Below are 144,179 nucleotides of genomic sequence, written 5' to 3'. Positions count from 1 at the left end.
ATGTGAAGTTGAAAGGCTGATGTGCTACAGGGCTTTATGGCAGGTGTTGGAGGGGTGCATTGGAAGCTAAGGATTTGTGTCTTTGGAGCCAGTAACAGATTTTAGGGAAGAGAAACTGAGAGTCAAAACTGGCAGTGCAATCTTTTTCTCACTACATATGATAGTTTCTATTGGTTATTTGAGAAACAGTATTTGCCTTTAGTTATGAGACACATTGGATTCGTATTCACACCAAGCTACCATAATTCAAGTGAACATAAAAAAGCCCTGACTGCAGCACTAACATATGGTAATTTATCATTATTGTTTTCTGATATGTTTGATTTTAGATTGTCACAATTTCTTCCACTGAAATTTTAAGTTTTTCCATTCTATCTGATTAGTCAGGTAAACTACTGACAGGAGATAGAAATGTTAGATATAATATTCATAAATATACAAGTTATATTTGTTAAAGAATTAAAAATTTCCACATAGCAGATGTAAATGTTCACAGTTGTACTTCTATGCATGTATGATACGTTAAATATGTAAGTTTGATGAGCTTATACAATGCACTGGGAAATAACAATGATTTCCCTCTCTCTGCTCTTGGCTGCATGCTTCCACTTCCCATCTTCTGTTGGCTCAAGTTGCTGTGCAGACGTGTGGTGCTCCCCTTCCCTGGTGATTGCTGAGGGAGCTTTGCTGGTGTGGAAGTTTTCTGACTGAATAAAGAAGAGAGAGCTATTATTAATGCATGAACCTGGAAACGGCATGCACATTGCAACGCTCCAAATCTTATTCACAGAAGGAAACTCATCACATACATATATATATATATATGGAGCTAGCTATGATTTTTTAGTATGTCTAATTTTATATTTCAATCAAAATAAACCAAAGAGTTATAATAATAACACAATGCTACCATTCACAATCCAAACTGATATGGGAAAGTCTCTGTAACCCAGCTACTTACACACACACACACACACACACACACACAATTGTAGTCTCTACTTACTTTCTCTGGTGTTGCATTCATTCTCCAGTCTCCTTCAGGGTAGTTAAGGCTGTGGGACAATCTTTCTTAGACAGAGGAGATAGGAAAGGGTGCTAGCAAGTTGTCTACATCCCCACTTCAACACCAGCAAGAGTTTGATACTTCTGGGGAAAGTAGAAGGGGTTTTTTTCCTCCTTCTTTTGGGGTTCCATTTGTATTTATGTTTATCCATTTTCTCAATGACTTTGCAAGTATTCCCTTAACTTGTTCTCAGTTATTTTCATAATTCCACTTGCTTGTTTCTCTTTAGTCTTTGTAAGCCTAAACTGGTTTAACAAGATTTTATGTCTGTAGTGACCAATGACTGACCATTGTGATTTCTGTTTAGTTCAGAAATCTGTGTTTATACTCTTGTATGCCATATCTTATGATTCTAGACAATTCAACTTACAAATAATAATTATTTTTATATAAAAATATAATTGTTATTACTATAAAGCTAATATATCAAACCTAACTTCTAGGTAATAGACATTGTAGCTAAAATAAGCTAAAATCAATTTAAGCCACAGGCTTGCCTTACAGGTTTGGAGCTCCTACACTGCCAGATTAAAACCAAGCCAAAATGGGCTTTTAATTATAATGGTAAAACACCATACATACTTCACTAAAACAGCTCTACCTCACTCACAGCTTCTCCACCCAGGCTTGTCCAAGTCCGGAAATCCTCATGTTTCTGGGCTCTGCATAGCACAGCATGTTTTCTGCCCCCCATCCATGAGAAAACATTGTTCTTTATCTCATGGGAACTGGAAGATAAGACCCTGGGACTTGTCTCCCAAACCACCAGTAACATTGGGAAGTGCCAGCGCTCTGAAAGCATCAATAGAAGCCATTTCAGGACTCTAATGAATATGGCAGGGCTGAAGAATCCAGGTGTCATACTTACAAGTTATTTTCTGCCTGAAACCTCTTGAGTTTTATCTCTGCCAGTGCAATTCTACCTGTCAGGTGCTTTTGCAATTAGAGCTGTCCATGTCCTCCCACTTAGTGGGCATTATGAATCCTTTTAACCAAATGTTGGAGTCTGAATTCTTCATTCATGGGGATAAATATGGTTGTGAATTCTGCTGTGGGTATAAGAAAACAAACAAGCTACTTTCTAATGGTTTTTTTAATGATTTTTTTTTTCTCAAGGTGCTCCTTTTGTTCTTTGTGAAAAGTTAGTCTTTTTACAGATTCAGAGATCTGAGAGATCTTGGCCCAGAGGTGCTTTCTTGCTTCTTTCCCTCTTTTTGTAGCTACACATCAGCACAACCCCATCCAACCATGCCTTAGGTGCACAGCAGTCATATTCCTATGATTCTGCAGTTCCTTTGTTTGAAAGAACATGTGACAAGGATTTCTATTCAAGTTAGGAGTCATCAACTTACAGCATACTCTTAAAACACAGCAAAAACTTGAACACTTCTGTTTCTCCTGTGGTATTTACCCAACGTAGAAAGAGTTATCTCTTCAAATATGTTTTAAAATTGTGTTTTGAGCCCACAGCTTGGAGTCAGCTCTGTTAGCGACAGCAATCCATGTAAAATCTAGTGATGTCACAGGATTGACATACGACTTATGCAAATCAAAAATAAACCAAATTTTATTGACTATTCAATATTACAACTGTTTGCTTTTCAGTTTAGGAAAATTAAGAAGAAAAACAAAGAAAATCCTATTGAGTTTTGACAACACACTAAGTTCATGTAAAGCTCAGAACTTGCCATTGCTCAGAACTTGGAATGGCTTCTGTATTTCATCTTGGGTAGTTAATTATGCATTTTATAAGGAAAGAAAATGACTAATAGAGGAAGAAGCACTTTGAGTGATGAGTGGAAAATCATTATCTACAATGCAGTAATTTGATACATCTTGTTCGGGTTGTAGGTGAAAGATATTTAAATGTGAAAAAGATAATATTTACCACCAGTTACTCATATGACTGCTCCTCCCTTTACTGAAAAACTGAAAGCAAAGTACAAGCTATAATGAATCTTCTCTATACTTTCTTTCTTGGTAAATCTGCAAAAAAACCCTGTGAAAATCAGTATAATGCATGACTTGTAGACATGGCCCATGATATTTAAGGTAGTAATTTAATTTTAAGAAGCATGTCAAGAAATAAAACTCAAAGTTTTGGCTTTTCTGTCTGTAATACCATCACTATTCAGAATTCCTCAGAGAAATTCAGATAGTCAGAGAGCAGAAAAGCATACTATAATTTCTGTCAGGGTGGCATCCCAGGGACATCCAAGAACAGAGCTCCATTGTGCTAAGCAGTAGAGAAATGCAGTAGCTGACATCATGTACCCTGAGAAGGATGCCAGGAATTCCTGATCAGACCTAAGTGTTGTAGGATGTGTCCTCCTGAAATAGGGAGGCAGTAGCAGAACTACTAGCTCAAGTCCCAGAAGTGATGATGCATCTATGGACAGCAGGATTAACCCTGGGAAAAATCTGAACCTTGATCAATGCCTCATTAAATATTTAAACCCATTGTTGGAGCATGGTTCAGGACCAAAAATGGTACCAAGCCATGTGGTTTTGAGAACAGAACACGAAGTATACAATCTTGATTCATGAAATAATGTGAAGCATTTAAAAGAAGCATTTAAAAGAAAAAATACTGTGGGAAGGTTTTCTCATCAAAGAGTGTGAGAACAAAGTCAGCCCATGACAAAAGATTGCCCTGAACTAAGGAGACAATTCCATTTTCTCAGGAGCTTTTCTATGATGTCCAATTCTTATGAATCACAGTACCCTATTCTTGTCAATTTTTGCCCCTCATGCTCATTTCTAGGATATAGTTAAGAGCCATATCAGCTATGTTAGAGTAAGAAACATCTGCTGTAACAGTGTGCCAGCATTACCAGGGTTGGCTCTCCAACTGAATTTTTATTAGGCATTACCTTAGCAAACATACTGTGCTTGTCAGCATTATGTAAAAAGGGAATCATCCCAGGTCTTTCTGTAATAGATCAATCCCTTGGTTTGAGAAAATTAAAAAAAAAATCCTGAGTGAATATTCTTCCAAAAGCAACCATATGCTTTCTACAAACATTTTTAATAATGGGTAGTAAATAGAAAAAGGTGTGCCACCTGTTACTTATTTTATGAGAAGCCTATTTGATCTTTCATCTCCCTTTTTAAATCTTGCTAAAATTGATTAACCAGTTATGTTTTCTGCTACAATTTTTTTAAAACTGATTTTATGATTTTTTTTTTCCTAATATAGCCAATTTTTTTTCCCAGTGCATTTGATTTGGCAGATATAGTTACAGTTATATGATGGAGATGGCATATTTATCTCTTGCTAATACTTTCTCACTAGCTTTTGAACTTACTGTGTAATTGCAACCAAATTTATCAGAGCAGTAGAGCTATCAAAATTACACCAGACTCTATAAGCTCTGTAAAAAAAAAATGGAGTTGGGCAGAGGAGAGATTTATTTTTCTTTCCTTTTTAGGAAAGGTTTGTGAAGGAGAGCCAAGGAAGGGTTTTACTGTGCTCTGGTGTGCTCTGGCACCCAAGGAAAAAAGAAATCAGTGCAGCACACCACCATTCTCACAGTAAGAGTTGAGTGGGATGTGCGAGGCCAGTGGTCACATCCCATAACCCAAAGCTCAGAGGGAGATGTAGTGGAGGAGTAGTGGGGCTCCTGCAGAATGGCTTATGTGCAGAGCTGGTTACTCCTAGTATTGGGGACAACAAGGGCATATGTCTCATAAATCATATGGGAATAAGGCTTTGTAGGTCACTAACCCACCGGGGCAGGGCTCAGTTTATAAATCCTTGTATCCTACTGCAGCCCCTCATTTCTATATTTGCTAATGTACAATATTTACTGCAATTGCTGCCACTGCTTCTGCAAAAATAAGTGAGAAAATAAACAAAACCCATAGACTTTCCACTGGAAGGAGCAGAACCAGTCTAACAACACTTCATTTCTGAGTGGTAATACCAGCTCACTGCAGTATGATCTAAAGCTCTGCTGTTGCTCTAACAAGTGGATCCCAGCTGTTGAATTGCTGCATTCGCTCTGCTGCTTGTCATTAAAAGTGCAGGATCAATCCATAGGGGAACTAAGAGTGAGTTATCATCCAAAGCTGTCAAGTCCTTATGCTTAAAGTAGAAATCTTACATATCAATGATATCCACTTTACTTTTTTAATTTAAGTCAAAATCAGTACCTTGTAACCATAACAAGAGAAACAAATTTAATAGTTTTGTGTCCAGGATAAGAATTGACCCTTAACCTTTATATTTTAATTGGCTTTGTTTTTGGCTGCATAGGGCTGAACCAAAAATGTTATGATCTCAGTTGTTTTTAACCAAGGGGTTTTATGCAGAAATTGATTTAAATTATTTCTTTATTTTTACTAGCAAGCAATTTTGAGTAAATTTTTTATCTTCAAATTTCTCATTGTATGTTTCCTAGCTTATATATCCTTCTCTCTAGTTAACTTCTGTTTTTATTTCTGACATGGAATTTGTTTCAATAAATACAGAGATGCACTGCTTGGTTCTGTGATTTTTGGATGCATTATTTTCATTAGAGATTCTACATATTGACCTTAATTTTTTAAATTTTTTTTGTGCAATAAAAACATTTTCTATCTGTAAAAAATATTTGCTAGAATTTAAATGATGCAGGTTTTTTGATGACTATTGTTGTTTCCATGGAGTTTTAAAACTCACTCATCCCATGAAAGACCAGACAGTTATAACCAAGCAAACACATTTTTATTTAAATAAATAAAAGAAAAATACCCTTGAAGTCTCAAAAAAAAAAAAAAAAAAAAAGTCTGAATTTAGAGCAGTGTCAGAAGTCAGTACTGCTCTTATTTTGTTTTTGAGATCAAGTAGGAGAAATCCTACTCTTTAATATAAAGGCGTTGTCTGTAAACATTGATAAAAATGTTTTCAAAAATAATTTGTGCCGCCTATTTTGTAAAAAAACCTTTGCTCATCTCAGCTACAATAAGATTGCACAAAGTAAATGGAAGTTGTATCCCAAATTTTTCTTCTTCTTCCAGTGGCTGTGGTTTGTCATTGTGCATTTTCAGTTGCCACTTTATATGGTGCTTTTCTTATGATATTATAGGATTTGCACTATTAGCTACAGTTGGCATTTCTCAAGAGTAGCTTTCTGCAAACAGGCTTATATATATATATATCACAGGCACTTCTCTTTCTAATTAAAGCATCTTCTAGCTCTCCAAACTCAAAGATTACATTTAATTTCTATTATATAACGACTTATTGTATCCACCTGGAGGTTAATGAAGAAGTGATGGCTTTCATAAATGTTGCATTTGAGATGGAACAATTTAACTACATGGAGTCTCCTTCCATGACATTTGCATAAAATGATGGCATTAAGCTCCCAGTGGTGCTCTTCCCATCATACACAAGATCAAAGAGCTATTCTGCTCTGAGTCTGTCTGCAGCTGTTAAATGCTTTCAAGGACTGTTTTCAGTCTCTCAGTTTTTCAAGAGTATTTGCCATAGGGGAGTATTGGCGTTTTCACTGTAGTCAAGCTGTAATTTTCGCAAAACAGGGTTGTGTCCAGGCAACTGCCATGTCCAATTTCTTAGGATTCAGCTGTGGAGTCGTGTAACACATGGCATATCATGGTGGTGAAACGTGGTCTCTTTTTCTCAGGGACCAGAGCTCTCTCGGGAGCTGCCTCCTGCTGAATGGCTGCTAGCACCTCCTCAATGTGCTTCACGTTGAAATAATGACTTTGTGAGGAAACAGGATGCAAAGACGTGCATGTGTGCATGTGAATGTAAGGCAGAGAGACAAAGATGAGGAAGAGGTACATAGGGCAGATGAGACTTAAATTTAAAAGGTTTTTTGTTCTTTTTGTTATGGTACCAGAAACTTAACTCACAGTGCAAGGGTAGTTGTGCATTGAAACATTGTAGCTAGCATTTAGGTTGTAATAAACAGTTGTTTGGTTTTTTTTATCCTCCTGTTTCCTGTAAAGACAATTGTTCATCTTACAGATGCCAGATAGTAAGTTCAGGATTCTCATAACTCATCACACAACATTAGGCTGCTTAAATACACAAATTACACCCATTAATCACTTTGCAAATAAGCAATTACAGAAAAGATTTACACATGAATTATCAAAGAAGCAACACACTTTGAATGATGAAAGTAGTTAATGGAAGAAAATACCTTAAGTGATGCAAAATCTTGCTTGGTATTTTAGGATGTGTTTAATACTGCAGCCTTCAGTGTAATTACCAGTAATTCTCAGAGGGCTTGTCATGGACCATTCTTGAAGCAGATGCCTATTATGCAAACAAAAGCTTTGTCTGGGCAGATCTGCAAATGATGCATTATAGGATTATAGAAGTTAGAACGGCTTGTTCATTCCAACGCTTGCATTTTAAGTTTATTTTTTTCCCATCTCTCAGGCAAACAAACTTATGTATCTTACAAACCTGCAACAGAAACATTGAGCATAAAAATCACCTGTTAAAAGTCTTAGTCAAACATAGTGGCAGCAGCTGAGAACATATGCTCATATGCATGGCAAGCTCTAGATGATGCCTCTACACTAGTTTCTTCCCACTCTCCTCCTTGTATTTTCTTAAATGTGACTACAAGACTACAGTAGGTGTACCAGCCTCTTGCAGCACTGAGAGTCAAAACCAGACTGCTAGGGGAAGGCGGGATGTCAAGCCTCGACATTGGCCAGTTCCATCAGAAATGTCATGAGCTCCCCTTTTAAATCAGAACAGACTGACAAAAGCCCTCTGTCGTGGTTTTAAACCAGTAATTAACAAAAGGGGAAAAACAAAATTACTTATTTCTTGTTGTGAGATATGGATTAAAACAAGAGCAAAACAGGCGTAAAACTTAAAAGGAATAAAGAAAGTTTATTGACAAACTACAATAATAAGAACACCAGAACAAACTTCCAGAAAAACCTTTTCATTTCTTACTGCCCAACATTCTTTTGTTCACATGACAACAGAGACAGAAACTTTAGAATTTTGATGGTTTAAACAGTTCCAATTCTTTCTACAGTCTTTTCACCAGTCTCTGTAGAGAAACAGAAGTCCCTTTCTGTTAATTTATGGAGTTTCTCACAAGAAAACTATTTTTGTTATAGTTTTCCGTTTCCTTGATATCAGCTGCCCAGAGCTGCTGTTATCAAAGCCCACCCCTCCCATTCCACATCACTCTGAAATGTACTATGGGTCATGAGTTTGGGGATAGCATTTTTAAGGATAAGTTATTCAAAGGCAAAAAGTATTCTTCATTTGTTTCTGTGAGCTTCACTAGAAAACAGTTTTCTCATTGCCTCTCAAGGCTTCAAATCTCCCAGCACTTCACTATACCATAATTACTCTACTTTTTACTCAAATTTACACTTTGAACACTCTATTCCTCCCCATACTCCATCATGAATTAAAGGAGTTCTTTTCAGGACTTCATTGTCCATCCCCATAGTTTTAACAGAAAGATATTTCAGCTTAATTAAAGCATCTTCTTAATTCTCTACCTTTCTTGAAGCTTCTTTTCTTTCTTGCCACTAGTAGTTTATAAAGTCTCTTTTCATGTTGATCACTCTCCTTTTCTCTCTCTGGATAAAAAGATTAATCCGCAAGTCTCATCTGGATAAGAAAGAGTTAAAATCTTGCCCAAGCTTTTGTAGATGGTTCGGTGATCTCTGCTGAACAGGAGCTGGAGCTGTCTGCGATGGAAAGTTCTTCACAGCTGCTCTGGAGAGCATGGTCACTGTCTCTGCTTGCAGCAGGCCCAGAGCCCCTCTCCTTCTTTACTCGGCAGTTTCTGGTAAATTCCATCACAGTAAAACCTGCAGCCAAGCCAGGAACCGGCCTGGCCCAGCTTGGCTCGGGGCAAGCTCCCGCAGGCCCCATCTCCCGGCCGGGAGAACGGCAGGCCCAGCCCAACCCCCCCCCCGGCCGCGTGGCCTGGGCAGGGAACCAGAGGCCAGCCAGAGGTCTGCTACCTTTCACAGCCAAGAAACAAAGAGAACAAGAGAGTTCTGGTTGTACACTTTAAGGTGGGGTTCACAAGTTGATCCCACTTTTCAATGGCTAAAACTGCTGTCAATTCTCAGCAATGACCGATAATTGGTCAGGAGAAAAGACTCCAGGCAGTCCCCAGCAACTCCAACTTTCCTTAAAGGTAAAGTAACTCCATGACACCCTCACAAAACCTCTGTGTCAAAAGACGCAAAAAACCCAAACTGAGGACACCAAAATCAGCTTCAAAACTTTTCCCAAATTACTGCTAGTGCAGAACCTGGAACGCACTGGTGTCCCTAACTGGTTTGATGGTGCTGACAGAGGGGCTGCCCAAGGGTGTCCCCTTGGAAAATGCTTCCTTGAGAAGCTCCTCTGAGCACCAGTGCTGGAGCTGGGGGGCTGACAGCCTGTCAACACAGGCACTGTGTATCTAAATCTACACTGGCAAATAAAATATGCCTGAGCCACCAGGCCAGCTGCTTGCTCTGGGATGAGAAGTGGAAACAGCAGGGGTTGACATGGAGCAGCCAGGGAGCATATCTGACACAAGAATAGCAGCCAGGACTGACCACCAGTCCAGTCCAGATCACTAGTACAGAGAGGAAGTAGGTCTGAAGTCAAGCCTGGAATTCAGTCTGTGGGTCAGAATCAGGTCCAGGAAACACCTGGTGCACACACAGTGGTGAGGCAAGGCTCAGTAAAACCAAGGAGTCACCCTGCAAGTTGATTCTGGGTCAGCAAGGTCCCCACCAGCCATGACTTGGCTAAACCACTCACCAGCGCTCCTCTAGCTCAGGCCCAGGTCTCTTCTGGGCCCATGGCGGTGGGTACTGTCCCAGGTGAGGCTGCTTCAGCATTCTGCATTGTTTGAGCACAACAGAGGCCAGAAAGAGTAAACTAGCTTGCTGGGGATAGTGAGGAGAAGAGCCATGGGACAGGCATCACCTTTCCTAAAACCTCATGAATTCAGGCTATCAAAAAGCTGGTTTGTTTTCTGTCCAGTCACACCATATTGCTTTATTCTGTTCTTGCTGCAGACCAACAAATTTCCTTATGCCTTATGCCTTATGTACCAGCTGAACTCATGGCACATTTATAGAGACGTGTATGTCGAGGGTATCTGGCTGTTCAACACCCCCCCCCCCACTGTGTCTGGCAGGGTGAGAGTCAAGTGTGATTAGGAGGAGCCCCTCACATCAGCACAGAGAGTGTGCCATGAGGCACAGCAGCCCACAGTGCAGGCAGTTTTCATAAACCTACAGGCTGAGAACAGTCTTTGCACTCTATGGAAATAACCTACCTTCGTAGAACAGTCATTGCCTTGTTGGTGAATAGCACTCTGTAAGACAACAGAATAGTTAAAATATCATGTGTCCTTCACAGTTTAGGTGAGCAAGTGCAAATGGATCAGTCTGCCTGGATGCAGTCAGTGTCTTTGCCTTGTAATTTCTCTGTGTGATTGCAAAATATTATGGTCATAGCATCCTTTACCTTATGGGCTGTTGCCCCTCAAAGATCAGTATGGGCTCTGAGAGATGGAAGACTTCTGATCTGAATCATTCCTGTATGGAGTGTTTGTGTTAGGCTGTCTGCATTCCTTTAAAGGATACTAGAAATACACTTTTCACACCTCCACTTTTAGAATACATCTGTTGCATGAAGCAGTTTGTAGGGACTTTGGCTGTTGAAAGATTTAGTGCTTGTTCCCAGCTCCATCTCATCTAATTGCTTTCCAGGACAAGAATTAGTCTTTTTATTTAGTTGTATTATACTTGAACCCTGAAGTCCAGTGTACTTCTGTGTAGCCTACCTGAGGGCATGCCCAGAAAAATTACAGCATTTGCCAAACACATAGTAATGAGGTCAGCTTGATATAAACTGGACATTTTCTTCCCTTTTTTTTCTTCCTTCTTTTTCTGGTGTGTGGAGGAACTTCTGAAAGCTACTGTTAGATGCTAATGTAAGATGCTAATGTTAGATGCATCTGTTGTCAGCCAAGCACAACAAAAGGTACCCACAGATGGAGTTTGCAATAAATATTACGTGCCTGAGACCCCCCAATCTAATAAACAGTTATCTACATTGGACATATTTCCACAAAATAGATTCTAAATTACTACTGGCATTGAATATATATATTTTTAACTCAGCAGAACAAGTTTAGTTCTACATGAATGCTCAGATGTTACCCAGTTTTAGGGTTATGAAGAGAATTTGCCTCAAGCTAGTCAAGTATAATGATAACTACCTTATTTCTCTTTATTTTATAGTTAAAATATGAAAAATTTAAGGGATTAACATTGTGAATTCTTGGTAAAAATTTCCCTTTTGTTCAGTCTTTATCAGAAGCAAAAATCTTGGATAAGTCAAATTTGTTTTTCACACGAACCGAAGTAATTTTCTCCTAAAGCCCTAGTCTGTTTTTTCATATTTCTGTACATTTTAATGGACTCCATTGTTATTTGAGAAATTTAGTCTCTAGAAGGAAGTTTTGGTCACATGATGAATACTAAACTAGTGTTTGATTCCTTGATACCACAAGCTCATTTATCCTCCTAAAATCCACCCAAAATTCGTGCCTTTCAATGACAATTCTGTAAAATACTGTATTTAATTCTCAGATAGATGACAACTTCGGGCAATTTGCAGGTAGAGCTGGTGCATGAAAGCAGAACTGTTGCAAATTATGGTACACATTGTGCTCTGCAGTTTCTATTTCTGAAGAACTGCTATAAAATATTTTTATACCCTTCCCTTTAGAATACAGAATAACGCAATATATTTTGGAATTTCAGTAGTGCCTTTCTACCACTGTTACTACTAAAAATGTTCTTCAATGAAAACAAAATTTCTTTTCCCTTCTCTGTTACTCTGCTGTGTCTGAATTCAGTCTTGTTTCTGGAGATGTCTCAAGTCATGTGAACGCTTTTTTTGTAGTCATGGCTGCTCTTCCACTCTGATCTTATCTTTCTCTGATTAATTCATGTTCTTAGAATATTGAATTACTAACTATGAGTAGAATAACAATAATTTCTTTTTTTGAATTAACACTGAAAAGTATAAAATTGTACACCAAAACCAGACTATCAATAGAAGTCTGGTATTTCAGTGTACTTCCTTATCATATCTCAAACAATTTAATTTCTGTTGCCTAAGTTTAAGAATTACAGGTTAAGGGGAAAGTCATCCCAAGTTTGCATAAGTTTTTTGGTTTTTTTTAATTTCTTCCAATATTAAAACTAAAAACTAGAACTTAAATAGTTGAAATTATAGAGTAGTTCATTGGATGTGTTGTATTAGCTAATATCTGAGTAAGATGATGTGCAGTTGACTTAGAACTTCTAAAGAGCAATACACTGATATTCCTAAATCAGGAACAAAATAGTTTTTACAAAATCATAGGCAAGTTAAAGAGGTTGGAAGGCACTTAAAGAGGTCTTTCTTAAAATGGGCTCAGACCACATTGTTGAAGGCTTTAACCAGTCTAGATTGAAAATCTGAAGAATGAGGCTACACAAGCTTCTCTGGGAAGCCTGCTCCAATGCTTGACTATCCTCATGGTGAAAAGATTTGGCCTTATACCTATTTGGAGCCTTTTTTTGTTTCAAGACTTGATTGAAAACTGATTTGAGCCTTCGGATAGATGGCAGCATTACACATAAACTATCACACTGTTATTTATTCATATGAAAGGACTTAAGTTACTACCTCAACATAAGTAATCAAGCTGTGACAGATGTCATCAAGTTTTATTATAAAATGTGGGTTTCCACTTCTTAACTGAATAACTTAGCAGAAACAGCAGTTTCCAAAAATCTGTAAGTAGCTATGAGCATACCCTACAGTTCTACTGATCACATCTGCCATAAGAAACCTGCCAAAAATTCTAGAAATCAATGGATCTGTCAAGAATGGAGAACTGCTTTTTCAATCCTTTATTTATAACCAAGTAAAGCATTTGACTATAGCCTTCTCCCTGCTGGGATCTTCTGTCACTAGAAAAAATCTGCAGCTGACCTTTAAGCCTCTGTCTGATGAAAAGGCCATATTATGCCTTACTGATATGCTAGCAGATGAGCCCACTGAAAAATGCTTGAGCTGAAGGACATCTCTGCTTTTTGAGAGCTATCACAGAGCAAAATGAGGAATTTTCATCTGAGATACAGATTTGTTATGCCATTCAATCAAACATTTCTTTCCCACTTAACAATATGGATAAAGAATGTCAAATACAGGATATTTTGCAGAACTATTGAATATAACTTCCCTAAATCATTATGCAGCCAGAATGAAGCACAAAAACAGAAACTTGAAGACTGAGAATTTTTCCCATATTCTGAAATACAGCATTTTGGAATATCTACAATTAAAGGACAAACTATTGTATTTGATCCAAGTACAAATGTCACTTGCAGCAAAGATCAGCATTGCTAATCCCTATTTATTTTTGTCAATTCATTTAGACTGAGAAAAACTGGAAACATCTGTGAAAACTTGGTCTTTTTATTCTATCAAAGTAATGATAAAAGGATATGGTACAGAGAACCTTTCAGCTATCCATTAGAAAGGTGAAATCTCTTAGTAACAACAATTTTTATCTTTTTAAAATAAAGAAATGATAAGAGATCTAAATGAAGATTAAGTGGGAACATAGTTAAATTTTAAGTCTAAATGACTAACATACAAATAAAATAAAATGAAAGGGCAGTCATCCAGATATTTCACAAGTTTCTGAAGTGGCTAGGAAGTTTGGAAAAAAACCAAAAAAACCCCAAAGATGGGATACACACCCATATTCACTGTTAGTTGTTTTATTCTCTGAAAAAATTACTGTATAAACACATAATCAACTCCCTTGTAAAATATTTTTATGGATATTTTCTGGAAGCTTGCATCCAAGGCAGAAAACCTCTGGCTGATAAAGCAGCATTTAGATCCAGAAAAGTTTATAAAAACAAGAATTTATTATTCATGCTTTATATAAGAACTGCTCCAAATCATATAAGGCTAAAATAAGATTAAACAGTTTTGTCTGAAGACAGGCCTTAGATAGAATCACTTAGTATGACCAAATTTTTTTTATTTGTAACCTATAGACCCCACAAGAAGCAGTATACACACACACACACACACACACACACATATATATATATATGTAGACTTTGAGGCAATGGATGCTTTGAGTTATTGCAACACGACCTGGAGAACATGAAGAAGAGCAGGTAAAACAAACCAATTCAAATCAAATTCAAATACGTACTAAAATACGACATAGAAGAATAATTTAATCTAGAAATCTTAGCAAAAATAATTGGGAATAGTCAGACCTCTGAATAGTGTACAAAAAATTAATCTGTTTTAGTTTGATGTGAAATGTTTGATTTTGAAATTTGCATATTGAAAAAAAATGAGCTATTAAGAAGTCATCGTTTTCACACTGAAATATTGTGAAAGGCTACTTACTATATGTTATCCTTGTATTAGGTATGACTAATGAGAAGAAAATATTCCATATTTACCATAACAGAAGATATTATGAATTAAATCAGAACAGACAGAGAAAACTTCAGTTTCAAAACTTATGTGTCAGGTGGGGCAGATTTTGAAGTGAAGATGTGCAGGGAATAATGCCAAATATGCCAGAGGTTAGGGAACATGTGGTAGCTGTGGTTTAATGATGGCTGATGGACGTGGTATGTGACATATTTAGTAGCCTGTGTAACTCCTGGTAAAAATGCAGTAAGGTTTGCCTTACTTGTACTTTCTTGTATTTACCATCAATTGGCATGCTATTCCAGAGTTCTTTTGCAGTACAATGCAAAATGTTTAGTAGTTTAGATGGTTCAAGTAATGCAATGTAAGTATTGTTTTCTTTATATTTCTATATCTATATCTATATTTATGTGCACATTGGTCTGTAATGAGAGTCTGTGAGTTCATCAGCATTTTCATTTATTTCCTATGACAGGCTGTGTGTCTCTTCTAGAAGCTTGAAGTCTGACCAACCTCTTAAGAAATTCATCATAAATCCACCTTTTGTTTTTGTTCAGGCAGATGGATCTTTCCTAAAACCATATTAAAAAAGTAACATTAGCTACTCTCTTGCCCGTGTAACTGGTCCAACTTTGGGATGATCAGCTTTGGTGGATGTACACATGCTAATTTAAAAGCTTGTCTACATGCAGTTAAATGCCATAGACATGGCATGCATTCCCTTACATGGGCTTTATACAGTGACAGGCTCCACAGTTTGAAAAACTTGTGATTTTATTTTACAGGGAATGACAGCAAGAAAGGATACATGTATTTTACCTCAGCTCTTTTCAGAATTATGGAAGAGATTAATCCACGGTTTACTAGTCCTCCAATAGGATGAATATTTGAATATTTCAGACCCTGATTTCAGGTGTCAGGACTAGAGGAAATGCTTTTTATTTTTATAAAGCCCTCCTGAGGGCTGGATGTTAAGTTGGCAATAGAAATTGTCACACCTTCATCAGCTGAACCATTTTGCATCTGAGAAAATTTTGATGTCTCTAAGCCTTAAAAAAATTCTGCTGCAATAGCAGCTGAAATTACAAATTTGCCTAATCTGGGGAAGAAGGAATTGGTGTTTTACTTAAGGTGCTGAATCTTTCATTCTGTATATTTGAACATGGTTGCAGACATGTTCATTCTCAGGTATGGAAAGTAGTTTAACAGTCCTTGAAAGAAATCATAGATCTCTTGCAAAAAAACAGTAAATTTGAACCATGTCAGAGTTTTGTTTACATGCAGACAAGCAACATTCAAATTAACATTTCTCAGAGTTAGGAGCACCCTGCCAGTGACTTGTAGTTTCTTTCATTTTTAAAGATTTATGATTAAAATATTGCCTCTGGAAATAAATTTTGAATTCTCTTCAAATTCTGCAGGGTCGTACTAATTCAGGCTGGGATGGAGTGACTTTTCCCTATGGCAGCCCTCATTTTTCCAGGGTGTGTGCTGGTGCTGGAAAGGTGATGATAACACACCAGTGTTTGTCTACTGCTGAGAGGTGCTGGAGCAGCACCAAAGCTGTCTCTGCAGCACTGTCCCCCTTCCAAAGGACAGTAGGCTGAGTCATGGGCAAGAGATTGGGAAGGAGTACAGCCTGATTGCCAGAATGTGGCTGGTCATCACCTGCTGGTGGGAAGTAGTGAATAAAATCACTTGGTTTACCTCTGCTTCCATGCATGACCTTGGCTGTATCTTCATTAAACTGCTTTCACTTTGACCCATGTCAAAGATGAGATGAAAGTTCTTTTTTCATCTTATTTTCTCCCTGCCCATGCTGCTGAGGAGTGATAAAGCAGCTTGGTGGGCCCTTGGTTGTCAGCCAAGGTCAACTACCACAAGGGATAAAGAATGATCTAATATGTTCCAGCTGGAGCAGTCTCATCACAATCAGGATAGTAGAGAAAGTGAACTGAAAAGAGGATGATTTTCCTTTCTTTGTGCCGCTACCCTCCCCCTCCCCATCAATAAACCTCTTCTTTTGGAAATCACAGAAAACAGAACCTTATATTTTCCAAGTTACCTACTAGACAAAGCTATTTCCCAAAACATAAACTCTTCTCCTCACACCCACATAACACAGCCACCATCCAAAACATATCTTCTCTTTTAACACCTTGGTTAGGTAGGATAAATGAACTCTTCCTTAGTCCTAGATTTTTTTGGGAGATCCTCTTTATCCACACCTCAGCAGTTTTTTACGACTTAGTTAAGGACTTAGTTTAGTCCTTAGTTTAAGGACTTAGAGTTAACTTAGATATCTTCACATAGTTTTCTCTTTTAGTTCTGTCTTGCAGTACTTAACCATATTCTCTAATAAACAACTTCACAAATTATTTTTCTTCTTTTGTGTACACATCTGTCACATTTTGATATCCCACATTTCAGCTGTAGAACGTGCAAAAGCCCAAAGTGAATGTAAATATTAACCCTTCTAATTCAGGAGTTAGATTTCTTAAATCTTCATGCATGTCTGCATCAAAGTACTTTGTGCAGTAAGGCAGGGATGATATATTGATAAAATTGGCTCTGTATTATAAAATATAGACATCTATGGAGTTAGACATATGGAAAAATGGTGTAGTAACAATTTCATGAGGAAAAAAAGCCTGAACACTTTTCTTGATATTTTTGTGAATGTCAGCTGTTTCTTTGGAAATAGTACCAATAGTACTATAATACTATAATACTACTACCAGTACTGCAATACCTCTGAAAAGTGGAATGCTGAATTCACCGTCACTTTGAAAGTATGAGAACCCTTGACAGCATGAACAGTATATTTAGGAAACAAGAAAAAAGTACAGCTATCTGTATAAAACCTCTATGAAAGAAAACAGATTTTCTTCTACTTCATTGTAATCTGCATATAGAAAGTTAAAACATCTTATTAGTTTTGATTCTGACATGTCCTTTTCCCTTATGTCTGAATACTGCTTCAGCTTTACATTTTCAAAGGGCTTGCTCTGAAGGTGCAGTTTTGTCATCAGCTATGCTCTCTGAGTTCAGCCTACTAATAGGGAAATGCTTTGATCCACAGAGATGACAACAGGCTTTACTCTTCTAGCCCATAAATTCAATAAGTTCCAAGTCTACAAGCAGTCATAAATTAGATGCACATTTTAGTGTTTATGTAGGGAAGCTGTTGTGTTTAGAGAATGAGATTAAGCAGAATGGTCGCAGAAAACTGAATAGTAAATCCCATGCTCCCAGTAAAGCCCTAGATCTCTAAGACATGAAAACAGTGATCTGCCCAAAGCGGGGCTGTATTGAAAGTAAGAAATAATACTGCATGTTTTTTGGTAAAATATCATGTTTATTATAGTAAATTACCCTAGTGAGCTGTTCAGTGGATTCTCCCTCTAAGTTCACATTTTCATTTTTACACAGTACTCAAAATTTATATATGCAAAAAGATAATCCCAACTACTTTGCTGAAAACAGAAAATGTCAATGCAGGGTTCAACTGATGAGACATATTTAACAAAGTAGATCTGTATTTATATGTAAAGACAACATTTTAAAAGATGAGTCTTTCCTATAAAAGTCAGAATGCATTAAAAGGGTTACATTTATAGCTATTATTGTCAGGATTTGATTCTTAAGAATTTGATATGAAATAAGATTTACAGGACCCCTACTCTATTGAAAGAAGGAGAGCATATTGCAAATCTATTTATGAAACAAATTTCAGAAGCACAGAAGAACAGATGTTCCTAATTGCTTAGTTACTGTTAGTTGTCAGCTTAGGTATTCTGGCCAGAAAATTTTATAATACATCAAAAGTAATTGCTGTACTGATAGGCCCAATTTAAATGATTGTTTCTAGTTTTGAACATAATCTCATTACTCGCTAGTCATGTAGAAAGTTTTTATACAAAAGCACAAATAGATTGATTTGGATTGTTGAACTTAATTATAACTATATTATTTGACTAATGAAAAGGAATAACTTTTATAAAAATGATAAAAAGTTAAATGGTAAATAGCCAATATGCTATTTAAGTATCTCCTGCTCCTAGAAAGAACAGTTTTGTTGGTTTTTTCCTTGCCTAAAATTGTTCTTCTGTCAGAATATGATCATGTTCTGTCTGAGACTGAAGTGGACAATATATCATAGAATCATAGAACATCCTGAGTTGGAAGGCACCCACAGGGCTCATCAAAGCCCAACTCCTGTCCCTGAACTGGACACACCATGTTCCTGAGGCTGTTATCCAAACCCTTCTGGAACTCTGTCAGGCTGGTGCTGTGACCACTTCCCTGGGGATCCTGTTCCAGTCCCCAGCCATCCTCTGGGGAAAGAACCTTTTCCTGATATCCAACCTAGGCTTCCCCTGAGATGATTTCAGGCCATTCCCTCGGCCTGTCACTGGTCACCACAGAGAAGAGATGAGTGCCTGCACCTGCTCTTCCTCTCATGAGGAAGTTGCAGATTCCAGTGAGGAGTCTCCTGTCTCCTCCAGGCTGAACAGAACAAGTGACCTCAGTGACTGCTTGTATGGCTTCCTCTCAAGGCCCTTCATCACACTCATGTTCCTCCTTTGGAAACTCTTTAACAGCTTGATATCTTTTTTATATTGTGGCACCCAAAGCTGCCCCCAGCACTGGAGGTGAGGCTGCCCCAGCTTAGTGCAGAGCAGGACAATCTCCTCCCTTGCCTGGCTGGCCATGCTGTGCCTGATGCCCCCCAGGACAGGGTTGTTCCTCTTGGCTGCCAGGGCACTGCTGGCTCAGGTTCAACTTGCTGTCAAACATAAGCACCAGCTCCCTTTCCACAGCTCTGCTCTCCATGATTGAATTCTCCAGCCTGTCTGCTCAACCAAAGTTGCCCTATCCCAGGTACAGAATCCAGCCATAGGAAAAGCCAGATGAAGGTGGTGCTAAATTAGGTTTGTTTTCAGTTTTCCAAATATATATGAACCACAGCAAAAGATGTAATCTTAGGTATTTATACCAAAAGTATTCTACATTTCTCAAAAATTAGAATAAAAATAGCTGCTTACAGCAACTTAGAGGATCTGACCCTGGTTCCACAGTTAATTTAATCATGCTTCTGGCAACCTAACATGGTCAAGTGCAAACAGATGTTCCACGGCAGTGAGAAGCAGTTCAAAACTTGGACACACCAGTGTGGGTTCTGCCCAAGCTAATTAGCTGTGGTGAGAAAAAACTCAGTATTTTATTAAAGCCACATGTTTTTAATTCTTATGTCAAGAATTTGAAAGAATAAACTGAATTTCATAAGCAGTGAATAAGGTATAGTAAAGAGTTTTATGAGAATATAATACATGGCATTTCACTACCTGGAAAGGCAAATGCTGTGGGTCGTATATGCAGCCACAGCTAAATACTTTTTCTCTCAAGTGTACTTACCTGTGTTTAGGATCTGAGCCCTCACCTAAGACAAAGCCCATCTGGAGCAAAACATGAGGATGTTCCAACCAATCATTAGATCATTAATTAATAAAATAAATTGTTTGTTGTCATTTCTTTTTATTTACTTTTGCTTTCAAATAATTGAGGATATTTCAAATTGCATATGAAAGGGATATTTTGATAGCATGAAAATAATTGTTTTACCTTTTTGGTATATTTTAACTACAAGTAACTAAGATATTTGATATTCATGGGACTAATTGTATGCAGCTTTATTTTGGGGTATAAATCTTGATAAGCTTTGCCCCTTACTATCTTACATAATCAGACTCATAAATTACAGAAATAAAAGGCTAGAAGGAAGTGGCTTTCTTGTAGCAATCTCTGATTGTCACCAACCCTTTAGCCTATTTGCTATTTATTTTTAAAATTTTAAAGGTTTTTTGCTTTTTGCTTATTTATTTTTAGATTTTTGCTGTTCCTTTCACTGGATATTATAACATATGATGTTCGGCTGCAAATCATCTACCTGCTCAAATCCTGTCTCCAAACCTCTAGTTCTAGACTAACGAAGTTATTACTGATTACTTTAATAGCATATGGCTGATGAACACTGACAGAGCAGTACTGACTGTTTAAATACTGTATAAATACAGAGAAAAACATTGGCAACTTCTGAAGGCAGTGCCCATAAACAGAAGAGCAGAGATATGAGTTCAGCACTGACAGATGAGTGGTGACATAGGCGTAAATGTAAAGGAGAGTTTTAAAGAGGAATTTAAAGGGAAACAAGAAATTGGTTTTGTGAGTAGTTATGGAGACCCCAGGTTGGCCTTACTGCACTAAATCAGTAAGAATTGATCTTCTAGGAGTAAATGAGATAAAATAAGAGGAAGGGTAAAGGCAATCATGGTCTTGATTTTATAGCTTTTATATAGTCATACAAGTAGCTACTTCTAATGAGAGAAAAGAGGGAGAAGGTGGAAGGATACAGAGTTGCAAAAAGAACTGAGAAATGGACCAAGGAAATTATCTTTGAATTAGCATTTTGCTTCTTTCCTTTTGATTAACCAAGCTGTATCCTCTGAGTTGATGTCCCTGAATTCCTTGCTATTTGTTAATAACAATTTTCAATTATAATTTTGTTAACATTCCTACTGAAATCTCTGGAAATCCTCTGACTGATACTCCTCAAAAAGGGGTTTCTCCAAGACAGTAAGACAGTATTAGCTTAATCACACTTCCTCTAGACCTCTTCCTAAGTAAACTATCCTTTCACATGATTAACCCTATAAAGGCACATGAATGTAAAAAGAAACTGATAGAGTTTGAGAAGATTTTATATGTATCTTCTTACTTTAAACAGCATATATAAGAATATCCCACCCCATGAAAATATAGGAAAGATAAAGTGCACTTTCATATCTCATTTTTCTAAACAATAGTGAACCATGCCCTAGTCAAGCTACCCTAAAAACAGTATTTCATACATAAGACTTCTTAATAGAGACTTCCACTTCTACCTCTGATCTTACATCCTAGTGGCTTTGACAAGAGGACCTTTGTAGCAGGATTGTTCATTTCCAAATTCCCTTTCATCTATGCAACTTATTTTGTACATCAAATATTTTTTTTTCTGTCAAAGACTATTAGAAGCATCTCCTCAGATTAAAATTTCTATTTTTTTATAACTTAGTTAGCCTTCCTGTCTTCCTAATAAACTCTCCTGTTGTTGTTTGAAGAAGTCAGTGCTTTTGGAGTTTTATTTTGTTCTTTGTAGATGATTTTCTAAGAAAATAGCCTGCGGTGTAAGGCACCTTCCTCAAACCATTTACTGAACCATGATTCCTCACTATGAATGCTAATAGCATTCAATCTCTCAAATATAGTAAAAGCAAAATCATCCACCCACTAAAAATACCAAAATTCATAATAGCTTATCTCTCACTGGCTAACTTTCCAGACAGCAGCAAGATCTTACAGGCTGAAGCAATTTTTTGCCCTTCCTCTAGAGATGTACTCTGAGTGACTTGGCATAATACATTGAATTTAGGCAGGTATTTCAAAGGCTGAGACAAGGAAAAAGAAACTTGAGTTTCCATTTGATTGGTGTTTTTGAAAAACCACCTTCCCACAGTCATTGAAGAAGGAAGAACTGTTACTTTTCCACTGAGGTGCATCCTGTAACTTCCAGCTTTACTTTAGAAAAAAGAGAAGAAGAAAACTCAACATCACCCTATAATTTTTATTGAGGTAAGGAGTGACTAATGGCATAAATGCAGTAATGATGGTCATTACTATTGAGAAACCATTATAGTCATCTAAACGCTGGTTTGAACTCACATGTGCTACCTCTTGATCATAGTACTGCTGGTACCTTCAAGTAATAAGTCTCACATCTAATCAGTTCAGTTCTGTTTTCTGTATAGGGACTAACTAGCCTTATTCATGAGAGAATTTACATTAAATTTTCTTGAGGCTAGAAAGTACACTTTTAAATCTGATCAGCAAGGGTCAGGATTTACCCCAAAACTTAGTCTAGATTCTTCTAGATACTTGCAGTCTCTCTGGGATCAATGAAGCTGCAGGCTGTAAAATAGCCTTGATATATTTTCTTATCATGGTTTATTTGCTTCCTTCATTTTTTGAAGGAGGAAAATTCCTGATATAACTTTTCGAACCTACTGCAACAAGTGTATGCCTATGACAAGTACACGATCAAAGGCATTATACTATCAATTGTCACTGCAGGGATATTGCAAGAGATATCAATCACTCTGATCCCCATAGTTATCATTGCTTGAGGCATTTCAAAAGGACAAAATCTAGCAATTAGGTGATTTACATTTGGTATTAGAACCTGCAGTGTAAAAAGATAACAAAATGCTAAAAATCTCCTTTATTAATTCTGTGTTTCCATTGCTTTCTTGTTGTTCTTTTATTATATACTGTTTTCTACTATTTCTATCTCATCAAAAATAAATAAGGAGATAAAATTATATTCAAAGATAATTTCACAACATTTGAATATAATGAACTCTTTTAGATGCTAAATGTTCTAATGCCTGGTTCTTAAGTAATTACTATGATGAGACTCTGTGTTAATGAGACTCATTTGACAGATTAATTAAAAAAATATATTTCTTTGTTATATAATCCCCATTTCATCAGAGCTTGAATGCTGGCAGAAATGTAACCCTACAAAGTACTATGAAGACTGAATATGAAAATGTTGCTAATAATTTGGTTGAAGTCCTTGCGTAAATTTCAGTTCACATCTTTTCTTGTATACTGTTAGGAAATTTTTTAGCATATATTTCACACACCCTTGAAGCAAAAAGGAAAACACCCAGCAGAGCAGTTTAATGCAGAACTTCACTTAGCACTGTTAGCTGCCACAGAGTCCAAACTAAACTACTTTATTCCCTGATACTTAAGTTTTCCCTAATGTTGATTACAACTGAAAAAAATAGCTGGAATGCTTAAAAACATCACTTAATCAACAATTGATCAATATTTGTTTCATATACACTGTGTTGTTTAAACTTTTGGCTAAACTGAACAGAATGGAAGTGTGATTTTGTGGAATTCAGGATAAAAATAGCCAAATTTAACCAAATTTCAGCTAACAATTGTACAATCATAAAGGAGAAATTATACCTTGCAAATATGATAGACTTCTGTGATAAAATGACTGGTTTGATAGATGGAGAGCACTAAATGCTGCTTATCTCAATTTCAGCCAGATTTTTAAGACTATTCATTAACAAGCTCATAGAAAGCCTTATAAAATACAGGCTAGGGAAATGGTTGGTAATGTGGACTGAGAACTGATTGAACTGCTGGGATCATAGAATTGGTATCAACAACACAAAGTCCACATGGAAGACAGTCATTGGTGATGTGCCTTAGGGATGAAAACTGGCACGTATTGTGTTTAACACCTTCATTCACGACCTGGATGATGGAAGACTGATCTGTCAGCAGATTTGCAGCTGGCAAGAATCTGGGAGCAGTAGACATTATGCCAGTGGATCATGCTGCCATCCAGGTGGACTTGAGCAGGCTGGAGAAATAGGCCAGCAGGACTCCCATGAAGCTCAACAAGGGCAAGTGAAAAGTCCTGCACCTTGGGTAGAAGGAGAAATAACCCCAGGCACCAGTGCAAGTTGAGGCCAAGGAGTTAGAAGGCAGCTCTACAGGGAAGGCATTTGGTGTCCTCGTGGGCAACAGGCAAATCAAGAGCCAGCAGTGTACGCCCTTGCAGAAAAGAATGTCAAAAGTACCCTGGACTGCATCAGAATAAGTGCTGTCATCAGGTCAAGGGAGATGATCCCTCTGCTCAGCACTGGTAAGCCCAGGAGCATCTGGGTCCAGCACTGGGTTTCCCAGCACAAGAAATATATGGACTTACCAGAGTGAATCTGGTGCATCTTGCATGAAGATGAGTAAGGCATTGCAGCACCTGACAACCAAGACTACTGGGAGAGGTCAGCCTGGGGAAGAGAAGATTCAGGAGGATCTTATCCATGTGCACAAACCTGGGAGGAAGGAAAGAAGAAGAGGCAGTCACCACTTCTCTCAGACGTGCCCTCTGAAAAGGGCAATTGGCACAGATGAAAACACATGAAATTCTACCCAAAGACAAGAAAACACTTTTGTTTTTTCCTGTGCAGGTGGTCAATCACTGGATCACATGGCTCAGAGAGGCTATGAGCCTCCATCCTTGGAGGTACAGAAAACTGGAGTGGTCCTGGGAAACCTGCTGTAGACTGGGGGACTGGACAAGATGATCTCCAGAAGTCCTTTCCAATCTCAATCATTCTGTGATTCTCTGATTGTGTATGTCAAACCATCTGGTTTGAGTTATTGTCAACATTGTTTCAAATTCTTTGAAAAATGTCTTCTAGCATTATGATAGACATGGGAGGATGTTTAAAACAAGAAAAATATTCTGGCAGCAACCTTAATTTTCTTGCTTTTACTAACCAGTGTTTTATTAGTTTTTTTGCTTTTCTCTATAATTTCCAGTTTGTGAGAAAAACTACAATTCAGTGTATGTAGAAATTTACTATGATTTCTTTTGACTCTGGTATGCCTACAGAAATACTAGAAAAAGTGATTTAAATGCATCTATTAGGCCTAGATATTTCTGGTTTAAATGCTAAAATATAGACATATCTTTAGCTAAAGTTATTTATGGTTTCTTGTTTTGCAGGAAGGAATTCTTCAATCTGTTCTAGAAATATTTTGGATACATAAAACACTGATGCAAACCATGTAAGAGCTTATTTTGTCAATGTATAATGAATTCAAAGATAACATTGAAAAATGAAGGCTATTCATATTTGTGTACAAATGTGTCTGATTCATTACAAAAGCTAAGAAACCAAACAATACTTTCAATTTAATGCCTATAAATATTAATAAATATTTAAGATTACATTTTGCAGCACAGCAAAGTTGCATCCAGGCTAGTGATGAAAAGTTCATTTTTTCATTTAAAAGAACTACTGAGAAAAATTAAAATGTAACTCAGACTTAAAAACAAAAACACACTGGAGAATATATGATGATAGCAGTACTTGAAAGGTTAGTTTATGTCATAAGCAAACTACAAACACCTGCAAGATACCAACAAGCTGATAATTTGTTACTGGTGGAATCATATAACATAAATAAATAAGACAATTAGCAACATTTTTTGTTTTGCATATACAAAGAAACTTGTCATTAATTATCAATTACTAAGTCTTGCAATCAATGACAGCAAACATACAATAATACCGCTGGGAAATAATCAGAACGAGTTTCTGCCATAGACCAAAAAGATCTTTCATGCATTCCTAAAATGCATTAAAATGGCAACTTCTTCACAGGAACAATAACATGCATGCACTACGAATAAATTTACTCTAATAGTTACTGATATTATTCTAAATTTCTTCTTGGCAAAATGCTGTGGAACAAAAGAATCTAGAAGAGATGTAAAACCATTCAGAAGTGAAACACAATTTTTCATGTTTTAGTTAAGTTTATTTATGCAGTTAAAATGCCACAATATGAATCATTGGTTTATAAGACACCTACTTTGATGGGTAAACAGCAGCTGAAGTCCCAACTGCTTCCAAAGTTAATCAGACTTTGAGTAGAGGTTTTCCAATGGGTCTTTTCTCCTATTATCATCATTTATTTCATGTATTTCTGTAAGAATATGCAAAATACAGAGAAGATATTCAGCTATAATATTTTTCAGGAAGTAATTTCTTTATAGTTCACTGAGTTGAAAGAAAAACATATTCTAACTAAAAGCCATGTGCAAGTTAAAATATTTTATATATTATTTATATTTATATATATATATTATTTATCTAACATTTTAGTTAGTTATCCCATTTTTAATGCAGGAATTTGTGTTTTACTCAGCCATACCAGTGTACAGTAAAACCTGCTTTTCAGAAAGCCATGCAATGTTTTCTAATAATTTTTAACAACTCTCAAAAATGAACAGACTAAAGCTAGAGAGAGTCTAGCACCTCAGTAAGTATATATACAGATGTAAAATGCACTTTATTTATGCTGTGGTGGCATGCATGATAAAGACATATTTTCAATGGAAGTGTACTGACAGACCAACAGGAGTTAGAGGGCAGAATGTAATTACTATAACCCCAAACACACATTGGTGTATCCTGCTCCATTAGTGATATCACATGAACGCTGTACTTTTCTTTCTACCAAACTACCTCTAAAGAATACACAAACTATTTAATTTTCCTTCAAAACAATTTAATCTGCAAATTAAATCTATATACACTACCTAATGCAGAGTCATAGACAACAAACTGAGGAACTTTCTAGGTAGCCAATTTTTTTTCCTGCAGTTTTTTTTCCAAATTCATTGGTTTAGAGACTTTGATGGCTGTAGATCATCTGTGGGAACTAAGGCCCTGACTCTGCAGCACTACAACTACAGTGTTGATTTGTGGTTGTCTGAATCATCAATTATACCTGGAGGTTTCACAGTTTCCTTTTAGAGCAAAAAGAGTACCATAACATCAAAAGTCTCAAGACTTTGATGATTCTTCCCTTTCCTTCCCTCTTTGTTGCTTGTTTAGAAAAACTTACTGTCTTGTATCTTAGCTCTAGGAGCCTGCAAGAACTCAGATGATGAATAATTACACGGGGTTGGGGGGTGGTTCTGACTTGGTCGCCATATATGCTATGAAAATATCTTAAATTCACCAAAATATTGCGGTAGAATTGTCCAGTCCTTTTTCTTACACAAGGAGAGAAAAATATAGAAGCAACGTCTGAAGTTTGGACCTACTACAACACAAAATATGAAGCATCCGTAAGGTCATTATACACAAAGGAAAATCTCACATCTCCTGTGTAAAGGAGACTGAAATTAGAAGTTTAAAACAAACCAGCACCCTCGCAGTTGTGCTCTTGCAAGAACACAATTTTCTTCAGCTTTGCTATTCTGTTCAGCAACTTACAGTAGCTTTCCAGGTTTCCACAAACTCCACACAGTTCCTTCTGGGTATCCTGCTTTCTTTTATTCTAGGTCTTAACTTTGGAAGTCTTCCTTCATAAAGGAGCAAAACTTCCTCCTCTCAGGAGCAAAACTTCTGTTTCTCTTCATGCTTCATGCTTCATGCTCCCATTCTGTCTTTGGCTGCTTGCCCTATGCTGCTGTTCAAGGCCTTCTCTGCACTTATGCTGTGTTCAGCCTACCTCAGGAGAAGAACAAACTCCACTTCCCTGTTCCTTCCTAGAAGAGGTGGCACCAAAAAGCACAATCCCAGCCAGCTCTGGCAGCCTTTCTCTCTGCTGCTCAGCCACAGTCTTGTTACAAAACACACAGTTTGCATTTATGTAATGCAGGGTTATGTCAGTTGTCACACACAGACTGGAAGATTGTCACGGTGGGATCTAGTATGAGACAGCCTGGAAATAAGAAGGGAAAGCACAGAAAGTAAATTCTGATATTGCTAAAGATTAATATAAAATGTTTGCACAGACAGAAAGAAATACAAACGAAAAGAAGCACAGTCAAAAAGTCCAAGGTGCAAAATGAATGAGACATAGGGATTAGTTGTGACTCAGAGACGAAGCCTTGTTTCTGAGGCAGGACAGAGAACTACTATCTTGATTTGATCATGTGCTTTATGTCCTCATTTTTTGTTTGCTTTTTTTTTTTTCTACTTAAAAAGTCAGTTGTAGTCAGCTGATGGGTAGAACTTCAGCAGTGGAGACAAAAATGGGTTTACACTGCTTCAGTAAGAGAAGAATGGATTACAAAATAGCTGCATGAGTTGCAAATATTTTGAAGACCTAACAAAATCATCCAAATGTATCTAATAAAAGCAAGGAACTAATCATTGCTAGGCTAGCCCACTTAATTTCATCTCCAAAACAAACAATATGCTGAAACAAAAAGGCAAATATTTTGCAAGCAAATAGAACAGAATAAGAAGTTAAGTAACAATCATGATATACTTCTCCAAATATGTTATTTAAAAAAAAAAAAAAAAGTTCTTCTATTTGGTAGGTATCCAATTTATTTTTTTTTTTTTTTTTATTTTTTTTTATTTTTTTTCAAGAGGGGAATTGGCAGATATGTTGTGTCTTACCCACTTATTCTTAAAATGCAGACCCATGATGAAGCTAAGGAAATGGCAACTGGATGAGGCAACTGCACAGCTCATCGGAAATACATATCTAGAGGAACAGTCATTCATGTTCCACAGTCAGACAGGCAGCTAAATAAAGGAGGTTTCTGTGGGGATCTCTCCTGCACCTGTGAGTGTTTGACACTTCCGTTAGTGACTTGGAGGAATGGCTGCGTACATTTTTGAGGCAAATTTAGAATTCAAGATCGTCTTGGCAAATGAGAGAATCAGTCTGATAAAAACATGCTGCAATTCAATAGGATAAGTGAAAAATTGTCTTTACAGAGACATGTTTGTCTGTATAGATATGGCACAGGTGGAGATACACAAATACTTGAGAGCAGAATGTACAGTTATAGTAAATCAGATGATGAAAATTAAGTACATCTCTCATATTATTATTAAAAAGGACAAAAGCCATACATTACAAATGAATCAAAGTGTTTTCTGTTAAATGAATGAAATAGGTCTGTGCTATCTGGTGCAGTGTGATCAAAGTTTATAAAAAAGATCTGCATTGAGTTCTCAAAACAAAATGGTATATTTACTCCAGAGGAAAATAAGTAGAAGAAAGCGGTAAAAAAATAAATAAACCCAAAATTGTTTGTTTGTTTTTATATAAACTACAACAAAAATAGACATCAAAAATAGTCTCCAATAGTAAAAAGAGAGTGAGGTGCAGGAAAGCTCACCTCAGGTTATTCATTTTCCATGGTTGCAAGATATTACAGAAATGTTGGACAAATGTTTGGCATAGCTGTTTTTACCTCTGGCTGTGGAAGAAGACTTGTGAGAAGGTGAGGAATAATTAGAGAATTACACTGCTTTCTTTTCCCTACCACTCTATCAAAAAAAACATGGGCTGGGAAAAAATATTTGTAAATATTGTGGCTTTTCACCAATTGAATCCTTTTTGTGCAGTATTTCAAATTTTTCACACACACTCACACCCTCCCCTTGAGTGTATTTTGAAGTAGTATGCAAAATTAATTTGAAGATTGAAAGGGGAAGAAGCTCGCTAAATACAGACCATCACCTACTATTTGTAAGGGTTTATATACACATAGATTTTAATGCCTAATTACAAATTTGTGACAATTGATTCTTACTCTCAGAGCTCTGAGATGAACACTTAAAAGACATTTCAAGATAAACATGGACTAAATGAGAAATGAGTCTCAAAAGACTTTTGGAATCCAACTAAACACTAGCAAATTGATGTTGAACAAGCAGGAAATTTCATATTTTTTACTTCAGTGTATCTTTTAATATCAACATTTTTTGGCTGTTACAATCCCTATTGTCTTTAACTCAAATTATAACCGGTTTATTAAATTTTTAAGTAGTTATCTGTTAAGTCAACTGCAAATGGTCAACCAAAAAAATGCAAATATTTTGGGTTTGATTCAGTATCTCATGTCCTTTAAGCTGAACATAAAATATCTAGCAATTAAAAAGGTGTAACAACTTTACAGGGGGAAACTAATCAATATATATTAAAAAGGTTTCAGATAATAAGCTTTTCAACATCATTAGGAAAATCAGAGTTGTATTGTTATTTGTCATACATTCAGGCCTGGTTTTGCTCTCTTCCATGTATGAGTTTTAGCTATTCTAATAAATCCCTTTGTAATAAAAAAATGTTTTCTGTTCAACAGTGACTCAAATTTCAACAATCTTCCTGTTTTATAGTCTCCCTTTCTTTCACAGCCTATTAACTTGTTATTATTATTTATTGTTTAAAAATAATTTTACTGGAAAATATCATTAATTAAGCCAATAGGGCATAAGTATCTTTCTTATTCCTAATTGTATCATGCATGTCTCTAGGGAATATCTTTTGATCTCATCTTTCTTTAAAAAGATTCAGTTTCATTCTAAAAATTCCCTCATGTACTAATGATTAAACTAAGTTCTCTAGGGTGCAATATGAACTGAAAAAGTGATATTTAGCATAAATTTTATAGAACAGTTTCTTGTAACAGCAGGAAAGCAATAAAAGAACATTGCGTATGAAATATTCCATGTACCATTCTTCTACTTAAAAGCACACATGGGGATTGTTAAATAATAATATATTATTAGGTGTTCATCATACTGAATTCTCAATAGAGACAATTACCCTTTTGTTTCCATCAGAAAGCAAATTATTCTTTGTGGTGATGAGTCTTGTGCCTTAGTTATACTCCCATGTCTGATAAAATTTTTGAATAATTCAGTTTGCAGCAGAAGTTAGGAAGAATAGGAGTAGTTTTGGCATGACACTACAGTCACTTATTGAGAAGCAAAAATTTCCTGACCTGTTTTACTGACAGTAGTCAAAATGGCCAACACAAACAGCTTTATAACATCTCATGCCTTACTTTGCTATTGTCTTCAATGTCTTCACCTTGTTTCTCACACAAATATTTTTGATCAAACCCTATGCTGTGTTTCTTGAAAATACAATTACGCTGAGATTCAATTTGACAGTGTTGTTGAACATCCTTCAATATTCTTCAATAAGGACAACTTGAAACCGAAGGTAAGGCACAAATTCTTGTGACCTGCTGTCTAATCCCTTAGCACCTGGAGTTATGTACAGTCTCCTTTACTGTTGCGTGGCTTTTGGCCTCGTGTAGAATGTACAGTGCCAGTCACAGAGGGGAGCAGGGGCAGGGCTGCAGAGTCAGAGGAACACAGAATCACAGAATAGATAAGGTTGGAAGGGACCACAGTGGGTCATGTGCTCCCTGCTAGAGCAGGGCCATCCTAGAGTGCCTGGAGCAGGATTGTTTCCAGATGGTTCTTGAGTATCTCCAGTGAGGGAGGCTCCACAACATGTATGGCTGCACATACTCAGAAGCACCTCTCCATTTACTACATAAGAAATGACATGACAAACCTTGACTGAATCTTTTCTGAGAACTCTTGGCTGTGATTTTCTCAAGAGAGCTGTTTGCCTTTGCAGGGAAGTATTCACTGAACCAGAGAAAAATTAAGAAAAAAAAATTAAATATTAATTTGAGCAGACTTTGGAATCCAGTTCTTCTTGTTCCCAGGTGAATTCCCTCAGGATCTCACTCTTTCTTACATTATTTTGTTTCATGAATGTTTAATTCTACTATCTTTAAAGTGGAGCAGATTAAATGGGTGACGAGAAATCTAATACCTGAACATATAGTAACCATATTTTTCACCCAGGATGATAGGTACAACCCAAACTTCTGAAAGTGCAGAAGATGAAAATGTAAATGTTAATAGCTAAATCTACAGAGCAGTGAGAGAAATGAGTAGGAAGCAGCCCTGATCAGGGTACAGGAAAGTAAAAAGCAGAAATATCCACTCTGGGATGATCATAGATGGATCATAGAGCACCAGTTTTCTCTGTGATTTTTTTGCTACAAAAGGCTTTAAAATTGCTTCTTCGGAGATCCCTGTGTGATGTAGTGGGTGACATTTAATAGGAAAAGGAGATCTTTACTTTTCCATCCCAAAGCATCCTGAAGTTACTTGGCATACTTCCTGTCCTTGGGCCCATTGGGGTGCAGTGAGGCTGCCTACAGGAAGCACAAGGGAGACCTATGTCCTGTCTGAATTCTGACTAGTTTTAGACATGAGGCAGATGTCCAGCAAAAGGTGAGATACACCACTCCTGGTCATTTCCAGAGGCTGAACTTCAAGTTTCTTGTTTGCAAAATCTAAGTGTCCTTAGTATTTTAAAGCCTTAGGAATTGGGCAATAACTGAAAAGTGATTTAGAGGGTTTGAACAGGTTGTTTACTTCCAAATTTTTTCATTTACATCTTTTTGGATATGGTCTTGGGGCTACACTACAATGTGTTTTCCTTTGTTTCAGTTAATAAGAACCAATATCTCTATCTATATGCCTGTAAAATATGTTCAAGAGGATTAACAAACGTCAACTGCTTTGAAATGCCCTGCTCGTGAGTTATTTTGATAAGCGGCATTTAATTAAATCATTTTTAAGGCAAAAGACTGATGAAAAATAGAAACATGCCTTGTCATATAAATATTTTGTTACTATATTTACATGGTAGAAAATTCTGAAACTTAAAAATCTTTCAAAAAACGTTGTTGTTATACCAATGAGGGACGTTTCACTTGCTCTGACAGAGTTGTGTTCTGACATGTGCTGATCATACTGAATATCATTAGCAACCATAATATTTTGCATAGCTTTCATAAGAGAGATATCAGTACTCCACAAAAAAAAAAAATTCTTCTTTTTCCCCATCAAAATGCTTCAGTCATAAAGTTGAAGTGATACAAAAGTTTCTTATATACATGAGATCATGTTGGCAACAATTTTCATTTATTACAAATTAGAAACAGAAAAATTTGAAACAATTTGTTCAAATCTCTTTTTCCTTTTAGGCCTACCTCTCATCACCTACTTTGGGAAAAGGGCCAGTAAGGAACTGAAGCACATCTGATCCTTGTTTTGCATAAAAGAAAAAACAGTAGAGGTTTTGGAACATCAGAACCTACAATTTTAAGCTGCTTGGTGAAAGTAGGGCTCTCTCATCTTTAAATGTGGCTTAAGGGAATTTGGTTGTACTCAGTATAACTGAAACTGATGTTTCTGAAATTTCTCACACCTCCGCAAGAAGAAAAGCCACTGAATAACCAAACCATTCATATAAAATATGTTATGGCCTCTCTAATTTGGAGGTAGAACTTGAAGCCGAGTCTCCCACTGAAGGAGCAGCCTTGCCTCTAGTTAATGAAATCTTTTATTTTGTGTATATGAAACAGCCAGTCATGAAAGTGGAGAATCCAATTAATTTGTTTTAATTTGTAGAAAATGCAGATAGAACAAATGACTAAATGTAGGAGCTGCTAGAGTCCAAACACTTTCACAGCTATGTGTTGAGCTGTTGCAGTCCCTATAGGGCTGCTACAGGCATGATCCATTCTAGTTGTCATCAGCTATCTCATCCCAGAACTGAGTAACTTCATAAAAATTTTGGCTCCAGTCAATCAGCATCTTTCAACAAATGTTATTTCACAGGAAAATTCTTCGATCAATTTTAATTACGACAGGCTTAAGTTTGTGAAGGTGTGATACTTGTTTTCTTGACTAAGTGAAAGAAGTCAGAATGTCTGGTAGATTTGAATTCTGCCCCAATTATCTGTAGGATAATAAGTTACGGGATGTGTGTGCAAGTTTGGACAAAGTTACACAGCAGGCCAAGACAAAAAAGGAAGGGAGGAAAGGTAGGAGGGAGGGAGGAAGGAAGGGGTTTTTTTCCAGGGAGAAAAATGACAGGGCCAAAGACTAATTATATTTTTGTGCATTCTCCCTGCAGCAAAATGGGGGACTCCTAGAAAGAGGGAAAAAAAGAGGTTAATAGGAAGAAGTTATTTCAGATGACAATTCAGAAACTCTAAGATGTTCTGAATTGCCCCTCTGGAATAGCTCATCTCTTTCCATTAACTAAAGAAAGAATGTAGCATGACTTCTCTGGAACTAACCTCTGTATACAGTCACTCAGCACTGCTGTGCAAAGCAGTAATGCATACATTTGTACACAATGTCTCTGACTTCTGGAACTCATCACATATTCAAAATGTTCCAAGTTTCTATAGGAAAAAGACAGGATTTTTTTTATGCTCAATTTCTAGGAAAAAAATAACCCAAACAAAACAAAAACAGAAAACCCCCAAACTGTTTACACAATTAGACTCTTCAAACTATACTGGCCTTCCAAAATATAATCAATTTTCCTTACAGATTGCCAAAACTGCAAGTGCAGTCCTAACCTGCTATAAAATCCATTGTGGGAACCATGGGCACTTTTTCAGCCTTTCTGTTGGAGCTTGACAAGTTCAGCTGACCAGAAGCTGATGGGCTGCTGTGGGAAGCTGGAAGACAAATATCTTTCTCTGGCAACAGTTTTCCTTCTCGGTTGTGCTCATAGCAGGTGAAGTGGTAGATATGGGATGAAGATATGGGTTCAATATTTTTACCACTGACCCAGCAGAAAGAAACTTAGATTTATCAAAAAAAATGTGCTTATGGAAATACAACATCCTCATAGCATCACAAAATATAACATCTCTTCTTAGTCACATTATGGGGATGAAGTGGATACATTGCTGTTCTCTCCTCCTCTTGGAGCAGAAGGAATACTCATTTGGAAGCCTGGTGTGTCCATGTAGCAAAGTCTGAGAAGATTAAATTGTATTCCTACAGAATACAACCCAGTAAACAAATCTCATCCAGTTGCTTAAGGCTGAAGCCCAGCAGCACACTGCCATCTACAAATACAGCAGGGTTGATGGCCCACAGGGCAGCCCAAGCAGAACTGAGCTTGGCTGACCTTGTTGCAGGGGATGTTGTTTATCACTGGTTTCCATTATTTCAGGCTGGGGCCAGGAAACATTGGCTGTGTGAGTAGCCTCAGCATACTGCCTTTGTTCCCAAATACCATGTGGTGTGGCACGTGGGAACAGTCACCATACCACCCCCTTCTGTGGGGAAACAATGTGGATGTGACCTACAGAGAGTGTCTGGCATCTTAGTTTTATTCCTGGTGGTGAATGTCTTTTTGTCAGTAATATGCCTTCTCTTTTTTTGTATACTTCTGCCATTAATGTTGCTGTTGTTATCATGCCTGTCTTATTCCACTGCTTTGTGCTTCTAGTAAACTGTTATCTCAACCCATAATCTCTCCTTTTTTGTTCCTCCCTTACCAAGGAGGGGTGAGGGAAGGGAAGTGGCTTACTTGGAGTTTAATTTCCTTCTGGTGTTAAAACCAGCACAGTGAACTACTGGGAGCTACTCTGATCAACAGTCAAAACAGCAGGAAGCCTTCAGGCATTCTGAAGTCTTTCAATGTATTATGGAAGCCCTGAGTGCAGACATTTCAGAGAAATAATGGTGATAATGATTTTTTTTTAATTGTAGACTCCAGGCTGTTTGGTTAAAATGTTCCTACATTTGCAGCATTGTTCATTGGGCCATACTCTCACCTGGTATAAAACAGCTACATGCCTTTAAATTCAGTGGAACTGTGCCAAGAAATACCTAGAAAGGATGTGACCCATCCCTTTGGTAAATACCTTAATGAAATTTGTTTAAAAAAAACAAACAAAGTACCTTTGGATTCTGAGAATTCTCTGACAGATTTCACAGAAATATAACCACTTATCTTCTCTGATATCAGTTTGATTCATAGTCTTAAGGAAGTGTGCCAAAGGAGCACCCAAACAGCCAAACTGTTTGGCTCCTCTCTAACAGCTAAAGGTGTGTTCCTCCTTCCTGCTGCTCTCACATTCGTCCCTGTCCCACCCAATTTGTTTCCCACTTTGTAAAATGTGTACTTTTACTACTATATTTTAAAATTACCCAGTGAACACACCGTTTCAGAATAGTTATATTTCAAGAAGTAAAAATCATGAGCCTGATTTACTAAAGGCCATAGGTGTCCAAGTCTCAAATTACCATCTGAAATACCCAGCAATGACCCAAACGTGAAAGTAGTTGAAAATATGATCTCTCTCCCATTTTGACTTGACAGCTCTCTTTTTGTATTTAATGACTTGTTTTTTGAACATATTGCATTGTCTATCAAGGCAACTGAGTGGAAAATTTCCAGCATGGGTTTTCAAAAATTGCTTAGAAGGAATACAGAGAGGGAAAACATAGTAGTGTTGCTAATGTGCTTTGCTAAAATTCGATTCTTCTCAAAATGAGTTTATTGATTACCCCTCACCCCTTTCTCCCTCCTCCAAATAAATTTATTATGGTATGAAAGAGTTTGCTTCTGATGTCTAAAGACTTAGAGAGGAAATGAAAAGTCAAAATTTAATTATTTTTCCTACTTGAGAGAAATTGTTCTCTGTTCTCTGAAAAATCATTTTCCTCTACTCTGTAAACCATCACAGGTCTTAAAAAGAAAACATGTTTGCCAGGAAATTTAAGTAAATATTTATGGTTTTCCTCAAAGAGTTTTCTGTCTGGGTGAATAGTATCAACTAGAAGGAGATAATCTTATCAATATTTCTAGTCAAAGTTTTAACTCTTACATTTCTAAGTAACTAGACAAGATTTTTAACCAGATATTCACTCTAATCAGATTAACAGTCCTACCATTATCTTCTTTACTCTAAGAAGCCCATTAAAAAGATGAAGAAACAGCATTATCATTCTCAGCTAAACACCTTTGACCCAAAATTTCCCTCACTTTTTACTTCAGTTTTGATATGATTTGCTGGAAATTATTTTTAACTCCTTTGAACTGTATAATTACTGTGAATTTCACAAGTAGGCTGGTATGTGCTCCCTAATTACCATTGATAACTCTTAGGCTGGTTCCTAACATCATTGGAAATATAGGCAAGTCCTTTGTCTTCTAGCCTAACTAGAGGTAATGTAAAGCCTCAAAAGATGACATTTTACCATATAGGGTGAGTATTCTATTCTTTTAGCTAGTTTTTGTAAACATTAGTTGCACAACTGCTACATTATAACCATTCTTTCTCAACAGAACATCTGATATTTGCATTATGTATTGTTTGTATGATCTGAGAAACTCCAGCTGTCAGTTATCCATAAGATTCTTTATTCCCCAAGTCAATTGGGGAATAAAATACTATATGATATTTCAATGACTCAGATGCTTCATACAGAAGCAGAGTAGGTGATTTTTTTTCTCTAACACATTTTGTCAAAGAACATACTTTAATGGTGTTTTAGAAGATTAGCCATATTCATTTGGAGCTAAGCTTATTACTAAGACAATCTTATAAATCCTGGCTTCTATGCATCTGATAACAACACAGACACAGCCCCTCAGTGTAAACAGTGCTCCTGTTTAAACTTAATCATCATGATGCGCTGAAAGACATGTAGGTCCTTCGTCTTCTCCTCACAATGTCTTACCCTATTGAAAGGATATGGATTGACCTAATCTATAAATAATTTATATAACCTTCAAATTAAAACAACACAGTCATTCTTTTTACCTCCCTTGACTTCAATACTTAGACATAAAACACTGGATTGCATACAGAATTTGTATTCATCTTTTTGTAATGTATTATTCAAGAAGTCTGCCGTTAGCTACAGTATATATTGCAATACCAGCTGCTGTTGCAACATAAATAGGGAACTGCCACTTCTCCATTCTGTGATCAGGAGTATACGCTGAATTAGTTTATGTAGTGAAGAAAGCATCTGGCAACTAGCTTTGCTCAGGTCTCTTCTAGTGGGAAGACTCAGAAATTATCTGTGTGATAGGCTCCTCAGCTGAAGTGCAAGGCCTTGATTTCTCCTGTGTATCACAGACCTGCAGATCCAACTGTCTGACTCATGTAAATGGCAGAGTAGCTGTGAATGTGAGAGAGACACACACTACCAGATTGAGATTGCTGCCACAGCATGGAGGTTGTCAGATTAATAAGCAGTACATGAGTAAGAAAGCAGCAGACCTCTTAACTCTTGACGTTAACATCATATTTATATATCCTATTTCACAAAATCAGCCAGACATAAGTGGCTTGTGCTACACTGATTTGTACTGTGGCAGCATGGTCATGCTAAAGTATAAACTCATTGACCATTTCCACTTCCTAGCTCTTGGAATGCCTTCTGTAATATGCAAAGGGCTAAAACCTCACCAAGGGTTAGATATTAGGACCACTTAGTTGTTATGCCCTCTGAAGTATTTTTAGAAACAGTTTGGAAGATGGATACAGAGTTTTGAATGATACCACTTAAATTTAACAGAACTCATTGTAAATGGACACATTGCTTGTTTTCAATCTTCAAGGAGGCATCCTGGGAAAGGAAGTATATATGGCTGAAAGATTCTTTACAGCTGTTTACATCTCTGATCAGAAGGTGAGCTGTGTTATATGAGGGTAGGAAATCAGTGGTGAATGAAGGTGAAAATACTTTCGTCACAAGATCAAAGATGGTAATAGCTGCTTGGAGGTGAGAGAGAGCAGACAGAGGAAGAACAGAAGAAACTCGTTTGTCTCAAACAGGACAAGGTCAAGTAGACCTGTAGCTGGAGACCTGAGGGTAAAATGTCCATAGAAGTGACATCTGTGGCAATACATTTATGTTATCCAGAAGTTTGGAAAGATAAAGGAAGTCCATTCCACTACAGAGAAGTAGGGAGGAAACAAGAATGGAACACAAAATTTCTGACTTTGATGTGGAAAAGGGATTGCATTGGCCTCATGTTAATGTGACACCAAACTGACTGTAACATCCACTAGACTGAGTAGGACCATTATCCAATGTCAAGTTATTTGTCTATGGAAAGAGGCAAGATCCCTCTTTCCATAGGCATATAACTTGACATTTTTTTATGGCAGCAGCATTTCTTATCACCAGGGCAGGATAAAAACATGCCACAGACATGGTGAAAAGTGACAGTCTTATCTCACATTTTTAAAGGGCACAAGAGCTGGGAGTTAGAGGGGTTTATGACTCCACAGGTTCCCAATATTTGGCAATCCAGCCAGACCAGAGAAGTTGTTCTCCCTGCTCAGAACATACAGGAGCCATGCTTAAGGTTTCCCTAAAGAGGAACTCCGTACATATCCATGGCCATGTCAGTCTTGGCATTCAGTCAGAACAGTAGTTATGCTGCCAGAGGCTTCCTGACCTAAAGAAATAGCTTTTGTGACAGGCAGGAAGAGACAAGGGAGTGTTTGGGAATTATGCCCGGCAGGATGCATCCATAGGACACTAAAAGTCCAACAGATTTCTCTGTCCTCTCCCATGGACAATTTTTACTGATGGCTGTCGTGGATATTCCAGTTCCAACAGAGGAGAAACAACTCTATTTTTATAAACTGCTCTTTGGCCCCAGTTTACTGCTGTAGGTGAGACTTTATTCCTTAGTTGCCTTGAAAGGCCAAGCAGTAGCATTGCATTTATGTGTATTCCATTACTTCCTCTGAGAAAACTCCCTACAACATAGCTTGAAAGAGGGCCTCTGGGAACATAAATCTCAAGGGCTTTGAGAGAGTCCAGATGGCCCTGGTAGGAGAGGGTAGTTTTCACTGATGTATTCTCATTGCACCGTGACTAATGTATGCTGGACAGTAGGAAGGCCTGGCCAAGATGTAAATATTCTCTGTTGTTTTCTATTAGCTTTCCAAGAGTGCAGTCAGTCCTTGAAGATGAAGTCAGGCATGGACTGGTTTTCAGGGCCAACACAATTTGTACTCTCCAAAAGAAAAATATTTTCATATTTGACAATAAAATATTTCTGCACTTCAAAACACTGTGTCTGTTCTCTTGACTTCTATGGAGAACTCTTAGCTGTCTGCCTTCCACCTCTCCTTCCCACTTTTGGTGGAATCCAAAAGCCACTGACCTGCACCTTGATCTAGGCAAAGAGGATCTCTGCTCCTGTGAGGGGAGGATTTCATATGACCCTCAAGTTGTGTATTTAGGAGAATAAATACAGAGATAATGAGAAGCTGGGCAGTGAGCATCAAGGGACAGGAGGCAAGACAACCTCCACAGAATTGGGTTTGGAGGAAATTTGGAGGAAATTGGATGGATGGTTATATTTTAGTCACTTATAAAGAAGAGATTTATTTTTTTTTTCATATATATATATATATATATATATATATATATATAAGAGAACAGGGAAGACCTGCATGGGCTGAGCACCCTTAAAAAATTTTATGGCAACAGAAGGAAAGCCTCCATAGGCAAATGAGACAGAGAAAGGAAAAACTGTCAGAATGAGAAATGAGAGTTATCTTGGAGGAGTATGGAGGGTTATGTGATGTGCATGGTGCACATGTGAGGAAGAAGCTATGTGATGACTGTTGGATGCTACCATACTCATGGGTACCCCAAGAGGAGCTCGGTGTGAACATGTCCATCAAAGCTGGAGGGAGCTTGCAAGTCTGCTAAACTGCAAGGAAGGAGCAGCAGTAGAGGATGGTGGTCAAGCACAGCACATCAGCTGTGGATGTGTTGGGGGAGGACACATAATTTTCACTGTAGGTTAACTTCAAAACTTTATTTTAAATTTCTTTTTCTTGGTACACTTTTGGATGCTCCAGCAAAAGCAACTAAATATGTCTCATGAGCATTAAAGTGAAAGGGGGTGGATATTTGCCTCAGAGCTATCTAGTTATCTGTATCTAGAATATTTTTATATTGTATGGGATTAATAACAAAGATAGTATAAAAATTTTACATTAAATTTGGTAACCAAGTTTAAAATTAGAAGATGTTATTTTTTGCACATTTTTATTTAAATGTATTAATTTAATTTATCTTAAAAATAAGTATTTTACTTTTGTAACACTTGTGGCATTTGTTTTTTCAGCCACAACACTTTGCAAGTCTTTTTGAAAATTTATGTCTGGGACAAGCTTCTCAGATTAAGGACGGAGGTCTTTGGGGTATGATTATTTTAATGCTGGAGAGCTGTTCTGTGCCAGTCTCTGCTTGTTTCTCCAGTTTGATAAAAACCAAATTTAAGGAAAACCCAACCCAAATCCATACATGCAGGTGTTATGTATGTCCTATTTCTACTAGCTCTTCAACTAAGTTTTGAAAGCACTGTTTTAAACTCAGAATCAAAGTGCATTGTGTTTACTGGGAAGCAGGGATGATAACTAGCTCTATTGCCACTGAAGAGCATTCCCTGGTAGCTCAGAAAGCAACTTCCTAAAATTACTATATTAATTTGCCCATATATCTGGAAAATGAGATGCAGAAAGTTATTTATGATTATGATGATTTCATTAACAACAACTGGAGCTTTCTTCAGCCATGTGCAATGAAAGCAAAATGTATGGGGTTTATTTTATTAATTATATTTATGGAAATAAAAATATGGTATGAGAAAGTATGCAATGATAAAGGGAAATTGAAATTAAATACAGTGCAAGTATTATTAGTGGCACCTTTACTATATTGCATTGACTGACTAACTTGCATTGCTACACTAATGCTGCATTCAATAATCGTGTTCATCACAAGAAACCTGAGGTGTAATTAATGAAAGAAATTAATTTTTGCTAGAAATGAAATTATATTAGCACCTCACCAGAAAAGTCTCTTTTGTTCTCAGACATCTGCATTAACATCCTTAAAAACAGCTTGTTCAGCTTACAAGGCAGCATGCTCTTTCTACTGCTCTTCAATCCTTTAGTGAAAGGCACTGGGGAGCTGAATGTTGTTAGCCTGGACTAGGACCTGCTTTTAAGCTCTTCATGTAAGTAAGAATGGAATGCTCTGGGGTCAGGCAACACACTTAAATCAGCCTTTATCTCAAACTGGGCTATGTAAGAACAAACAAAAGAAGTATTTATTTACCAAGTATAAATACATGACAGTGTTTCTCAAACACTCAGAAATAAAAGGAAGTAACATATATCTATGTAGCATTTTAGCTTTCAAGGGCCATTTCACCCTTCAGAGGTCAGCTAGGAAGCTGAAAGATGCTTCACAGCTTTCATGTCTGACGTCTGTTTTGCAAACAACCTGACTTAGTCTGACTAAATTTGTGGAAGAAAATCCTGGATTTGCTGTTCCTACTTCACAAATACCATAATTCTCCTGATGAGGCTAAACAGAATTAAAGTTCACTCTGCAAGACATAGGAATTTTGGGCAAAGTTTCAACTTTGCTGCCACCAGAGAAGTGTCTGCTTAATCTAACCTGGAAAAGTTAATGTTTCTTGGGTATGATCCAGGGCTAACTTTATTTTTCCATAGAGCAAATGAAATATTATTTTCAAGGTAAGCTGAGCAAGAAGCTAAGTCATTCATTGTAGGGTAAAAGCATTTCCTATTTCCAAAATGAATGGTATTCCTTAACGTTATCCCTGCTATTTTCTAGAAATAGCATTTTCACAACATTGTTGCAAACAAAGCATGTTGATTACATCCCTAGATTTTCACAGTAAACAGCATTAGCCTAGTTTAGACTATGCCTATGTGAAAAAGAAAGGATCATATCATACAAGCAGGTAATATTTGTAAACATTGTGGTTAAGCAAAAATAGTTAACATAATTTGTTTAACTTAAAAGTATCAGCTTGGGTGAGAACCTTTTCTGCCTTCACCAACAATTGATCTCCACATTCGTCACAGTGTGTCTCAGTACTTGGCTACAGCCCTGAGTTTAGCAGCTTATGCATAAATATGTTCCACAGAAATGAGAAGTGGCAACCTATGCAAAACTCGCTTCTACTTTTCCATCTGCTTTTCTTCTATTTTGTGTCTCTTTCCCTTCCTTACAAGGGCCTAGCAGATTCTGCAGAACTTCAGGAAGAAAGCAATTTGCATACACAAGTGCAAACAGAATAACACCGGAGAGCAACAGAGCGGCAATTCGATTATCTCTCCTAGTTAAAAGCTGAGAAAATCTGTGATCCAAGGGGATTACTCAGAACATCTTAGGAGGCTGTAAAAACCTTACCCTGATAAAAGTCACTTTGAATATATCATGTAACCTTCTTGTGTGAAAAAGTGTTTCCCTCTCCCATTCTCCTGCTAAATTCTGTCAATTTCCTTATAGTATCTAAAGCCACTGGGATTTCTGCAGCTTCAAGAGACAATCTACAGAATCCCAAGGAATCTACATTAGCATCTCTGGGTTTTGGCTAGGTTTTGTGTTCCTTGTAGACTGCTCTGGGGATTGTATACACTTTATGCCAGTGTGTTGATGGATGTTTCATGAAGCTATATAAATATTTTCTTACTTTTGTATTATATTAAACATTACAGGTGGAGAATAGGTATTTCATGTCTCAGCTAGGGTGATTGTGACAGACCTTATCAGAAAGGCCAAGTTAAAATGACTCTTTACATTTTAAAATTCACTTCCACTTCCATTTAGGACACCAGAAAAATGCTGAGCATGCCACATCAACTTATTCTTTGTTTATATACTTTGCAACTGAGCCACTTTCTCTAAATATTCTGTTATAAAAACATATGGACATATTCAGAGAAGTACATGTCACACTACAGGACACAGCTTTGGTCTAGCTCATTTGCTATAGGGTGCCTGGTGTAGTAATTTTCAATTTTAAAAAGGCACTATGTTCTATTTCTGTAGGGCGACAAGAACAGGATTTTATAAAGAGCTATTCCCATGGGCAAGCCTGTGGGAAAAGTTGTATTAAAGTGCCTCCCACCATTGTATTGTCCAGCAGACAAAAAACAAACAAATACATGTCTTCCTTTCTTTTTAAAGAAACATGTATCATTGCAATTCTTTTTTTAATCTCCATGTATTATGAGTAATGTACATGAATAAAAACCATTGAAATCTAATTGCAGACAGTTGCAGGATCACCAAAAATGAGACTGGTCTCTCAGAAAAGAAATAATACAACTCTCTTCCAATCCATTGTGAAAAGGTCAACAATCTTAATACCATTGAAAATCTTTTTGAGTGGCCTTCTAGTACTTCTTTTGCTATCACTTTTCTTTAGTAAAGCACCGCTAATTCAAGATGACCACTTAATAGTGCATCATTCTAAGCTAATGACACATTATCTCATTCACTAGAAAATCATGCAAGTGAAGAAAGAGAAACAAACACTGAATTTTTTTCCACAAGCCACATTTTTTATAACTTTTTTTATTTATATTTTTACTTTCTTGTATAAAAATACCACAAGAACCTGTACAGCTACCAAACCTAGAAACACTTGTAGCTGCTTTTTGAGAAGGATTGCCTGCTTGAGGAGAATTTCCAAAAGGCATTAAAGCCACAGTCTATTTTGGGGAAGACAACAACAGAAAAAATATGGCTCAAAGAGAGGCAAGGCTGATCCCCAGCCTAAACAGCATTTCATTATTGTGGAGAAAGCACAGAACAGGATATTTAGAGAATTTCAGGCACCTGGGCACAGCATCACTCCTCCTTCATGCAAGAATTGACAAAGAAATCTAGTCAAGGAATATGATTTAGGGAACCAAGCTGTAAGCAATGCCAGGGCTTTCCTGAAAACCAGCAGGCTTGGGAACCCTTGGCTCACCCACAGTAACCTTCTGAGGTACTGAACCAGGATGCGGTATCATACCCTTTTGGAAAAAAATTCTCTTGGATAGCTTTTGTTCCCTTTCTAGGTAATAAAAGCTTATTTAATTGCAGCTAAATAAGACAGAACTAAACCTACCCAAAAATTATTCACTGAAAATAATTGTTCTATTTAAAAGGAAAACTATTTTTTGTATTTTCCTTGGGCAATCTCAGAAGACTAATCTTTATGAAAAGTTCCCTCAAGCAAAGAAAACAGCAGATAGCAGAAGCCTGTCGGCAAAGTTTGTTTTTGATATAAAAATATAATCCTAAAAACAGAAACATAAACAGGAACTGTGACAGATGATGCAGACTGTGTTCTGCAGTGCCAGGTTTGGGTAGGTGAGCGACAGGTTCACAGATCCTCTTTGGAATTTGAAAAAGACAAGTGTGCCTCCAGCTCCGAGCAAGCAGACAGCTATTTAGGAAGACAAGCTGCCAGTGACTTCACTCTGCCTTTTCCTCAGCACTTCTTTAGCACATAATAAACTTGATAATTCTTTCCTAAATTCTTGTTTGGAACAAACTTGTCAGTTCTCACTCTGTCTTGGAGCTCAGGAAGTGCTTTGATCCAGTCATGATTTCTCAAAATTTCTCTGGACAAGGTCTGAGTCTCTCTGTTCTGTCCTGCCTTGAGCACTGCCTCAGCTAACTCTCCACACCTTTACTCCATACTTTAGTGTATGGCATGTGTACCATGACCATCCCACCATCCTGTTGGGCTCTTCAGCAATCTCAGTTTGGTGCTTTCAACAGCAACATCACAACAAAATAATACAGCTTTCAGCAGGATACTGCCTCGGCATGCATGCTCACCATGTATGCATGCATACAGCTTGTGTGCTTCAAAGACCATCACCATCTGCAGTCAGAATGTGGCCCTAGCTCAGCAACCTGGCCTGGTCTTTGGGGAATGCTCCCAGGGGACCCTGTCACTGGCAGCACAGATGAAGCTATGGCCCAGTAATCTGTGCTTTCAGTGCAAACTTAAAACTGCTTAAAAATCTGGGTGCTGTTCCACGGGCAGCTTCAGAGATCCAGTTGATATATGTTAGGGCTAAATGAAGGCATGAGAGAGATAATTTTATTCAGTGAAAAACATCATGTAAGCTAAGGTGAATAAATGCATTCAATACTTCCTTCCCAGGCATTAATGAAATGGATTTGGGCCAGCCTGTTCTCTCTATTTTTCTCTCATTTTCAGTACCACTGATGTGACATTTAATTGTATAAAACTTCTAGGGATATCCACTTTTTAGATTTAGCTCAATGTGTATGTGAATAGTTGATGCGAGTTCTGAGTTTTCATAAGATTATGAGGGAATTATTTCCATCTGGCATCCTCAAAATAATAGCAACATACTTTAACAGGAAGTACATTTTTCTTTTGAAATGCAGAATTACTCAAGCAAGGACTGAAATGCTGCATACTTCATAGCCTGTGTTCATATCACACGGCACTTCTGCATATTTCAATGCTATTTCATGTAGTGAAAGATGATGTCAGTTTTGATTAGTGTGATATGGTGATTTTTTTAGTATTCAGGTGAGACCCTGCAAAATATACTCCTGATGAAAATGATCTGATCCAGCTTGTTAGCAGGCAATGCCTGAATAAAAAGAAAATGCTGCTTCTATTTGAGGTCGAGTTATTTTTAGTTTGCCTTCCCTCAAATCTAAGTTTATGCAGCTTCATTCACGCAAGAGTTTTTATAGATTTTTCTGAGGGGGGATGGGAAAGGGAGGGTGGGAACAGTGTAGTAGTAACTCCCTAGTTATTTTCAGGCATTCTGACTAGGATATTTATACTCTTTATCTGTAGAGATTCCTCCAGCTTAGCGCATTATGGATTCAGATAACCATTTTGTTCATTTAAAAATGGTCCGATTATGAAAACTGGCAAAATTGCAGTTTTATAAATAAAAATACTTTTATTGTGTTGACATACCCAATCCTTGAGTTGAGCAAGGGAGAAAGGAGTTAACAAGCTAAACATATCTTAGTGGCTACTGTTGGCTGTTCCTCACAGTATTTCAGAAATATTCCATATGGAATGAAGCAGATTTGATAAGGTTCCTCAAGAGGGAATCAAAAAATAAGAGGATGAAAAAAGACAGAGAATCTTCTGTCATAATTAGAAGCATTTGGTCCCTCAGTTTTGACAAGTTTGCCAAGAGAAAAAGTAAGTTTCCTAGGAAGGGATGGTAAAGAGGAAAGAGAAATGACAGAAATTCTCAGTCTGAGATACTAAAATCAGAAAAATAAAAATATGAAGTCAGTCTTTGACACTAAGATTTTTGAAGAATAAATACTATTCTATGTGTTTGAGGTCTTTTTGCCTTTGTCAAGTTTTTAGTTTTTTTTTTAATTCATTGTGTAGTATTTCTCCAATGGAATTACATACATCCACATTTATGTGTGGAGCTTGTAAATAGAGAAGTAATTCCATATGTAAATACTCCCCTGCAGACAATTGTCATTATTACATTAATGCCATATCTTAATTAAATTTGAATTCTATTGTAAAAGAGTTTGGTTTGATTTTGAACAGAAGACTATGTGTCACGGTGTCAGTTAATGGCTCTTTCACCTGGCCTGTCATGGTTCTTTATGTTTTTCCTCACTGACCTGCTTCTGTCACATACCTCTTGCAATCCATAGAAAATATTGCAGAATCCTACACTCAAGCTTTATATTTGCATCCCCCTAGGCTGAAGCTGCATGCCTGCAAGCACCTGACTTGATCTTGTACCCTGCCAGAGCAGATGGAAGTCAGGTCCTGCCTCACCAAGTCCTCCTCCTCATTCCCAGCCCTTGTGCTTGGTCCTCCTCACATCCTTCCACTTACTGACCCAGCTGCTCCTTTGTGAGAGGAGGCAAAGCTTCCTAGGAGCTAGGAAGCGTTAAGCAGAAATACATAATAGAGACATGGTGCATTGAACAGTTTGGTGGGGATGAGCAAAGGAGGAGAGGGCAAGGGGAGATTTTGGCACACGCAGGATGTGTGTGATCAAAGGCAGCAGGAGAACAGAATGAGGGTTTGCACACACCTCCACTGAGGACAGGACAGAGGATGGTCATGGAGGGCCAGGCAGAAGCTCTCTGAGACTTTTCTGGTATTGTTTGTGGAAGGAGCAATGCTGGGGGCTTGGGGCAAACTGTGATGCTGCCAGGGGGCCCCAGGGGCTGAGAGATGTGCTGGCTGCCTTTTACCCTTACTGTGCAAAGCTTTCATTTGCTCCCAGCTTCCACTGAGATAAAGGAAAGCCTGAACACTGTCTATGGATATACCTTTCTGTTTGAAGTCTGCTAACTGCTAAGCTGCCCTGAAATGTACTTTTGATCCTGTAAGCTTAGTGAAGGCAGAAGATAGGGCAGGATTATAGAAAGGCCTTGATTTTCTCTTGATACTTGGGTGCCACCTCACTAAGTAGATTGCCATTTTGTAGATTCCCTGGTCTACAACCTATGTCACCCATAAGTGTACTGCTGTTTTGGAATTTGCCCTGCCTCAGTGCTTTTCTGACTTCTAAAAATAGATGATCATAATGTATTTTTTATTTCCATCAAAAATCAAATTTTTGCCTGAAAAGTTTCAAATTTTAAGTGAAAAGTTATTTACATGGTTATAAATACATTAAAATATGAATAGAGGGAGCAGCTCCAAATATCTAACCTGAGCTTTATGTCAGGGTCCGCTTTTCAGAAGTTGTAGAGAAGAAAGCTACCTACAGTCTTTGATGGTTGTTTTTGATGCTTAGTAGTTAATAGAAGTTCTGAGTACCTAAAGAATGGGTCTTGTGGTCAAGTTTGGCAGTTAATTCTGGCAAACACCTTTTAACCCAGATATTGTAATTTCTGGTGTATCTACAGATAAACCATATCTATAAATGTATTCCTATTTCTCTTCAGTACAATATAAAATAGGTTAATTACATCTTTTGTGAAATAATATTACACCTGAAAATTTTGTTGACATTTTGATACTAAGAGGTTAATTTTTTTAAAATATATTGATATTATTAAAGGCCAAAATAGAATTCTGCTACCTTTTTTTTTTAATTAAGCTGAAAAGTTTATTATATGAAACTCTTATGTTTTAGTAAAATTTTTATTCACAATATAATCACAGTGTTTTGCTAGCATAACTAGAGAAATAAAATTACAACAAGTCAAAACTACCAAGAAGACACTTCTCTTGCTCAAAAATATTCAGGTATGACACATGAGTAAGATTTTTGTTGAAAAAGCTTTGGGTTTTTTCCCTTATTAGTGTTGTGTTTCAAGTCCATCTGCTTTGTCCTCTCAGAAACCCACAGTTGGTGTTGATACTGCAAATCCTACACTGGATGCTAGATTTGGAAAAAACTCATGATGAAGTGCTTGAACAGTAACTCTTTTCATTTGCATCTTATTTTATTCTGGGCTTGTTGTGCAGACATGATGGAATACCACACTAAATGGAGACTTATGAAAATCCTCATTGAATGTTAGTATCTAACATCTCAGTACTCTGGCATTTCCTTCCAAATTAGTTGTTGTTTTAATATTCAAAAGAGATTAATTGTTCTTTTGTTGAGCCTGATGACGTGTGGCTGGGAAAGTCACTCTCTGTATCAGTTGTTCCTTTTGGTTCAAGAACTTGACTCAAATTACAGCTGTTTGCCCCCTTCTGCAAAACAAGATGTTGTAAATAAATATAGAAATACAATTCTGAATCTTAGTAAGATAGTAAAATTGATCAGGATATATACTTTGGTAAGAGCTCTTCCGTGATGGTCTTAGCATGCTTTTAATTAAAAAAAACTTTATATAAAGACTCCATGGTAAATCCATTGTTTTCCAAAGAAGAGGCAGAACATTCACTTGTATATGAAATACATGGAATTGATGGTATAGAAAAGATAATTTTCTAGTGATTATTCTAGGAAAAATTCACATCTCATATGCTACTTATTTTTTCCTTTTCACTGGGGATCACTCAGCCCAGGTAATTTTTGTTTGCTATGGGAAATTAATAAATAATTTCACTTAGTTCTTCCTTTTTCTTCCACCTATCACCTATCATAGTATTTGTTTACAATTGTCATGTGGGTTTGTGGTTTGTAGTTTTAGTTAGGCTTTTTTTTCACTGTCCAGTACTAATAAGGAGTGGATACTTGAGTTTCACAGAGATGAAACTTATTGAAAGCATAGCGTATGAGTAGATTTGAAGTGAGACAGAATATAGATTTTTGCTGTAAGTATACAGAATTAGACTTTTCTATGCTTTTTACACTTTCATGGGCCAGAAAGGAATGCTTTCTCCTTGGGAAAATAGAGGCAGTGACTGTAAAAAACTACAGTGTCCAGGCTCAGGTTTCTGATTCATTCACTCATCATACACACAGCACAACACTTTACCACAATGCAATGTAAACTCACTCTTTTAAAATGCTGAAAGCTCTTTCTCTTCTTAGTCTCCCTAGTTAATGCACGAAATTATTTTATATCTTGGTGCCTATGCAAAAACAAAAAAAAAACAATCCTCACAGAAATTTTATTTGAGTGCAAAGCAGATTGTGTGTTGGGTCTAACAGTTCTTCGTCTGAAGGGTGAAGTGAATTTATGCAGTGCTTTGTATTCCAACAAATTTCCTATTAAACAGAAGGAATGTAATCACTGAGAGTACTTCATTACACTCTGCCTTTAATGAAGGGGACAGGGACTCACAGTATGAGGCAGAGAGGAACAGATCCTAAAAATCCACTCAGTGTGGGTATTGTACCCTTCTAAAAGTATGCTAAATATTGGCAAGCTTTGAACCAGGTACCCTCCATGCAGCCCTTCCAACCTACATTCTCATCCTGCACTTTTGTTCAGATACTATGATTTAAGCACAGACAAATAAATATGTACCTGTTAATTCTTCCATTTTGGGGACTGAAGTGTCCCTTTTATAGGTCTGTTACTGGCTTTGGGATTTTTTATGTGTGATAACACATGCCTGAGAAAAGATATCCACTTGCTTCCCTGCTAATCTTTGAGCTTTCTTAATGTGCTGTAGGAAAAAAATCGAGAGCAAAACAATTCACGTCCCCAAGCACTCTCAGTATTCCTGCTAACAATGGCGAACTTGTCCTTTCACCCTCCCCTAAAACCCTCTACATGGTACAGTTAGCCCTGCCTTTGCTTGCCTTTGGTTGAGACCAGCCTGCTGTGTCCAGGCATTGGAAGCTGGCACATGCACAAGAATGTTTCATGGGGCTGTGCATGTTCAGATGAAATATGTACACTCCAGTGTGTTCTGCTGTGCTCGTGTATCTGTCCTGCCCAGTCAGGGGGACATGAGCAGCTTCCCAAATAATCTGTTCTGCAACAGCAGAAAGTCCATTTGGAGAGCTGTGTTACTGGAAATGCAGTGAAAAATAGGGAAGTCAGAAAGGCATGTTCTGAATCAGACTACAATACTAAGCAACAGTCTCATTAATGGTGCTTACTGCCAAATGCTGTTTCATTTGCGTTCAGAACTGTCTGCATTAATGACTACTTCCACTAGCTAGTTATTTACATAAAGTATTGTTCTCATGTCACAGCTAGCAGCTATATAGCTGCTCCTTGCTAGGTGAGATGAAAAAGCAACAGATAGACCAAGATGCAAATGAATTCAGAGAGAGCTGGGTTTCATGTGTTGTTAGGAAAGATGAAACATTCCTCCCACAGTGTCCCCACCATGCACAAAGTGAAATACATCACCACTGGGAACGCCCTTACAAGAGACCCTCACCAATAGATGAAGGGGATAGAGCAAAGGTAGTTTGTGTTTCCTTCGATTTCATCATTTAATGCATTTACTTGTTTCTCAACCTTTCCTGGCAAAAATGGGTGAATTTATGGTTACAAAAAAAAAAAAAAAAAAGAAAAGAAAAAGAAAAAAGGAGAATATCAAGATTCTTGAGGAGAAGTCATAGGAAAGAAGAAATTGCAGACCTGCTCAGTGTCTCAGTGTCTGTGCTAGCTAGCAGTTTTCCATGGTCTCTGGAGTACAAGCATGGTGTTGAGCCATCATGAGCAGCAGTCATACAATTAAAGAAGTCACCAGGCTGTCTGCCAAGTCTGCTGTTGCCACACTGCTCCCACCCAAGTTTTGAATGAGCTTCAGGTTCCTGGTGGTGGATAAGCAAATGCAAATCAGTCTGAAACTTTAAATTCCTCCCCTGAACTTAAATTTCTTCCCAGAGAAAAGGAGACCATTCAAATACATTCATATCATACAAATTATTACAAATACAGTTTGGTGTGATTTTAATTGTGCTCAAAAGGAGCTTCTTTTGTGCTTTTGACATGTGACACAGAATTGGCTATAGATTGAGAGGTTTTATCTGAAAAACAAACCTTATCATACGAAAGTCCACTGTTAATGAAAGTCAGTTGCAGACAATTCTAATATACTTTGAATAAATTAGAACTCCAAAGGATGCTATATTGATATTGCAACTTGGTAGTGACTCTTCATCTCAGCAAGAGAAAAACTGAATGTAAAGCCCATACCCAAAACCATTGGTTTTACTGCAGTTTGCTGCTGAAACGTCAGAGCCAGCTGATCTCATTCCAGTGTGACCCAGAGAGCTCTTCATTGTTTTGATTAATCTGCCCAAAAATATAAAAGCTCATGACTTAGGATGGCTGTAAAGATTGGAGTCTAAAAGTTCAGAGCATTTTGACTTAATTGAACAGGTATTTGGAGACTATATAATTAGTATGTAACTTATCTAATGTGCACTTACTGAAGGCAGTGAAATAAAATATATCAATATTTTGAAAAATTCCTGTAATAATCAAATGCATTAATATATTGAGTGAATAATTAGTTCCCAGAATAATGCATGTTTTCTGGCTTTGTACAACCCATTGATCTAAAGTATTTTGATACTTTTCCACTTTTGGCATTTTTATTGCACCAGAAATGTGGTTGCAACAGTGACTTACCTGTAAAATTAATTCCTATCAAAGCACATTTTAAATTAAAGCAAAAAAACCTTATTAACCCAACTTAATAGATTTGAAATGTATAGAAGACTTCCGAAAATAGAAAGGTAATAGTTTGTTCTCCATGCTTTAGGAAAGCAAGTAATGCAGCAAAGGAGCAATAAGTCAGACACTAAAGACATTAATTTAAAATAAAGACTGCTGTTACTTGAATAGACTCAGACAGATGATGAACTCTTTAACACTGGCAAGTAAAAATTACTTACTTCAGAACTGATGAAGATAACACTGACTGTACTGGATAGAGGATGGATGGGTTATTCTTCTAGCCTGTTTTCCTGAAATACTAAAGTAAGAAACTGAGCAATTTTAAAGTTTTGCAACATAGCAAGAACTTTTGATAGAACATTTCATTTTATATTTCTAGACATGTGGGAGAGGAGAACTTAGAGAGAGTTATAAGCAGGGGGAAGAAAAGAAGGTGGAATGTCAAAACCTGAAATATCTGTCTTTTATTCCTTTGAGGCTTATTAATATTTGTATCTTTGTTATGCTACCTACTTAATATAATGAGATTTATCTAGACCCACCTTATCATGCCAAACCTGAGTTAGATCCACCTAATATTAAATACGTCTTCCAAAAAATTGTTTGATTTTTTTAAACTGAAAATTCTTTAATATTTTTGAACACTTCCACTTGAAGAAATGTTCTAGCTTTTCATTCCTAGAGGTAGGCAGATAAGGTCAAAGATTTGAAGACACACGCAATCAAAAGTGGGTTAAATTTAAGAGAAAAAGATTTAAAACTATTGTGAAGAAGGAGGGGGAAAAAAGGAAAAAAGAAAAGTATGTTAGTCTTTGGAATAAATGCAGATACTATGTTTGGCTGAACTGTAAATGTAAAATTTTTGTACACAGTAATCAGTTTCAGACATGGTAAAGTAAATATTCCCAGTAGATGGATAAAATGTAACTGATGTTATTTTCTAGGGCAAAAACTGAGTCTTTGTCCTCAAGGTTACTGCAGGAAGAAAAATCTGCACATCAGTGCTTGCAGCAAACAACCCAAGTGACTCAAAAGCTTTTCTTGAACCCAGAGTTGTAATGTTTTAGGAAAAAAAACCACACTTTAAAATTCATTTCAATTACATATCCCTTTCCAGCTGCAAGAGCCAGTAGGTTTGGTTATTTTTGCCCCACTGGTGCTCTGAAGTCCTGTCTGTCATTGAGAAACTGGAATGAGTAAAGCGTGCCTCAAATAATGGGAAACTAAGCAAGAAGGGAAAGTTTAATCTTCTTGATAATTGTAAATCTAGTTCCTAGGGAATAACTTCAAAACTGGAGCTTGTCCTTTGATGTTTCTGAAGATCCTGTAGTATGACCAAGTATCAGCTTTTGTGTTGCTACACTCAGTTTGTTCTCAGGATGGCTGATTTGCCAGCCTACTCTGTCAGCATGTTTGTGTGTTTATTTTTAGTAGCAGACTGCAGACAGACAATTGCTATTGGCTGCAGTGTGATTTCTTCACAATTTCAGGTGTCCATTATCAGTCCTTTGCTGGATGTTGCCTCTCCCTCCAGAACCAGCAGAATGTATGATGAGGTCTGTCCCCAACCCTTGTAGTGCTCTATTGCCTACCTCAGCCTCATTCATTAAGTAGCAGCAGTTTTTAAAGTGTTTCAAGTTTTCCTGGTTGGTTTGGTACTGAAACAGTGAGAAAGGCTTACCTGAGCTGTTCTGCCAGCTTTGCACCGAAAGCAGTAACCTCAGGCAGAGGAGCTGTGATAAACGGTGGGAAACTGTAACACATACAACCACTAGAGACTTCTCTGCAGGTAAGTTTTCCCTAGAACTGTAGCTTTGGTTGATTTCCAAAGTGCTAAGATCCAAAACATGTTGAAACAGAAAGAATCTTGTAATGAGACTGGGAACAGTTGCAGTGGAGTTCCATTCACAAATGTGTTTGGTGGCTGTGAAGGCAAATTGCTGACCTTACTGATGGAGCAGAGAAGTATTTAAGGTCATAAAAACAGTTGTCAACAGCAGAGATATCTTGCAGTCTTCAAAGAAAAAACCACTTGAGTTCTTTTGCTACTTCCTCCTCAAACAGATTTTTATTTCCACAAAAAGTAACACCTTATCAAGTAGATGGCATGTTCTGATATTTCAAACACTTTATTTAATTGCCAGAATCAAGTGATGCTTACCTCTATGTCCTGCAGTTGAACTTTGCCCTTACTAGAGCACTGTTATCACTTTATAGAACCTCACAGAAAAGTTTGAAGTGGAAATTATATTTTTTTTTACATAATGACACTTAATACTTTTCCGCATAGTAAAATTGCTTTCTTATCACTTTCAATTCAGATTAAATGGTTATTTGCAATGTAAAATGTCAATTACAAGTTGGCAGATTGAATTCAGGAAACCCTGTGTGAAATTCCATGGTTTACGTGCAAGAGTTTCATATAACTAACTGGTAAATATGAATTAATAATTTGCTATGATCCCCTCTTCTTTTATGCTTATTCTGCTCTCCAAAGAAGTCACAGAATTCCAGAACCTGGAAGTAATTTTGTCTAAATAGTAAATGATATGCACTCCTCCAAAACCTGATCTCTTGAATGCATAGCTGCTGTATATGACTTATTTATTGGATGTTGGTTTTTTGAGTTTTTGTGTTGCTTTCTATCTCTATTTGCACAGCTAGGCAGACTGCTGAATTTAAAACACCACCATTTCTGTAAAGGCTACTCAATTTTTTTGCTGATGTACAGTTTCTCAGTTATTACATTTTCCTAATTTTAAAAATGTAGAAAAGTCAAAGTTTCCAGTTTATTTTTAAGACACTGTCATGATATTTAGATATGATATTTAGAAAACCATCAGGGAATTTGACAATAATCTTGGACTTCATTCAGTCATACTGACTTCCTGCATTGTTGCTTATCTTTACGTTTTCTTTAGAAATGGTGCTTTTATTTTGCTGCTTTCATTTTTAATGTTGGAAATGAGGGACCTGTTCCCCATCCTGCCCCAGTCCCATCATTGCATACGAGGAAGAATATATCCCTCCTATTGCTCAATAGCTAAATCCCTAAAGCATGTCTGTGAAGGAGGGAAAATTAAAAGCTTTCTCAACCCCCTGCTCACCAAGCTGGGTGCATGGCCATGCTTCTCTCTCCCTTTGAATCTAGCTTGCTGTGCAAAATATAGTGTAGTACTCCTGAGACCAGGGCAGATGGAAGCCAAAGACTAGCACTGCACGGCTTCCCACAGCTTGTGGGGCAGCCCTGATGTTGAGGTGTGAAGAAGCAATGGACAGTGTCTGCCTCCAAGGACACATGCCTTTGTGTCTGACTGGTCAGAACATGCAAGCCCTGCCTGGATGGCCATAAGAAGGTGTAGAAGGTGCTGGAATGGGTGCATTGCATGTCTTTGGTCTGGAAACACGTGCCTCAGACAACACAGCAAGGTTTGGTAATGGACACGGAGTTTTGGGTGGGAAGAGCACAGAGCTCGAGTTGACCCATGGTTGGATAGGCAAGGGCCACAGGCGGTGATGGGGATTCAGCAAGCTGAAACCCAAAATGGATGCAATCAGTCTGAGTAAGATCAACAAGGGGGTCACCAGAAGGAACGGTTAGACTTCAGTCAGTCTGTTCAGGAAGTTCTATCAGCAGGAACGATATGAGAGAGGGCTGCACAAAGAAACATATGACTAAATTGACTAGTTTTTGCTATCTTAAATCTGATGGGCAAATATTTTTAGAGGAAAACAGGGTAAACATATTTATTCAGCATAAACAGTTTGTTCCTCTGAGGAAAATTGTGGGAATTTTTGTGCTCTCAGCTGGCACGCATACTGCTGTGCGGTGCAGTTTGCAGTCAGACTAGCAGTACCCCGGTTATAGCTGACCCCAGAAGTCTCATCTTTTGCTAAACATTTTGAAGTGTTCTCTTCCTAAATACTAACCCAATTGTTTACTGTCTACATAAAAACTGCTAATGGTAGGGCTGCTAACTACTACCAGGATACACGATGCTTTAATTGTAGAGTATGACTCAACAGGAGAGCACTGGGAGTCTGGGTGGGGGCTGAAGGAGGGACCGGATAATGACAGGACACAAAGGTGTGTATATGCAAGACAGAAAACCTGGGGCTTTGCCCAGTTTCCAGTTATAGTCCAGGGTGAAATACAGAAGATCAGTTATGCAACCCGGAGCCATATTTTTGGCCCTAAATGAAATAATGTTGGTGGCCTATATGGGAATATAAATGGATTCATTCCCTGAACCCCCAGGGAGCACGGTAGGTGTGTGTGGTTCTGGCACAGGCAGCCATGGAGCAGGAAGGGAGATGGTACTGAGCTGCCAAAGGCTGGGGAGCACAGCACAGCGTGGGATGCCCAGCAAACCTTTTGATCAGTACATGGAACTTGGCAATCCCGAGGCTTGCTCTTGCCAAGGGTTGGATTTGTGAAGAGATTCTGTGACATGCAGCCATTCCTTCAGGGTATATGATTGAAGTTCATGGCAGTTATCTGATTTGCTAAAAAAATTTGCTACATTCAAGGACTGCCTTCTCCTCCACCCCCACCAGCACCCCTCATCCCACACACATGCACACTACATTACAGGTACATTAAGATGCCCACTTAAACTTTGCTATGTAGTGCTGTTTCTATTTGAAATGCAGTGATTACACAATTATAGTGTTTAATAGCATTCTTCTTTCCCACAACTCTTCGTTTGATCCAAAGGTTAGAGCATTTAAAATATCATCAACAAAACACAGTGCTTACTGACTGAGGCAACTGGATTCCTGTGGAACAATATGAAACAAGACTGAACAACAAACTGCCAAGTGGTACCCCTATGTCAATGAGATACTTTCTTCTCAACTTCTGGCAAAGGAGTAATTGCCTCTAAGAATTCATTGCTTTATTCTCAGGGATGATATTTAAAAGATTTAGATGCTATGCCTCTGCATTCACTGATGCTATTAATTGGTTTTGAGACACATCCCCATTTTGTCATTTCTAAAGGTGAAGGCTGTTCTGTGTTTTGTTAATGATGACAGCAGTGCTGAGAAAAAGGAAGGTCTAAAATATTTGACTTTAAGAACATGACAGATTAAATAACCTGAGGGGTCCTAATAATCATCATTCACAATGTAGGAGATGACAAGGGGAAATTTCTAAGATGACATTTTGTCACTTGTGGTAGTCACTTAAAATGACAAAAGCTATACATTCTGCTCTGCAGTTTCTTTACTCTAATTGGGCCAATTTTGCTATCATGCTATTATCCAGCAGAGCAGAACTGGTGACAAACAAAGAGGCTTTTGTGATCTCAGCTGAATATTTTTCCATGAGCACAAGAAAATATCTTGCCAAAAGAGAATGAAAGTTGTCCCCACATTTTGTGACTGGCCAGAAACCTAAGGCTCATGTCTGTCTGGAGAAAGTATCATCTGTATTTTTAGTTCCTGCTTGCTTATGGAGGGATTTTGCAGAAGTGGCTACAAGTCAGAGGAACTACAATTGCATTTGGGATTTTTCCCAAGTGAAATAGTGAATTAGGTGAAATAACTTACCTTGGGATATGGCGTGGGAAAAAGAGGGCTAAACTTCCCTTCCACACTCTCTGCAATTTTGGCAGCCTGCTTTAATTCAGCCATATTTTCCACTATGCACCAGCACATAATAATTCCCTTTAAGTATGTGATGACACAAAACTTGATTGTGTTAGCACATGCTTCTTTGTAGCTATTGGGAAACTTCTAAAAGTGTTTGAACTTTGGGAGAAAATTTATCATCAAGAGCTATGTGAAGAGTAGTAAGGAAGTGGTTCTATAAGCTGTTAATGTAGTGTGAAGTCCTGAAACAACCCTTCTTGTTAAGATGTAACTATATCTATTATCATTCAGAAATTTTGGGCCAAAATATATGTAGTAACACATATTTGTTAGCATGGAATAAAATTATACTGGTGTGTAACATGGAGTGTATGTGGAGTGGGCATATATCCAGCTCATCTAAAATACAGTCATTTCATGGAAGTGTTAAGCTGTTAAAATGTATTGCTACTAAGAAGAAACAGTTGTTTATAATAATAATAAGCATTGTTTTTCTGCATGACAGAAGTAGGAAAATGTCATTATTTACGCTGTCCATGATTTGAACAAAGATAGTCTTTGTTTCTGTCTACTGAACGAGATATTTATATTCATTGTTTTTGAGAAACTAAAATTGGAAAACTGAAGGTAAATATTGCTCTCAATCCTTTAGCACATTTAAGTCTGTGGGGTTCAGATTAAGCAGTGGTGGTGGTGTTGTGCAGTTAGTCAGCACTATGTAAAGTGCCAAATATTGTAAAACAGACTATCAAAAATATTATGGTGGTGTCACTTTGGCTGAAGAGCTGCACATTTTCCCAGACTTTCCCTCTTGCCCTTTACTCCATCTGCATGTGCTACATACAATTCATAGAATTTTACATTAGCTTGGGTTGGAGAAGCCTTTTAAAGACAATCTAGAACAGCCCCCCGGAAATAAGCAGGGACATCTTCAGCTCAATCAGTTTGCTCTGAGCTCTATTCAACCTGACCTTCAATGTTTCCAGGGAACCTCTCCGGACAACCTGTTCCAGTATTTCACCTTTCTGACTGTAGAAAATTCCTTCTCTGTATCTAGCCTGAATCTATTCTCTTTTGCTTCAAAACCATTGCCCTTTGTCCTATTGTAACAGTTCCTCCTAAAAATTCACCATCTTTCTTGTAAGCCCCCTCTAAGTACTAGAAGGCTGCCATAAGCTCTCCCCAGAGCTTTCTCCTCTCCAAGCTAAATAGCCCCAACTGTCTCACCCTTTCTTCATGGGAACATATTTCAACCCCCTAACCATTTTTGTGTTCCTCTTCTGGATCCTCTTCAGCAGGTCCATGCCTCTTCTCTGCTGGGGCCCCAGAGCTGGATGCAATACTTCAGATGGAGTCTCACCAGAGTGGAGCAGAGCAGAGGGCCGGAGTTGCCTCCCTCAACCTGCAGCATGCCATACTGCCTGTTTATGCAGCTTGAGATACATTTGGGACTAGTCAGCTTGGTGTTGTCTGTAAACATGGTAAGGCAGTGCTTGATCCCTTTCTCTGTGACACTGATGAAGATAGCAAGCACTACTCTTCCCAATACAGACCTTTGAAGGACACCTCTCACCACCAATCTCCATCTGGACATTGAACCAGATTGAGTTACCAGCTCCTGACTTCAGCAAGTTGTTTTGTTAGCTAAGAGTGCTTGCATCTCATTTCTTGGTATCCTACTGTTACTTCTGCCTTCCTGAATTTCAAGGTCAAACTGGAGTTTTGTTGCATTAATGAAGCTTCCTCATGAAGTATCCTTGTTTCCAACCCAGCAGCTGCATGGTACTCACGTAGCCTTAGATGAATTGAGTGCCATCCTACTGCTGACCCACCTGAGCCTCCAGTGCTGCTCCTCAGGGCATGACTCCTGCTACACCATCAGGGAGGGCTGCTCCATCAACTCCATCAAGCCATCAACTCTGTGCTTCTGGCTGTGTTCAGATCAGCAGCCACAGCTTTCATTCATAGCCATACCCCAAATTCTGACATCTCCCCTGTTCCCCTGTGTCCTAGTCCATTAATCCTGCTCTACTCTTCCTCATCAGTCCTGTTTGTACTTTATCCTTATTTACAAATCCCCCTGTATCTACCCACTGCAACTTCCCCTCTTTCTTCCTCTTTCTTCATTAATTCTCTCTGAGGCAGGCTGAAAGTCTCAGCAGGTTTACCTCTTTTAGCTGGCATCTTTTCATTCTCTCTCAGGAATGGAGAGGTGCCAAAGGTCCTTGAGGAGCTCAGGTTTTTCCTCCCAAACCCATCCCATCCCAGACTTCTTACGGAAAAACCACAGTAAACTGCTGAAAACTTAAAGGAAAGATGCCATCCTTATAGGATAAGCTCTGGTTTCTGCTGAAAGATCCTGGTAAATGCCCCTCACTTCAAAAGAAGTGCATCAACACAAAATGTCTGCACCAAATGAAGGAGTCTGCATCAAATAGCATACGTTCTGACAGAATTCTTTCAGATGATTACAACACTTAAAAATGTCTTAACTGGGACTGACACATGTAATATCCTAATTATTTGACAGTGCATAATATCTTTATTTAGAACAATAAAGCATATGTATATAATGTAAATTCAAAATCTGAACTGATATAAAAAGGGATCTGGGAAAACATCTATCTTTAAGAGAACACATATGTACATACACATCACAATTTATAAACTCTGTTGATTACCTTCAGTCAGAATGTAACTATGCAAAACTGTGCTGACATTTACATTAAAATAAATGAATCTGCCCATTATGGAAACAGTAAATGTCTGTGTCTATCACTAAAGAGTCTGAAGCTTCTGCGTTCCATTAATTTGATAACAAAATAGCAACTTGACACCATTACTGTAAATCTGCATTTAAGACAATTGAAACAGATTCCTGAATTGAAAAATGTTGGATAATTCTTAAATATAAATCTAACTCAAAATATCAGTATTTTATCAGTACAGTTAAATTTTCAATTTAATAATTCTATTTTGTGTACTGAACAGCTTCAGCATATTATGTAGAGCAACAGAAAAAACACAGCTGCTGCAGATGAGAATCTAAAAAATGTGCAGGTTTCACAGATACTCCATAGTAAAGCACTTGCTTATAAAATGACCTTGTGATGAAATAAGTACCATTAACTCATTCAAGTAAACACACATCTAAAGTAGAACAGTTACTCAGTATGACTATCTGCTTTTTTATTCTCACAAGGCCACTAGTAATTGCATGCAAATTCAACTTTTTCAAAGGAAACCTAAAAATGTTATGTTTCTCACCAAACCACAGATATGCAAAAGCCAAATTTGGTTGACTTTTATACAGAAAAAATAGAACCCTTTTTTCCCAAATTTTATTTTAAGAGGGAGGGTGTTGATTTTCCAACTGTATTAATGCATGGGCTCTGTCTACCCAGAAAGAAGACTGAAAAAGTGATCACTCTTTAGAAATCAAACCTCTTTAGAAGTTAAGAAGCAATTAAAGGTCTATTTCTGCCACCCCATCTCCAGCTGAAGAGCACCTTAACCTATTTCCACTAATTTCGAAGATGTCTCACAAGTCAGTAGTCTTTCAGAATCTCACTGATGTCCCAAGTAAAGATCTCCTCAGTGGGCACAGAAAGTTCCCAGTAAATTCACAATTCCACTTCAAAGTGCCATGCCATCTGGTGTGTCCACGGCTGTCCAGAAGTCTCCTTCTGCTTTGAGAACACTCAATCAGATCTCTCCTCTGTTCAGATCTCTCAAAAGGAGGGCACAGAATGGGAAAATCATGTGGTCCAACAACAGTTCTGCTACTCCAGGTGTCATATGACTTTTGAGCACGTTCAAAGAACAATGTTTGTGATGTAAAGTCAGAAGTTAATACATGAGCTTTCTTGTTGTTCTCATATAACTTAAAATTTACCTTGCTCCAAAGAAAAGATTAAAGTATGACATTATTTGAAAGTGACTTACTTTAAGATGTTGATGCTCTTGTTTATTGTATGTTTCAATTAATAATTGATATTTTCTATAGTATTGAAGATTAAAAAGCCTAAAATATTGTGCTTTTGAATAGCAAAGAATAATTTGGGGCACACCAACATGACCCAAATTATCTGTTATTGAGTATTTGATTTTCTAGAAAGAAAGCATTTAGAAAAATGAACATTTTTTATCAAAAAGAACATTAATAAATACAAGATTTTGGTTTTACTGAATCTAAGAAAAAAAACCCAAACCCTCAAATGTATAAGCTAGCCTCAAGAGCACGTTGTATGAAGTATTTAAGGTTTTCATACAGTGTATAAGGATTATCGCTTCCATTTACTGTGAATACTTTTCCATTCAGTCAAAACCAATACACAATTATTCTTTGCATTACCAATAAGGTGCAAGTTTCAATCAGTTAGGTCATGCTGACATTTCTTTTAGGGTAACTCTTAAATAAGTTTGAAACTCAGAGTCTGGGGGCCTTTTGAGTAAAGAACTACACAGAGCCAAAGGACACTCAGCTGAGGAATTCCATTGTTTGAGGAATGTACTTGCTTTTTAGAAGTGATGAGCAACCCTAGTTATTAATTGGTGAGTGCTCCAGCATCTTCAGAATAAATGTGAAGGTCTGATTCTGACACTAAGCTTCTTTTGATCCAGTCTAAGAGTAGTTCCTCAGGTGACATAAACCCTAAAGTTATCCTTAATGGAACTATGATAATTTATTCCAGCTGAGTAGGACTTGAGGACCCTTTTCTGACAAACAGGAAGTACAAAAAGGGCCTGACTATAAATGAAAATTCCACATGATCAAATCATTCCATCAGTGAATTTATGAGAAATTTCAACATTGATTGCAGTAGGGTCACAATTCCATGCAGTGTGGTTACATCCCACATCATTGAGTATGGTAAGCTTCTGAGATTTTTTTATTTTTATAAGTATGAAAGACAGTTTTACCAATAATACACACACATACATACATACACACACACACACACATACACACGTATATATTATATGTATGACATATTCTTTTTATGCATGTTTCTCAGAAAATTGAGCAGAAGATTAAAACTTTCACAAGAACTCTTAAAAAATTTAGTAACTATACATTTTAAGGAGAACTCCAACTTTATGCAAAACTTTAAAAGGGTTGTTTTTGGTTTTGTTGTTTTTTTTTTTTAAGTTTTCAAGTTATTTAACCTAAAACTCTTGCTGACCTGGTCAGTATCACAACAGATGACAGTTTGTCACTTCATGTGAGCCTCTACCCTTTACCCTTCTGAATTACCACCCCTAATACAGGTAAATAATTCATATTCATTATCTGGGAAGAGAGAATATGAAAAGATGCACAACTACACTTTTAACTTTTACCATGGTATTTTTAGGATTTACTTGAAAATGCACATCTGTACATCAGTCCTGTTCATATTCCATGGATACTGTAACAGTAATAGATGCAGAAGACAGGTGGGAAACAAAGCCTTTCTCTTTTGTTTCAAAAGAATTAACTTTCAAGAGTGGAGAATGCCAGGATATTAAAGCTTACTAATCACTTAAAACACAATGCAAGCATTAATTACAGCTGATGTAAGTAAAAGCTAAATACACTCTCAGGATCTTTCAGATTTTCTACGCTATACATTTCAAGACAAGGTATCAATGGCATGCATCTTCAGAATTTAAAATGCATTTCACAGGTTTGTCTTTATTGTGACATTTGAACGCAATTCAGACTCTTTACTTTGCCTTAGCATGACTGGAAATTTCACCAGTGTTCACATACCCAGCAGTTACTCTTAATTCTTCGAAGCTCCATGAAGTACAGTCACCTCCTTTTTATTTTGTCTTCATCCAGTATTTGCTTCTCCTGAACAGAGACCACCAACGCCGAAGATTTCTTGAGGCTTTCTGGGGTGGGCAACCAGCCACCTGGCACCCGGTAGAGACCACGTGTCGCTGTACACACAGCCTTTGACAGGCATGAACACAGCTCCTTATAAGTCTAAGTCTAGAACAAGAGCTCATGGCATGACTTTGCTTTCAAGTTTTATAAACAATATTGAAGAGTATGTTATCTGTATCCATTTCTGCGTTTTCTGTCAGTTCAGAGACCTTCATCTGAAGACATCAATTTAAGGTAAAGGACACAGAGTTTAAATTAAGGGTGCAAAGGTATTTATGATTTGTAATGATTACACACAGTTGGAGGCATTTGAAAGAGGCGTTTTTTGTTCAGGGCATAGTTTGTTTGCCAGAGTCAGCTGAAAGTATTAATGCAATTTTAAAACCTCAAATGTCACACAAGGTAGATATTCACATAAGATACAGTCCTGCTAAGTGCACACTCTTCTTGTCATCGTTCAATTCAGTGTTGGTTTCACAGTAACAAACACAAATTGTCCTCATTTCTGTATCATGTCTATGGAGTCATGGGCAGCAACAACAGATGCAGACTCAGTCTGTCACTCCAGAAGGAATACGAATGTGCTTAAAGCTGCTTCATTTATGAAGCGAACATGGAACTGTTACCTGCCTGAAGAGAAAAAGAGAAATTCTGATTTTGTTATCTTTCCTTTCTGTATTACTAAGCAGTAGAGCTTTTCACAGAGATAAAACATAGATATTTTTTCCTTACAGTTTTGGAAATAAATTTAATGACACTTGCATAGGGATTTCTTTGCTCAGAAAGAAAAATGTTATAAGGTGTATTCTTCTGGTCCAAGAACACACTTGCCTGCAAAAGCTGATTGATGTCATCTAAGGTAATGGAACAACCCTCACGGTTTTACAGAACTGCTATGTTTGGGCATTTTGGTATCAGCAATCTCTGGCAGCAAACTTCCCTTTGAAGTCATCTGGACAAACCAAACTGAGAATCTTTGGAAAAATGGAACAACGTGTCCCATGCAGTGACAACTCTCCTTTTCAATGAGCATATGGTAGAACAAAGAATTTTAAGGACACTGAAAAACCTCTCAAGTTGTAGCTAAGTCAATCATATTGAATACCTGAGAGAAACTGCTACAGGATGAACTGCAAAACTGAGATTGTCTGTTATGCTCTTGGGCTGCTCTTTCCACTCATGATAAAAAATGAAGAGTTCAATGCTGTCTGAATTTTCCAGACTCTTACATAGATGCCATGGGCTAAATACAGCACAGTTTCTGTAACAAGAAGCATCTTGCCAGAGAAGTGCTGCTCTGTAGAGGACAGCTGGGACTGAGAAACCTCACTCACCTTTGCTGTTCCCTCTTCCGTACTAAAGCAAGACTGATGTATCTGATAAGGCTACAGAGACTACAGAAATGTGCTGACTAAGCTACAATTAATAAAAGCTCAGCTCTACTTGGCATACTCTCCTACACTCACCTGCTAATTTTAGCAGATTGTGTTTTTTAGTTTACATTGCTTTGCAACAGCTGAAGTGTAATAGCGGAAGGCTTCTCTGTATCAGCTCTAACACCGAAAAGGAGAAGCAGTAGCTGTCCTTTATTCTGGAATCCTTGTAAATTTAATTTTGAAGAATTCAAGTTAAAAATCAGAGGTCTAAATTAATGATACAGAATTAATTAAATTAGCTGCTAAAGATATACACAAATGACACCTACTGATAGCAAGATTTCTTTTTTTCCTGAAAACAGACTCTGAATCACTTTATATTGCAGCAGCTGAAGGTAGTTAAGCCTATGGTCAGACTTTCACCATCACCAACTTACCAGTACACGAAACAGTAACAGTGTTGAGGGAGAAAAAGCAACAGCTACACTTGTAGATGTTCCTTTTCTTTTTGCTGCAACACACTGGAAACAAAAAGGTACTTTATTACTACAGTTACAGTCTTTCAGGGAACTAGAAGAGAAGGGTTTGTAAATTAGTTAAGATAAAAAGGGAACCCAAGGAATTATAATTTATATTTTATATTAGTTCTTCCTACTTATAGATGAATATTTCTCAGGGAGGGGAAAGTTGTAATAGTCATCAAAACACATGCCATACATTTTAGAAGATAGAGAATGCAATCTGTTTCAAGTTCCACAAAGGCCATCTCCTGCATTTAACTGTTTCATCTTTTCTTCATATAGAAAAAACTTTTGTATTTTCTGTGAAGTTAAAAGGAAGATGTATGTTCCATTTCACACCATTTAACACGTTTAAGGATGACATTCCAAATGAGCTATTTGTAGCAACTAATATGCTTGGTGAAATGAATACACAGTCATCCATTCTATATACTGTATATGAAACAAATTTGCTTAAAGAATTGATTATTTTAGCAAGCTTAAACACTGAAAATTTCAGCTCCTGTGACAAAACTAGATCAAAACCTTGCCTATTTGTCCCTTCACCAATGGGCAGCACCAGGCATTTCACTCAGTGTGAGAACACTACAGGACATGTACTTCTGCCATCTACATCAGATCTTTCCCTAAGTCTAAAATAGTTAAAATCTGACCAAACATCATGAAATACGAAGTTAGACAATACTCTCAAAATGCTTTAGCATAGACTACTTTTACTTAAAATTTCCCTAAGTCATTTGCTGGATTTCACAGAATTCCTTGCCCAAGTCATGTCCAAGGAACTTCAAAACCTTGAACTGTTATTTCTGAGGTATATTTGATTGGCTGAGAACTTTTTCTCTTTAAAAATCAGATAAATGAATGTATAAGTAGGAAGAGAGCTGTGAGTCATTTCAGGATGACCTTAAGAAGTTATTAGCATTTGAACAAATTGAATTAGCATTGAAACACAGTACCCTGGGGAATGTAAAAAAAATTAACTTAAAAAATGTTATTGTAAGAGGTATTTAAAAGTATTTAGGAGCACAACCAGAAAGACATTGCTTTCTATTTATTTCCATAATTTTGACCTAGCTTTACACCACACAGCAAATAACAACATTTACTTTATTTTGCTCCTTTCCCTATAGGTCTCAGCAATACTTTCTCACAGTGGAAATAAAGACAGACAAAATAATGTCCCCATAATAAAATGCTGTATGCAGAACTATCCTCCATATCAATTTCTATATTTAAACCAGAAAGTCCTTTAAAGGGAACACTCTAAGCACATATTTTACCTCTGCAGCAAGAGCTTGTTTGGGCTGCCCAAATAATATTTGGGGGGTTTTTTGTGTTTGTCACAGAGCTAAACATGAAGTAGTTCTCAGAGATAAAATTACACCTGTAAATACAAATTTTAAGTGAAATAATATACCTTATCTCATTTTCCTCTTGATAGTCATGACACTGTGTAGTTTCATCACTTTCTTGTCTGGATTTGGGATGTATTTTCTAGGAAGAAAATGCACTAAATATAAATATTCTAAAGCTATAAATATTCTAAAGCTTTCTTTAGAAACTAAACAGTTATACGTTTTAATTTGCTTCAGTTTTCAATATCAAAGTCATCTTGCAAAATGTAGGCCAAATCCTGTCCTCTAATGTACATCTACTACTGATATAAATTTTGCTATTGAAGTTTTTGTATTGTAGGCAGGGGCATAGGGGCCAAAAGCAAAAAAATTCCTTTCTCAATATACATTAGGAGAAAAGGAAAATTGGGTGAATGTCACGATTTTTATTTCCAATTACAGAGCGATCATGCTGATAAGGAAGGATTTGCTCTTTGATGGTGGAATTCAAGAATTTGACACACAGATTTACATCTGCAAGTCACAGTTAAGTGAAGATCAAAAGGGATCTCTTGCTTTCTAATACAGAATGGTTCTTTTATTCCCACCTCCCCACAGCTAAAAAATGTAGCATCACTATGTAAACAATTATATGTAGTATCTCTTACCTTCCAGTATATGGCTCCCAAAATAAAGCCAATAAGGAGAGACAGCAATGATGTCAGAGCTATGCTGATCCCTTGCAGGCTGGAGCTGCTAATGAAGCCAAGTGCTTCTTCTGTAATTAAAGATACTCTCATTAGTGAAGACAGATTTATAGCAGAAAACTGTCTTCAGGGCAACACTATTAGCAAGAGCACTTTCATGCACCACCTACATAACAGCATCTTAAATAGCAGAACAGATACTTCAAAGTGCAATGTACATGAGATGCACTTCATACAAAATCTTACAGGAAATTTTTGACCACAAGGATGCTCCACCTACTTCTGAAACAACAGTGATGAAAAGTACCAACACCAATTCTCTTTTTACCATTTGTAGAGAATTATCTCTTTCCCACACTTCAAAGTTTTGTATTTCTTAATTTTTTAAAGTCTTTGAAACACAAAGAAACTATTTGGAAAAGAATATATGTTAATTCATGAATTTGCATTAGTTCCATCAGAGACCTCCCACTGACTGCAGGCACTTTGCCTTGCCACTAATCAATGACTAACATGAGAGGTCTCAAGAGAAGTTAATTTAACAGAATAAGCCTGATCACTTCTAAAGCTTCCTGGAAAGTTACTGCTGACTTCAGCAAGATCAAACCCTTGTACCTTGAGGTTTAACTGTGTGTTATTTGTTTATAAGTATTTCTTGGTAGCTTTTAACATTTTGTACAGAAGAGCACCAATCCTATTCTTTTATGTACATGAACAATCCCATTCCCCTCACTGGGACCTGCAAGCATGATGAAACTAAAATCTGGCCCTTCAGTTATTTCATCAAGAGCAGGATGTGGAAAGTCCTACAGAGTCACCTGGGGACCCTCCTTCTGAAATGCAAAGTGAACCTCAGGAGACTGGTATTTTAGACATTGTCCACCCAGTTTTGGTTCATTTCAAATTGGGTGTCTCCAATTTGAAATGAACCTGCAGCTCCAGTGGTGGGTGTATTGACAGATTACAGGAAAAGAACCGAACTGTAACCACTGGAAAAGTGTACGTGATTGGATACACAGAAATGAAAATGAGCTGACAGCACTCAAAATTTGTGTGACTCATGCAAACAGTAAATGTCTAAGCACATACAGGATGATATACTGGGTCAAGCAATATGTGTTTAGTACATTATTAAACAGCCTTCAAGAAAATAATTTGGTTTAGAAAGGAGTGCTCTTATAATGAACTAGAGATTCATTTTCAACTCTCAGATTTTCTTGTTAAATTAGTTCAAGTTTTAGACAAATATTCTTTTTATTTCAGAAATTCAGCTGTGTTTTCTAGGCTCAATGTAAGTAGAAATAAAAAGACAACAAAAAGTCTATATCTTACATATACTACATATATCTCTGGGCCTCAAACAGTGTTTACAAAGTCTAGGTTCTTACTGTAGCGGCTTGAGTTGCACTTATATCTGGTAGATTTGGCACACTAAAAGGAAACATCAGTCAAGCAGAACCAATGCTAGCTTACCGTGAAAGAAATCTGTCTACAGAAGGGAAAGATAGCAGACAAAATTCTACAGAGGTGAACATCAGCTGAAAAAGAGAGGCTACTGATTAGTCTGCCTCTGTCTGCTCAGACATTAAAGCCAAGAGCAGACATTAACTGGGGGGACATAACTTTTCTAACTTTCTGTCCCAGATTAGGCACAGTGGATGTTTGCTTGCAGAACTGATCTTCAAGAAAACTGGGCAAACTCAAGTGGGTGGAGCCAGCCTGACCAACTCCAAAAATGTTCTCCTGTTGTTTATCTGAATTGTATTCTCAGAAGAAAATTCCGATATTGCTCTTGTGCTCTATGCAGGTAAAAAGCAATCCTCATTTGCCTAATGCCATTCTTCTCAGCGAGAGACTGCTGAGCTTTACAACTAAATTATGTAAATCATATGGGGATGGCATTGTTTTCTGGATTTTACCCTGCAGACTTCAGAAAAAAATTAAAAAGTGAAATAAAAATCAAAGGAAAGACTCTTCAGGTCATGTAGAGCAGAATGTGTTTGATAACATGTTATGGTAGAGGTTAGAGGTAACTTCAAAAACCCTCTGCCTACCTCTGCAGTGCTGGGCAGCATGTCATGGCAAGCATGCTGGTTTTTACATGAACTACTAGAGAAATGTTCTATATGCAAGGTAATCAGTGATAAATCTGTACCTTTGTTTTTAACAGCATTTTTCACAAACTCATGCAATTTAAGACAACAGAAGAGACCCCTTTACAATGAGGTATCTAAAACTGGAAAAATATGATTTCTGAAAAGTTATCTCCAATGCAGATGATTTCTTCATCATCTATGGAAAACTGAAAGGAATTTATAATTATCTTTCTTTGTGGGGACCTGCAATCCAGGGACTGAGCCTAAATACAGTCCCACTGTGACACTCTCCTTAGTCTCCTTACCTTTTAAAAATCACCGCCGATTTTTTTTTTTCCTAAACCTGGCAGTGTATGAATTAACTTGGAAGTTGAGTAACCTATAACTACCTTAAAAAGCAAGCAACAGATTACTTAATTTCACTTTCAAGTCCAGAAAAAATTCTCTTGAAAGATCTGGGGAGAATGAAATGAGTCATGGCAGGTTTCTTCATGTGTCTTTTATTTATATTAAAATTTATAACAGAAGAGGCTGAAGAATTTTCAGTCTGGAGAACCTCTCAGGGATTTGTATCTTAATAAAGAAAAGGGAGAGAAGGAAAGAAACCTGGCTACCACAGGAACCTTTTCCTTTGTTAGAAACTTTGGATCTACACAGCAAGATTCTGATTCCCATCAGTTGTAAAGGCAGAGCAGGAGAAAGAACACCAGGAACCAGGTGTACCAACAACTTTATGAACTCTTTGTGCAATGCCAAAGGAACTGCTGACTCTATCCAGAAGGGTGAAAAAGGGGAGTGGACACAGGCCAGAATCTCTGAGATCTCTCACTCTACATCTTGTGGAAGATTCCCTAAGGAAGTGAGCTCATTTGATGCTGATTTACGTACAGTCTTCATGGACATTGGGATGTTAAGCTGTAAACAAAATATTTTTACATTAAAAGCCACTCAGTTACACAATGAAATTATTGAGCTGCTTCCTACCTTGAGCCATGTGTGATTATGATTGAAAGCACTGGCTTAATTTTTTTTTTTTTTTGCCATAAATATCTCAAAGGAATTTTCAGTTTACTTCTGCTCAGTTCCAACACAATTACCACAAGATCTTATCTGTAAAAATTCAGAGCAGCTCTCACCTTTTCATTAGGGTTTTCCATTAGCTATTAATTTGGAACAGAGGAACAAAGACACAGAAGGCAGCACCAATTGCATTAAGCCATGAGTGAATATTTTCAAATTGTTGTGCAATTACTGAATTAAACTATGGTATTTTTTTCTTAATTAAAAAAGGAGACCTTCTTCCTAAAAAAAGTTAAAGAGATCTCTGTGTTTACATGTTCTTTGAGCTACTCAGTACTAAATAATAGGGCTAAATTATTATGAGGAAATTAGACAAAAATGGAAGGAGGCAACACTGAACTCTTCATGAAATTATGAAGAACGTTATGGCATTCAGCTGAAGAAGTTTTAGTCACAGCTGGTAAGTTCAAGCTTTGATCAGAGCAACATGAAATTCATTTGATGGGTTCAACCACTGAATGAAGAGATTAGGACTCAAGACTTCTTATGCTGACACTTCTTCTTTACATAGGAACCATCTCATCTACATTCTCTAGATTATGTGTGATATAATCGTCCAGAGAAATACGAGCAAGACTGGAACTTTAACAGCTAATTGGAACTTCAGTGGACTACAGTCAGGTATCATATAGAGGAAAAACCAAACCAGCCCAAATAAATTTGGGATGGTAGCAGTGGTCTTTTGAGAATTTTATGGGGGAAAGATGAAGTGGAAACATGTTACAAGTCTACATTCAATATTACAAGAATGAAAAACAGGACAACTACCATTCAAAAACCAATTAGAATAGCATAATTGTTCTATTTTTCATTTAGCTGGGCTAAGACTTTTTGTGTATATTTAGTTGAGATTTTATTCTTTCATTGTAGTTTAATTTTTTTGTTGTGTAAGAAAAATGGAGTCATGAAATCTAACTCAACAAAAGTAGCAAAAATAAAAATCGATAACAGCTCATTTACATACAATTTCTATGATAAATATTTCACACATTTTATTAGATTATGCACTTCAGGTTTGTCTAAGTTAAATTCAGAATTGGGGCAGTTCAAGTCATCTGACTACATAGACTTCATTAATAGTTTCAAAATATATTAATCTAGAGGGGTTCTTTTGCAAACACTGAATGTTTCTAAATGCCCTAGAAACTATTAAACTGAAAAATAACTCAAAACTGTTTAAAATTAAAGGGTTAATTAAAAAAAAATACAGTAGTTTGTGTCTGAATATGCTTTTTTTCAGGCTTCCCCTCTTCTCAAGGTTTTCCTTTTTGAAATTTGAAACTAGTGGTTCTTTTATGGGAACAGTACTAAACCCAGGGGACTGATATGCTGGGGAGTCTTCAAATGGGAAGTACTAAGGTTTGCTCTCTGTTGTTCCTTCCAAAGAAGGTAAAGAGTAGCTAAAACCAAAATTTCCTCAGCAATAAAGTCAAGATAAAACTAAGATTGGCACTAAAGGCCATTTCAGGGAATAAAATAGTGATGCCAGTAAAGATTCCACAGCTCCCTCCCTGCAAAAAACCTCCAAAGGAGTAACTACAATGTAACCAGTCAGCATCCAAATTAATGTAATTTAATCTGATTATGTGTTCAAACTGTCCCCAGATGCAGCCAGACATGCAGACCTCATGTCATTTCTAAATAAGGCTGTTAACTGATATCCAATTTTCCAATAAATTGCTTAAGAGAATGATAATCAGTTAAAACACACCTGTACAGCATATGGTAGCCAAGCAATTTACTGAATTATTTTAATTAGGCTTTTTTTCCTACTTGATTATCAGTTCCAATTATAAAACAAGATTAATGATCCTGCTTCAGCACTCTCCTCCACAGTACAGACGTAGGTGCCACACTCCAGTGAACTGCCCACTCCAGTAACCCCCCTGTTACTGTACTTGGTCAAACTCCTTTCATCTGAACTGCTCCTGTAATCTGTCTCTCTTTTGGCTTCTTGATTCATTACCATTGCTTCAGGCTGTGACTGAATATTTTTCCTCTAGCAATGACAGCAAAAAATTATCACATGTTCAGACCTGAGAGATAGAGACAGGTATGCATTCTTTAACCCCTTCCTAGTGCCTCAGAGTTGGCCCTGGGCTCATCAGGTTATTTGCAGATATCTCTGTGACTTCCTGGCAAAGAATCTACAGCACTGTCTTCTCTTTTCCAGAGACTCAGCCTGGCAGCCAGGAGTGGAGGGGGTTTTTTAATTCCTTCTGAGGGTTCTGGGCTATGATGACTTAAGACCTACTCTTAATTAGAAAGCAATCAAGAAGGGATTCAAATTCGATAGCAGTTGTTAGCCAACTACAAGGTAGCATGTATGGTGCTAAAAGCCCAGAGGGTAACTAGATTATACGTTCCAAAGAGAAGGAGCATGAGAAAAAACTCAGGCCTAGTAGCAACTGTGTCACCATCAGGAGCTACCATTGTGCCCTCTAGACTACATCAGGCTGCCCCTCTGCACGTTTCCTTAAGCACAGGGAGTACCAGTCACATACTTCATCATTGCACATTCAGATAACACAGATGTTTGTGAAGTGAAAGGGGAAATTGTAAAGAGAGCTAGATGCACATTGTCATCTTGACGTGTCTGGGAAACAGGAACAAGGAAGCAACAAGGTTAAACTTTGATCACCATTTCAGGAGCCTCTAAGGAAAATCCCCTCTTGTTCACATGGGAAGCTCCAGATAGTGTTCACCTTGTTGTACATGATGTCACTAAAAGCCCTGAAACTTCACTGTTTCCTTCCACTTCAGATTCCTGTACCCTTTCTGACCTCGTGTGAGGTAATGTTGAGGCTCTGACAGCCACCGTTCTGTACTCTTATCAGGGAGTGGTCATGTAGCGCAGTGACCAAGACAGATAAGAAAGATGGACATGAGTATGCCAGAGAGAAGATTACAGCCTGCCAGAAGGGTTGTGCCTTTGTCATTGACCCCAAGCGAAAGCATGCTGGCTGTGGAGGTGGTCCTACTGCAACTACAGCAAACAAACCCAGGGACTGTCCTCAGGGCTGGTGCAAAGCTTGGGAGGCAAGGTACAGGTATCCTCTTTGTTCACGTGGGAACCCTCATCCTATCTAGGATAGCTATTCTGTTCACTTGGAGCAACTTCATTTTCTGAGAGTTAAAATGAGGTGTCTGGCCAAATTTTCTGAGGCCATATGACTAGTGAGACCTCATGACAGCCAAAACGAAGAGGCCTGCCCTCTCCAAGTTGTAGAGAGCTGTCACATAATTGTAACTCGATAGCATCTCTACATTTTGATTAGATAAGTTCATTGCATTTCAGTATGACAGCTGAGAAACACATGGTACACCATCAGGAACATGTAACTTCCCATTAATTTGCACAATTAATGACATTCTTTTCCTCTGAGCTCTCACAACCAGCTACCAGAACAAAACGGAGACATATATTCAATCACTTGTACTTACTGTTACTGTTAGTGCTACTGCCAATGCTGTCATTCCTAAGAGAGCTGGCAGCAACAGGAGGAAACAAAAATGTTTTTGTGACAGCGACTCTGGAATCTAAATAGAAAATGAATGTGTCAGAATTATGAAACTTAAAATACAGTTCCCTCTATATAAGATGGTGGGTACTGGACTACTGTGATGTGGCTATAGGGCTGTTTTAAAAGCTGGCTGCAGGACGGTTCATAAAGTGGATTAAGCCAAAAAAGGAAGTTTTATTAAGAGGCAAAAGTGTCTACATGCTGAGCTGCTGCTGAATAGCTAATCTGGAAAAGCAGTTGCTGCTTACAAGTTCTTAGGTTATGGCACTGATCTGCTTCTATTACTACTGATGTAACTCTACAACTGGACACATTGCCCTAATTAAAAAGCTAGTATCTGTCACTAGAGAGAGTAAAAGAAAAGGTAATATAAACCCTCCATTTACTGGAAGAGTAAGGAAGAGCTGCAGGAGCTTGACCTGAGCTCGTTAACATCTTTTAATGAAGCAAACATTGCCCTGTTCAGGAAAAGTGAGATGAAATTGAACGTGACTCGAGGCTGCTGCAATTTACAGCTTGTCTTAACTTCCTCTCCTTTCAGCTGTGCAATCTTAGGCTCTTTTACTGCTTTATAAAACTAAAGCATTAAGAGAAGATAAGAAGAACAATGTAAAAAAGACAATTCAGGATATATCTTGGATGAATAGAAACAGAGCAGCATAATGCAAGGTTATTTTGATTATGCTGAGAAATGATGTATCTATGAGTGATGGCACCAGAACAGAAACATAACCTTCAGTGTCAGTAGTTACTTTAATTTGCAGTAAAAAGGTGGCATGGAGGCATGGTATCAGATCCTTAGCATCCCTGAAATCCAAGGAAAATCACACATTTCTATCCGCCTAGATTCTGATTCCCAAAAAGACACCCCTCTTACCATTTTCCGGTGTTCCTACTGTTGAAGGCAGAATGCAGTCATTCTTATCCAATCTGTCTGCAGACTCTTTGTAGACCTCAATGGTACTATTAAAGTGCCTAAAAAAGTCCTCAGGAATGAAGTGACCTTCTTCATAAAGGTGACCATTTTCTTTTACAAAATCCTAGAGTAAAATATAGAATTCTGCTTGAAAGAAGGTCAAGGGAGATGCTCATTTCGACGCCTCAACAAATGATAAAAATATCCAAAGATGATACAAAATCGTTTAAATTTTTAACCTGCAGACAACCAGATTAGCTGTATAAAATCTTCATAAAACATACAAGCCTTCTGATCCAAGGATTTCAAATTAGCTTTGCAAATAGAAATGAATTATTAATACAGTGTTGCAAAATTGCTAAGGAATGAAAGACAGTTTCCCATCCTATACTGAAAACCAAGAGACCTTTAAAATTCTCCTCATTAACAAAAACACCCTTGGTTTCACATTACTTTGGAAAGTTTCACATGAGTCTTTTAATCTGAAGTCTTGAACACAACAATCACTGGTATTGTCATTAAGAGAATGGGGAAGAGAATACAATAGCTGGGATACACCACTGCTCAGAAACAGGCTGAGATCCCTGATAACGCACCTAAAAATAAGAGCCACTATAAACAAGGAAGCCCAGTCACTCTGAGGTCTAACAGACAGGTTTGTTATGCCAGACTAAACAACTTGGTTGAGATCCATGTTGATTGATGGTTTTCTTCTTTTTTTTTTATGTCAGCAAGTCAAGTTTGGCCTGGGGTTACTCTGTACTCCCAAGAAGGAGGACAGTGGTTAGAACATGGTCTAAGTATGTCCTATGGAAAACCTCCTGGTTTTGGCTCCAAAGTTATTTTATGTTTGATGCTGAGAGTACTAGACTTAAGATCATTATTCTCTAAGGAAATCAATAGCTAGCTCTTTTGCTGAATTACAGGATATTTACTTTTCCATTATACAAAATAAAATTCCTCTTCCCCAACCACATCCCAGATGAGTGCTTTGAATCATCAGGACTGAAATAGAAAAGAATAAAAAATATATATACACTGAAGACTGGGGATAATTCAGTTTGAAATGGAAAAGTAGGGAATATCTAAATACTCACAATGCAATGCAAATACATGGTGAGCTTCCAAGGTTATTTCACTCTAAATGCACCTGAGTGTTTTAGCTCATTTGATTCATTCTGGGTGTTGAAAAGGTGCAATTACAACAGCTAAGGACTTAGCTAATAAAAATAAGTGTAGATGAAGATAAAATACTTGCTATAAAGAACATAGTGGATTTTACCTGTTTTATTCAGTGGGACAAAACTTTCAACTACAGAATTTATTTTTAATTACTGGTACTGATTTAATTACTGGTCAGATCTGGATAACACACTAGAAAATTAATTTATTCCCCTCTTCCTTGCCTGCACAGAGAATCAGACATCTCTTGAGCGAGAATCCTTCCAGCTGCTATCAGAATCCAGAAACACAAGGAAATGGACCAATATCCTCTGGTCTTTGCTGTGCCTTTGTATAAAAGAGTTAATTAAACCATGGAGTAGCTTTCAGAGCTTCACACACTGTGATACATACTAAGGGTATATTAACAACTTCAACTACATCATCTTTAAATTTATATTAAGATCACTAGCAAAATACACAAGGAAGATTTCTGCTGGTTTTAAAAAGACCAGAATGAATGAATGATCTTAAAGAAGACTGCTGCATTTCTGACTTTAAATAACTGCATACAGGTCACTGTAGATACTGTAATTCCTTGTAAGCCATTTTTCTTTGAAACAGTGCATTTCTAAACAAAGCAGTACTTCATATGCATGGTAATAGAAATGAAAACAAATCTAATAAAGCCTTGGATATTTCTAAACTATTACTGAATATTGTGCAACAGAAAGTAAAAAAATAAATATCCAGTTCAAAAGCTGAAACTCTGTATAAGATTACCTTGTTTTTATCAAAAGCAAGGCATGCCATAAGATCATTAATTATCCTTGTGAGATTGTTGATGATTGAATAGTTGCTTAAAACATCCGACATATCTGGAATATCTGAAAATTTCTGGAGAAGATTATGTAGACTCCTTGAAAATTCAGGCACCATCAAATGCAACCAACAGTGATTAGGCTGACAGGGGATAAAAAGAAAAATTGATGTAAATTAAATATCAGACATTTGTAAAAACTGGTTAAACATCTCAATGTGCAAAAGTAAATTAGACTGTTTTTTCCAATTTAAACTATCTCAAAAGTATAAAGTACAATTCTTTTTTACTGTGGCCAGTTTCCTTTTCAGTCCTTTTGATAATATTTCTGTTTTCACTGATACTGACATATTTATGGTTGTCAAAACCATCCCTTGATTAAATTCTCAATAAATGCCAAGTGTGATTGTATTGAGCATTTGAGCCCTGGAATATGTTACTATGAACCATAGTCCATGCTTTCATTAAGCTACTTATTTTCTTATCAATTCTTACTGCCTTAACAATTCTTTAAATATCAGTTTTCATTTACTGTTGTTACCTTACATGACACAGTTAACCCCAAAGATCCTTAATTTAAATTTCTTATCAGGAGGGTTTCCATAAAAATTTTGCATGAAATCCCTGTGTGCTTTTATCCACCTTTAAACTAGTTAGATGGGTTAATTTCTTCTCTTCAGCTTTTTCACTAAATGCCATCACTGGGAACAGTTTCTGGATCTAAAAAGCTTTCTTCTTCCTGAGTCTTTGATAACAAAAGTGTTCTGCACGGCCTGCCACTGTACACTAACACCTATGCAATTAGTTTGTGGGCAAAGTTTGTACAGCTGCTCACATGACTGAAACCTGGTAATTCATCTTGCTGTCTTAGAGGAAGTCATTAACTTCTTTTACTTAGATATATATAACAGTAGTCAAATAGAGAAAAAAGTCACCCAGCCCAGGAAAATCCCTAATTCAGTATGATCAGCAAAAGTACAGGTAACTCATTAGTCAGAACTGCAACTTGTACCTTCCCAATAAAAGATAAATTTTTAATGGCAAAGGTTATGAGAATTTATTCCATATATGACATTATTTTTCCAATATTGAAAATGTCTCATTAGAGTCTTCCAGATACAAAGATCTTAGCCCAACAAGCCTGAAGTATCACTAAATCAGTTTCCAATTGCTGCCCAGCGGATAGGCAGCACCCACTGAATCCACCTTCTGCAATACACAGCAAATGTTTGGGAATGTACAGACTTCGAGGCTTAATCTCATTTTACTCAATTTCTTCAACAAACCTACATTTTCTTTATTAAATCCTTAAAGATTCTTTATTAAAAAAATAAAAAAAAATCCACAGGTGTTGTTCTGCTTTGATGTGTAAATGTTTCTGACAAGAAAAAATACACTTCACATTTTTGAAGACTAATCTGACTATTAGGCTTCCAGGCTTAGAGAACCAAATGTAAATACATTATTCAGCTCCACCTGAATTTCCACTTCTGTGTACAACTCTCACAAAATGATAACCTGTGGCAAGTCAGTGATATAGCCTTTTGCAATTACCTCAACAATGACTTAAAAAAGAAGGAAACAGAAAGAAAAATGGATAGCATTTGGCTTATTTGGCTTGAGTCTGCTTCACTTTTTTCCTTCCAGGACAAGTTGAGGGGGGAGGCAGAAACAAATAAATCAGAGAAAGAAACATATTCCGTTCAAGCAGTGTATGTTGTGCCATGTCCCACCACACCCATGAGACCGGCAACGCATTTTTCTTTCCTCTGCTTTTGAGTAGGAACACTGACCCAGAACTACTGTGCTTCCCTGAACTGGAAACCTCCAAAACCTTTTCCTTTGAGGTTTTGTGGGTGAGCATTCTCCTCTGGCAGGGACTAGCATAAGCTTGCTGCTTCTCCCAGTGAGCATTTGGCAATTCCAGCAGGGAGTCTATTTTGTTGCTCCTGCGGTTTAGCATGCGTGTGGGAGTCTCCTCTAACTGAACTGTTCTGACCTACAAAGCTGTATTTCACAAAAGCTCTAAGTTCTCTTTTCAGAAATGTCAAGCTGTGCAAGCACTTGCTGTGTCAATACCTACCAAACATGAGGATAAAACTGCTCTAATTGAAAAATATGACATTTGTAAGGAGAAATTGAGGTTTAACTCTGATATTTTGTGTAAACTTTGACCAAGATTTACATTTTAGGCCAACTGCAAACGGGATTTCCCTCGTACGTCTCATTTGGCTTTTACTTTCTACATCTATGTATAAGTTTGAATGTTATCTCTTCCTCTGAATTCAACCCTTTGCTGTCAGCTCTTTTAACCTTCAGGTTCAACTACACAGTTCACTCTATACAAGACTTTTTAAGCCATTCAGTTGCCTTGAGCTAGTACATAATGCAATAACCCTTCTGTTTAATGGATGGGTCAGTCTGTTCCTGTTACATGCACTACACTGATTTGCATTCACCCTGCCTTCCTACCTTTAGTTATCTACATTTGGGACTTGCTACCTTGGGTACACTTCCCACTTTATTAAGCACGCACTGAAGATTGTAATCTATTGAAAAAATTGCAGAGCACCATTTCAAACCCTTCAGAGTTGAGCAAAGGGCATTTACTTTAGGCAAAGCCATGGATTTCCCAGCTTGCATGGACCAAAGCAAAGCCTACTTATTCAGCAAGCCTTGCTGTGGTATGCATAACACAACCTGAAATTCCCAGAGGAATTTGGCAAAGTGGAATCTGAATACTGCTGAATACTTCCTCCTGTGAAGGCACGTGGCCAAGAGCTGCACCTGCCATTACCGTGACTGAAAGTGGTGTGCAAAGGGAACGTGAAAATCTCAGCTCTCGACTTCTTCCTTTTTATTTCTTGGCTGCTTGTTGTAAATGTAGACTAGATCTAACTCTCTGGATATGATGCACCGAGATGACATAGAATGGAAAAGAACCTGCACACTGGCAATCAAAACTGAACCATGGAGAGAGGCAAGAGTGAGAACAACCAGGACTCATTGCTCAAGCAGGTTCCCTGGCCTTCTTCATCTGCCCACACCCCAGGAGAGCAGTGGAGGAAACAGCCTCAATCCAGCCCAACAGCTAATGGGCTGGAAGCTGGGGAAACAGCACTCAGGCTACAGCTGTCCTCCACAGATGTGAATATCATCACACCAGACACGAAGATAAGTGAATTTCAAAAAGCCCAGCAGTCAGGGGACAGTGGCAGCCAGTCTTGCTTCCTTTTTCTCTAAATATTGGCTATTATAAGAAATGGAAAAATTTCCATTATATTTATTTATAAAGGATCTAGTACCTCACTTCCATAGCATTTGTTCTGCAGAGTTTTCCTGCCTAAAGAAACAACTTTAAACTGGGTTTTCCAAAGTACTCTACTTTGGAAACTTACTTCAAAGTTTTAGTAAAAGCCTCAAGCTTCCAGCAAAACTCTTAAAAACACTTCTACGTCTGACATAACCCTTCATAACCTCACAACTCAGGGCCCTTCACTATCCTGCAGCCTCTTCCTCCTGCCATCTTCTTGTTATTCAGGACTGAATGTTGCTTTTGGCATCATTTTCCAATAGCAATAGGGAATGTTGCTATATTTGCCACTTTGTTGTAGGGTAGGATGCGTTTTTATATGTGTATCACATACAAATTGGATTTTTACAGTGAAAACTTTGTACAGACACAAAAATAGCTTCTTACATCTAGCAGATAATTTTCAGCTACTGATGTATGTATACAATGATTAATTCTAATACAGGCACAATATTGTTCAGTTTAACTGACAAAATCATAATGTTCTTACTTTTTTCCTTGCCTTAAAACAACACAGTATTCAGCATAATTTGTACTTTCACCTTCTTCCCTTTTCTCCTTTTTATTGCAATGTACGCAACAACCAGCTTTTCAGTACATAATTTCAAATTTTCTTTTGTTAAATTGAGGAAAAACAAAAAATATTTAGTAGATTGAGCAATAAAATAATATGAGTTTTAAATAAAAATGTTATAAAATTTTAAAGTATATAAATACTGTTTATTTGAAAGTATCGCTATGTATTAAATATGGGATTATATAGAAAGAATTACACAAAGCATGTTTGAAATCCTACTGGTTTGTTTAGTTACTGATGCTAACATTTGCTGAATTTGAGGTTCTCTTTACTATTGTAAATTTGTTGTTCTCTTTACTATTTTTGTTTAAATTTGTTGTGCTCTAATGGCATTTCCATTGGCTGAAACAAGAAGGACTTCTACAGTAAGTTCCAAAATACAATTACAGAGAACCTATTTCTTTAAGAAAACAATATTTTTCAATTGATACAATTAAATAATACTGACGAAATAATAGCACATTAAAAATTTGACTTTTTCCAGAAAAAAAAGTTAAAAAATTTAATATGAAGAAACTTTTTTCTAGAATTCCTGCAATTAAAATGTTTTAAGGGACTGCAGGAATCTCTCTACATTTCTTTTGAATAAATACTTGGGAACCATATGAAAAGTGAAATAAACATTATTTAACAGTAACTTGCCAAGATATAGGACTAGGTACAAAATGTTACTGCCATCACTGGTTACAGTGGGATATTTTATTGGGATTAACTTGAAGTGGTTGTACATACCAGACTATCCATCTTCGGGACATATTTAAGGGTTATCAGATAATCATTTGGGAGATTTCCAACCTACAATAAACAGATAATAAAAATGTTATTACTTACTACACAAAGTAAGACTTTATTTCCATTACTGTATTCAACAAAATCTAGCAAATATTCAACACAAATTTTCAGTAATTTACCCGGTTCAGGCAAAAATGGTTACTTACACACTCACTTTCCTGTGGAACTGCCATTGACACTTATTTGCCCAGGAGTGAACCATCTTTCCACAGCTCTGTAACATGCTCAGATCTGATCTGATCATGTTCAATGCTACTGCTTCCGAGCAGAATTAAAGTGAACAATGAGTAGAGAAGAAGTGATCTGACTTTTATTACTGCAGAAACTCCACTGCCCTTTTGTCCTTTAATGCCTTGAAGTGTTTACATGACAACATCTACCATAGACAGTAGAGGACCCAGAAGTATTTAGCCCTTTTTCCTTCAAGTAACATCCAACTTCAACACACATCTGAACCTAAATATTTGCCTGTCTTGTGCTTAGTTATGTACCAGGTCAGAAAAACACTTGAGCACAACTTCAGCTTTGGAGTTGTGCTTCTTACTAATGATGAGCAATATCAATATATCTTAGCAGTGTCCTGGGGCAAAGGAGAGCTTCCACATACAGGCTACAGCTTTGCAGATGTGGGTGAGCATGAAGTGTGCTGCAGCAAAGGAAAGGAGTGGAAGAAGGGTTCCCACTGGATTATACTACACCATCTGCCACGGATGCAATCCAACACTACTGTGAGACATGGTTGAACATCTGGGGAATGTGCTGAATTGGGAGATGAACAGTCCAACAGTCACTGGACTGCCACAAATCCACAGCCTTTTGAAGTATTTTTCCAAAATATTTAGCTGTGATATGATGCTTAATGATACAGTAAACCTATTTTCTATCAATGAAAGCATCAATTGATATTCTCATCCTGGTTTGAAATCCACATAGTCAAAAACAATATGCACAGATGTAGCTCCTTTGGTGCAAAAGCATTTCTGCTTTGGGTTAAAGATCATTCTGTTATGGCTGCTTTTGATTCTGCTGCTATAGCAACCAGCACAGGGATTTCTTTTTCCCCTGAGCAGTTTTTAGGTAGTATTTTGTTTTGCAAAACACAGTGTTTTGTTTCTTAACTAAAATTTTGTTTCAATTAAAAATTAAACCAGTTATTTAAAAACATTATGGTTCTAGAAATGATCAAAGGTAATTCTTATATGCAGCCAAACACAAGTGAATTCCAAACATTTTTTAATTTATGTGGGCTATCCATCTTTCTCCTACTTTAGAACAGTTACTATATAAATGATATATAAACAATCCTTAAAAATTCTCTCACACAAATCAATTTTGTTTCTTCTTTTATTCTTCTTTTATTTTTATACCTACACATTCCTAAAGCAGAAGTGCCACAAAAATTCTCAATATTAATTTCTATTTATCTGGCATTTTGACTCAAGATGCTATAAATACTGAAAAATATTTCAATATACTTGTAATTTCTTTAGAACATCAGATTTGTTCTAAATCCTTATGTAAATTTTTTATTATTCCTTTCTTTAAAACATCACAGCATCGTGGCATACCAATAAGTATTCAATTTTTTTTTCTAGCTTCCTTTGCATGCCTAGAGAGGTAGGATTAGCAGCACTTCAAGCAGCATAGATAGCGAAGATGCTACTCTATGTGAAAAGTTTCCCTTACTCACTCTAGAGGGATTCCACACTTAGCAATGGCAGCAAAACCACTGTTCTATAAGAAAGGTCACTGGAAGATTAAATTTGTTCCATATCAATGAACACTACAAGAATTGATATGCATTATGTATACGATCTACTTTCCTGGCATCAGAGCACTTCAAGCACTTTTCACGCACAGTTAAAAAAAAATTAAGTGCCCAAGAGCTCTTACACCTTCTCAATCAGAGCTGGAGCATACAGCTCAGCCTCAGATATTTCTCTCCTTGACAGACTGTGAATCAGATAAGATATTTTTGAATTTACTACTAAAAATGAAGATCACTGGGAGGAGGGTGTCAAAATACATGCACTGCCTCAAGACAAAACTTGTTAAAGTTTTGTTGACTGAAGTCCACATGTCAGATGCAGTGCTGGTAAATGATGGATCTCAAAGTGATGAAGTTACATTTGTGTCTCACTTGGACTTCCCAACTCACACACAGAAAATAGGGTAAAGCCCCTGATGTAAGAGTGAAGGATATGTCTATACTAGGTCTGCATTTTGTACTCTCTTGCTTTGCTGAAATGTATCTTGAAATTTTGTTGAACACTAACCACCAAGACTGAGCCAAAACCAACCACTCAAATTTCATCTGCTGAAATGATCCTGAAAGGAATGAATGGACTCTGCACACCTGCTCTGTGCAGAGTGCCCGACTGCTGTGGCTTCCAACAAGGAGCAGATGACAAGGCAGCTCTGACCTGCCTGAGCAAGGGTGTTTGGAAAAGAACTGACCTTTCAAAATACCTGAGTCCTGGATGGCTTTTTCATTAGTTCCTCTAATCAACTCCATGAGTACAGTGACAAAGTTGGGGGGCACAAAACACCTTCCTGCATGATTTACCTTGGTTAAAACAGAAGTTTTGATTGATATAGAGAATGTCAACTGATAATCTTGCAAAGGAATATGTAGAACCAAAAGCAGTGAATTGCAATTAAAATGTAACTGAAGTTTCTCTGATTTAGTGGCTGTGTGTGATTTCAGATATCCTAACAGGCTGAGAAAAGTTGAAGAGCAGGGAATCTAGACTTACGTCTTTAAATCCATATAAAACCAACAGTAAGTGCTATATTCCCAGCTGTAACAAAATCTCAAACTGGGGAATGTAAGATTACTTTTAACATAGAGAAGTCTGAATATTTAATACAGCACTGTTAACATTGCATAACCCAAACATGTTTTAAAAAATGCTCAGGATCACATAGATGGGGAGATGAAAAAAGGATGTAAAAGTGATTTGGGTTCCATAAACTACTCTTTCATCCCAACAGCAGACATGAGAGATGACCTATCTGCAGTCATGCTTTGAAACGAGTGCTACTGCTCCTGAAAATTCCCTTTATTTTGTTTGATTGTTATGAAAATTGTAAGGAGACAAGCACAGATAGTTTTCATACACATATAAAAAAATAAAGTATGTTAATAAAGTAAAATATATAATTTTGCATTTTCAGTGTTTTCTTTTTTACTTTGAAGCATATGATGGGAAAAAACATACTTTCCTTTTAGATATTATTTCAACCCTAAATTTCTGTCTATTTGTTTCCCTTTTCCTGTTCTTTTCATGGAATAATAGAATGGTTTGGGTTGGAAGGGACCTTACAGGTCATCTGATTCCAAACCTCTACCATGGACAGGGATATCTTCTGCTACATCAGGTTGCTCAGAGCCCCATTCAACTTGGTCCTCACCCTTTTCCAGGGAAAGGCCACTCACCACTTCTCTGGGCAACCTGCTCCAGTGCCTCACCACCCTCACAGTAAAGAATTTCTTGCTTTTGCCTAAATTTCTCCTCCTTCAGTTCAGCTTGTCCTAGCACAACGTGCCCTGGTCAAAAGTTCCTCTCTAGCTCTTTGTCACAGCTTCTCTGGCTTTTGTTTTCCTGAAGGAGCTTCCACTGTCTGTTCTCCATCTCTGCAATCTACTCCATCTCATCTGCTAATGAAGCAGTTAATAAAATCTTCATCGTTTGGCTTAAGACAACATGCTAACGATTTCCGTTCACACTTTTTACAGTCATAGTGGCAGATTATTTGCAGCATAACAACTCTGGATAATTTTTTATAACCCCTTCACTCAGGAGAGTTAGATCCATTTAAAAATAAAAATCAAATGTGGCAGAGAGTGTAAAGTACATATTTACAGCAAAGATGTAATGTGAAAGCAAAGTATTTGACAGCATGTTTCAAACAAGGAACTGGTCAGTAAATCCTGATTATTGTTTGGGCTTCCAACATTCAAAAGAAGAAAATTGCTTTAGATAAGTAGTTCATAGAAGAAGTATCTTATATTTTGATAATGGACAAAATAAAAATATGTAGGTATATTCTGCACATACTGCACAGCTCAATGAAAATTCTATTTATATGTAGGTTTTGATGTTCATATTTAACAAACATATATGAAACTGATTCCTAATTCTTATGCAAAATCAAATGCACAATTATAGCGATGCAGCTTTCTGTTGACTTACTGTGCTGAAAAGAACAATGGGGACAGACATTATTGACAGGTGCTGCAATTACAGTTTCATAATACGGAACATTTGCTCATCAAGTAATGTGCTTCCCTCCAGACATCTTCATTACAAAAGAGGCAGGAGGTCATGTGATGAGTAGTGCAGCATGAATAATCTCTAGATACTTTAATTCTCTATAGGTATGAAATTATGCCCTTTTAAAGTTCTCAAAAATTACTATTCAATTGTTCTTTGCTTCTTAAGATCATTTTACTTAGGCTATATTCTTCATATGACAAAATTATATTAGCTAGATGTGAATAAACTTAATCTTACAGAATACACAAGTCACTTTTTTATGAAGACATACCAGTCTGGTTTGGTCTTACATTGATTAATGTTCAGAAAACTAATGAATTTACTTCTTTCTTTCCAATTCTTTCTTCTGGTGTGAGTCTAGAATGATGCTCATGAAAAAATCCAGATTAAGACCACTGAAAACAAGTCGTGCCACACATCTGTCTTTAGTTTATTACTCAAAACAAAGTTGATTAGGCAAATAACCCACATTTTCAGGCACTGCACAGCATGCCTTACTTATCCTCCAGTAGCTTAGGCTTAGTAGACATCTCACATCTATATTCACTGAGGGTCTTGACTGAGGCATGTTCTCATACCCCTATAGCACAATAAAATTGAGCAGAACACAGCCACAGTCATGCTCAGGAGTTCTCTACAAGCGATGTAGAGGGTTTACAGTACATGAAGCAATCCCAATACCAAATAAACAAAGACAAGGTAGGGAATTGTGGCACTGTTTAGCAAGCTGTAGGTTCACTGCAGTAGAATTGTGTGTGTGTGTGGGGAAACACACTGGAGAAAAAGCCAAATGAGGGATATAGATTCATACTGCAAAGGATTTTTAGCATGAGATAGGAAGAGAATGGGAATCTGCCTGGAGTTCATCAAGGAGCATCTTTCCTGTGGCCACAAACAGTGTAACAGATACCATGGAAATAATGAGGAGAAGCTGAGGGCAAACTCAGCATGTGTTATGACAACACAGGCAGTGTTAATAGTACCTTTGAAGATAAACCCAAGAAGCTTGCCATTGATAGTGGAAAAAAAAGGAGGAACAGCTTGAAGGAAATAAGTAGATGATAAAGGGTCAGAGCAGCATGTGAACAGACAGAAGAGCAAAACTACAGAAGCTGAAGCTAGAAAAAGGTTTTTCATAGACTAGAGTTTTATCCACCAAGAATTTGGAAGAAAAATGCACTTGTTTTTCCAGAGAATTACAGACATTTTTTTCTTCTATTATGACAAGAAAGATAATGAAGGTTTTAAAAGTGAACTTTGAAGAGTGGGGAGAGATAGTAGTGTAACTTTATAGTGAGAAATAGCCCAGGAAAGGCTAACATTTTGGAGAGATGAAAGACATCCTACTCTGCCTCCAAGAAGGATTCATGCCAAACTAGGCTCTAGACTAGTTATGCCTGATAATTTGTGATGAGACAGGAGGAAGAGAGGCCAATATCCTAAGGTAAGTGATGGTATTTGTGCACTACTGCTGAACAGATAGTTTAGTGCACACAGAGATGGGACTATACTCATAAATGTGGACAAAAAGGGTTAAAGAACATGACAGTCTTTGAGAATGTCATGAGAATAAAGCATTTAGGAACAACTACTATATCACTGTGTCCAAATGTGACAGAGTTTGTGGATAACATCATAATAACTATGAGCAATAACTGTACATTTAACAGTTCTGTGAAATCCTCTGGGCTACAATTTGTTCTCAGTGTGAAAGGGGAGCATATTTATTAAAGACCCTATGTTCTACAGGCACAGATTCTTTGGATCAGTGAAGAAATAAAACTTTTACTTAAAGGCCAATAGGATCTCCAGACAAAGGGAAAGGCTGCAGGTGTTGTCTACCAGGATTTCAGTAAAGCCCTTGATACTGTCTCCCACAGCATTCTACTGGAGAAGCTGGCAGCTCATGCTTTGGACAAGTACATCTTTCACTGCATAAAAACTGTCTGAATGTCTGGACCCAGAGACTGATGGTGAATGGTGCCAGAACCAGGTGGTAATTAGTGTTCCCCAGGGCTCACTATTGGGGTCAGCCAGTATCAGTTTATTATCTTTATTGATGATCTGGGCACGGCAACCAAGAACACTCTCAGTCACTAAGTTCTGTGTTAGAGCTGATCTGCTGGAAAGTGGGAAGGCTCTGCAGGGGGAGCTGGACAGGCTTGATCGGTCGACTGGCACCAGTTGACTGAGGTTCAGTAAAGCAAAGTGCCAGGTGCTGCACTTCTCACAAGAACTCTGCCCTGTGCTACAGGCTAGGGGAACAGTGGTGGCCTGGAGGAAAAGGACCTCAGGGTGCTGCTGGAGAGCTTGCTGAACATGGTCCAACATGTGCCCAGGTGGCCAAGAAGGCCATCGGCATCCTGGCCTGTATGAGCAATACTGTGGCCAGCAAGACCAGGAAAGTGATTGTCTCCCTGTACTTGACACTTGTCAGGCCACAGTTCAAGTCTTTTGTCCAGTTCTGAGTCCCTGACTACAAGAGGAACAGCAGAGAAAGGCAGCAAAGCTGGGGAGGGGTCTAGAGAGGGAGTCATATGAAGAGTGGCTGAGGGATGAAAGATATACATCATCAGAATATCCTTCTTTAATTAAATGAGTATATTGTGTTTCAAAAAGCAGAAATGGTACAAATTTTTTGCTTCAATTTGCAAGAGTTCTAGGGTCTTCTTAACCATATTTTTAAGTAATATCATGTTGGAGTGCTTTTTATATGTGCTAGGGATGTAGTTCACAGAGCATAAAAAACCCGTATTTGCTACAAAGTACTATCATCAGTCAGTATCCTTTGTAGGCTTCTCCCTTCTCATATTCACACTGTCAGCTAACGAGTATTTGCTTTAGAAGTACTTATTATGTATTTTTAAAATTTTGTTCTCAATGTCTAGTTGCCACGTTGTAGCAAAAGAGAACGATCAACATGCAATATAATCATATTAATCGAAACAAAGAGTTCTTCTACTAAATTGAGGGCACTAAGCTTAATTTTATCTTATTCTTTTAATTCTCAAATGGTTTGATTGAAATTATTTCTGCAAATATTAACACAGAAAAAATAGTGAGATAGACTTTCCTCAAAACATTCTCAGAACTCATGCAACTCAAAACAGAGAGAACCTATGTGTCCAGGGCTTTGCACTTTCTGATCACTCTGCTATTTCTCCAACCCAAAGTATCTCTGAATTTACTTGGTAACTTGACCTCAATTTTGCATTCGTGGGGTGATCTGAAAGACATGGGTCCAAGTCAGGAGAATGACCATACAGCATCCGAATGGAGGAGTGTCCAAAGAAGTGCCCAACTCCACTCACGCTTGGCAGTAGCAGAAGAACAGTGTAACCTGGACAGTGTGATTATTCAAGGTGTTTGCACATTTTTTTTATTTTTTTTTTGTAATCTATATTTCTACGATCTTGATGTTTAAATTGTTACTAAAGGGAAAGTTAAAGCATTTGTCCTCGGGACACATAATTGACAAAAAGTTGTTACTATCTCTGCACTACACAATTTCACCAGCCCTCACAGGAATTCTGTTGTTCTTGCATGCTTTACACAGTTTTACATCAAAGCTTAATACTCTTCCAAGAGATGAAATATTAACTGGAATAAATATGCCAATAGTTCAAAATTCTGCCTAAAGAGATTTGAAGCACTAAACATTTAAGTAGGACTAGAGTACCCCTAGAGATTTATACTATGTGCCAATGTATATAAAAAGGACCAAAGAAAACAAGAAGACTGCACAGGCAGCAAATGCTAGGGGCTCCAATTTAAGTGTATGATAATAATAACACGGATGTTGCAACTGTTTTCCCACAATAAAGCTACAATTTTCAGCTAGATTCAATATGCTGATGAAGATATGCTTGTTAAGTGCTCAGTACATATTATTTCTTAAAAACTTCAGTGTTATATCCTGCGCTACTGCAAAATAGCCTAATTATTAGCTTCAGTGGAGCTAAAAAAACAATTGACTTTACAAGCAGATGCAGTTTTTCAGGTCAATGCAGTGGTCAATTAAGTAACAGTTACAACTTCCTTAAATGAATTTAGTTTTTATACGAAGCTGTGAGTCCTTCAGACTTAAACTTCTGGGTACAGCAAGTAGAGAAACATATAATCCATGTAACCCACTCACACCCAAAGATTGCAAAACCTGTTCAATTGTTATTGCTTTGATTGCTACAGTGATGTTTGCTATCACGCTATTTTTATATATGGCACTTATCTTTCATATACCCGCAGTAAATACTTCTGCTTCAACTCAGCTGTGTTTGCTGGCAGTCTGCTATGGAGCAAGTCAGTAACACAAAGACAATAATCTTTCATCTGCATGGGGAACAGTCTGCTCCGAAAGAATGTTTAAGGAAATAAATATTTTTGACAATTTTTATTGAATTTTGGAGTCAGGAAACTACATATGTATGTACACTCCATTTTGGTCAAGGTAATCTCTTCAATTAACACTGGAAGAAAAGGTTTGGTTCAAGTGACAGATGTTGATGGATTTTCTTTTAATATTCTCCTAGTTCTAATACATATTTACTAACTTTGCTTAGAAATGTAAGAGCCCCTAAACACTGACTATTTTGAACATACAGAATAATGTACAATAAAAGGTACTTACCAGTTTTGCAATGTCATTCACATCATCTGTGACTGGATTCCCGCAGGAACTCTGGGCTTTGACAAGAGGATTAAGTAGGAGTAGTTGAAGACAAAAGCAAGTGATAATCCAAGTCTGTTTAGTAAAAAAGAAAAAAGGAAAAAGAAACAAGAAACCCCAAGTGAGCAATCGCCAAATATGAAGTAACAAGAGATTGTGGTAATGTTTTTCATATGTGAAGTCTAGAAGCAACAATACTCTTTATCCTTCATGAAGGCATACTTGTACTATTACAATATCATCTTAATGGAAGGAATTCATGAAAATGCACTTAATTGATCTTTTCTGGAAGCAAATATCTTTAGAGTATTAATGGAAAGCTTAGTACCGAGCCATCAGGTTACTTGCACAGGATCACACTTAGCTGGGTTTTTGCAAAGTTTACGGATACCAAAGAGGAAGACACAAACTTTGCAATATTCTTTATCATCAAAATAAAGTTAATTACACACTTGTCATTCACCTGATAGATCTGCGGTTGTAATGTGATAAATGATATGGAACAAAATTATACCAGATTACATCAAGACAAAAGGAGAAAGTTAATAATCACAGCCATTTCATTTGAGTACTTAAACTGCAAGCAAACCCACAACTGGACTCTGCCCAAATACTGACATCTCAAGCAGCAGTACAGTACATCTTCTCCAAGTGATGTGCTCTGGCCTCTCAGAAGTGCCAGCTTGGCTTTGGCACTACATTCCCCTCCTAAATCCTTTTGGAAACAGCAATGCAATGTATTCACACAGCCTTGTGAGACTCACACAGAAAAGCACCAGATAACTAACTAGCTGCGATGCACCTGGGTGTCTCCTTGGCTACACTGCCTGAACTTCCTCGCCTTCTGTTGTTCCTTGTGCTTCACTGGTTTCCCACAGAGCCCTGTGCCAAGTTTAAGCTGCAGATCTTTATTTCCAGAATGCTAAAGCATTTAAGTTATGGATAATCAAAAGTTGCCTCGGGTTGTGAAGCTTCTTGTGCCAGCTGACTGAAGCTGTCAGCAAAAGCCGATGATGGTGTACATTTATGGCAAGTATGGAATTTGCCTGTGCAGGCTCCTAAGCCTCCATAAGGGCAGGACTGAGATCAGAATTTGCTTTTGCGCAAACTAAGATACAGCTCAGCTCCTTATGTTCTGTGTGACAGGTAGAGAACTCCAGCCTCCACCCTTGCCTTCATATGCTCTCCAACCTTTCACGTAAGACTAAAGGAAGTGAACCAACAGCGACACAATTCTCCAGGAAAACAAGAGAAAAATCACGGATTAAAAAGATGAACTATCATTATAGTAATCTGGAGGGCCTAAGAAAGAATGATAATAAAGATTGTTCAGGAGTTTCATAAACTTGACAGAACAGTGCCAGGCACTTTACCTAAAAGAGCTGTTAAATGACAAGAGTAATCTCTTTCTTGTATCTTTTATCTCTTAAATCTTGTATCTATCCTGCAAGTAAAACTGGTCGTTTGCTTTCTTAGAATACAGCTTCCTGACATATTTAGGTAACATCAGTGTGGGCTGCTGGTAAAAAAGACAATCTAGCTTCCTCTCCCTACCTCTTGCACTGGCACTGATGGTTTAGTCAGTTGTACCAGGCAGACAACCTCCATCTTTGTTTTCCTGTAGAATTCTTCAGCTTTCTGATCCAAGTAACTGACACAGTTGAAATGCTCTGTCAAAGATGAGATAAGCCAGGACTGCAGATTTCAGTGGAGCCTGCACTTGCCTTTCCCTAAACTGTACTCTCAGACACCACAGAGAAAGAAATCAAAAGTATTCTAAGCAAAGTGAATTTACAATATGCAAGATGTCTTTTGAGAATGTCTCTTGCTTCAACAAAACTAGCACTTAGAAATACTTTTATTTTAATATTTGTACAAATAATTACTGAGCATATTTACCAATGTGAAGGATTGAGAATAATGAATAGTTCATCTTACAAAATTTCTGTATTTTATGCTACACAAAGCTTTGCAGTTATATATATATATATATATATATGAACAATTTGAGCTCTGGGGAAATGCAAAGATGCTGTTAGTTTCAGAAGGAACCTTTGAGAGCTCCTTGAAGTGTATTAGAGCTCAAAGATATTTAAGAACTGGTTTTAAGTGAGCAAGAGAAAAGTCTCCCCTTCCTACATAAGCTCCAGAATCACAGAAGAAACAAAAGGTGGCCTCAAGCTAGCCGTCTACTACCTCATTCACAATTTTTGGAAATAAATTGCTGTAAAAAAGGCAAGAAGTTAATGACAACTAGCTCCAAAATGAAATAACTATACTGCTTTCAAGAACAAAAACTCAGTAGTTCAACCTTTGGAGTAAAACAGTGCATTAGCAGTGACACTGGCAGGGATCTTTCCCTGACATGTTCATTGGAGATGGAGCTCACACTAGGAACTGGCAATTTCTTTATTGGATTCCGCAGCATTGATTAGTATGTAAAGATGAAATTTGTTCACTGAACTGTCATGGTTGTAGGATGATGTTCAACCTAACAGTCTAATAATCAAAAACATAACAAAATTCTTTAACTAGAATTTTAAAAAATTCTTTAATTAGAATTTAACTATTTTTCAGCAGATCAACTAAGTAATATTAATAAACACATTAGCACACTCACACAAATAAAACCAGAACTTCAAAGCACCTTGTAAATTTTTGTACTTCTGAACATAAAGACAGCCCATACATGAAGCTTAAAATCACTATACATTTTATTATTATGTAAAAAAATAAGAATACTTTCTCTTTTATGTAAATAATGGGATTTTGAATAATTTTATAACTGCTATTAAAACCAAATGATTTTTAAATTCTGAGAGTATTTGAGGTTTTTCTTTATTATTTTCTCCCTGTGTCATCCAAAAGGAACTGAAAAATCTTCAAAATACTGCTAGTTTCAACATGCCTATTATACAAAATCTTTTAATTATTTGCACTTACAAAATATTTATATTACGCATGCCTTCAGGCACATTATATGTAAGGACTGTACAGATCAAAGAGTTGAACTATTTTTGTGTTATTTACTAATGACCAAACCTGCTGTTTGAGCAAAACTTGACTAGACTGAATTAAATCAAGGACAGAACAAAAGGGAACCTTAAACAATAGCTTTATAAATAGAGATGCCCATTTTATACTTTACTAAGCATAAATAAAAGTTACCTACACAGCACTCACAACAGATTTCCATATTTAATTACCCCTAAGTTAACATGGGATTTTTCAAAGCTGGCCTCAGAATTTAATCACACATCATCTACTAGCATCAAACTGAAGACATATAGAGACAGGAGGCAGACCTGTACACCAAAGCGCCTCTTCCTATTTTCAGCTCAAAAATCATTCAATTGTCTTTAGATTCTGAAATGTCTTAAATAATGAATATTTAAATTTGAGCAAGGGGGAAAAAATAGCGATTAGACTCAAAAGGATAAACTAAAGATTTCAAGCGTGCACATTTGTTTATTCTGCAAATGATTTGCACTATTGCTTGTAAGCCATAATCTAGAATTTCAGTAAACAGCATTTTAGAAGCTTAGCTAGTGATCCAATGTGTTGAAGACCATCCTTTCAGTAGTAAATCAACATCCTTTTTATTTATGTTCTTCGTTTACAATATGAAGTGTTGACAAAGGCTGCTGAGTGAGTAGTTTAGCATCTCTTTCACTATGTATGCTATGAAAGATAATCACGTTAATGTTCAGCCAATTCCTTAAGTGGAAAGCAGCTAGGGGAATACCACATTGCTTTATAAAACAAACTTTGGAAAGTCTGGACATTTCCAAACATCTAGTTTGTCCTGGTAACAATTCTAATCACAAGTAGGAAGAAGTCATCAAAAAAAAAGGCAAATAACAAACCACAAGAAAACATTAAGCACAGGGAGAGGTAGTAGCTACACAGATGAATGGGTTCTCCATTTTAAAATTTCTTGTATTCAAATCATATTAGCCATGGAATTTTTCAGCCCAGTTTCCTGAGCAAATCATCCAACTAACCACTACCAAGCCACACCTGAAGTAGGTTAGCTGACAATATGGAACAATATTCACCCTGGGCCAGGCTTCCCAAGTTTTTTTTTCACTTCTGTTAATGTTGGAGTAGGAGCATCTTCCAATATTGGCCCTTCAGACAGTGTTCACATGCTGCTTTGCTGAGACATGGCTTGTGAACTTCTGCCACAGACAATATTTGTTGGTCAGTCATGGACAGCTAACTTAATGTTCATACTTAGACCCAAAAAGCCTATTATACAAAGGTTTAGAGAACATATAAATAGCAAGAAAATATATTTCTTGGCTTTTTTAATTTTTTTTTTAAACCACACAGCATCCAGATGCATAGAAGCACAGTAACTCTTTCCAATGTCTGTTTGGTTTTTTAGCTGTGATAGAAATTAAATAATTAAAGTCATGGAAGATGTGTCTTAAACCAATTAAGAAATTAACTGGCAGAATAGAAAAATCTTTAAATGAAAGAGAATTTATACAGAATGTATTCCAATTGCCATTTTCATGGTTTTCAGTGACACCTTTACACATGCAAATGGCCGCGCTAACTTGAATACCCCACATGGCTATACCTAAATACTGTTTAAATGGTAAACACTGCTCAAGCCCCCCAAAAAGTGAGTTAAGTGTCTAAAAAGAAGTCACCCACTCACAACTACTTCTTTCTGGAAACAGTGAAGTACTTGGCAAGCACATTTGGAACTGGCAATGTCCCCTGCACACTCTCAAGCGCCCAGGAAATTACATCAGAGTAGCTGAAGGAAGCACAGCGTTAACTCTGAATAACGCACAGTTAAGTTTAGTGTACATCCCCTGTCCATCAAAACTGGCACTAGTCTCACCAGATACAACAGCCTACCAACTAGGGTGCTCTCTAAGTGACACATCTGGCTTACATTTCCTGTAACCAAGGGAATTCCAACTCACGGGAGTTGCGCTGTGTTCCTCTGCTATATCTACCTTGTAATTTTCATGGAATCATACAACCATTTAGGTTGGAAAAGACCTCTGAGATCAGTAAGTCCAACCATAAACCCAGCACTGGCAAATCTACCAGAAGACCATGTTCTTAAGTGCCACATCTACAACTGGAGCTGATTTCCAGTCTATTTTGGCTTCTAGGCTAAGAGGAGCAAATGAGGGGTACACTGGTATCCTGACCCTTATTTTTCACAATATTCATGCACTTCACATTGTCAAGACAATATGTAGAAAAATAGACATGTTCACTGAACAGGCATCAGAATGTGTGTATCCTTGTCTCACACATGCTCTTCCATCTGGGCACCCTAACTTCAGAGAAGCTTCGCAGTCAACACGTGGGTTTTCTTGAACAACCTTTTGGCAGTCCAATGAACAAAATGCCTAACTCCAGCTCAGTGAGTCACTGCAGGGGTGAGACACCTAAAAATCTCTGGATCACGCCCTCCATGCTTTGTTATGATTACAAAATCCAGATGCATATTTTTCTAGTGACTGATACCAGTCTTCATTTTTTTTTAACAATGGTGTGTAGTAAGGAGTATGATTATAAAAGTAAGCAACAGAGAGTATAATTTTCTGCACTTTGATTTAAACACAGACTATAGAAATACTAATCACTCTTTTTCTGAGAAAGTTTTAGATTGTTTTGGACACAAAATATTTGAACATATATTTGGTTATTTACAAAACACAGTATATTTTGTACTCAGTTTTGCATATATCTAAAATACATAATATGAGGGTATTTCAAGGGGTTAAGGGGAAGGAAATTAGTAATTTCATACTACAAATATGAGCAGGAAGAGGTGCCATTGCTACCTACATTCAAATTAGTTAATCAGGCAACCTGCTTTCACAGCTGCTTGATCTTTTTGTGACAACACTATATTTGCCCTTCTGTGACTTTCCCACACCTAGAATCTCTTCCCCCACACCTCTGCACTCACTTGTGTATCCACAGGGGACTCCTAGAATGACAAGAACAGGAGTTTTCATCTAACTGTTCATTTGGTGGCAGAATGTTAAAGTGGCACTTGCTGGACTCCACCAGCCATATGTGCAAAAACAAAGCCAATTGCTGTATTCAGATGTTTATAGGCCAGTTCCCTTTTACGGTACACTCGTCATGAACTGGAAATAATTCTATTCAGGTCAATGGATAAAAGGTAGTCCCAAAACTCTTAAGTGCTAATGCAGAGCAACCATTTTTCTCCAATATTTTTCTTTTTCAGCTGGAAGGAGAAGCCATTCTCTAGTTCTGCCAAGTTATGCACACCTATTTCCTGAATCAGACAAATTTAAGATACATAGTCCTAAAAGTGCTGAGAAAATGATGAGTCACACTATTCTTTCCCACCATCCAGACCTTGGGAAAACTGGGAATCTGCTTAAGACTTCACTTATGCCAACTTCATTTCATACAACCTCAGGCCAAATGCTATTATCCTCTACCCCTTGCAGCTCTTCTTGACAGATGCAACTGGCTGCTCCAGCCAACGTGCTGCTGTTGCACTTGGTATGGAGCACCCAAACTCCGGCTGACGTTGGTTTGTGTGTTTCAGCTGAAACTAAGATGAATGTGATAAGCAAGAAGTGTAAATTGACACACAGTTTGCCTTGCAAATCAATGCAATTCAGGTATTTTGCAATTACATTCAGTAAACTACAAAAAGGTCTTTTTAATGTGTAAATTAACATATTTTCAATCTCTATAAGGATACCATTGCAAAATATTTGGCAGTTTTAAAAATATAAGCTCTTGTTCTTTAAAAGCGTTATCTGATCCATAATAAATTTTGTCCACTCTTTAATCTCACTTGACAATCAGGGATTCAGGCAATTTCCATGCATCCTAAACTTGTCCTGGATGACAGCCAGTTTGTGTAGTTCCCAAGTACTGGGAAGTGAAGTTACCAAGAGACAGGTAATTATACACGAATGTTGCCTCTGGAACTTGTGTAAAAAAGCATCTGAATAAACATTTACTGATAATAATCCATCAGGCGGCATTCTAGTTCTGTAAAAGATGCAGGAGATTTAATTGGAAGAAAGGATAAAACTTTTTAAAACTTCTCTATTTTGAAAGAAATCTTCCTGTTAAATCAGAATCAGAGACTATGAGGATCTCCAGAGGGTCCTGCACTTAGCAGTCTTTAGGACGTGTCTACTGGCAAGAAGAGATTTCCTTTGCCACTTCTTGTAAAATTCCATAGCACACATCCAGGATCAATACTGAAATTTTTCGTCTTTCTGTCTATAGAGAGAAAAAGGCAAATACTTCCTTGGTCTGTAATGAAGGTACTGAGATCCAAATACATGCCCAATCAAAACAGAAATAAGCAGAAGACCAATCTTCAGTTGACTCAACAAAACCTCCCACAAACTCTAAAGAGGAAGTTGGTTTTTTCTTCCCCTGCTGAGAACTTACGGAAGAGTTTTCTACCACAGATCCAAAGGCATTTTAAAGTAATTTAAAGGGGAGGGCAACATAAAATACAAGATTATCTTTGCAGGGGGGACAAGGTCCTCTCACTGTATGGAGGTGGATGATCTGACTTCCTCAGGGAATGAAAAGACATTCTCTTAGATAAAATACTTAATTAAAGATTTTTTCTAAAGATCTGTTTTAGAGGTCTTGTTTGTTTGCCAAGTTCATGCAAAAAACAAGTCCACTATATTGAGTATTCTTTTGAATTATAATGAAAATATATACCAAGAAATCTTCTTTAATCTTGGACTTTCAAACACAAGGAAAGGAAATAAGACTTGTTACAGAAATTCTGTACTGGATCTTTAATTCTTACCATCTGCTACAAATTATATGGTGTTTGCGTTGGAAGAACTATTAGTCTGGCAAAATAAATTGAAATAAATAAAATCATCTAGAAAAGTGAAAACAACAGCAATTTTGATACTTGGCATATGCTAGAACCCGTGTACACGATGAAAATGTCCCATGTATATCATTCTTAGTATGAACCAAAACATGTTAAGTGGATTCTTACTCTTTCATGCACAGAAACTTTACTAGAAAATAAACTGCATTATAAATCTGAAGAGTTTTCAGTTCATACTTGAGCCTGTGGAAAGCAAAGATTGGGGAAAAAAATCCTTATACAAAATGAAAAGGAGTTTAGGTGCTTATTTTCCCCTTTTCAATCCTTTTTATTTCTTTGTATAAAAGAAGCAGAGGATGATTTTTGAAATATAAATCATAGAGTCATCAACTTGGTTTTAAATCAAAGACATGCTCTCAGAAAGATACTGTTCTGTTTCTGGACTCTGAATTTTTTTTATAACATCCCTGATAGGCACTGTATCTTTATAAGGATATAAATCCAGAGTTAATTTCTCTGACCTGCTTGATATGAGACCTCGTTAAAGGATATTTCTGAACACAGACTGAAAACTAGATGCCATTACAGTTGAGACTGTGTTTCATGCACCTACCTTAACTGTATTGCATTTTCAGAATTACAAGCTTAACTGTGATTAAAGAACACTGGAGCTATAGGATATGCCAACACCAACATAAGCTTTGACAGTGCTGATGGATGACAACTTTTCACATCAGTATTGTACTACATATTATAAGACTTCTCATTACTGTCTTCTGTTGCTGTCTACTTTAGTGGTCTACAAGAACACTCAGGATACAGTGAGGAAATAGAATTTGCATTAATGATATGGTTTTTATTATGATAAAGATCATAAGATCCAGCCCCAGAAGCTTTCCTCAGTACCTCCTCTCATTGTGAAGGTCTCATGACCAACATCAGGCAAATGTGGTCCTCTGCAGTCCATCCAGAATGGCTCTGGCATTATCTGCTACTAAAGGCAAATGATATCAGACCTGAATTCCAACATATAGGGATAGGTCTAGCCAGTCCTCCTCGAAAGACATTCAGAAGATTGGTATTCTTGGAGCATAAATTTCTTCAGTAACTTTATCTGCCCCACACCACAGCGGTATCAGTTTTCAAGGTCACTGTGGGCTTCATGCAACCCCTGGGACAGGTAGGCTTCAGTTAACATTTTTTTGTCCCAATCCTTTGATAGCTTACATTTTTAATAGCACTGGGTAAAAACAAATAGAAAGAGTGGAGTAAAGTGAGATTGGAGGGAATAATCACAGAACAATTAAAGATGGAAAATACCTCTAAGACCAAGTCCAACTGCAAACTGAGCATTGCCACCACTAAACCATATCTCTAAGCATCACATCTATACTTCTTTAAAATACCTCCATGGCTGATAACTCAAGCTTCCCTGGGCAGCCTGTGCCAGTGTTTGGCCACCATTTCGGTGAAGAAATTTTTTCTAACATCCAATCTAAACTCTCCATGGCACAACTTGAAGCCACTTCCTCTTGTTCTATTGCTTGTTACTTGGGAGAAGAGATCAATTCTCACCTGGCTACAAACTCCTTTCAGGTGACTCTAGAGAGTTTACCATTCTCCTGAGATTCCTTTTCTCCAAGCTAAACAGTTCCCCAGCTTCCTTAGAAGTTTCTCTTAAGGCTTGTGCTTCAGACAGCCCTGCTGCCTTTCTCTGGACACACTCCAGCACCTCAGTGTCTTCCTTGTAGTGAGGTCCTCAGGACTGAACAGAGGATCTGAAGTGAATCTTGGGAAATTATCCCAGATCTTCACTGTTCTGATGGTTAATAGCCTGGTACTGTCCCATGTAAGTGACAGTGGTTTATATCAATGCTGCACCATTGCTTGTGTATTTATCCTCCCATCTTTCTAGTGTGTTGTCTTCATGTACTTATGAAAATCAATCCTATTATTTGAGTCTTTGCAATGCATAATTAAAAAGTCCATTTGACTTTCTTTGCTTCATGACAAAAGAGCAACATAAACCGCCCCCCCCCCCCCCCCCAAACCTCATGGAAATAAAATTTTCTCTCTTACCTCTTCTCAATTACAAATATGATTTATTTCCTTTCTACAGTACCTTAGTTTCACAGACTCCTCTCTAGAAAGTGTAAATGTAGGATTACCCCAACTCTTACTAAGTATTATTTGTCACAATGGGTGCAGTATCCAACCAGGTGGTTGCTTCTGAAGCGAAGACAAGCAGACCAACACTAAGTCACGCAACCTTTAAATGGGATCCTTCCCCATTAGACAAAGCAGTTTCTTCCATTGATAAGTAACTGTTGACATAAAAAGTATTCCAAATTTGCTTTTAACAAAAACTGGCTTCTTTGGATATATTCCAGACAGCAGCACCTGCATCAACTTAAAAAGGTTTGAGACAGGAAATAAAACATTTTCACTTTGATCCCCGAAAAACCCCAGCTGAGGACTTTTTAAATTATGAAGTAACATGTATATTGGTGAGGAAAGTAATTTTGTATTTTGAAGAGTGTTGTGGTTTAACCCCAGATGGCAACTAAACACCACACAGCTGCTCATTCGCTCCTTCTCCCCAGTGGGATCTGGGAGAGAATCAGAAGAGTAAAAGTGGGAAAACTTTCTAGGTTTAGATCAAGACAGTTTAAGGGGACGTAAAAAGAAGAAAATAAGGGTAACAATAGTAACAAAGTAATTAGAATATACAAAACTAGTGATGCACAATGCAATTGGTCACCTGCCAGTTACTTACTGAGCTGCCAGCTCCCAAGCAGCAGTGGCCCTCAGCCAGCTTTCCCCCCAGTTTATATGGTGAGCATGATGCCAAATGCTATGAAAGATCCCTCTGGCCAGTTTGGGTCACCTGTCCTGGCTGTGTCCCCTCCCAGCTTCTTGTGCCCCTCCAGACTTCTCACTGGCAGGGCAGGAGAAGCTGAGAAATCTTTGACTTAGTCTAAACACTGCTTGGCAACAACTGAAAACATCGGTGTGTTATCAACATTATTCTCATACTAAATCCAAAACACAATGCTATAGCAGCTATTAGGAAGAAAATTAACTGTATCCCCACTCCAACCAGGACAGAGATTTAAAAAAATAAAACAACAAACCAATCAGATAGTTAGCCAGACCTGTGGTGAAAGTTTTCAACACCAACTACAACACTGATGAAAGAAGGTCATTCTGCTCTGCAGCTGCATTAAATCTTGGATCTTTTGAGAAATAAATAAGAGATATTTTATGTTTCCTTCTATCATCAGTAGTGATACCTAATATTTTAAACATAAGTAATGAAAACTCTTATTTATTTTTTTCAAAATTCAAAAGATATTTTTATAAGCATTATTCTAAACCTAAATAATTTCTTTGGGGTATGTATGAAGGATGAAAAGTATTTTGATCACATTGATCTCCTGTAGCATGAGGGAGTGTCATTACTCATCTACTCATCTTCAGAAATGGGGCAAGGTTATGGTCTTCCATAGTGAAGCCTGCATTTCTGCTCCTTTTCACTATTTTTCATCGCAAAATTTACTGTATCACACATAATGTCTACTAATGATGTGCTACTCATGATTTAAAACATGACTTTACAGACTGATGCTATGTTTCATAAGCACCTTGCACACTGTGCCATGAGAGAATGAATGAGGAAAATTCAATAAAACAGTGCCTTGTTTGCTAGAAACAGTTCGAGATTTAAATAAAATACATAATCCTTTCCACATCATGTTCTGTCTGTTTCAAATAAAACATGTTGTCTGGCAATGAAGTCAGCTTCTGGTCCCATAAACAGCCCCTGTGGACATTTTAACAATTATCTACAGACAATTTTTACAAAAATTGACAAAGGTTTTGTCAGGGGAAAATATTAAAAGCACCTACAGGCAAGCTGCTTAAGAGCCAGCATACTAAAATACTAAAAAGTGAAAAATGAAACCTGCATCTCCTGTCCTTGGTGTTAAGTTTTCATCTTCCTTCATCAAGAGATACAAGGAAACCCCTGAGGAATTTCAACATGTTGAACATCTTTGTCACAACAAAACTTCTGCCCTTTGTACAGAGCCTTTCTTAGTATATAGTAATTACCTGGCCATTAGCCACCATAATGTCTGCAAGGTATTTCCCTGGGAAATGTGTAAGTTTAAACCTCACCATTCAAGAACTTGGAGCCCATGATTCCATATGTGTCAATAACCAAGCAAAGTTTAATGAGCTGATCACAAAAACACTGCTAGACTTTGACTCCTCCTAAAAATATACATTTCTGAAGTTTCACTGTATCTTGAATATGTACTTCTTATCAGTTTACCTAAGAAGCTGAGCTGCACATACTAATAGTGCTCCAAGAAATGTTTGTGAGAATCATGCAATTTTATCTCAGCTGTTTCCAAATAACAGAGTAAGACAAAATCAGGTTTAAAACACTTTCAACAGGGAAAAAAACCCATAAAATGCCATAATGTTTTCCAGATCCTGATTTCAATTCAGTTCTTTCATATGTCAGATAGTATTTTATTTCTCACATAATCTGAGTTACATGTCCTCCTATACATATACAAAACTGGAGTCAACAATTTGGCTTTAATGTAATGATCTGTAAAAGGATACATTACATTTATGCTGTTATTAGACTATAAGTACATTAAGAATGGATCTATATTTTTTGTAAAAAGAATATTTATCCAAAGCAATAGACCAAAGGATGAGATTATTCTCAAATGCCCTGAAGCTTGTGAGACTGCAGACAAATCAGGTAAGAACCACATCAAATTAGAAACTAATCTTCAAAACATTTAACTGTGCTTGCAAGACAACGTAAGTGCTGGGCAGCCAATAAGCCATTTACCTCAGCAAGCTGGAATTACAAACACATTATGCCTTGTCTTAAAGTAATTACATTAGTATATTAGTAAGAAAAAATCAGCTGTATTTTTTTTTCGGGTTTTTGATCTCAACTGAAACATTTTCATATGCCAAAAATACTTTAGTTGTTATCATTATTCTAACTGCAAATTTTACAGTAGAAAACAAGCATTAATTCCTTTTCCAAGATGTACTAAAATTCATCACGCCATTGTTAATTTTAAAAATTCTTTCTGAAATTATTTCCTGAGACCCTATGTTGGGTTTTTTAAGAAAGCAAATTGTCAGATTGGCCATTTTAGAATTTCAACCTACATGTAAGGTTTTTTCCAGGAAAATTCAAGTTTAAGATGGCAAAAATGGGACAAGACTGATCAAAATGCTTCATATAACACAAAAAATACAGCAACTGCATTACTGCATCAGAAACTCAAAGATATTTTTAATTCCTATGCACCTCTAAAAGCAGACACATTTTTAAGTGCTTTTTCCTGCTAACACTGAAGTTTTGTACAAGAATATCTTTCAGGGATGGTGCATGGAAACTCCACTGGTTTTCAGTGGCTAGAGCTGTGCAACAACTTTACATAAAATTTTGAGTTCTCACCATTGATAGTCGCATGCTAAAAGAATGATAGTTCAGTATAAACATCTCAGCTGTCATTACTTTCACATGTAATTGAAGTTCAGCTACAATATATCTTCAAGTGTTTTCCTTTCCACTAAGCTAAAGGCTGAATTGTTACAGATGGTGATTTTGGCAGATGGTTGTATATGAAACTGAGTTTATAATTAGGCCAAATCTGACTTGTACAATTAAGGCAATGAAGATTTGGAAAATAAGAAGTGTCAGATCAGTACATGATTGGTCTGGTGCCCACTGAAAACTGAAGAAACCTGATCGTTCAGATTTACAGAATATATTGCCTATACAAAAACTTCTTCCAAATTGCACAAATTAGAAGATGAGAAAGATTTCACACAGAGAGTGTAAACTAAAATAACCATGGCGTTTTACCTACTTAAGTGTATAATCCCTTTTTCTTCAGCCAAGCCTAATGAGATGGTCTGAAGCCATCCAACAGCTCCCTGCTGCTGAGAGGGCTCCTTCTCTGCAGCTTCCCTCCCTCTGACATTCACCCGACCCCTAAGCAAGCCAGTAAATTCAAAGACAGTGACTAGCCAATTCAGCTCAGAGACAAAAAGTAATCCCTGAGGAATGAGCGGAGGAGGAGATGAGATGTGCAAGGATGAGAAGACTGGGACTACCCCTTTCTGAATGTGACCTCTTGGGCTCACTCTAACATATATCAACCTGCGTTTCAAACCATAATATATCTAGTGTCAAAACCTTTCCAGACTGGTAATTTTGTGTTAAGGCAGCATTGCCTGTTTTAGCTTCTTCTGTTAAATATTTATTTATTCTTGTACCAAGAAAGGATCAGTAATGTCCAGCAATCATTCTCTCTACTACTTCCTGTATATCATTCAATAGTTTGTTGCAATCAACTTTCAGTCTCTCTTCATATGCAAATTGCTCCCTTGTAATGCTTTTGCCTGTTCTAAGATCCCTATTTCTGTTATGCTCTTTTTTACAATGGGAAAACCAGAACTTTTTTCAGAATGGCTGATGATCACTATCATAAGAGCACTCCCCTTTCAAATTTCTCTTTCTGCTCCTACTGCATCCAATATGCTGTCTGATTTGTTCTACTATGGGCACAATATAGGGATTTTTCATTCATTTTCCTGACCAAGCATTGCTACAAGAACAGAAATAAAAGCTTGTAAGGAGCTTTTAGAAGTAATTGAAACTGCCGTTATTAATTCTGTTACAATTAGTTCAAAACATTCCTTCCAAAATGCATTCCCCCTTGCTCTTCAACACAACAAACTCCACTTGCCATCATGCCATCTGTTCTCCCATCTCCTCTAAACCTTTACAAAGTTCCTCAGAATCTCTTTTAGTTTCAATTAACCTGAGTAATTTATGTAGCTTGCACATGTTGTCATCAATCTGTGAACCCTATTACCAGATTGAACTATATGAGGTTACTGACAATTAGAGAACATTACCTTTTAGGTTTTTGCCACGTTACAAATTAATGACTTGTTCCTACACTTTGCTTTCCGCTCTACATATTTTTTTTTCCTCAAACTGTTTTGATAAGAGAGATACACTATGGAGCTACTTAGGTTTTTTTCTTCGGTCTTTCTTTTTTAAGAATCTAAATAATTAATTTACATTCTTTCTCCTTATTCATCCATTTTGAAACACAAATATATTTCGTCTATTGAATGCACTTCTTTTACAGGAGCTGGGTTTTTCTATTCCTTTCATTGAACTCTATTAATATGGAGTTCCCATCTGCCTTCTACCAAGTGAATTAAATAAAGCAAGATTTGCTAGCAATGCAACAATAGAGGCAAGCTGGTAAGAAAAATTCTTTACAACTCTGGACATATTCATTAATTCTAAAGACAAGAATTAAGAGTTAATGTGTTAAGAGGTACTATATATTCAAGAAAATGAAAAAAACACCATGCTCACCTATTTCTGTGAAGTTATAATCACCTTGTCTTTACCATAAAGTTAACCCAATTTGCAATTTATATCCTGCCCTTAATTTTACGTGTGTTCACACAAACTGTATTTTTAATATCCTAGTGGTTTGTGGGTGGTTTTAGAGGTTTTTTTGGTGGGGTTTTGTTTTGTTTGTTTTTGGTTTTGATTTGGATTTGTATAGGCTAACAACTACAAACTCCATCAAAGTGTTTCTGGTATTCCAGTGTTTCCCCACAATTCTCCTATGTGTCCAGGAAGAACAGGCGTATTACTATGATATATACCAACATGTAAGTGCTCTCAGCTTACAGTTAAGAGGCACAGGATAAATCCCAGCTAACTTCACCATCATAGAATTGTGACTACAGAATTAATATGAATGTCATTCACATGATATCTCAATGTTTTTGTTTGAGTTATGCTAACTGGAGAGAACTGTAAATATCCAATTTTAAACCTGAAGCTCCACCTGTGGAGTTCCTTAAAAAAGCAACACAGAACTTGTGGGGTAAACATTCCAAAATGAGTTTAGTCATTCAGCTTGCAGTTTGGTATGACTATGAAAATGCATACGTAACTGGAACAAAAAAAAAAAAAACCAAAAAAAAAAAACAACAACCAAAAAAACCCCACAAAAAACCCACAAAAAACCAAAAAACAAAAACTGAGAAAAAAAGCTCCCTAACTCTGTACAGTTCTGAAGAAATGAAAATACCTATTAGATACAGATGCCTATATAACAAAACTCTTGCACCAGTAACACAGTACTATGAATTTAGTTAAATAACTGATATGAAATATTAGGTATTCCCACAGCTTCTGCAACAATAAATAGAACACAACACTTTTAAAAAACAGGTATTTTACCTTACTTTTACTGACAACTTTCACAGGGGTTTCTCATTTTAACATGGAACTGTAAATTGCATGTAGTGTGATACATGCAGAGCTTTACATTTGGTTAAAAGTATTCATGTGAATTAGAAAGAATGGCAGCTGTCAGTAGTGAAATTATTCTGGTACATGTTCAACAGCATCCTTTTTACAGATGTGCTGATAGAAAAACTCATACAAATATTGACACAATATAATATGATTTCTTGGATTATTTTTACACCTAGTTCTCAAATGCTTCCTAGGATCATTCTTGTTAGAGAAGACACATTAATTTGCTGGCCTATTATGAAATTTCTTTGGCTTCCATAATTAATCTCACAGAAAATATAACCCATTGTTGAGAAGATTAGTGTAAATTTCCTCAGAGCATATACTTTTCAATGTCTACACTGTAAAATTCCAGTAAGACTAGTTATGCATTTTCATAATTGCTACAATTTTTTAGCAAATTTACTTGAGTGACACATCAATTTTTACAGGAAAAAAAAATCTTCCCAGTTTTATAGGAGTTTTGCCATTTAGTTTGAAATAAGTAATGGAGTATGTATTTTAAGAAGAAAATTTCATGATAGTGAATGAAGCCAAAAAAAACATAATTGTTTGACAAATAGTAGTTTGAACAGGTACTAATTCAACAGTAACTGAAATAATGTTCCTGGATGCAATGGACTTGTTTCAATAGAAATAAACCAGAGTTTAGTAGGCTAAAAGCAGATTAACTTCACATATGTCTCAGGCCATTTGAAAATGTCAACAACATTCTGTTACAGTGGGAAATGACCAAGAGTACTGTAGAGAATCTGACCATTACTGACAAAGGTTCACTATTATTTAAAGAACTTATTAGTCCAGAACATTTTAGAAGTAAAATGAAAGCACTAAATCAGGTATTTCTCACCTGGTTAGGTAACAGAGCTGAGAGGCAGAGGGGAAAGCAATAAAAACTTCTTCTGAAAGGATTTCCTTTGGTATCAATAAGTATCTGACCATTAAAATAAAAAAAATTTAAAAAATGAAAAGCAAGAATTTTCTTACTGTATTAAGAAAATTACTGACTTTACAGAGAAAAAAGGTATTGTCACTTCTAGAAATAGCAGACTAGTATTCCAGAGGGCTCTTCCTGACTGTAATAATAGCTTGCAAGTGCTGTATAACAAAAACCCCAATGCTTTCCATGGAACAATTAATTCGTTCTAATCCTGTCCAAAGAGACACTTTGTTTCTACAGATGATATAAAATAGAGTTGCAGCAGGTTATTCAGAGCACTAATATTTTAAGTGGGTCCCAAAAGCTAATGAGAAATAAAAATGCTATAAAAATGTAGAGAGCATGCACTGGAGATGGAGCTTAAGCTGTATGGGAGCAAACAAGACGCTGACAGACACACCTTCAGTACTGTGGATACTAGAAGTGCAGAAGTTCTGTTGTCAGAGGTGAGGACACTGACTTAAACACAGCAGAAGCCAGGAAAGGTATACAAAGAAAGGAAGGTAGTTTTCTGTCTGAAGGGGAACAGGAGAGAAACTTGCAGTCGCTTTCAGATGTGGCCCTGAGCTACAATGATAGGAAAAAAAAATTCAGAAGAAATGGATGGAGTATGATGAACACCATCTGTCTTGAGATTGGAGTAAATTTTAAAAATAGCAAGATTTTCAATGATTTTAGTAGCCTGAAACACTGCCTGTAGTGTTACACTGTTAATGGAACAAACACTGAAGAAATATATCTAAACAGTTTGGAACAGACTTACAATTATGGCCAGAATTTTTAGAGAGTGCATGGTAAATCTAGGGCACATTCTTTGCCAGGGATTATGATACAGAAGATCAAAGCACCTCCAGTGACAGTATTTACATTTACAGTTTATAAGAAAGGTTTGCATTTCCTAGAAAATACAGCAATGCCCATCAGAATCATTTAAACTGGTGTCAAATGCAGCACTGGTGGTTTTTTGCTGTTAGAATAGAAGAGCAGTCCACACTTCGCTGAACCACAGTAACTTGAAAAAGACACCAATTATGAATACTGGAGATATATTTTTTTCCCTCCTTTTTAAAATAACCACCAAAAATCTCTGTTTATTCAGGAACATGTTTTTTGATCCAAATGAAAGAGGGTGCCAAGCAGTGTTATACAAGCTTCCTAAATTCATTTGGCTGACTAATGTTCCTATTCCTGCATGCTTCAAAGTAGTAAAAGAAAAACAAATCTCAGTAAGAACTGACATTCAGATCGGTATCAGTTTAAAGACATAATGCATAATGTTGTCTGCTTGCTATTTAATGCAAAAGATATATTTTGCTGAGTTCACTTAATAATGAGCAGATGGAGGGTGGAAATTAGAGGGTTGGAACTTAGGACTTTTTTTACAATAGACTATTAGCATGTTTAAATTTCAACCTCCCTAAATTTCTAAGCACTTCTTTTCATTTAGTGAATTATTTTGCATATATACAGCATATTATTAATTTAAATGTATCATGCCTGACTCCTTAGTGTCTTACTTCAGTTAGACCACAAAAGCCAGCACCTTGATATCATACTCCCATTTTATACCATTATGGAATCTCCATAAAGAGACAGGAATTTTTTTGGACCAACATGAAATGGAGGAAGAAACTTTCCTACACAGTTGAAATCCTGCACATTTACAGGCACTTTACAACATTAAATATCATATATTATTCTGTATCAGTATTATATACTAATATAATATTTAAAGTTTAAATATATTATATTATTTTAAATTAAATTTTTATATCAGTATTGTTATAAAAGCAGATATAAAAGGCAGAAATTGTGGTATTACACCACTGTCACTGTATGCTTTGCACAGAGTTAATTTTTAATTCATTGGTGTTCATTTGTGTTTTAAACAGAGACAGGTTGCCAGGACATGCACAACTTGGTTTTACAGTCTGACTTATACTGCGAGAGTAACTTTTTTCCAAAAGTAATTAGAGGTCATGTGTTACTAAGCAGAGCAAAGAATCCATCCAGCAATGATGTATCACGCTGCAAACATAAAAGGAAGACATACCTTAGTCTGCTGCTATGAAGCAAGCACAAGCTAATGAGAAAAGTTACAAAACAGTGTAATTCATTTAGGAGGAAAGACACTGGCAGGTTATCAGTACAAGTCATCCTGACTCTGCTCATCAAGTACAGAGATTCCAGCAGTACCAAATGTAGAATCTAGGTCTGCAATAAATACCCCGCATACACTTCGCATATCTCTAAAGCTGTGTTTAGAGTGCTTCTAAAAACTTCTCAAAGTATATCTAAAGAAGAGATGACAGAGCTAATTGGACTAAATTTATCCTTGGCCTTAACTGTCAGTGAACTGATGTCCCTGAAGCTGATGGTAGCAGAACAAATGAAAGGCAGAAGGCCTGCTAAATAAGACACTGGATAAGGGCTTATTGTCACTAAGACTGTTAAGGTGATTGAAGCCAGGTTCAGCCACATGGGATTGGCCAAGCCACAAGAACAGGTATGACAGACAGACTGATATTTTCAGACTCTGACTTGAAAATGCTTAAATCTTTCTGAATGGAGCTTCAGAGGGTGGCATGATTCACAATCTGTGAATTAGGACTTGTGGTCTGAAATACAGTCTCCCCCACATTCTCAGCTCATGTGTAAGCCACCCTCGAGATTGAACAAATAAACCTTCAACAGAACAGCTTCAACAAGATAAACTAGATAGTCAGAACCTTCCCAGAGACTTAGGATGCTACCCAAGAAAATATGTGAACGTGTGTCTCTCTTGCTCTAGTGTGCATGCTCATGTAAATTTTTCTAGATTGGCTTTTCAGACTGGATTGAATCAAGGTTGTTCGCAAGCCCAGAGATAATTGCTGTGGATCATACATCCTTTTGTTACAGCTCAGACTAAACCTGCAGACTTTGCAGAGCATCAGTCTAAGCTGAAGAGTGTAGCCCACTGCCTGGCCCAACTCCAAGGCTGCCAGGACACAACACCCCGACCTGACTTCCCAGCTCTGCTGCCCAAAACCCATGAGAAGCCAGTGAAGGTAGAAGAGGACTGAGATACCCAACTGGACTCCTATAGAAGTTCTTCACTAGAACATTGACAAATACATGTGAATGACTGTTATACAGGTACCAAATCACAGGTGGGAGAAAGGGTGTCTCTTGTGGCTTGGGTTAAATATGATCTTGAGGGTCCTGAACTTGATCTTCTCCATTGAGTAGGTTTGGCAGCAACAGTGAAGAAAAATAACCAAATCTGCAGCCCCTAAATACAAGTATTCCATAGCATCAGTGAAAGTTTAGGGCTGGGAGGTAAGTGAAAGGTGACCTTTCAGACCTGCTTGAGAGATCCTTCAGAGCACTGACCACTGTGAAGTTGCAATCAGCTATTGGCCCAGCAACAGAGGAGCCTGCACTCGATCCCCCAAGCCTGTACCACATGGTCTCACTTTTACTGATGCTTCAAGTGGTGATGAAATAGCTCAAAACTAAGGATTTACCTCTCCACTTTGCAAAGTGTGCTCCACAGTATGGCTGCAAAGAAGTGAGAGCAGTAAGGGATTTCCTCAGGCAATACCTCAAGTGATATCTTAGACCTGATGCTATTTTCACCTTGCACCAAAAGTTAAGTCTGCTACACACAGTAACATTAATGGCAAAATACACACAGAGCAGAAAATTCCTAATGAGATTTAAAATCATTACTGTATCCATCTACCTTGTATAATTTAAACATGGTTTAAACAGAAACAGCAGCCAATCATTTACTCAGTTGTTATTAGATAAGTGTAGGAAATTAGATGACGATTATTTCCTATACTAATATGATCCAAAGTATTCATTAATCTGAACTCCTTAACTGGCTTTTATTCAGACATACAGTAGAATTATTGTCTTCATTATCATACTATCAATGACCTCTGATATTATTACATGCTACCAGGTTCAATAAAATAAAATACTTAACACCATTTTTGTTTTCTCATATTTTCATTTACATACTAATAGACGTCTGATACTATTTATATTTGTCAATAATTATAACCATCCAGCAAAGAAATCTGTATTTCATGTGCTCCCTGCAGCCAGTTACTTCAGCATGGGTAATATTTACAAAAAGTCAGTTTTGCAGGCTTACATATGACTGAGTAGGCAATACAAACATGGGCCAAAAAATAAAATTAAAGAGAAGCGCTACCCCTTGCCACTCACCTTACATTCATCCATCTCCTTTTCCCACAAACACATGGAGAAAAACACAACTATGAAAAAACAAGCGGTTTTACAGTGTGTTTAAAAGGCTGACTAATCTCAGGTTTGGCACGCCAAAGACCAGGGCGAGAACAAGCACTTTCGTTTTCATGTCAGCTCCCACAACACTCAAATGGAATTGCGTAGGGAGATTTTTCCTTCCTTTGCTTCTAATAAATGGGTGTTGTGTTTACATACTGCATACTGAGCATTGCCCATCCGAAGCCAAGGACTGCATCTTGCCAACTCTTAACTTTCATACAATATGGCGATTACATGAGCCAGCATACCATTAAATCACACAACAAAACTTGGAGAATGGCACTGTCAGCTTGCAGAACCATACCTGAAGGGCTGACATGCAGTGCATAAAGGCAAAAACCAGATTTCAGTGCAGTGGCAGAACTGGGTCAGGAGAAGACTGGGTTACTGGCCTCACTTTAAACGACAAAGCCAAGTGCCAAATAGTTCACAGAGATAAAAACTTGCAGGCACATAATAAAAGCAGGTGAAGAAAAGAAATAAATAAAAAGATCACTTAACATGCCTTGCAAAATGCTCACCCACCCTTGAATCTTTCAGGTCGTCTGCCTTTTATTCTCCATACGACTCTATTCCAGGATGTTCTTTCCAACTGCAGTACTTGCAAGCTGGCTTCCCTTGAGCAGAGTCAAACCCAGGGGAACAGAGGAGACCTTAGTCCATTGCTTAACACAAATAGTACATCATGTTTCTGGCTCCAGCAAATTCTCCTTTTCTATTTAATGAGCAGCAGATCTATACCTGCCATGAGCTCCAAATGTCTTCCAGTGCCTAGTGTTCAATTTTTTTGCAGAATAACCAAGAAAGACTGATCAGAAGTCACTATTTCCCTTAAAAGCAAGCTCACACCAAGGTATCAGGTATCTGCTTTGCATTTCTGATTTACCCTGCTGATATGACACTAGAAGTGCCAATTTGAGTACTAATTCCTTTTCCAGGTACCTGTCCACAATAATTTCTACAGAGACTTCCACTTTATTGACACAAACATACAGATAGGACAACCTAAGATGATAATTTAACCACCAACAATAATGCACACATTCAAAGGTAGAAAACTGCGCTGAAATTAAGACCCTTTTAATACTGCAGTTTCAAAGAGGATGTGCATCTAACTCACTGCAGGAGATCAAGTGCCTGAATCATGTATCTGTGATACCTTATCAGCCTTCAGAGCTACCCCACAGGTGACCCCTCTTTGCAACATGTTTCTTAGTAACTTAATCCTATTTAGATTGTCTTCAAATCACACAAAGAAAAAGCAAAACAGAAAACTGCTAGGTGTTTTTGCAAGATCATATCACACTGGCATCACTCACCCTGTTTTTTCAAACTGTAAAAGGCTGTCCAGGCTTCACTGACATTTGTTGTCATATTAGCATGCAAAAGGACATAAACTCACTTCTGATAATAGTTTTAATTACTAAGTATATAAGCCTACAAATCCTCTCATCCAAGTAATCCCTCAATAAGATTAAATCATGGAAATAGCCTCATTGAAAAAGGATTTGTATGACTGAACCCTAAATGCTTAATCACTTCTTTAAAGAAATCAAGACTTAAAAAGAAAAATCCAGGTGTTGGCATGTTTAGAACAGGGGGGTTATATATCCATCAAATCACACAGTTTCATAAACATCACTTCTAGGACTGACACTGTTGGGGAATGTGCTTCTGCAGTTCCTGTGGTTTCTCAGGTTAAGACTGATTTAAATAAACGGACCAACTTGTTCACGTTGAGTCTAGTGCTCAGCACGACTCTTTTCCTTCAGCACTTTCGTTGTAGGTATGACTCAGCTACCCCTTCAGCTACACTAGTTACACATTATCACTGTACAACATAACCTCAAAGATCAAAATCCCTGATTTATTTTAAACATCTAGGCATTACCAAGTGTTTGCTGGGCTCAATGAATGTGTGGTTCTTGCTTTCTGTACTATGTCTATTGCAGAATATTTTATTGTAAGAAATATTCACTTATTTCCTGGTTTTCCAATCTTGTTCTTTTCGCTATGACGGTTACCAGTCTAGACAACGACAGAAGAACCCACAGGAGAGCATATAGATTAAAATTTACTTTAATGTGTCGAGTGCCCCCATGTGCTTAAGTCCTCTTTCTTGTACCCACTTCACTTGTTCTCTCTCTTTGCACAGGGTCTTCATGGTTTTAATGGCAAGTCTTCTTGAAGTATCTCCTGCTCTGATCCCTTTGGATTAATGGTATCACTTTTTTTTTTTTTTTTGCTACTCCTAAAAATATAGGAAACAACCCTTTGGAGAACTTGGAGTCTGTCAGTGCTTCCAAAAAGCAGGAAGCAAAACTGCTTGAAGGCTGACAGATGCTTCACCACCATGACAAGAAGCTGTTCCACAGGCTACAGCTTGTGAGCCCCTGAGTCAAGCCATATGGTCCTGAATGCCAAGACTGCCTGTCTTTCCCAGTTTACTGGGAGAGAGGGATTGTTCCTGCTTTGCTCTGAATTTGCAAAAGTAGTCTGTTGACTTTTATAAGTTTACAGTTCAGAGGTAATAAAATGCTTGACTGCTTCCACTCATAAATCCTCATTGGTAAACACATAAACACGGCTCTCAGACTTTAAGAGAGCTTTCACAATTGATAATCTATTCAGCACATCTAAATAATTATGTATACAGGGTCTGAAACATCTTTGTTCAAGGCATCTATAGTAAACTAATGTGAATAACAGCAATGAATATATATTGCTAAAATTCAGAGCTGATAATTCAGGATAAAACCCTGGTGTACTTCAGCATCACAAAAATTAATCTTCCAAGTTCTAAGTTCTTAAACATGGGTACATTCTCCAATGCTTTGGCCAGGTGAAATTTAAATATTTCAGAAAGTGAGTATTTCTAAATCCTCTCATCTCTTGAAAAAATATTTAACTCCCAAAAATACTTCGGTAAGTTTTTAATTTTTTTTTTAATATGTTTTATGTCTTTTCCAGTGACTGTATTGTGAGGCGTCTTCACTGGTGTGTAGGTGACCCAGCAACTGGCAAGAAACAGACGAACGCAAAAAGTATCTCGCTTCTAACCCAGAAACGTAGGAGGAGGGAAAAGCCCCCAGCGCAGAGGCAGCGGTGCGCGTGTCCATGCATTGTTCTCTCCCGGAGCAGTCCTGGCTCTCGCTGGGTCTGCCAGGACACAGGGTATCGGCACCTTGCGAAGTCCAGCCTTAAACTTTCTCCCGTTAGAGTTTCCTTGAGCCTCTTCTCGATAAAATTTTCCACTCATGTCTGTCCCTTGCTTCCTTCTAAAAAACGCACAGCATAGTGACCACAATCTCTACAGAACCTGCAGAAATAATGGCAGGAGCCCCCGCAGGGGCACTGAGGGGCACTTCCCGGCGGGATGCGGGAGGACGAAGGGCGAAACGCCGGGGTTCCCACAGCACCAGCCCGGCGTGCGGGGAGACACCGGCAACCGCAGCCACTGCACTGCTGCCCGCGATTATTTCACATTCTCGCACCCCTCAGGGTAACACAGACAACTGATTTACTACGGCAATTTTCCCGAGATCTCCCAAGGCTCGGCCGCCGCTCCGGCCGCTTGCCTGCAACTTTTCCGCGGGCTGCGGACCGCCGAGGGCAACAGCGGGCGGCAATATGTTTGTCCCCTTCACGTCGCTCCCGCAGCCCGTTTCCCGGCGGCGGCGGCTCCCACCCCCGGCGGGTACCCCCACCTCTCTCTCGGACAGCCCGGGAGCCGCCGCCCCCGCGGACCCGCACTCCCCGCCCGGCGGCCAACCCGGCCCGCGCCCCCTCCGCGCCGGCGGCCCCCGGGCAGGTGGGTGCCCCCGCCGCCGCCCGGCCGCACTCACTTGTGCCTTCTTCATAAGGAACGGCAGCGCTGCAGTCCAGCCCAGCCGGCCGTGTGCAAACTCCCTTCAGCGGAACTGTAGCTCCAGCATAATGCAGCAGCCGATAGTCCACGCATTGGGGTTGCCCACGGCGAGCCCCGCGCTGCCTCCGCCTGTCCCGCCGCCGCTCCGCGCGTCCCGCTGCGCCCCCTCCCCACGGCCTGAGCGTCCGCGCTCACTGAAGCCACCGCCGGCCCCCGGCCAGGTCTTTTATATCTCCGATCTGCCTCCAACAGCGGCGGCGGCGGCAGCCCAGGCAGGACACGCCTTTCCCCTCCCTCCCGCCCTCCCGGAGGACCGGCAGCCCAGGCAGACCCTGCGGGGCGGGGGAAACCCGAGTTAACTTGGGGGAAGTTGGAGGCAGGAACAAGCCGAGCCTGCCCCTCGCCAGCGCCGGAGGGGAGCGGGGCGGCGGGCGGGCCGCCGGGGGGGGAGCGGCGGGCGGGGATGCGGAGAGAGAGGGGTGTGGGCATGGGGCGGGGGGCGCTGGGTACCGGCCCCGGTGCGCCGGCTGCAGAGCGCTCCTCCCGCCCGGTGCCCGGGACAGGTGATCCCGCCGGCGATCCACCCAGCGGGGCGAGGGTCTCCGGCCCTGCCCGCGGTGGGCTCTGGCAGCGTGCGGGGAAGCTGCCCGCCACCGCGGCATTTGAGGTCAGCCAGGCTGCGGGCGCCGAGCCAAGCCCTTGGGTTGGGTCCCCCCACCCACGCTGGCGAAAAGGGGGGTGCCCCCCCGTCTGAAGCAGCCGCCGGGCGCCGCCCGGGCCCGCGGCGGGGCGGGCAGCGGGCTCGGAGGCTGGCGGGGCTCCCGGCCGGTGCCCGGTGTTCCCAGCGCAGCAGCCGCGGCGGCGGCGCGCACGGCCGGGGTGGCAGCCCCGGCTTTGCCCTTGCCATTCCAGGGCTGCTTTCCCATACTCGGTGAATGCAAGTTAAACACTGGGATAAGCATTAGAGCTGGAGCTTAGAAACTTCTTTTACCTGCTCCAGACACAGAAAAATTGTTGAGCAGTGCCTCCTAACGCTTCTGCAAAGGTGATCCTGCAGGTCTTTTCACATGCTATTACAATTTGCATCCTGTGTAAATAATGCATTAGTGTTGGATGCGGAAAAGCGACTTACTACTTGGAGTCTTCTGGCCAATCCGTCACAGCAGTAGCTGCAGAATTTGAGTCCTCTTTAGAGAAGGCAGCTCCCAAGGTTAATATGGATTAAATTTTGGGTGTGAATTAAATGGAATGTAGGGCTGTTTATGGAACCAGTATCTCCTGAAACAGCCATAAATATTAAAATGAAGAAAGAATAGTCTGCCCCAGCCAATAGTCATTTCCTAAAGGATATAAAGTATGCTCAGAGTGTACACTAAGAGATTTCATTGGAAAAATCTGTCTAATTTTCACCTAGAATTAATCATAAGTTTTTTAAAGACTTGATTTCTGCCAAAGTAAAGGAGAGATGTTCAGGTACAGAAAGGTTTTTACCTTATCCCTAACTTTGCTATATATTTGGAGTTCATCAGCTAAACATCTAATATAATTTTGAAGATAAACATCTAATATAATTTTTCTTCTGCATCCAATCCAGAAAAATGGATCAATAATTTTATTTTACAGCATGACAGTACTGATAGATTCGTTCCCTTTTTGTTTTTCTTTCTGCATTTCATAATTATTACTGAGCTGAATTTGTCAGACTTTTATATGCATATATTAATAACATCTTCCTCTAAAGCACTAGACAAGCAGTGAAAGGGAGGAAACCTGTAACAACAAAAGAAATCAAGGACCTCATTCACTGAAAGGACAGTTTGTGTATCATCTAACAGTGATCAACCAAAGCTGCTTTCACTGTCTCCATATTTAGCAAATAGGGCCAGGAAATTAAAATGTTATGGCATATTTCCTCCTTAGAACAGATGACCAGTTTAGTCTCCTGGGGAGAAGGCCTGGAAAATCTGAAAGAGCAGTCTGTCGCAGCACTTACCTATCTTATGGAAAACACTTCTGGTCTTTCTCTGTGCTGAACTCTATCACAGTTCACGATTAGTCACGACAGGAAAACTTTAGTGGACACTCTGTATGCAGTTATCTTACTGGTAGTTCTGCAGAGACAACAACACTCTTGGGCACAATTAAATTTCTTTACCACCCTGGCGTCATGCACCTTTTCTCTCCATCCCCAATCTGACTTACTGAATCTTCCCTTGTGTTTAATGCCCAGCTATAGAGGAGTAGTGACCTTTTAATCTCTTCCTTTTGTGTTGGCAATTTTCAAGTGCATTATTGTTGACACTATCCTTCCTCAGTTTGGTTTGGGAAGACTTTTCTATGAAAATCAGAATTTAATAGTTTAAAGTCATTAATATTTTATGTCTGTATCCCATAAGAAAGCATGGTTTAATTAGTCTTGCTCAACAGAGTCAGAAAACCAACTTCTGATTTCCCAGGTGAGAACTGATTAGCCATGGACCGTTAGAGCACTGACTGCTAGCTTTCCAAAGCACAACTGCAAACCATGCTCAGTCTTCTATGGCCTACGTTATTTGCACTTCTGGATGCTTGGGGGTGAACACAGGCCCCGTCGTAGTTTTGTTTTTAGAAAACCTGTTCCTTTACCGGGAAGATATGGAAAACAGCATTACTTATCCCAGCTCTTCTCAGGATTTAGTTCCACCCATTCGGCAGGATTGTCCTCACCAGGAATACTGTTCAGCCTGTATGGAAATACCAGCAACTGAAAATTAAGCCTTTCCAGTCTAACATGAATAAAAAAGCTTTACCATCTTTACCAGCTGAGAAATGGCTCTTAAATGTTTTTTTATTCTGGAATTTTATGGAATATCTGCTGTGCTTTCCATAGTTTCAGCTGTGTGAAGAATGTCTGCACTCAGTCTGTTGACAGCTTGGCTGCTGGCTGGAACAGCTGGAATTTGGGAATATGTAGGATCACATCCAGCCTCAGCCACGGAGATTGCTAGATTAAAAAGAGTTCTGCATCAGCTTGGAAAATTGAAAAAATTTCTCCTATGAAACTGTTTAAGCTGTGAAGGCAAGCACCAGTGAGTGCGTATTAGAAAGACAGCACGCTAATCCCGTCTAATCCGTTACAGACTGAGCCTGTGAGGGCTTTGCTGGCACAGAGACCTGGCCTGTAGCATCAGCTCAGTTAAATCCCCTCTCACCAGCCTTTTTTAAGGACATAGAACACCAAGTACGCACATTCCTAACCTACTTAAGACACACAGAATTTAAAAAATTGTATTTAAAACTGAGGTATGTAGAGCCAAAAAACTCAAAAGATGGCCTCAACCTTCTTTAGGTTTTATTTACAGAAGGACATGATTGTAGAGGAATGACTTTCTACAGAAAAGACAAACCTTGCAAGCTTGAAAGATTTACAGTAAATTACATTAATTACTTTGGCTATGAGGAAGAACATTGGGATACTAATCTCCTTGAGAGGTCCTTATCTTTGATACCACAAAATAATCCAGGTGTTATTCTATGATTGTGAACTTGTGCATTCTGATTTCAAAGCACAAACACAACCAATATTTAATATTCCATGAAAGTACATATTTTGAATTTTTAATTGAGCCTTATGCTCAACAGTTACCAAAGGGACTGTTAGTTTCTTCTAAGCATCATACATCTTTTGTGCTGTGTACAAATATAATATATTACAGGGGGAATTTCTGCAGTTATTCAATATCATTGGTCAGTGAATAAACAAATGACTCAATCAATACTTAGTCCATGGGGACATGCACACCACCACAGAGCCACTTTCTATTTCATTCAGCACAAGAACACAGGATTCAGGTGTATTTTTTTTATTCACATGACCTGCCTCTAAAGATTGATTTGCAAGAAGCAGTTTCCATGGAACTGATTCTTCATAATATATTAGCACAGACTCAGATTTTAAGGATAAAGAAGTTATTATATGGTAAAATCATAGTTCATTTAGCAGAGTATCTGGCAGACCAGCTGTAAGGACTTAAAAGAGCACAGTTGCCTGTCTCAAACACTGTTAGGGCCACAGAAGGACTTTGTCATGAGATAAGCACAGGATGAAGCAACAGGATGGCACTAACTCCAGGCCTGGTGGAGGCAAGATCCTGGTAAACACTTCCAGACAAAAATTCCCACTATGGCAAACTGTGTAAAGAGGCAAGTGCTCCTACACATATCACCAGCCAAAGATCACCCCAAGTTATGGGACAGATGGCATCTGTGACCACCACCAACCACACCAGAAGCTCCCCTGAATCTGCCTCCATGGATGCTTGGAATTTCGACTGTAAATTAAGCCACGACAGGGAACTTGAGATAAGCAAAAGATGGGTTTATCTCAGATCTAGGGGGAGGTTAACAGGCTGGGGGAGAAGAATCTATCACTGATAAAGGACGTAAGGAATGCAGAACTTACAGACCACAAGGAAAGCCAATACAGCAGCTGTGCTGAAATCAGCTCAGACTGGGTAAAAGTTAATTTTGTCAGAGGAAGATAGCGATCACAGACTCACAACCCATCAACCCAAGAAACCCACTGACTCAGAAAAAAGTCTGAACATGGGACTAAATGACTTTAGAAGTGAGAGAATAATTTAACCAATAGAATGAGAGAGCTTTGTAGCCAAAGAGTATTAATTCCTTTGCTTGTTGAAGTTTTGAATGACCTCAGAATCCCCTCCACTGAGAAGCCCAGAGTAAAGAAGGACAAATATAAACACTTATTGGATCCATGGGTGGTGACTATCTTCTGCTTGAACTGTCTCTCTCTCCTCCCACCCCATGCCTTCTTTCTATCTCTCTAATTTACATTCATTGATAAATAAAATCTGTATTAATGACTTTGGGATATGTTCTCATTTGTACCTTAATTCAGGGAGGGGCATCTCTCACTAATCAGATCTTAACACCAGCTGGGGAAAAAATGCAATATTCTGGATGAACAGAGATATCTCCAAAGGAAAAAAAAAATTGGATTGAAATTCAATTATTTATTGAAATGACAGAATGAGTATCTCAGTATCTCATTATGATGCATCTCCAAAACCCATTGAAATGAAAAAAGAAGAAACAAGCAGTACATTATAGGAGTGGAGCCAGGGATCTTAAAACTATTAGAAATCTGTTCAAGAAGTGCCAGTAAAGGAGACTGGAGTTATATGATTGTGTGAGATTTATTTTCCCAGAGACAGATATGGAGACAAGCAGGTAGAATAAGCTAGAGGGTAGGCTTTGTTGTCAGTAGAAGGAAGGTGGTCTTTGTTTATTTGAGAATGATCCTGGTCTGAAGTAGTGATGGAGAGAAGGAATGATGGATTTTTATTGAAAGTTGAAAAGTGCCTTTGTCTATTGGTGTCTTTACTGGTTTAGTTCCCAGTAAAATGACAGTTTAATTAGCATGCAAAGGATACTCTGTTTTACTAAGAGAACTTTTTGGCAAGGAAGACAATCCCAAAATAGGAAGTTGTACTGATGCTGTTAAAAGTCAATCAGAACCTGTAAAATATAGTTGCAGATGCTAAGAAGCAATCATTACCTGACTTTCGGGAAATCTTATTTCTACTATTCTTTCAGTATGCCACAGTTTTAGTCTCTGAAGTCTGGTATGGGTGAATTCTCAGCTAAGAAAAAAATGGTACCTGGAGAACAAAACCTGGGAAAAGCTGATGCTGCTGAAGTTTTGTGATCCTTGGCAATCCCCTTTTGGCTTCTGATGACCCTCACAATGTTCACAGATGTTAGCAGAAATGTGAAGCTCCTTGAAACTCTTGTAAAATTTTGCAGCCACTAAAGTTCCAAGAAGATCAGAGGACAGCAGCATTTCAAATATTTTTTTGGTCTTAACTCCCAGGGTTTTCTTCACATGTCTGCCAAGAGGGGTCTGAATCTGGGATTGCACTAAAAAACACGTTTTCTTTTGAAGAATTATTTATATGTGTGCTCCTGAAAGGTCAGGGAGACTGATGGCATGCCTCTGTTTCCTTCTATTGGGGGGCAGGGAGGTTGCAGGAATAAATGGTGCCCATACAACTCTGATTCTTTGCATTCAAAAAGAGACTGGAATATCCCTGGGGGTGGACAGGTCAGTTGTTTTCCAAGCCTTGAGGCTGGAAACACCATGCTGTGGTAGTTGTTAGTGGTTATGTTCAACAGTGTTCAGCCAGGCTCAGTTTACCAGAGTACAATCAACATCTTTTTTCTTTATCTGAAATGAAGGAATACCCAGCCCACAAGGACAATTTGCTCTTCCTTGCAGAGTTTTTTGTGTTGGGTTTGGTTGGAGTGTTGGAGAGCAGAGCTCACATCTCTGATCAGCAGATGCAGTTATGAGCCCTAACTATGAAGAATATTCTCTTGCTGAAGTTTACCAGCCATCTGCTGTGGGGTGTCCCTAGAGATGTTGAATGAAAAAAGAGCAGTTATTGTATTCTACAGAGCAATTTCTTCAGAGTGCTGTAGTTATTATGACTACAGCTCATGCTTCCAAGGAGCATATCCAAGGAGAGTGTAAAACACTCTGCTGACAGCAATTGCAAGAACTTATACTTACTGTATCAATAATCATTATTTCCCCAACATTCACATGATTTTTCACTTTCCTGACATTTCGCTCATTTTCCAATTTGGGAGAAAAAGAAAATAATTATGCACTACAATCACGAAACCAATAGGCAATATTGGAGGTAGGCAGATTCAAGCTGATACATCCCCTTGAACAACTACAGTGCAACCAGGTGTTTATTACAGGACATGACCACTGCTAAATTAATTATGCATTAATTATGGTTATGCAAGCTCAAAAAAAAAAGTGTTACTTTGCTTGTAGAATTCTTTTTCCAAAGAAAATAGCAGTTTATTATTTGTACCATAATTAAGTAGCTCCTTCTTTTATTCACATATTGATTCCAGTAATTTGGAAGTGATAAATGTGTGAGAAATAGATATCTCTGTTCCTAGATTTGCTGCCTACATCTCTTCATTTGCATTAGTCTGTCTCATCCTAGTCACAGTAATTACAACCTTAGGGAGTTTCACAATAAAACGCGTTCATTTGGAAACAAAATGCTGTGTAAGTGGTACCGGATATAAATATTCCCTGTTTACAAGGAAAATCGAGACTTTCCTCTTCAAGGAAAAATTGACATATTTTTTTCATAAAATGCTTTTGGTCTGAAGGAAGGGAGAGGTACAATATCAGGTACAGTGACTCCACAGCCATATTATGCCATCCCTTTTCTCTTTATTTTATTAAGTCAGGTTGTGTTAGGACTGTAGCAAGGATTAAAACATAGGAGTAGAAGGACTTCCTAGGCTGAGATACATGCCATCAAGAAGAACTGTATTATTCACTTCTTGATTTGAAGGTTTATCCATTTCCAGCACAAAATGAGTTAACCTTCTTGCTCTTTCTCTTCTGTGGGAATGTTTCTTTAGAATTTGACTCACCTCGTGGTTGGAAACCATATTTTAATTTGAAGCCTAATATATTCATTGTTAATTTATACCTGTTTGTTCTTGGGCTGAAGTTATGCTTTACTGTAAATAGCTTTTTCCTTTCCCTACTGCTTTTTGATCCTCCTCTTCAGACTACTGACAGTATGTACACTAGTAAATGAAACAGAGACCAAGCCTCAGCTCAAGTACTGGCATGCAATGGTCTCTGCAGCTTAACTTTTAGCACTCATTTTGGCATGGGTTCAGTCCAGCCAGCATTGTGATCTCCAGGCCTGAGCTCAGAGGAAAAGTACAAGCCAGGACCTGTTTTGAGCAGGCAGTTTCTGGGGAAGGAAGAGTTTTACTGTGTGGCTGCAAACCATTCTCTGCCACTTACCCTGGGGCCAGAGAATGTGTCCAGACCTAAAGTTGTGGTTTGGACTTTCTCTTCTAGTGCATACACTATAAATAGTATTTTCAAATTATACTTAGGGAAAAAAAATATGTTGGTAGAACAGATGTTCAGGAAATAACCAACCACAGCACCTGTGCTGTAAAAGCCAACCTTAATTCTGGAATTTCCTCTATTTTGAGGTTTGGAAATTCAATCAAAGCATTCTATCAACAAGAATGAAGAGAAGAATGCAGAAATTACCTTATGCTGAAGTATTCTCTCCCACACTAAGGTCCTCTGCTCTTGGAGCTCACTAAAGGAAAAGAGATCTTGCTGTACCAACAAGATGTTATGGTGCACTGAGAAACTTTCACCATCCTTTATTGTTGCAAGGAAACACTCAGCTGAAGCTTCTAAAGTGCTGAAGAAGGGAGGATGGGGAGACCAGTCAGTGGATCCACAGACTTTGTAGGATAAAGAGACAGGAAAGGTAGAAGGTTAATGATTTTTTTTTTTTTTTCATTTACAAGGAGTCAGTGTCACTCAAGTGTTTTCAGTACTGCTCTAGAGAGGCACCCTGTTCAAAACAGGACTCCTGGTAAGAATGATGATAAATGCTTGAAATTATTTCTTTGTGCAATAGTTTAAATCCCCCAAACTGATGGTTCCGCTTACAGCATAAGGAAATACAGAACTAAACTCTTTTAGTTTGATTTTCATTTCCATTAAGATGGCCTTAATCCACACAGAACCCTGAGATCTGACAGGATACATCATCAAGAAATGTGAAGATGACATTTTGCTCCCACCTTTCAGTTTTGGATATAATGCAAAATGTGGAGCTGTGATACATGAGTCACATTCATTCAAGTCATTCCTCAGATGGATTTCATGTAGGGTTAACCACCATATTTCATTAAAAAAGTGCCACCTGTATTTTGAAAGGATAGTGTATTTTCCCGTTCATCTTTCTTAGGATTTTGTGTAAGAGTGGTAATTCTCATTTAATACACTTAATCTGTGAAAGTTATTCACTTAATATTTATAATAAGTAATTAACTTATTTTAAAAAGTGGTTTAAAAAAGGAAATGTAGTTCAGTCTGTTTTAATTTGTAAAGTGATATTAATTGAAAGTATTATTGTTATAAGGACAGAATCATGTCACAACTCTTTCCCCAGAGTTTACATCTCTGGATGTCTGTGTTAAATGACTTTCACTTTTTTTCTTTTTCTCTACATCATGCAAGGCTCTGAGAGTCATCACCCTCAGCTGTTTTCAGAAAGGTAGTTTTCCATATTTTCTTCTATAGTCATAGATTTAGTAAAGGGTTATTTCAGAAAGCATTAGGAAAGCATGAGTGAAAGAGAGAGGAAATGTAATGCAAATATTTTAGTTATCCACTTCATTTTAATCTTAAAATTTTCTGAAGTTATTCCTCAATTTTTGTATTGATATCAATTTCACAAGCTGACTATACATCTGTAATATAAACATATATATTGTATTATAAAAATAATATAAACACCTTTCTATTTTAATCCAACTGCCCTTCAATATAATTTAGTTACCTTGTGTTCTTTAACTATTGTAGAATTTACAGAACTGCACTTAGTATTCTTTTGGTGCTTCATTGTTACACATCTATCTGTTTATATTTTCTCCAGACTAATAATGTAATCTTTTCAGTGCCTTTTTACGGGAAAATCACACCATGACTTAGATAAATTCCATTTTCTACCTTTTATCATAGCTCATCGTCTTAAAAAGAGGCTGAATGAAGGCATGCTTTTTCTCTTAGACAGAAAAGGAGGTTATGTAGTGATGCACACAGCATACCTCAGGCTGGTACTGGAAATTATGTGGTTAAATCCGATGGGAGCTAGCAGCTAAAAATTGCCATCAACAAATTCTGCTGCTCCTAATGTCAGCCTTTCCTCAGGAGCTTTGCCCTTCTGTACTTGAATGGCCTTTCCTCCTCCTCCTTCTCAGACTCAGCCCTAGCTGTCCCTGGTACATCCATTTGTACAGGAGAAGGAAGAGTGTATCCTTGCCAACTTCTTGCCTCCTAGCCCTGGCACTGAAATTAGTTGCTGTTCCCTTGGCAGTGTGTGATCCTGGAGCTCTACAGCTGTATACTGCAGCTAGTGACAAATAGACAGCTTTGAGCTGCCAGCTTCAACTTCTCTAAGACATTTACTTTCTCAACACATTTTTTTTCTTTGTAAAATGAAATATTAAGTCCAATCCTAAAAGACAAAAATCAAAAATACAGAAAGCAAAGGCTTTCTTTAGCATTTGAAATAACATTTTTCAGTGGAAATATAAGCTTTGTAAAGGAAATAAAGTAAAAACATCTGAGCTTTTAAATATTTTAGAGCCACTTGTAGCTGTGGAAAATGTAGATAAGGTAATTGGTCCCCCCCATACACCCTGCAGGGGTATACTGTTGAGGTATGAGGCTCTCCTGAGTTCTCACCTTTAATAATGGGTGAAAAATTCTGTTAATACCGTGTTAAGAAAATATTATTAATTTTGAATACCAGTAGAGAAGGTTTATTTTGGAGACATAAAGACACTGAGGTGCTGGAATGAGTCCAGAGAAGGGCAGAGATTTTGATGAAGGTCTGGAGCATTTGAGTGATTTGGGCTTGCTTAGCCTGGAGAAAAGGAGGCTCAGAGAGGATCTTATTGCTCTCTGCAACCCCCTGAAAGGAGAGTGTAGCCAGGGGGATGTTGATGTTTTTTCCCAAGTGACAGAGCAAGAGTAAACATCCTTAAGCTGTGCCAGGGGAGGGTTAGATTGGATATGGAAAATATTTCTGCACCAAAGGGGTTGTCAAGCACTGGAGAAGGCTTGGGGAAGCGATTGAGTCAGCATCCCTGAAGGAACTTAAAAGAAGTGTGGATAGGACACAGGGTCATGGTTAACTGGTGAACATGGTGGTGCTGGAATAATGGTCAGGCTTGATGATCTTAGAGTTCTTTTCCAACCTAAATGTTTCTATGACTCTGTGAAGGGGATGATATGTTGTGCTGGTAGGAAAGAATTATAGGTGGCAAGAGCTGGAGAACAATGCTATCTTCTCTTGCTGTCCTGCCAGAAGGGTAATAATCTTAACTTTCTGGTGAATATTAGAGCATGAAATTCTTTACTATTTGGTTTTTACTAATAGCCAGTATGCCTTTATAGGGTGCTATGTAATATCTCTCTAGAGTGAGAAGCATTTCCCCCTCAAACATTGTCACTGATGTCCTTTATAGTCTTCTGTTTGCTCTTTCTACAGTAGAACCACCTGATGTGATTTTATGTGGGATGTAGTGTGGTATAAAGGAGATAAAGTCTAAGAGAGTTTTCCATAGCCTGCACAAGGTAGTGGTACATCTCTTGGCTGCTGCAAGGATCAGTATGTGTTCTAAGTTCTTCATATCATATGTTGCTATGCAGTGAATCAGGATAAATATCTAATCACATAGTAAAGGTACGCTAGAAATGAAATAAATTGTGTTGGAAGGAGTTGGCAATATCTTAAACTCGTCTTTTACAAGACAGTAATGCCAACAAGAAGTGATGTCAAAACATGTAAGAATATGTCCATATTTTATATTAAGAGACACTGATCCTTTGCTGGTGCTGTGACATAAAATAGATCCTCAGCCATTTAAACCCCTTCTCTCTGTGTTTTCCATTTGTCTGGGGGAGACGTGACATGTGCCAGGATTTGGATGTTTCTGACATGTTCAGGCATCCTCAAGCAGCCCTGCCTATTTCAATGCTCTGAGAGGGTAGAAGGGTACTAGAAACTGAAGAGCTAAGAAAGGTGCTGGAAACAGCTCTTATCTCTGATCCAGGGTAAAATGTTATGGGGCAGATTTAGTAATGGGTCTCACCTCTGTTCATTTTTAAAAAAGCCTTCAATAATCATTGGCCAAAGTACAGGATTAAAAGGGACCACACTCAATTATAAAACATAGTTGCCAGCTCTCTTGGATTAAGGGAGTAGTGAAAAAACTGCAAAATTAAACTAAATAGGTTACAGCAAAATATATTCATCCTATTGAAAAGTTCCTTTAGCCAAATGAAGTTTTTATTTAAAGCAATTTAGGCATGATTCTGGATTTTCTTGTAAACTATTGCAAAATGCTGTCATAGTCTTTATCTTTTTCCATTTGTTTTTTAAGAGAAATCTAATGTTACAGCAAGATAATGTTATATATTCTAGTCACTGTACGTGTGTCCGTGTGTTTATTTTTAATTGCTATTTCTGTGAATGCCACAAGAATAAATTAGACCTTTGGCCAGCTATTCCAACAATTTCATCTTACTCAGTGGAAATATTCTTTATTTATATACATAGTCACATGATCAGAATTTGACCTTCTGTTTAGAATTTTGTTATGCTGTATGAACAATAACAATATAATGAACTTCTGCCATTTCAATGGTTGCTGTGACATTAACAAATGATCCTGGAACACAGCAAAGATTCCTCAGCAAGATAAGATACAATAAATTTAGCTACTAGAGCACTGCAAAAGATGATGCTGAGGTTTGATTTTTAAACAGAATAGCTGTGTTAATCCAATCTCCATTGAATGTTTAAAGGAAGAAATCATGGTAATTAGGAAGAGACAAATGGTAGCATTCAGTTCTGGAATTCTGGGCACACATGAGCATGCAGTAACCACTTTAGGTCTTTAGGTTTCTTACTTGGCACAAAAGGAATTATATACAAGGGGAACTAACATACTGGAAGGAGGCTCCACTCTGTCTCCAGACATAGAGAACATCTACAGGATGTGTGGAAGCAAGTTTATAATAATAATACAGGGAGATGAAAGCAGCTCAGTTGCCTACTATGTTCCATCTTCATTTTATATTTTCCTTGTATTTGTTTTAAATGTTCTAATATCTCCTCTAGGGATGCTGCAAATCAACAATTAAGCCTATAAAAATGTGTTTTCCTTTGTCTCATGAAACTCTCTTTGAGTTTGTCTGAATTAGAAGCTGCAAAAAACATGCAGTTTCTTTTCTGGGACTGGTATTCCCCAGGAAAACCTTCGGAATCTGGTAAGGTGTTAGCTGAACATGAGCAACCTGGAAATGAACCTGTTCTGTTTTGTAGAGGTACAGGCAGAACTGCAACTGCCCTGAAGCTTTTGGAGCCTTGATAATGGAAGTGCAAGCTGAAAGAGTAAGATGGGTTAATTATCTCTGCTTCCCAGCCTCAACAAAGTACAAGAGTCTAATTATGGGACAGAAAAGGAAACAGGATGGACTTGGCTTTCAGGAATGGTAGTGGTAGTGGAGGCTCATTTTCTGATGTGGAGTAGAAGCTGGCCTTGGCTGCTAGCTATTCAAATTAGACTGGCAGCTCAAGCTCAGGTCTGCTTGTAGGCTGAAGGATTGAGTTTAGGGGTTTTCCCTGGTCATGTTGCTTAATTTGCAAACCAGAAAATTCTTCACCCTCTCCTTTTAAATTAAAGATAGGAAATTCCCTACAGAAAGTGTGACCACTAGACTGCATTGTATTGAAGTTACAAAATGTAGGGGTACAGGCCAGGATATGAGTTAGAGTATAGGTGTACCAGCCCCCACCACACCCCTAACCCAAACCCTAAAGAACACCCCTAATAACACCCCCATTTCCCTGAGAGCAGCTGCAGGCTGCAACCCTGATGCAGGACAATGCCAGAACCACCCCAGCTGCAGGCAGTAACCCTCATGCTAGGGCTAGGCAGGTGACAGGTGGGGGGTCTACAGGGTTATGGCTCTCAGGGGGATCCACGCCTTGGCTCATCCTGGGACCCCTATCCTTCCTCCACAACCGGGGATACTCTGGTCCCTTGTGGAGGCTGTGGTCTGCAGGCTCAGCACCACTACTGCCACAAATAGTTCATCTCTGTAAGCCTCTTTTTTGGGGTTAGGGTTGGGTTAGGGTTAGGGTTGGGGTTGTATTTAGGATTTGAGTTAGTATTTGAGTTAGGGTTTGGAGTTAAGGTTATGGTTAAGGTCATGGTTATGCTTACATTTAAGTTTATGATTAGGGTTTAGGCTTAGTGTTAGGTTTAGGGGTTAGTGGTAGTTTTAGTTAGGCTAGTAATTGTCCCTAGTTGGGTAATAAAATGTTCTCACGTTAATATTCTCTTTAAATTCTGCAGTGATTACAGCATGAGATCAGTGAGAAAAAGGCCTATTCAAAAAAATCCTTGTCCTAGAGCATCAAATGTGTCCTTGTGAGATACTGGGAAAGTAAATGAAAGCTTCATTTTAATAGCAAAAATTTTTTATAGGGAGCTACTCATTTTATTCCTGCAGTCTTTCAAGATGCTAGGTCTGATGGAGCTTTGAGAAACCTATTTTAGTGGAAGTTGTCCCTAAACACAGCATGGGTTTGGAACCTGGTTATCTTGAGAGTACCTTCCAATCCAAAGCTTTCTATGATTCTATTATTCTGTGATTCTGTGTCTTATTCATGAGGAATTTAAAACTTAATAGACCTTTTTGATGTGGTTGCCATTAAAAATTTACTTCCTTAACTTCCATGGAAACAGGATGAGGCCAAATAGCATTGACTTTGTTTTATTGATTACATCTGTCATTGGTTTGATTACCTTTTGGATCTGGTCCTACGCATCCTTTGGATCTGCACCAGTGGCATATTTAGAAGGAGAGGTTTGGGATATCACTCTGCTTTTTTTTCATCATCATGGCAAGAATCAGCTAACAGACACCCAAGGAATGAATTACAACTTTTTTTAAAAAAAAAAAAAATACAAAGATCCTCTCTGATATCCCAGAAGAAACATTTGGTAAACATTATGAAGAAAACAGTATAATTAGTGCCATATTCTAAAGTCAACTTTGGGAAAATCCTGATTTAATTCTTGGAATTTCTGGACTGCTGACTTGTTTCTTCTGTCCAGGAAACACCAACAGGGCTTGTACAATATTTTAAGAGAACTTTTGTGTCAGAGGCATATGTGATTATTTTCTAATGATTAAATCAATATACTTATTGGAACCAATGGAATCCTCAAACTATGGTGGTCTTTGTGCCTCAGTAGAGAGCCCCTGCATGCACAGCCTGGCTTTCTACTGGAAACCTAAAGAAACAATATACCTGTCGTCACCAGAACTGGACTTAACTGCTTGCTTTCATTCTCTTGATTTATGTTCCTTATGAGTTCATTCCCTCTGGCAGAAACTCAAACAGGGAAATCTGTCTCTCCTCTATCAGGTTATATTTCTTTTAAAAACATTGTAAAGTTTTCCTCCTGAAATTTTACAAAACAGCAGCCAGAATCTCAACCAGTGTAAATTGTCCTTTTGTGTTGAATATGATAAACTTTGCTAGTTTACGTTCACTGATGATCTGGCCTATACTTTTTAGCTTTCAAAATGCAGAGAGCTTTTTCAGGGACCAAAAAAGCTGTGCTTGACCTTTAAAATTACTTACATACAAGTGAAACAAGAAGAGAAATGCATGTGTTTGTTCTTAATCCCTTACTGCTCTAAAATTTAAACAAGGGCTTTAAAAATAGTTAAGGCCAATGTTAAGCGCTTTGGTTGGGCTAACAACATTCTCACTTTTTTAATTTATTTTTTTTTTCTGAGACCTTCTCCAATTTCATTTTAGCCAAGGTTAGACCTGTAAATGCTGAGATAACTTTGCACTAGGGAATAGAGAAAGTCATATACCAAGAAAGACATTTTGGTGTTTTCCTTGTTACTGTCTAAGGCTGTAAGTCAACAAAACATTAGAGGAGTTGACCCAGAAAGAAATTCACAGATAAATTGTAAGTTTTTCTAATCATGGTTCTCAACCTGAGAAACAAAACTTCTCAACAACCATACTGTCTGTCTCTTCCTTAGCTTTCATTCCATCAAGTCTTCCAGTTACAATTGCTTTATTATATCTTTGGCCTTTAGCACCCACCATTCTTCCTTGACAGTGGCAGTGATGTGTGTCAGACAATTTTTGTTGCCTGTTAATATAAATTTAATTGCCTGAGTTGGAGATTCGGGGCTTTCACTTCATTACCTTGTGCAGCATTTAAATTCTCCTCCTGGTTTCCAGGTCAACACTGCTCGGCCAGGATCAGTTGTGCCCCAGGTTAATTTTGCCTATGCCTTGTTTTCACACCACAATCATCTCTATGCAGGGCAACTTTTGAAGTCCCAAAAATACAGAATTTTATTGCATAGTAAGTTTACAGGAAACACCCTTACAGTGGTTTTAGGGCTAGGTGCCTGAAGCTAAGAGAAGCAGGAGTATAATGGCTTGCTACAGTTGGTGATTTTCCAGGTATTGTCATCCTTAGGACCAAGTGGCTTTTCTTGTTCCAGTAACAGTCAGCCATAACCCTGTTGTTTGCAAGGATGATCCTGCAATTCTCTTATCACTCAGTTTCACCCTGTCCTCCATGTGCAGGGATAGAGAGGCTGTGCAAATAGTGAGGACCTCCAGCAATGGAAGAAGAAACATTAAGCATGTGTTTCCTAGCCATAAGCCCTCCCTTCTCCTCCTCCCCTACAAATGTATGCATTGCAGCCACACCAGCCCTTTCAGCAGGATTTTGCTTCCACCCTCCAGGAGGGCGTTGTCAAAGGAATATGTCCATTTCCCATACGAAATTTGTTGCTCTGAAGATGAAGTTAGAATTTGGTTTCACTTGTACAGATGAAACTCTGAGCTAATTTTTTTATCAGCATAAGATTTATTTTGTGTGCAGTCAAATCAGAAGACTGTTGACACTCCTATTTTGGAGGCAGGCTTTATGTGCCTGAACGTGTTGATTCAGTGCAGTAGTGTAGTTTTGAAACTAACTCTCGGTCATCCCCACTCAGTGCACATTGACTTGGCTACAGAGCAGCTTTTGTGCACATGTACTAGTTTTTATCTGTGTGAAATTCATGCAGAATCTTTTCTGCAGGAACTTAGAGATGTGTTCTAACCCCTAGTGAGGGTCCAAACAACTGACCAGTCCTTGGAGCAGCTATGAATCATGGACATGATGGAGATGTTCAGTTCAAGATATCAGACCAAGTCTATTCTGAAGGATGATCCCTCAAACACACAAAATGTAGTTGTGGGGACACCAGTAGCTTCAGTCTGCCAATCTACTCGTTGCTAAATCATATGTTAATGTACATGTAGGCTTACATGCCTGAAGAGAGATTTATGGGCTCTTCAGACTTTCTGTGGATGTAGCCCAGAGCTAGAAGGAGGAAAATGAAATAGTCTGTGGTAGATGATGTCTATGGGAATACCTAGAGGCTTATGTTTTATAAAGTTGTTTGGTGCAAATGCAAACTCTGTGCCTTTATTTCCTGGGAAGCAAAAAGCACTCTACAAAACAGATGCTCTGTTTTCAGATGCTCTTCTTTCCTTCCATGTTGGAAGCTTAAACTTTTATCAATTCTTGAATTTGCCAGTGGACATACAAAACTCAGATGCATAGACTCTATGTAGCTTTTGAATCTTGTTTATTGGCTGAGCTCAAGGTGATGAAAGTGAAGAAATCCATGTCACAGAATATAATAGAAAATAAATCCTGAGAATATTTTTATTGACTTCTGCTTGATTCCTGAATGTCTCTGGTGCTTGACTCCTCAATACCTATGTGAATAATGCCATTTTTCTATCCCTGTCTATGGAATAATATTTATTTTTATACAAATGTATTAAACATATCCTGTGTTTGCCTGGTGCTAACAAGACCAGAAGTCTTTTTTTTTCCTAAACAAGCTTAAACAATTCTGCAGTTTACAGTACTGCATATTTTATATTTGAGTGAGACATTAAAGGTCATTCTAAAATATGTTATCATTTTTCATTGTGACACATCTTAATAGCAAGTTTCATGTGTATCAAAGAGGTATTCAGAAAATCCTCAACTTGCATAAAACAAACGTGAATGAAAGACTTCTATACACCCATGAAGTAAGCCACATGTTATTGAAATATATTCATGGATATGACAATCAGTCTACAAAAAGAATCTCATAATTAAAAGTCCTGAAAGTAAAAACAAAATAAAGACCATTGGATTTTTATAGAGTCATTCCTGTATTGGGCTGAAGTTACTCTGGAAGCAATACTGCTGCCTAACTCTTGCGTGGCCTTCCTGAAGAAACCATTTATGTATGCAGAAGTGTCTGTTTCTGCTGTAATGTGACAGTATGAATGTTCTTCAAGATATAGATGCAAATCACATCATCACTCCTCCCACAGTATACCCAACCTATGCTTTTGTCCTTCCTGAGGACTCCAGCTTTCAGCCAGTACATGCCCAAAAGGCTCATCATTACTGAATGCAGTAATTTCTGTGATGAACATATTCTAGCTACTCACCAGCCCAAGCTACTTTGAACAGATAATTATTCAGGGGAACCTGAGCCAGATTATTTTGTTTACTGTGCTTTATAGGTGTCAAGTCTGACTGGATTTACTTTCTGAACAAAGTGACACAAATCCTGAAAGGGTATAAAAAGGGTATAAAAATCCTTAATATGGCTCAGGTGTGCAGTTTCTATACAGGTCCTGATTATTTCCCATCTCAGCTCATATCCTGCACAAACAATTTTCTGTAGGCTTGGGAGTTGAGGGATACAAACAAGGACACTCTTTTGGCTTCCATTTAACTCCATGTTGCTTTGTCTTTTAGCACCCTGCTAACTCCGTTCTGTTCTTATCCAGCTCTCTTCACCTGCTACTTCTCAATGACTTAATATAACACTTGATTTACCCCATATACTTCTGCTGTTCCTTTATACTGATTCTTTCTGATGTATATTTTGATGTGTTCCACCTCTTGTATGATTTGTTTCTGCTTCAGTTGCACCTAATGAAGCAAAAGCCATTCCTCCTCTCTTCTTTGTGCATCAGGTTAATTGTGTGTTTCATAAGGTTTCTTTCAGTAAGTACTTGCTTCCATGCATTACTCTTCCTTTTATCTACCTTCTGAGGAGATCAAACCCACACATGCCTGAGTTAGATTATAAAACGTGATTTACTGCCATTGTTTTGTTGCTTTCACTCCATCCCTTCCTTGCTCTTTTTAGAGTGGTATGGCAGTATTTTCTGTTCAATTGCATGCAAATTATTTTCCATTTTCATATTCTCAACCACTTCATTTATCTATTATTCTTCCTTAAGGCAGCAGCTCCCTAATAATTCCCTCTACCTTCCAGATAAAAATGAGCCTGAGCATATTTCTATATGTTGCTGGAGTCTGGGGTATAAAACTTCTTTCAAATTTTCTCTTAAAGGACTCAAATAGGATATTTTAATCTATATAATTTATGAGGACTTCAATATTATTTCTTCTTGAAAGCATAAACATAAAACTCAGAATGTAAGTCTTGTTTCTTGAAGCTGGAAATATAAGTGACACATCCAGCTCGCAAGTTCCTACTGAGCTTGAGTTTGACCATGAGTTTTTAATAGTGTTTATAATGCATACATATGTATAAGACACCAACTGGTACACTGGATTGGACTGAAGCCCAGATAGCCCAGTAGCATGTTTCTAGCAGGGCTGAAACTTAATGCATCATAGAAATACAGGAAGTCATTCAGGTTGAAAGGCATATCAGAAGATCTCTAGTTCAATCTCTATCTTCTCAGTAGCCTCTTCTTAGGTATTGGAAGGAAGGAAAACTGCTATTAATTTTGTCCTAAGTCTTCTCTTCTCCAGGGGCAACAAATAAAGAACTAAGGAGAGCTTACAGTATTACTTCCCTGGAATACTCTCTGGACTTCCAAGAATTTGTGGCTCAATGCCTAAATTGCTGTGTCAGGGATGACTTTCTTTTAGTTGTCCTTGATTTTTTTGTCTTTTATTAGCTCCTTGAAAATTTCTGGCATAAAGCTTCTTAGCTCAGCTACATTATCTTGTTTTGACCCAGCCAATTATAAGTTTTATTTGATGATTTGTCAAAGATGATACAGTCTATTCAGTAGCATACTGATGTTTTCTTAATACTTTTAGACATTGCTTGTTTTTCCTAACAGTTACTGAGTACTCAGCACAGAAACATCTACATCCTCGAACTCATTCCTGTGGGGTCCATCAGCATTTTTTGTCTTCTCTTGTGCAGCACTTCACTGAGTTTTGTCTGCCATTTTAACATCCAGCCATTATGTCTCATGCTTTCCTTCTACACTTCACTGCTAATTCTTATTTTCACTCTCCTTCAATAATGAAGTAGTCACATGAAACACTGTAATGCTATTTTCTAAAAGTTTGGGCAGCACAATCTAAGCACACATACATGTAGACCTTCTTCCAAAGATCAAATTGATCCTACAGTTTTTTATCTTTATCTTGTCTTTAATTCATGTGTAAATATTAACTCTCATTCTATGTCCCCACAAAAGCTTTTGATGGAGCACCTCATTCAATGCTTTTTGAAAATTCAGGTAGACTTGAGCAGCTGTGTTGTGGTTTAACCCCATGGCAACTAAGTCCCATGCAGCCACTTGCTCACTCCTCACCCCTCATAGAATGGGAGGGAAGAGAGCTGGAAGGATAAAAGTGAAAAAAAAATCAGTTGAGATAAGAACAGATTATCAATATGAATATGAATATGAATATGAATATGAATATGAATATCAATGGAAAAATATTAAAAAATATAAGATAAAGAAGAGATTCAAATTAAAACAATTGCTCACCACCAAACAACCAATGCCCATTCAGACCCCAAGAAACAGCTCCCTGGTCAACCCTCCCACAGTTTTTAAGCTAAGCATGATGCCATATGGTGTGAAATATTCTTCTGGTCAGTGTGGTCCATTGTCTCAGCTTTACCCCTTCCAGCTTCTTGAGTATCCCAGGCCTCCTTGCTGCTGGGGCAATATGAGGAGAAGAAAGTGCCCTGATGTCACTCAGCAACAGCTAAAAGATCCCTGAGTTATTGACACCTTTTCCAGCACAAATCCAAATACAGGCCCATACTAGCTACTATGGAGAAAATTAACTCTATCCTAGTGAAAAACGGCACAAGCTACATATAGCCCATGAACAAGCTTATCTCCTTTGTAGAATGCCAGTAGGCTTGTAAGGTAAAGCCTTCCTCAAGTGCCTTGAGATCTTCTGCAAAATGTTGTATTTGTTCATGCATCTGCTGATTTTTGTTCATTGCTGTATTTACCAGCAATTTCAGAAAATGGCTTGGGTTGTAAGAAGCCAATAAGATCATCTAATTCCAACCCCTCTGCCATGAACACAAGCAATCTCCACTAGACCAGGTTACTCAGAGTGCCATCCAACCTGGACTGGAACATTCCAGGCATGGGGAATCCACAATTTCTTTGGCCAGCCTGTTCCAGTGCCTCACCACACTCAGTAAAGGATTTCTTCCTATCATCTAACCTAAACCTACTCCCTTTCAGGTTGAAGCTATTCCCCCTTGCCCTCACTACATCCCCATGCAAAGTTTCTCTCTACCTTTCTTGTAGGCTCCCTTCAGGTATTGTTAGACTACAATTAGGTCACCTTGAAAGCTTTCACTTTACCTGGCAGAACAATCACAATTGTCTTAACCTTCCCATCCCTCTGATCATCTTGGTGGCCTTCTCTGGACTCTCTCCAGCAGCTCCATGTCCTCCCTGTGCTGGGACCCCAGAGCTGATGCAGCCCTGCAGGTGGGGTCTCAGCAGAGCAGAGCAGAGGGGCAGAATCCCCTCCCTGGCCCTGCTGCCCACGCTGCTTTGGATGCAGCCCAGGACACGTTTGGTGTTCTGGGCTGGGAGTGCCCATGGCTGGCTCATGTCCAGCCTCTCACCACCTGCACCCCAAGTCCTTCTCCCAGGGCTGCTCTCCATCTGTTCATCCCCCAGCCTGGATTGGTACCAGGGACTGCCCTGACCCAGGTGCAGCACCTTGCACTTGGTCTTGTATAACCTCATGAGATTCCCACAGACCCATTTCTCCAGCTTGTCCAGGTCCCTCTGGATGGCATCCCATCCTTCAGGTGTGTCAACCACACTAGTCCAATTTGTCCAGTGAAAATGATAAGCTTACTAGTCATTAACTCATTGGTTCTGTCATGGAACCCATTTCAAAAAATGGTATCACATCTGTTCCCTTCCAGTCTACAGGCATCCAGACATTTCCAATTCAAAGACTGTATATCACACTTACTGGCTGAACTATTTTATTCTTGAGTTCCTTGGTGAATGACACTTGGTCCTGGCTGTTATCCTTCTTTTTATCTATTCCTTCCATAGCTAGCACTTAAATTTCAGTCAACTCTTCTATGAGTTCTCAGTAAAGAAGTTTTGTGGTCTGAAAGTCTTTTCATGTGCATCCACAGTAAACAAAAAAAAAAAAAAAAAAAAATTAAGGTTCGATTTAGTTTCTTTTTTTTTATGGCCCTGTCTTCCCTCAGTGCTTCTTTTATCCTTTGAATATCTGCTGGCTCTTTGGACTCTCTGACAGATTTCCTGTGCCTGGTATATTTGAAAAAATATTTATTGTTGATTTTTGCAATTTTTTTTTTCCAGTGGTCTTCTGGTTTGTCTTACTCTGTCTTTTATATTTAACCTGACAAAGTTTCATCCTGTCTAGTTTCCATATTTGGACACCACTTCAGTATCTTCAAACTTGCCTTCTTGCATTTGCTAATCTTTCTTGTACTGTTGTTTAGCCATGCTGGCTTCCTTTAGCTTTTCTCAAATCTTTCATGACAGGAAGTATGCATATCCTTTTTACCTTCAGTGTAGTCTCTAAATTGTCCTCATTCTGCTGGCAGGGATTTAACTCTTTTAGTCAGCTTTTTAGGTAATTCTTTTGAAACTGACTGCAATCATTATTATTTTTCCACTTTGTTTTGTTTTGTTGTTGCTGCCAATGCTTTAAAGCATATTGTGGTCACTTTCATAGAGCTGTTATTTGTCATTAAATCATGATGAATATAGCTGAGATGAATTGAAATAGAACATACCTCCAGAGGGTAAAAACACATCAAGTTTTTTTCGTGTTTCCCAAGTATAATTATTTTTTCTATAAGTTTTCCTAGAATTCTTCATTTTGGACTCAAACTTCCCTTTAAGCTCCAGGCTAGAAACAGGCTAAACAATTCTGTGTAATGCAATCTATTGCATCAGCATGTGTTTAAGAGCGTAAGTGGAGAATACAGGCAATTACTTTTAAAATGTTTTAGTATATCTGGTTAGACTCTGTTGCAGAAGCATCCTGCCTAGGTCTTGGCACAGTCATATGCTAATAAATGTCAGAATAGCAGAACAGGCTGCTTGGACCCTAGAGATTCACTTAACCTGGAGGAATCTTCATGAGACTCTTAAAAATACAGTTATAGCCCTTTTGTTTCACTGCATTCAATCCCACTAATATAATTTAAATTTAACAGCATATGTTCACAGTACATGAAAAGAGTGTATGTATTTCAAATGGACTGATCAAATGTACCTTTACCCTCACTTTATAGATCTTCTCTTGTCTTCCATAACTGACTTGAAATAACCTGCTGAGTTTACTCTAGCAAGCACTGTGGTATCCCTCAGAACAGCAAGTTTCACCATGGTCTCCAATGAACCAAAAAACAGTTGTGTTAGTAGTGCTGACCACCCCTGACTGTTTTTATCAATATGGGATGAGATTCACTGGTCATTAAACATATGGTACAGAGTACATCAGCTTGTTTTCTTGCTGTTTCTTACATAATTAATAACTCTACTATTTTTCTTTAAAAAGTTAACTGCACAGCTTCATCTTTTATTGCGGTGTGTGCCACAATGAATCCCTGAATGTGCCCCTGCACTTCCAGGGCCTGGAGCACACCACCAATAGAACCAACTGTCAAAGACAAAGGAGCAAGGGATGGGTCCTTCTTTGGATATCCCAAAAGGTTTAATCTCCAAAAGGGCCCAGGGACATAGACAAAAACGATCTGAGGGCATTAAATACAGGGTGACAGGGGTGGAGTGGAGGGTCAAGGTCCAATTGGAACAAGGGAAAATGGTGCAAAGGAGTGGCTGGGGACCGGGGAAACCAATAGGGTAACAGGGGTGGGGCAATGCAGCAAACTGGGGCCAATAAGAATCAGGGAAAGGGAGAACATTCTGGGGATTAACCATAAATGGGAAATGGGAGCAGAATGGGGATTACATCAATTTGGTGAACCAATAGAACATCGAACCTTGAGAACAATTTACATGCATCTGCATCCATGGGAGGGAGGCCTTTTCTCACTCTGTCTGAACGGAGTGTCTGCCCATTTGCCTTTGTCCCTCTCGGGCCAGGGCATGACTGCCCTGGTGGCAGGCTCCTGGACATCCACAGTCCTTTGTATTCCAAATAAAATAAAATCCACAAAGTTAATGCTTTTCCAGTGCTACTATATCTAAGAAGTTTTTTCTTCAGCTAATCTAAACCATACTTGCGTATTTTTAACACATTCTTCAGCCCAGTTGGACTCCTTGCTTAAATAGCCCTGTATAGCCCCAGGAATGAACAAATGATAGAGTATTTAAATTAAACTGTATTAGCCATTTAATTTGGAGGACCTCAAGCAGGAGTATAAGGTTGTAACATAATTTTTAAGCTAATCTACACTGGCATTACCAGGATTCTATTTGCCCACTCCAGCTCCAAACTGCATTTCAAGTCAGCATTTGCAGTCATCTGATTCCACAAAACAACAACAAAAAAATGCTTAGTTCAAAAATTTGGGGGTTTTTATTTAAAGGGATTAATTTTATGCTGGGCTGGCTTTCAGATCACGATGGAGTTAGAAAATCATGGGAACTGGTGGTAAACTCAGAGGAGGAAACAGTAAAAGCAGAAGTTTCTGAAGTTATGTATCCAACATATACAACCTTTACTTCACTGTTAGCTAGAGCTTTGTGACAATGGACGTTTATTTTGAAATTGTTAACTGCTGTCTTCCAAGGCACCATCTATCCATACTTAATGGCAGCCACTACAAAGGAAAAGAACCTGAAAAAACAAAAAATATCTGATTTGTTGCAGTGACTGCAGTAGGAAATTGTATTTTTGAAGTGTGGAGAGATATTTTTATTTTTTTTACAAGAAGAGGAGAGGACTGAACAAGAGTTTTCAAAATACCTTACTCTCAATTACAGTTTTTCCTGCTTGCTTAATAAAACTGTAATTTTTGCCAATTTCTACATTCTCTCACAACCTTGAGAACTGCTATATTCAGTGGGACACTACAGTTATTTTCCCTGTAATTACAATTGGCAGAAGATATTTTAGAATAAATCTGGGTGAAGGGATTGGCACTACCCTGGTTTACACTACATGTTGTATTTTTAGGAAAGAAAAAATAAGAACATTTTCTTTCAATGAAAGGTCAAACTATGAGAAAATTGCACACCAGAAGTTGTGCAATTCAGATGATTATGAAATCCTCACATTTTTGTCCAGGATGTGATGTATTTAGCTGCCAAGTCTGGAACTTATGTCTTTTTGTCACAGAGGAGGCTAACTCCCTATTTACCACAGAAACTATCCCACAATGTACTTCATAAAATGGAGGCTGTTTACTAAAATTCAAAACTCAGAGAGTAGATATCAGATCTCTCTTATTTCACGTCATGCACTATCTTTGCAATTGCATATGACAGTCCTCTAAGTATTATTTCAATTTATTGCCTATTGAATCTGTCCCTTCCCTTTTTATATTAAAAATAAAAATTGTTAATTCTTTTATGTTCCAGATTTCAGTGGCTGGGCTGTATTTGATCAGAGCCCATTGCAGCTGCAGCTACTTATCAACAACACATCATGTTTGAGAGAAGAGTTTGCAAGAAAAATTCCTTTCCACTATCCCCTCACATGAAGAAGCATTAGTGTATGTTGCCCTGCTCTTAGTGGATGATTCCTCTGTCTTTCTTGATGAATGGGACTTCAGCTGAATGACACTCTAATGATTGAAGAAGACATGAACTGGTTGAATTAAAAACACTGTTGGCTGTACAGTGTCCCTGGTTGGGGTATGGAGCTGTTAAATAATAAACCTGTGTATGAGATAATTAGCATCTGGTTCATAGCATGTGTATCTGGATAATTTATTGGTTTTGGCTGCTACCACTCCCAAATATTTTGGATTGGATCTTCATATGTGGTGAAGAGAGAATATGAATATTTAATTTACTGATATCTTCCTTTCTTCTCTTTTTTTTTATATATAATAAAACAGCTTGCTTTAGCCTGTTGTTTTTAGAATTGGAAATTCACATTAGAGACCAGTTTGCCATCAAGATGTCTATGGGAAATGTTTCAAATATTTTCGTTTGATTAGCTTGATGGTTTACCCCAAAAGTAGTGTAATCTTCTACAATGTTAGTTTGCAATGTAATGCCAGAAATTAAAAACTTTTTCGTTTTCAACTAAGCTACCTTCCTGGTACTTCTTTTATGATTGAAATGCAAGGAGTCAGAGGGTATTAAAAGAAGGAAACTAATGGGGAAATGCATTATAATGCCTCAAATATTCTAACAGGATCCAATTAATTTTATTTTGGAAGCGGGACAAAACTGACAATAGAAGACACAATATTTTTTAAAAAACACCCATGAATTCTAAATTGTAACAAACAACAAGTTTTCTTAAATTTCAATCAGCTCGAAAAAGGAAATTTTTTTTCTTATGTTTTTGCATTAATCCTGCTAACCTCAGAAGGAATTTCTTTGCCTCATTCCTCTGAAAAGAAAGAAAGTGGCATGGGGATTTTAAGGAAGCAGCTGGAGAGGAAGGGGACTGGAGCACTAGTGCATAGAGCTTGGTGCAGACCTGAGAGGTAGGAGCCTGGTAGATTGGAAGTGGGACTCCTGATATGGCTGGAAGAGAAAAAGGCCTGAAATAGAAGGGCTTAGTCCTTGTGAAAAGTAATTTTGCAGGCTGTTAATTGTATGAGCAATCTTGCTACTGAGCTGAGTTAGATTTTTAGGTTGATGATGTCATAACTAAGAACCCATCTCTATCTGTGATGTCATCACAGACTGAGAAAGATGGAAAATATTGAAAATGTAATTAACAATAAATGATGCTGTGAATTTAATTAATGAGATGTAACACTACAAAGTGTTCATTGAGAGGTTGTTTTCTGATTAAGGATAAAAGCTTGTTCTAAAATTTCGGTTATGGATTCCCTAATGTTACCACAGAATTACACTGACAATAGTTATGGTTTTTTCCTAATCATCTTTAGGATATTGGTAATTGTATTGGTAATACAGAGTCCTGGAAACTGGTGTTAGAGAGATTTGTAATTAAAATTAGACTGTGAAAACAGCACACTTACTCTCTGCATCTGATTTCCACATATTAGAAACTAATGCTTATTTCAATGTCAAAGCTGTTTTTTTAAATGTGTTTTTAATAAGTGTTGCTTCCACAAGTTAAGTATCTAGTTTGTAAATTCAGTGATGAAAATTCGAATATAAAATCACATATATTAACATTTTTTTCATTTTCTTTGCCCTCCACATGTAGTTTTTCTACGATTATAAGCACTTCTACAGGGGCTATGGATTGGATGGCACCTCAGGCTGTAGTGTTGTGTGAGGACAGCCAAGGCAGCTCTGAGGATAATGGCATCATTCTGGCACAATGCTCAGGGGAGTTAAATCTCTGACATACAAAGTACAGTGGTTTTCACTGC

General features: G+C 37.9%; 1 protein-coding gene across 2 annotated transcripts; it reads right to left on the bottom strand.

Moving 5' to 3' along the window:
* Positions 1-60,815: 60,815 nt before the first annotated feature.
* LOC131573541 (kit ligand-like) lies at positions 60,816-116,939 on the bottom strand. Of its 2 annotated transcripts, XM_058827594.1 has the most exons (10): positions 116,646-116,939; positions 91,282-91,395; positions 82,315-82,377; positions 77,656-77,835; positions 75,673-75,835; positions 74,716-74,811; positions 68,057-68,166; positions 67,472-67,548; positions 65,971-66,054; positions 60,816-64,787 (listed from the first exon to the last, which is right to left on the bottom strand). In XM_058827594.1, exons 1-9 carry the CDS (start codon positions 116,658-116,660, stop codon positions 66,015-66,017), a joined length of 858 nt encoding a protein of 285 aa, XP_058683577.1. In that variant the 5' UTR covers positions 116,661-116,939; the 3' UTR covers positions 60,816-64,787; positions 65,971-66,014. The 2 variants fall into 2 exon arrangements, with proteins under 2 accessions (XP_058683577.1, XP_058683578.1); XM_058827595.1 differs by lacking the exon at positions 74,716-74,811.
* Positions 116,940-144,179: the final 27,240 nt, after the last annotated feature.

This window comes from Poecile atricapillus, chromosome Z (assembly GCF_030490865.1).
Source record: "Poecile atricapillus isolate bPoeAtr1 chromosome Z, bPoeAtr1.hap1, whole genome shotgun sequence".
Classification (NCBI taxonomy): Eukaryota; Metazoa; Chordata; class Aves; order Passeriformes; family Paridae; genus Poecile; species Poecile atricapillus.
This window is presented reverse-complemented; position numbering and strand designations above follow the sequence as displayed.

Coding starts and splice junctions, on each gene's coding strand:
- LOC131573541 (XM_058827594.1), bottom strand. Junction 82,378..91,281: donor TGAATGACATTGCAAAACTG/GTAAGTACCTTT, acceptor TGTTTATTGTAG/GTTGGAAATCTCCCAAATGA. Junction 77,836..82,314: donor TCCCGAAGATGGATAGTCTG/GTATGTACAACC, acceptor ATCCCCTGTCAG/CCTAATCACTGTTGGTTGCA.